This window comes from Leuresthes tenuis, unplaced genomic scaffold (genome assembly GCF_036924035.1).
Source record: "Leuresthes tenuis unplaced genomic scaffold, fLeuTen1.0.hap1 SCAF_2, whole genome shotgun sequence".
Classification (NCBI taxonomy): Eukaryota; Metazoa; Chordata; class Actinopteri; order Atheriniformes; family Atherinopsidae; genus Leuresthes; species Leuresthes tenuis.
The window spans coordinates 4,277,501-4,381,913 of NW_027325356.1; the positions used below are offsets into that span (position 1 = coordinate 4,277,501).

Consider the following 104,413-nt stretch of genomic DNA (forward strand, 5'->3'; position numbering starts at 1 on the left):
ATGGTGATGAGGCAAAAAAGTTTCTGTTCAAAGTTCAAAGTAAGGAGCAACTGACTGCATTATGGCAACAACATGACGTTTTATGTCCTTTGCACCCCGCACACTGCTGTTATTTCAGCGCACAACTCTGCACTTAGAAATGCAGCTGGGGCTAAAAGCTGCTTATTGGCTGATTCTTGTTGTTAATAATTTCAATTTGGTGCAAGATGGGAAATAATCTCAAATAAATCTAGTTATGGTCTTGCAAATAGTGTTTTAGTCTGTGGCTTAAAACTCAGTGAGAGTGTCTTCAGATGTCTATTAAAGGTGTATTTTCAGTTTTTTCTTAAAGTTATGGCGTTAGTTATAATCTCAGACGGCCCCTGGTGGTCCACGGACCTCAGGATGGAGCCCTCTGAGGCGTCCTCCCCGCAGTGAACAGCAGGGGGCGCTGCGGCCGCAGGCCGACCGCCTGGAGGCTGCTCTGCGTTTCCTGAAACGCATACTTCAGGATTTCTGAACACACCCAGTGACATCAGTGAGGTTTGAAGAAGAAGAAAAAGTCTCCGCTCAAACTGTGCAGAGAAGGAGAAGAGGGCCGAGAGGTCCTTCCTGTGTTTCTGTCGGTGTTTTGCGTGTTTTAGGGTCCGTGGGGTTTGGAAACTGGACTCTCCGGACTGTGCGTAAACTTTTGATCTACTGAAGCGAACCGTGGAGCGCAGAGAGAGCGCTTTCTCAGCAGAGGAGGATGTCAGCTTCAGACGAGACAGACGGGCTCCGGCCGAGATATGGCTGTAAGTTGACTTTTTCCTGCCCACCTTGGGATGCCAGGCGGGAGGATTCCCCTCTCAGCTCGGCTCCGGGTCGCAGTCCCCCTCCTGTTCATGCAAACTCCCTTAAAACTTGTGAAAAGTTCGTTTGATCGGAATGCTCAGTGAGGCAGGTCGGGTTTTTACCTCTGACAGCATGCTTACAGCTTAATTATGACTTCCGCGTTTTTACTATGAAGCAGAGTGATCTGGGAGGGAGGCCCGCTTCTTACCACACTGCAACACTCACATTAAGGATTTTAGGGTTATTAAAACAGATTAATCTGCAGTTAATCATTTTGTTAAGTCAGAATCTAACAACCGCCGCCCACGAATCATCTCCAGACCTCTGGAGGCAAAGTTTGGAAAGAAAAATTGATTTAAAACTTTCTCCTTTGACCTTCATCCAGCACATATTGTTGTAATATTCGACCCATCCGCGGTGAAGCTGGAGCCCTTTGGGGCTCGTGTGCTCCATATCACGTTTGACCTGCTCTGGAGGTTTCCTCTGGTCCCTCACAGGCTTCACTTTCCCACCTCAGATGTGACAGAGGGGTTAAAAGCGTCTTCCTTGTATTGGGCCCCTCCCGTCCCCATCCCCCCGCTCCATATTTTGGGAAAGAAAAAGCTGCTTTGGGGAGTTTGGCCACAGCTCGTGTCTGGTGGGAATCGCCTCATACTGTACCTACCGTGTCCTCAGAGTGCGAATAAGCTCTGACAGTCACCGCTAACCCTCAGGTGGATGCAGGACATGTTTTAACTGGCAGATGACTAATAAATGAGGCAGTTTTTTCCAAGGCACTGCTGTTTGTGGAGATGTGGCGAGCCTGAGCAGTTGGATGGAAACGATGTCCTGGTGGTGCAGCGGCAACACGACCCTCTGTGTATAAATCCGCCCAAACTGAACCACAACAAGCATTCATCAGACACCCTTTTGGGCTTTTTAAATCGGTGATTTTGCATGTGTCTGCCCCCAGCTGTCCTGGACGGCATGGAGCGGCTCACGGCGGAGGAGATGGACGAGCGGCGCCAGCAGAACATGGCCTACGAGTACCTGTGTCACCTGGAGGAAGCTAAAAGGTAAGCGTCAGCTCAGGTGCAAGCTGGCTGTCACACAGCTCGATAATGTCTCTGATCTCAGTGCTGGGATGGTTTACTTTCAGTCTAAATATGGAAAAGATGGCTGTCATAGATCCCTAAAACTCGTCCTCATCTTGCTTCTTCTGTCCTGCCATCATCCCAGAACAAATGCAGAACTCCTTGGCATGATTTCAGAGGGAGAAAAGAGGAAAGTGGAGTGGGTTTTTGGTTGTAAAAACCTCTGATTGTCAAAGTTGTTGCTGATGTTGTAACTGAGCAGATATTAGAACTTCAAACTTGGTCGAAAGTCTAATCGCTGCGGACCTGTTTGGGGTTTATGAATCTGACCAGTTCTTCCCTGATTGGATCGATATTTTCACCATATTGATCAAACTCGATGGAAGACTCGATGGAACCGTGCTCTTGGTCGTTGCCATCATGAAATTCAGCACAGCCTCTGTGACTTTACTGTAATTTGCTGCAGCAGGACTCATAAAACGAGACTCCAGCGAGGTCCTGGAGGTATGTTCAGATTCTAAATGTGAGAAACATAAAGCACTCGTATCTAATTTGAACTTGACATCTGTTAAAGTTCCCCTGATAAGAGGCATCTCTCTCACATTCACAGCCTCATGCAGCTCAGTGACGTGGAAACGTGTGCAGCCGGGCTTAAATTACCGTTCTGATGAAAGAAAAGACCAGATTTCTTCCTCTTAACGCTGTCACACTCGCACTGCTTTTCTTTTATCAGCTGAAGGTGTCTGTGTCACGTCTGAATGAGCTCTGCTGCTTTTGGCTGCAGATTTCCAGGCTGGGAGTGTGAACCACCACTTTGAACACAGATAGCTGCACGCTGCAGCCACAAGATCTGCTCCTCAGCCCTGTTCAGACTTTCCTTCTCCTTTATTCGATGCTGTGTTTAGTGTCGTGCTCCTGCTCACGTGCACGTGCACGTGCACGCCCAGGGGCAGGACCGATAACACTGGAGACTGTGTCTTGGAAGTGAAAGCTAATATCTTTCTTTTCATTGAGAACTAGCTTAATTTCTGCTGCTTGGTTGCAATGTCACCACGGTAGCAAGAGAATTCAGAGAAATACTTTTGTGTTGTACCTTACTGGATGTGGCTGTCTGCATCACGCTTTCCATGTCCGCGTGAAACAATAAGACGCATTAACACAAAGGTGACCGCCGTCTGAATGGCTTTTGCTGCAACAGATGAATGAAGCTGTTCATTTCCAGGCATCCCATGTCTGAAAAGGGCTGCGGGGCAGTGAAGCTCAACAGCATTTAGTAGTGACTGTAAAAGAGCAATAACTGCTTGCATCTGATTTATCTCAATCGTAACTTTGCCATTTATAATCCAGGTTTATGTTCACCAGCAAAGCGAATCTGAAGCTTAAAAATGAGTGAGTTATGTCGCTGTTGGCCTGACGACTCGAGGTGGAAAAAACAACAGCTGTGGTGGATATCCACAAGAGGAAAATGAAGAATTCCTCCCTTCTGTGGGGATATCTGGGGTGTTATGTCATATCTGTGAAGATGCCATGCAGTTTGTCTGCCGGCTCAGACTGGAAACAGCCGGTGAGGCCAGCTAGTTTAATCCTAACCGGCTCAGATGTGATTCGCTCTTCTTCAGAACGAGTCCAGTGAAAGTATGTGGAAGTTGTGTTCTTTATTTATAGGGTTTCAGTCGTAATCCATTTCAAATGTGGCTCCTTTTGTTGCAGCATTTTCAATCTTTTGTTGAGGATTTACCTCAAAAAGCAGCTTTAAAAGAAACTCATAGATGCTCATAGATGGGACCAATAACACCAGAAGAGGAAGAATGAGGTCAAACAAACGCGCCTTTACTAAAGGTTGATTACTTTAGCGTCTGAGAGACTTTTTGTACAAGCCAGTGTCTTGATGAGATGGATAAAGATGAGCAGTTTTATATTGTCTCTGGTTTGTTTTCGCAGCTTGAGTCTAACTCGCAGTATTAACCCGTTTCTGATCTCTGTTAAGATCTCTGGAGAAGAGACGCCGAGCAGCAGCGTGTTCGATGTTTAACGGCCACCGAATCCTCACTTTGGGCCAGTTCTGCGGTGAAATGGATGAAGACGTAGGTGGCCTGGTGTTAATGATTGCTGGTGGTTGCCTGAGTGCGCAGGCAGGCAGCCGTGCACGTTTGCCTGAGCGCGCACGCAGGCAGCCGTGCACGTTTGCCTGAGCGTGCACGCAGGCGTGCACGTTTGCTTTCGGTAACCTCTGGACTCGAGCAGGTCGCGGGCTCGCAGATTCAAAAGAGGAAGAATCGTGCGAGACAGGAAGTGACTCAGTCCCTGTTGATTTTAGTATTTCCCACTTGTTGCCACAGAAACCCACAGTTGCCATAGCGACAGGTTCCGGTGCGAGTGGGGTGTGTGCGCTGCTGCAATGCCGTGAGCTCTGATTATCTGAGAGAAAAAAGCTGAGTGATCGTATGACTGTGAATGTCTTTAAGTAACTTTGAGATAATATGTCCGAACTTTCTGTTCATGATGAGAACAGAAAAGGCCAAATCTGTCCTTCAAAGCTGCATTTGTCCAGTTTTCTGCCGGAGAGTTGCCTTCAAACACACTGTATAACTGTAGGTTTTCGCCCCGGTTCTTCATCTGTGCAGCTTGGCTTTTCCTTTTCGACAGCCGCTGATGTGGAGCAGTGTTGTGACAGCATTTCCCTCAGGAAATCAGCTGAAGGTGGAAGTGTTGAGCGGAAGGTTTTGGGTTTGGACTTTGCAGTCGCTGTTGGCCAGACTGGGTTTGCCACAGCTCAGCGTCGTGTTTTCTCTTCTTTCTTTGCATCAGAATAAAGTTAAACTTGTTGTTGGACTTTGCTGCATTTAGCCAAAGGGGCTGAATTTGTTTTTCAAGCCTTCCTTGAAAAGAATCACATTGATTTGACTCATACACGCGTGACACCTTTTTTATTCGACTCTTAAAGTTCTTTGTTGGAAACTGTAGCTGACAATAAGATCTCAGCATGAAGACAGCATTCTGTGGGACATTGAAGGAGGTTTTTCCAACTCGATGGAATATTTAAACCTTGCACATGCTGTTCAGTCCTCTGATTCCTCTGAGAATGCAAACTTAGCTCATTTCCCATCACTTCTTGTCACAAGTAGCTGCTTCTTCACCACTAATGGTGTTTTTCTGCCTCTGACGAGGCTCATCAACTCGTTACTCAAAGCCAAGTGGAAGCTGGTCACATGGTAACAAAAATCATGACATAAGCTTCTATATTAAAGTCTTGAGCCCCTCGTTTCTTAATCTATTCCCTGAAAAATGGGGAAATGAGGGCAGCAATCAGTTGAAAGATGCAGATATGTATGGAATTACAATATATAAGGAAAAACAAACGTGAATTATTAATTCCAGCCTGAACCCTCTGAGACGAGCTTTCTGTCATTTCTTTAAGGAGTCTTCAGGAATAGTTCTCCAGGCTTCTTGAAGGACATCCCAAAGCTCTTCTTTGGATGTGGGCTGCCTTTTGTTCCGTTCTCTGTCAGATGATCCCACACTGCTTCAATAATGTTGAGGTCCGGGCTCTGGGGAGGATTCATCCCTCCATATAAGACCTGCTGCCACTGATTTTCAGTCCACTTCTTGTGTCATTTGGCACAGCTCAGCCTTTTCTCCCTGTTTCCCTTCCTTAAGAACGGCTTCTTGACAGCCACCCTTCCATGGAGACCATTTCTGATGAGGCTTGGGCCAACAGTAGATGGATCAGCTGAAGGTCCAGATGCATCTCTCAGGTCCTGTCAGGTCACAGCTGGATTTTTTCCTCTTTCTTAAGGACATCACTTTCAGATCCTGTTCATCTGCTGTAGATAGTTTTTTAGGCCTGACACTTCTTCTTTTGTCCTCCACTTGTCCAGTTTTCTTCATTTTTTTTAAATTCCACCTGCACACCATGCTTCTGTACTTTTTGTACATTAAATATTAATTACTACTCACAGAATGTCCATCAGCTGTCACATTTAAGTCTGTATTTGTAGTGATGTGAGGCCTCCCACTGTGCCTGTAGCAGAGGCCTTCCACAGAAAGTAATGGAGGCTTGTAACTTTTGGATGTGAGAGATGAACGGGAGCGCTGTGCATTGCTTTGCAGGACGAGATTTCACTTCTTTGGATTGTTAATAGTGAGACAATGTGAGCGCTCTGTCGAATCTATATTTATATGCTTTGGCAGCACTGAGTCTGAAAAAGGTTCGGGACAAGGACCGGACTGAAAATAAGTGAAACCGCAGCCAATGTCCGAAGAGTAGAAGGAAGTCTGGCTGCTTGGAAGCAAAAGATGAGGACATGATGGCTGGATCAGGACTGTAGCTGCACCACATGTTGGATTTATATGTACTTGATGCAAATGTTTTGTACTGGCCTCATCATAATTGGACCATGTTCTGCTAAGTTAAGCATTCCTTCCCTTGTCTCTCCTAACATCTGCTGCCTTCTCTCCTACTTTCCATCTTTGCATATTTTGTATTTAAAGCAGCTGAATTTCCAACCACAGAATGAATCTGACATAACGAATGAGAATATATTTTACATTTTGTGTTGCCACGGCACCATCGTACCGATCAGCTAATCCTGCCTTTGTCCTGCATCTTTTCTGCAATAAGTGGGTATGAAGCAGGAATATTATGCATGAAATATCTGAGCCTTTGTAACCTCTTTAAAAACTTTATTTTTTTAAATATTTAGATGAATTTTCCTTCTGGAAATGAGGTTTCCGACAGAATGAATGCTGCCAGCTGATTGAGGATTTGTCTCCAACTGAACCACCATCCTCCAGTATTTGCCTCCTGCTGCTTTTCTTGTGCTGTGATTGGCTGACTGAGCTCTCGCACTGTTTCCAGCAGGTGTCTGAGTCTCTGTGTCAGGCAGAGTTTCAGGTGGACCGAAGGCTGGGAGATTGAGTTGATGTATGTGGCATGATGGGACGAGTTTCAGGCATGGTGGGAGTGCACGTGGGAGTGCACGTGGGAGTGCACAGCAGGGTGTGAGTGAACCTGTGGGGATGGCTGCAGGAAGGCCTGTTTCTGCCATCAGGTGTGTGTTTGAGTATCGACGTGGACTTCAGCTCCTCTAACCACAGCAGAGACATGCAAACGTTGTGTTATCGCTCTTATTTTCATGCGCCCATCGTATGAACAGCAACAGTGTGATGCTCGTGCGCCCCGGTGTGCTCTTTATCACTTTATTTGAATGCTCATCTCTGCTGGCTTTAGGAGAAGTGGGAGAAACTGAGAGCGAGCAGTAAGTCGCTGAGGCCAATTAGCTGGATAAATCAAACGCTTTTCATGGTAGAAACTGTTAAAAAAAGGCTGAATAAATCTCTTTGTTGTCCAAAGGGACCTCTTCAGTTTGCGTGTTTATATCTAATGACGATCCCAAAGCTAGAAGAATTCCTTCATTCATATCGGTGATATAAAAGTGGAACAAATTCACTGATTTGTAAGAGGCTGAAAGCGGCTTTTGTTCAAAGAAATAAATGACAAAAAGCAACACATTTATTCTCATGAATCTCCCTCAACCAGCTCAACTGCTCTGTTTCTGAAGCTTTCTGTCTTTACCTTCTTCTTGCTTTCGCTCCCTGAGCCTTCCTGGGAATGCAGTCGGACATGTTTTCAGTAGAGTGTTTATTGATCCACGCAGTGCAAACTGAACCCCCCCCCTCCCCAGCACGGTGTCAGCTAGTTTCATTTTTGAGTCATGGATGATGACAAGTGGCATCCACTGCTATTTAAAGCCAGGATAGCGTGACTGCAGTTCAGTTCCACCCCTGTCAAATTCTGCTTCTGTCTGGTTTCCTGTCGACCTTTGCAGCAGTTTATGCAGTTTATGAATCACTCGTTCAGCAGATCTTTGCAGTGGATCACCCTGTTGTTTTCGGATGTACCTGAAAAGTTACGATTCCACAGGTCCTCCCAGATCCTGCAGCAGGACGACGTCAGAGTGAAAGGGGAAGAGGAAGGTATGATTACTCATTGTGAGAGGAGACGAGGATCCGTCTGATTGTACATCCCCAGAAGAGCAACACAATGCAATACATTTTCTTGATTTATTCAACAAAAACTAAGAAGAAAAAAGCAGGGTGTGGAAAACTAAGTGAACCCCTGATCCAGCAGCTTCAGCAGCAGTGATGGTTTCCTGTGTGACGTTATCAGTCTCTCTCATGGTTCTGGAGGAATCTCGGCCACTCTTCTGTCCAGCGCTGCTTCAGCTCATTGAGGTTTGCAGCATTGGTTTCTGCACAGCTCTCTTAAGGTCCCACCACAGCATTTCAGTCAGGCTGAGGTCTGGACTCTGACTGGACCATTGCAGCACCTTGATTCTTTTCTTTTTCCCACATTCTGCTGTAGATCTGCTGCTGTCTTTGGGATCTTTGTCCTGCTGATGAGCCAGTTTCAGCCCAGCTTTAGCTGTGGGACAGATGGCCTCACATTTGACTCTAGAATACTTTGGTATCCAGAGGAGTTCATGGTGGACTCAATGACTGCAAGGTGCCCAGGTCCTGTGGCTGCAGAACCAGCCCAGATCATCAGCCCTCCACCACCGTGCTTGACAGCTGGTATGAGGTGTTTGTGCTGATATGCTGTGTTTGGTTTCCTCCAAACGTGCTGCTGTGCATTAGGACCAAACATCTCCACTTTGCTCTGGTCTGTCCAAAGGACATTGTTCCAGAAGTCTTGAGCTTTGTTCAGATGCAGCTTTGCAAACCTAAGCTGTGCTGCCATGTTCTTTTTAGAGAGAAGAGGCTTTCTCCTGCAGCCCTTCCAAACAAGCCATCCTTGTTCAGTCTTTTTCTAACTGTGCTGTCATGACCTTTAACCTTTAACATGCTAACTGAGGCCTGTAGAGTCTGAGATGTAGCTCTGGGCTTTTTCACCTTGGGGTGAACTTGCTGGGACGTCCACTCCTGGGAAGATTGACAGCTGTCCTGAATGTTTTCCACTTGTGAATAATCTTTCTCTCTGTAGAATGATGGACTCCAGATAGTTTGGAAATGGCCTTATAACCCTTCCCAGACTGATGGGCAGCAACAGTTGCTTCTCTAAGATCATTGCTGGTGTCTTTCCTCCTTGGCATCGTGTTAAAACACACCTGAATGCTGCTGAACTTCTGCTTTTATCTGTAGCTGTTCTTTAAATAAATGATGACACAGTATATATTGTGTTGTTCCTCTGAGGTCATTTTGAGAACCGGTAAGTACCAGAAGATGGTGATGATGAGGGAGTACTTTCTTTTTCATATGAGTAGAGGCCGATTATAAAACTGACCTTACGGCTGATATTTCAGGTTCACTCACATTCAGTTTCTGATGCTGGGAAGTTGATATTTGAAATAAATGGAGCGACTGACTTCGTTGGTCTTGTTTCTAACCTGCTGGTTGTACTGAATCAACTTCTGTCGGCTCAGCAGTTAACATCCGGTGGGTCAGACCGGTAAAGGCACTATAAACACCGTGAAGTGGAGGTCAAATGTGCGGATTGACCTGTTTTTATTTGGCTCATTTTTTAGAAGTTCACTCAAACTTGCTTGTGTTGTGCTTTTAACTTCTCTGTCACGCCCACAGCAGTAAATATTCCAGATTTCAGACAGTTAGCTGGTGTCGGGGCTGCTGTAGAGGGAGAAATGATGCGTAAACCAGCAGGACTTCCTGTGGATGTCTCAGAGCTGCAGTGTTCCCTTCCCCTTAAGTCCTCAAACATGCTTCATGCACCACATCACATCTGTGATGGTCCTTTAGCTGCCATCTGTGGTTTTCATCTGTTTTTTATGTGTGTCGTTATATTTACCACAGGTTCCTGGAATTAGAACGTGTCTAATGAGTGTTTAGTTGAAGAATTTGAGAAAACAGTTTGAACCTTAGACCCTTCCACCCTGTTGAGCCGCCACATTTCTATCATGGACCAGATGAGACAAAGCAAACACTGGCTTTAGTGGGCCTGTCATGTTGTTTCTGACAACTTAAGTTTGTGAAAGTTGAAGCTTTGTCACTGTATTCGTCTTTAAATTTCCTCCAAACATGAGAGGAGCTTTCTTTGGACTGATCCAGAAGAACCAGGAAGTGCCATTTCTGCACTTAAGGGTCATTGAGTTTGAGGTGCTGCTCAGTTTTGGAGCTAAGAGGAGGATTGAAGCCAAATGTTTTGGGACAGTCCTTCCTTTGGATTACAGATCAATCCTAAAAACGAAGAAGCTCTCTGTGCCCCTCCTTTTGTTGTAAAGGAGCCGTTTGACATGTCTGACGACCTGCAGCAAACTGCTTGCAGTTGTCATAAATGTTACAGCCCACATAATCACTCTAAGGTCATTTATTGTGTCTCACGTCTGAGGTTAATAAAAACAAAATGACAGGCTGCTGAACGTAGTCTTTACCCTTTATTTAACCTTCTTCTCATGAACTTTCCATTACCTACAATAACAAGAAGGGAGAGGTGTGTGTTTTGTGTTTCTGACTGTGACCTTTTTTCTCCTGGCATTAAAGTGTTTTTCATTCATTTCAGACAGAATTATTAGTATTAAATTCCTACCTTCTTGCTGCAGGACAGACGGCTTAATGACCGGAAGCACACATCATCCATTTCCCTGCAGTATTCAACCTCAAACCCGATGGTTCTGTCATGTTCTCAACAAGCAAATACAAGCCTTTAGGTGGATTTATTTGGAGTTATGTCGAAGGGCGTTTGGCTTAATCATTGCACAGTGGTGAAAACTGCTTGTTGATAGGAAGCACAAAGCAGTTTTTCTTGGGACAGGACGGTAAAAACAGTCTTTTGTGCACTTTATCCCCTGGAAATCTGTCAATTTATGAAGATAATTTTGGTTTATATTGGTGAGGGAACAACTGAGTGGTTAAATGTCTCCTTCTCCTCCTTTAATAACATGTATTTGTTTGTGTGTTGGGTCACATGACCGTGCAGTTTGACAGAATTCATATGCTGCCTCTGAAAGATATGCACATGCTTTCACTGAAGGAAAACAACTTTCAACTCTTATGTCAAAGGAACTGTCTCTAAGGAATGATCAGAATTTACTGACACATAGCACAGTGGTGATGTCGTTGGCTGACATCACTGACAGCGAGACAGTTGCACGTCCTGTTTCTGGTCTGAGTGGAAAAAAGTCTTCTCTAATTTGTTTCAACCTCTTTACCGACACAAAGGACATCATTTTCAGTTTCTGAACTAACCAACAACACGTTTGATGCCAGCGAGATGCAGGGAAAGATGAAGAAGTTGTGAGTCAGGCTGTCAGGATTGGGAGTAAAAGGAGCATTTACCAAAGTTTTAATCATCTCTTTGAGCCAAACTCTGACTCATCATTCAGTTACAAGAAAATATCTCCCAGTGCAACACTGGTCTTTCAACATCTACAGTTCACCGTATTGGGAAATTATATTCCCACGGCCGGGACTGTAAACCACTGTTGGAGGTGTGTGACTGTAGAGGTCTTAGTGGGAACTGCATGAGAAAGCATCGTGTCACCATCTAATCATGGGGCAGGACTACGCTGGAAAACCATTTTCACCCAAAACTCCAGGGCTGCACGATTATGACCAAAATCACGATTGTTCTGATCAATATTGAAATCACGATTATTCATCATGTCTGGAAAAAACATGTATTTTTATTGCACCATTTATAAACAATGTGCCGACAATTTTTAGTGAAAAATTAGAATAAATGATAAATAATGCAAAATTAAAACAAAAACCCAATAATTTAACATTTTAATCAGCATTAACTGTATTGGTCGGACACGTCTTTGGCCAAATAAAAAGATATGGCGTCTGTTATTTCTGCGTGTCTTTGGGAGGCAGATGGATCGGGTTCTGCCCGGTGCCGGCTGCTGTAATGGTTCTCTGGGTCGGTGCTGAACAGGGACGGGGATTTTTGTAAATTAACATTAGCTTTGGCCTTCATGCATTCCTCATATTTAGGTTTGGGGTGTTTTTTTCAGGTGGTAGAACAGATTAGTGGTGTTATTCTGCGGGGCAGACACTACTTTTTTACACTACTTGCAAATAACTTGTTCTGGTTTAACGTCACTTGCCCTGAATCCGACACAAGTCCAGATAATGGATGTCGCCCCGTTTCGAGGCTCAAGCTCCTCGCCATCCCCAGATTCTACTGAAATCTTCTCGGCTTTCGACATGACTTGTTCTCATCAGTCTTACTCATAGACTGTCTAACTGTGCGCTTGTTATTCAGGCAGCTTAATGAAGCCTTAACTATGCTGTCGCCCCCTGGTGGTTGGTGGTTAGATGCAGGCAGCAGAGCTGCATTTTGAATGTAAATATCGTTGACAATCAGGTTCATTCAATTGTTGCCACCAAAATCATGATCACTATCAAAATACGATTAATTCTGCAGCCCTACAACACAGGTGCAGAAATATAACCTGAAACTGTATGACACAAGCAGGAAGCCACATTTCAACTCTGTGCAGAAACACAAGCTCCTCTGAGGTGGACAGAAACACAGTGGGCGGATGTTCTGTGGTGATGAGGCCATATTTTTGGGGAAAAAACGTGCGTCCAAAATAAAACTGTTGGGGTAAAACTGTGCTGTTTCATATCATCTTTTGAAAAAGTTACACTTACAGGCTTTAAATTGCTTAAAGTGAGAGTAAAATTCACTCCAGGGCCACACAGATCAGCAGATCAACGCCTTCCCTAATGTTCGGGCTCGTTTTTGTCCTTCAGAGGATTGTTCTGACGCAAGGCGGAGACGCCTACTACAGTGTGGGTTTTCTTATCATCATGTGGCGGTTCAGCATGCACGGTTTGCATCACCACTTTGTTCTTTTGAGAGCCTGCTTTGCTGTTTAACTGCTCCGTTTTTGGATCTCGCCTCAAAGAAAAGCCATTTGTATGAACCGATGACTGTGACAGAAGAAGATAGTTCATCACAGTAAACAGAGGGATTATGTATGCTTTATCTTTTAATCCATCATGAGATGGCTGGTGTTGTCATATCAAATTGAAGATTAAACTCTCCCCTCCGAGCTTCCTGCTGATAGTCACAACATCGTGAAAAGGACTCCAAGAAGTTTCTACTTTGAGCACATCATGCGTACCGTGCAGGATGGCAGATAAGGTGCTTAACTTGAAGGAACAGAAACAAGAAAACTCAAACTTTAACGTATGATTATTTAAAGATCCAGCTTGCTGCCACGCTTCGTGTCTTGTTCCAATTTAAAGCTTAACAGAAGCTCTGTTGTTTCATTCTCACCCTTCACTGCGTGAGCAGCCCAGTTCCTCCTAAAGCCCTGGCTATTTGCCTGTAATTTCCTGTTTTCAAGAGATTTCCAAACACTCTTGTGTATTGCTACTGCTGCATTGAATATGATGTAACACCAGGCCCTGACTTTGTGTTGCTATGAGGGGAACAATGGCTCAAGAATGATGTGTCAAAACCGATGTTTTGTCCTTTCCATCAAACCCAAAATGATGTGACCTGTCCTCGGCTGACTGTAAGCAGCTGAAAGAGTTGTTGAGCTGAAAGGCTCCTGCAAACGAACAAGTTCCGCAACAGTTTTCCACTTTTCTTTCTGCTTTTTGCCCCTCAAAGATACCAAAATGACTGTCTCCATCGTCATTATGACCACACAACAACGCACGAGACAAGCAGTCTGAAAAGATGAGGTTACAAGAAGCTGTTCCTGAATAAAGTCGGGAGGAGTCTGACTAGTGTCAATCACTGCAGCTTCTACAGTTACCGTGGTTACAGTGCACGATCCTATCCTCTGCAACGAGTCTGTGGAGGCAGAGCTGAAGCTCAGCAGAGAGGGAGGGGCTCATATCTGCTTTAATTCTGGGAAATCTCATTTGTGAGAGACTTCTTTTGCTGTTTTACTGACCCCAGTTTTAACTGATGATTCTTAGTAGTTCGAGCAGCAAGGAGTATTTAAAATAAATAAAATGCCACCTGCATTCCTTCTTAGGTCCAAATAAATGACAAACTGCATTTCACCAAACAAATCAAGTCCACGTACGAGCTGTGCTGGAAATATTTAACTGACAGCGAACGTTCTGCACATTTGTGGACTTTGTGGCTTCTTAAATGCATGTAAAGCATTTTCACCTCAGGAACCACGATCAGGAACTGCAGACTTCGGTATGGTTCTCACCCCCCATCTATTTCCAGTACAGGACGTTTGGGTGAAGCGACGGTACGAAGGCAGAATTCGACTCTTAAACGGCCTCGGCGTGGAATTCACTGCTGGAGCCAACAGTGCTGATCATTTCTGTTCTCACAGTGTGTTATTTGCTCCTCTCTTTCAGTCAGCTGTTGGAATTCCACCGTAGATCCTGAAATAACTCGAATAGTTTTTACTGTTTGTAAACACAACATTCCGGTTCAATCAGATGGGGGCAGATGGCGCATCCCAACACCCGCGAATGATACTAAACCTGTTAGTTTGAGCCTTAAAGCAGAACTTGGTAACCTTGCATGTCACACCTCCCTTTCTGCTGTGCTGAGACCCTCCCTTTAAAACCTCCTTCACAGAGAGGAGGCTGTCATGGACATACAGGAAGCGGTCAAAGACTCCCCCTGACTCTCTGCTAGCATTAGCAAACACATTGGAATCCTCAAGAGGAGCCAGAACAACCTGATTTTTATCATCTTATTTTGCTGAAACTGCCATCTTCTGATTTAAATGCATACGATTATGCTCACTTCCCACTTTTTGTTGATCTTTGAGGCTTTTGTTTGCCTTGGCAAGCGCTTGTTTAGCTCGCCAGTCTATGATGTCAGCTTTATGCCTGTCGATACACATTCTACTGGTACAAAGAAAGCCAGTCTTGCAGGTGTTTAGATTCACATGGTTTCACTTTGACAATCGCCCTGAACTTTGGGATTTGCTGAACAGCTAATTGAACGGCGGTTGCTTCCAGAGAAATGAGGCCTGAGTGAAATGAGGCCTGAGTCGCTCATCCTGACAGTAAACAGTTGAATGAGAGGTATCTGGGCTCCATAAAGGCCCTGCGGGAATCGTCCCGCCCAGCTTCCTCTTCCTCTCACCTGTTCTGACCGGGCCACCTTTAAAACCTGAGACCACAAGTTACATTTCCAGTTTGGGTTTCTGTCATTCAGACTTGTGATTGCTATGAAACCTGTCGGTATCTCACCATGATGCCTGACCAAATCTGATAAGCAGGGTGGTTTGCCTGCTTGGGCCTGCTGGGATAAAGGTTTGCTGTTAGCAGGTCACAGCTGGCCAAAGGTCGGAGCTGTTAACGTGAAGAAAATCCCTCGTTTATCTTGAACTGAACTTAATGGAAGTTAATGATCTTTAGCTTCTGTTAAAGCAGACTGAGCTGCAGGTATTGACCTAAAACCAAGCTTTGACACAGAGTTCCTCCTGCTGCCTTAGGCTGTTTTAGTGAGAGGACGAGGTCAGTTGGTGCAGCTGGTGGACAGATTCCTGTGTTGCAACAAAGCATGTAATGGACAACTTGGCTCTCACTCCTTTTTTTTTCGTCTTCTGTCATTTTTGTCCTGGTTTTCTTCCACTGCTTCCCTTGTAAAACAGTGACGTGTTTGTGGAAGGATGGCTTAGACTGAGGATGGGATTTCCTCAGGATCTTTGATTCCCATAACTTCAAAGCTTCTCTTTCAGCCTGAAAACATATAGACTTTTTTTTTTCTTTTTTCTTTTAGCCTTTAATTATCCTCCAGTTCAGCAGCACAATGAAAGAGGTGAGTTATAGTTAGCAGGAACAGAACAGGACGGGGGTGTGTCCGTACCTTGGCATTGTGCTGCTCCCAGATAAGACTCACCACACACGATTAGCCTTTCCAGCTATTCAGTAAGCACACAGCACTTCCCTCTTGTTCTTTTCAGGCTCACATGGATGCACATGCATTTACAAGCCAGGGCCAAGAGCTGATGGCGCATTGTTTAAAAGTACTGACCCCTTTCTGTTTCAGTGCTGTGTTACCATCAGTTGTCCTTCTCTGGATGTCATCTAAAATGAGCACGTGTCTCTGGTCATTGACTGTGTTCGGGTTCGCCTCAGGGAGGTTCCCAGCTTAACGGGTGTGTTGCTTTGCATATGTTGTGGATGTGTGGCGTGCGGCGACTGCTTGGAAGGTGTAGAAACACCCCGGAGCCGAAGAAAAGCAGCACATCCTCAGGTTTTCTGTCTAAAATCAGTCTCAGAAGGAGCAGCAGAAATGCAGCCTGTAGGAAAGCCTTGTGGTGAAATGTTGACTCAGTTATGAAAGGAACAGCTGTCACCACAGGATAGTCTGGCAGGATGTGAGGTCACCTGCAACATTTTTCTTTTTAAGGGCATTTATTAAGAGCGTGACTTCGAGTCATGTTGCTGTTTGTGAAGCAATATTTAGCATCTGGTTCAATTGTGCAGAGTATCAAAAATAAAGTCGACGTAGATGGATGCCTCCAAAAATACGTGCTACTGAGCACAATAGGAATGTGCTCGGTGCTAAAAGCAGAAGCTTTTCAAATCGCTCTCATTGTAGTAGAAAGGCTTCGCTGTGAGCTGCAGGATGACGCACATTAAACACATCGTTCACCGTCATTGTTTCTTCATAGCACCGACCCAAGGTCTCTGAACAATTAAGCCCATTAGGTCTGTTCCTGAGAGGGACAGCAGTGCCTCTGAGATGGACAGCAGTGCCTCTGAGATGTACAGCAGTGCCTCTGAGATGTACAGCAGTGCCTCTGAGATGGACAGCAGTGCCTCTGAGATGGACAGCAGTGCCTCTGAGATGGACAGCAGTGCCTCTGAGATGTACAGCAGTGCCTCTGAGATGGACAGCAGTGCCTCTGAACCGTGCAGTAATGAGGCTTGTGGCCTGTTAGTTTGAGCCTCTCTTATTATCTCTCTTATTAAACATTAACTACTGCAGAAACGTCGCCTGTGGCACAGGGTGAAACCTGGCAAAGAGGAAGGATGTAACTGAAGTTTCTTCCTCTCTGTACCTTCTGCGTCCCAGTATAGCTCCAGTAAAGCTCCAGTATAGCCCCAGTATAGCTCCAGTATAGCTCCAGTATAGCCCCAGTATAGCCCAAGTATAGCCCCAGTATAGCCCCAGTATAGCCCCAGTATAGCCCCAGTATAGCTCCAGTATAGCTCCAGTATAGCTCCAGTAAAGCCCCAGTAAAGCCCCAGTATAGCTCCAGTATAGCTCCAGTATAGCCCCAGTAAAGCCCCAGTATAGCTCCAGTATAGCTCCAGTAAAGCTCCAGTATAGCTCCAGTAAAGCTCCAATAAAGCCCCAGTATAGCTCCAATAAAGCCCCAGTAAAGCTCCAGTAAAGCTCTAGTAAAGCCCCAGTATAGCTCCAGTAAAGCCCCAGTATAGCTCCAGTATAGCTCCAGTAAAGCTCCAGTATAGCTCCAGTAAAGCTCCAATAAAGCCCCAGTATAGCTCCAGTAAAGCCCCAGTAAAGCCCCAGTATAGCCCCAGTATAGCTCCAGTATAGCTCCAGTATAGCTCCAGTATAGCTCCAGTATAGCTCCAGTAAAGCTCCAGTATAGCTCCAGTATAGCTCCAGTATAGCCCCAGTAAAGCTCCAGTATAGCCCCAGTATAGCCCCAGTATAGCTCCAGTATAGCCCCAGTATAGCTCCAGTATAGCTCCAGTATAGCTCCAGTATAGCTCCAGTATAGCCCCAGTATAGCTCCAGTATAGCTCCAGTAAAGCCCCAGTATAGCTCCAGTATAGCTCCAGTAAAGCTCCAGTAAAGCTCCAATAAAGCCCCAGTATAGCTCCAATAAAGCCCCAGTAAAGCTCCAGTAAAGCTCTAGTAAAGCCCCAGTATAGCTCCAGTAAAGCCCCAGTATAGCTCCAGTATAGCTCCAGTATAGCTCCAGTAAAGCTCCAATAAAGCCCCAGTATAGCTCCAGTATAGCTCCAGTAAAGCCCCAGTATAGCTCCAGTATAGCTCCAGTAAAGCCCCAGTATAGCTCCAGTATAGCTCCAGTAAAGCCCCAGTATAGCTCCAGTATAGCTCCAGTATAGCTCCAGTAAAGCTCCAGTATAGCCCCAGTATAGCCCCAGTATAGCTCCAGTATAGCCCCAGTATAGCTCCAGTATAGCCCCAGTATAGCCCCAGTATAGCTCCAGTATAGCTCCAGTATAGCTCCAGTATAGCTCCAGTAAAGCTCCAGTATAGCCCCAGTATAGCCCCAGTATAGCTCCAGTATAGCCCCAGTATAGCTCCAGTATAGCTCCAGTATAGCTCCAGTATAGCTCCAGTATAGCCCCAGTATAGCCCCAGTATAGCTCCAGTATAGCTCCAGTAAAGCTCCAGTAAAGCCCCAGTATAGCCCCAGTATAGCCCCAGTATAGCCCCAGTATAGCTCCAGTATAGCTCCAGTATAGCTCCAGTAAAGCCCCAGTATAGCCCCAGTATAGCTCCAGTATAGCTCCAGTATAGCTCCAGTAAAGCCCCAGTATAGCCCCAGTAAAGCCCCAGTAGCCGAGCCGTTTAGGTTGTGCTGGAGAACAAAGGCTGTGTCTCCTGGACAGCAGCTGGGGACGGCTTCCTGGAGAGATAGTGGTCAGTAGCCGACCTCTTCCTATGAGACTAACCTCTGAACTCAGCTCTGCCTTCAGCTTCCTGACAGCACGAAGCATCTGGGAAGATGTCTTGGATTCCTCGTGTGCCTGTAACCGTGCTGCTGGATTTCTTTTGAATATCACAAAAATCATTTCTGGCCAGATGAAGAATTGCAATCCCTGCATTCAAACCCTGTATTTGATGGAAAGGACAATGTCCCTCATCCGGATCACCGTTCCCCTCAAAGTTTCCTCCCACAGTTGGGATATTCTTTAGCTTTATTGTTCCTGTTGGTATTTGGCTCATTTGATCATGGAGTTTAATTAGTTGAACAGAAACTTGTTGAGCCTAAACCCTGTGGATGTTTTACTGATTTGTTCAGAGTGATTCCAGTCAATCCTTTCATATTTGTGGCTTCTTCTAAATGGTAGACATGCCTGTCAGTCTGAAACACGGCTTGACATTTGTTTTGGCTGCTTTGTCTGCTCCTATTGACGACATCCTGAAATCCCATTCATAGCTGCAGTTCTTGCTGGTTAAGTGGAGGGTGTGACTGTGTTTGTGCTCGCCTGGAAATGGTGTATAGCCTTGATAAAAGAGCCATTACTTCGCAGTCTTTATGGAGCCTTTCATTCCTCCAGAGTGGGGTGAAAATGGGGACTTGTTCCTCTCTGGCAGGCCCAGGCCCAGCGCCACGGGTCGGTCACCTCGGCCTCAATGGCAGCCCTGTCTGCAGGCCTCATGTCATGACTTCCTAAGAGGGAAGTTGTTTCAGCTGGAGGTTAGCTGCCCTTTGCGCTGCAAACTGCGGGTGTGCATGTATTTTCATGTTTTTGGATGAGGACCAAGTGTCTAAACAAGGATTTAAATGTTGGGGGAAATCTCTGAAACTCTGTTTGTTTGCTCTTTGTTAACTTTGTTAAACCTTAAATTTAGCAGAACGTCAGCAGAAATTCTGACCTTACACTTTTACTGCTTAATGAAAGCTCATAAAGACTTGGATTTCACAAAGTCTGCTCTTCTATAGAAAGATTTCTAAAGACCCGAACGATCATCAGACTATAATTAAGGAAAGAGGCGGGGGGGAAGACTGTAAATCCTGTAGATAATTAAATAATATACCACAAGAACACTGAGCACAAGAGTTATAAGGAAGCCAAGGCCAACACTGCATAAGGTGGGCGTTAATTAGGCGAAACCTCTCTCCTGAAATCATTCAGAAGTTGTTCTGTGGACAAATTACAGTTTATGCACAGGAGAAAAGACGACTCATCCCCACTGTGAAGCATGGTGGGAAGAGCATCATGATGCCTGAAGAATGCATTGTTGTAACCAGACTGTGTTCAGATCCAAAGACTTTATTCTGAGAACGGCGCTGCCTTGTAACTGGCATTTTCTGATTACCCAAACCTGAATAAGGACTTATAAATAATCACGTTAAGCTGTGGAGTAGGTCTCCCCTGGCTGCAGTATGTATACATGTACATATATACACTTTACTGCTCCAGCCTCCAGAGTTATCAGCTTTTCATGAGCAACTTTGGGCTCATTTTGTAAGGACAACATGGTCCAAATCGACTCATTTTACCTGGTTTCTGTTACAAGATCCAGCAGCACTGGTTCCAACAGAGTTTAATGCAGAATATGAAGACTGAGGTGAAAATAATACACACTTTAAAGGAGAAGGAGAAACCAGAGTTGGTTAATGCTCCCTGTTTTCATGGATATTGAGACTTTGGATGTAATTGTGCTGCTTTAATCAGATTATACTCCATAACACGCAAACCAGGATACGAATGAATGAATGTCCTCATTCCATCGTTGGAATATCATCCGTTTAGATTAAAGCACAACAAGAGAAGGTTATGAAGCTTAAAACTATGTGCTACTGACTTGGGCTACAGCGATACACTAATGATACGATACGATAGACGGCGTTCTACGATACGATTTTTTACTATTCGATACGATTTAATACACATAATTATCTGAAAGATTTTAAAGGGACAGTGAGATTTGACAGGAATCGTTGATGATTGGACTGATGGTCCGACCTTTGAACCGGAAAGACAACACTGACAGACAAACAAACATGTCCCAAACGTGTCTTCAGCGTACTCAGACTCATGTTTACGTTGTGAATATTACATCATCAACCTGCTTGTTTTACTTGCTAAATACCATAAACACAAATCCAAATTCTCTGATCACAAACCATCTTTTTTAATTTTTGAGAAGGAGCTCAAACAATAAATTACAACAATCCTACACTCTATAAACAGAAAAGCCAACAAACCCACTGACCTATGCACTTTATATAACATTTATTAACTAATTTATCACTGTTTTGTATAATATGACCCCCCCCCCCCTCCCTGGCATTGTTTTGTATTATGTTAATGTTCTGTGTTTTCACTCATTGTAACGTCTGACTTTTCAATAAAGTTTACTAAAAGGAAAATCAATACTTTGTGGGGAAACAAAATATCGATACAGATATATATCGCGGTATCGATAAAATCTCTCAGCCCTTCTACTGACGTGTTTTGGAGTACATTAACTTTAGTTATGCACAGTCCTGGGTCTGAAGCTGGAGCTGAGATGCTGCACCTGCAGCGTTGCTCCCCAGCCCTGCAGCACATGTTTTTATGACAGAGGTGGTGCATCCCACAGCTGGACGGGGAGCCAGAAAGCAGAATTGACTTTACATGTTAACTGGTATGGAAACGCTTTTAGGTGTAAAGATTCCAATGACTCCAGATGTTTCCTGTCTGAGCCACAGAAAATAAACTTGGATGAATGCGATTCTAAGATATATCCTCAGATTTGTGCTCCTGTGGATGTCCACCGCAGTTTTGTCGTCTTTATTTTACTCCTGCTTCTTTTAAACTATCATTTTCTCCTGATTTAAAAGCACGAGCAGCACATCCTAAGCCACAGTCCTCTGTTGGCAGCCGTGCTTCTTCCCTTCAGACTTGTTAGTGTAAAAGTGTCTGCTCTGTTTATGCTGTTCAGAAGCCTACTTCAGATGGACTTTTCACTAGTTTTGAGTCTCACAAGCAGCTGTAGAAAACAGCTGATGAATGTTGTTATTTGAGGTCAAGACTTGCCTGACTTTTTCCTGGTATCTGCTGTGAATGATCTGCTTTTTTATTGTGTTCTATGGAGACATAATCAGACGGTGTTTGTATACATTTGTAACTTGAATCAAGAACAAATGATATTTTATGATCAATCAGTTCAGAAATCCTGTTGAAAACATCCACGAACGTTTTGTTCTCACAACTCCAGCAGCACAAATGAGTGCGTTTGCTTGTGGGGGGGTCCGTCTGAGGCAGGAAGGCAATCTTTTAATCTCCCTAAGGATGTAGTTAACCTTGTTGTTGCCTGACAAAGACCTCAGTTACAGAAGAGTTGGAGTGTTTCCTTCGCAGATGAAAAGAGGGACTGTTTTCTCTTTCAGAAGGCCATGTTTGACTTCATTCCTCGCAGCCAATGATAAACTCAAGGTTTCCCTGATATTTAAAAGCCTCATTAAAGCAGGGCAGGCGCCACGAAAAATGCTCTGAATCGCTGACAGAGAAAGTTGTTTTAAAGCCAACGACAATGCAGCTTTTTGGGTTTTCGTGACATAAATCAATCAGAAAATAAGTGAAATGGATTTTAGAAAGTGTGAATGTTCATGCAGAGGAGATGGAAAACAAGTTTTCTTCCAGGAAAAGAATAAAAGGTGACATTTGTTTTTGACCTGGACTGTGCCTCTTTTCTTTCCAAAGCCTTTATTTGAACGAATTTGAAGAAAGTCACGTGGACCAGCTGGGAAAAGCTCAATATGTGACAGCAGAAGGACATGAAAATGTGACTCATGGGCACATATTCTTGCTTTGTCTGTAGTTGCTGGTGTTGTTAGCGAGTGGACTTGTCCTGACCCAGTGTGAGATCCCAGCACGTCTCCTTTGTGGCTCAGGGCTGACTCCGGCGCTCAGCAGGAATGTGGCTCTGCGATATGACCTAAAAGAAATGAAATGTCACACATGAAGAATGCTGGGAACTCTGATAGGGTGCCTTGGGCAAGGTTGTCTTGAAACAGCAAACAGAGGAAGGAAACTTGCACTTTTCCACACCTGCGACCGTGCACTTCAGGTCGAGCCATTCTGCTGCAGGCTTGAAGAAGCAGAGTTTCAGTTTCATGCTGCTTTTACATTTTTAGACCTTTGACATCACATTGAATGCGTCTGCCTTAGTCTCAGCTATAAAACGGTGTCAGTGTTTCCTTTCATTAGCTACTATTCACTGTCGAAAACAGATTAAACATCATGTCATTTCTTCATATCCGCCCTCCAAGCAGACAGACTTTCTTATAATCGTTTAAAGCAGTCGTTCTCCAGCTTTCTGACGGTCTTTCTTTGGACATCGGCTGCTTTTTCTCTCACTTTCAGTCCAGTCCTTGCAGCTGACCATTTTCAGAGGGATGTTTTTGTTTTTTTAACCTTCTTAACTCTAACTCTGTGAATCATTCAAGCAGAAAAAAAGGCTCCAGTGTTGGATACACATTGTTTGTTTGTCACAACCTGTCTTAAGACACATCATTTGTTATTTCTTTGGATAAATCTATGAAAAACAGCAAAGATAACACAGTTTGACAGACAGAAAATAGGATTTCTGCAGCAACAAGGTGATTCCCAAAGAGCTATTAGCTGAAAACTTGGCATATCTCAGCATGGTGTGCAGTGTGTCCTGAAAACATTTGAGGAAACTGGACAAGTGGAGGACAAAAGAAGAAGTGTCAGGCCTAAAAAACTATCTACAGCAGATGAACAGGATCTGAAAGTGATGTCCTTAAGAAAGAGGAAAAAATCCAGCTGTGACCTGACAGGACCTGAGAGATGCATCTAAAGAAAAGAGATGTGCTGTATGCCATGGTCCCTGTCATATAAAGAAAGATGCATTCATGTCCACTGTGCTCTGCTTACAGGTGGATGGAGGCTTGCCTGGACGAGGAGTTGCCCCCGACAACAGAGCTGGAGGAGGGGTTGAGGAATGGCGTTTATCTGGCCAAACTGGGCAACTTCTTTGCACCGCACAAAGTCTCCCTGAAGAAGATCTACGACCGGGAGCAGACGCGCTACAAGGTGGAGTGTTTGGAGACTTCTGTCATCAGTGTTGTAGAAAAGCAGTGCGTCGGTTCCATTCCTCTCATCCTAAATGAGAAACTCAAATAAAGTTAAAGCTTGGACATTAAATGGTTATTATTTCTCAGTGGATCACAGCTGTTAGTGGGGCTAACGTTGAGCTTCCAGCTGCGCTGCAGTCGGTTAAATCTATCTGCAAACTGTTGTCAGTTTCAAACCCTCCACTGGAGGCGTTACGATTGGTGGACGCTTGTTTCTTTAAAGAAAAAGTGCGCCACGGTCACTCTGAGCGTGTGCACCCAGGTGTTTTGTTCTCGTTGATATCGATCTGAGCCGGAGCTCAACGCTGCAGTGGAGTCATTTGCTGTGGGACTGAATGCAGATTAAACACTTTCTGAACAGCTGTGCGGCCTTAAGACTTATCAGTGTTCAGAATGATGTAAGAAGGGGGGTGGATGCAGTGCTGCACCTGTCAGTGTCGACTGTGCAAGCCTGATGGGGGCGGTCTAATTTCTGCAGCGTTATGATCTGTGATTTCTTCAGTTGGTCCGGTCTAAGTTCTGCAGCGTTATGATCTGTGGTTTCTTCGGTTGGTCCAGTCTAAGTCCTGCAGCGTTATGATCTGTGATTTCTTCGGTTGGTCCGGTCTAATTTCTGCAGCGTTATGATCTGTGGTTTCTTCAGTTGGTCCGGTCTAAGTTCTGCAGCGTTATGATCTGTGGTTTCTTCGGTTGGTCCGGTCTAATTTCTGCAGCGTTATGATCTGTGATTTCTTCGGTTGGTCCGGTCTAAGTTAAGCAGCGTTATGATCTGTGCCTTCTTCGGTTGGTCCAGTCTAAGTCCTGCAGCGTTATGATCTGTGCCTTCTTCGGTTGGTCCAGTCTAAGTCCTGCAGCGTTATGATCTGTGCCTTCTTCGGTTGGTCCGGTCTAAGTTCTGTAGCGTTATGATCTGATTTCTTCGGTTGGTCCGGTCTAAGTTCAGCAGCGTTATGATCTGTGGTTTCTTGAGTTGGTCCGGTCTAAGTTCTGTAGCGTTATGATCTGATTTCTTCGGTTGGTCCGGTCTAAGTTCAGCAGCTTTATGATCTGTGGTTTCTTCGGTTGGTCCGGTCTAAGTTCTGCAGCGTTATGATCCGTGGTTTCTTCGGTTGGTTCGGTCTAAGTTCTGCAGCGTTATGATCTGTGATTTCTTGAGTTGGTCCGGTCTAAGTTCAGCAGCTTTATGATCTGTGGTTTCTTCGGTTGGTCCGGTCTAAGTTCTGTAGCGTTATGATCTGATTTCTTCGGTTGGTCCGGTCTAAGTTCAGCAGCTTTATGATCTGTGGTTTCTTCGGTTGGTCCGGTCTAAGTTCTGCAGCGTTATGATCCGTGGTTTCTTCGGTTGGTTCGGTCTAAGTTCTGCAGCGTTATGATCTGTGATTTCTTGAGTTGGTCCGGTCTAAGTTCAGCAGCTTTATGATCTGTGGTTTCTTGAGTTGGTCCGGTCTAAGTTAAGCAGCGTTATGATCTGTGATTTCTTCGGTTGGTCCGGTCTAAGTTCAGCAGCGTTATGATCTGTGATTTCTTCAGTTGGTCCGGTCTAAGTTCTGCAGCGTTATGATCTGTGATTTCTTCGGTTGGTCCGGTCTAATTTCTGCAGCATTATGATCTGTGATTTCTTCAGTTGGTTAAGTCTAATTCCTGCAGCATTATGTCAGCTGACTAATAAACTGAAGGACCTGGTTTTTCCATCAGTAGTTGCTTTTCTTCTGTGACGGCGCGGCCGTATTCCAGGACTTTGTCGGGATTCACTGGGATCAAATTGAAAGGAAAAAGCGGTTCAGGAAGCATCAACCGGTGGATCGGCCACCGGTTGTGCAGGAGAAAACTTCACACAGTGGTCCGTCTCTCCCAGGCATGAGCTTATGGAAACAGTGCCACAGGGAATATGAACTGTCATCAAAAGTTATGGTGACCCAAAAAATAGTAGACAACACCCCCCACACTGCTGCTGCAACAGTTCTTTACCTGTGGTTGTACAAACCTCCTTTACAGACATTCTCCCACATTAGATCCGGCTCGTCCCAGGCTTGTTTTCATGCGCCTCACCTGGCCGAAGTGTTTGGCTGAGTAGGCCCCCTGTTCCCAACATGAGGGGATGGGGCTGAACGACATCTTTGTTCTCTTCTGAAGTTTGGCTTCTCTTTTACAGGCAACGGGTCTCCATTTCAGACACACAGACAATGTCATCCAGTGGCTCAACGCGATGGAAGAGAAGGGGCTCCCAAAGGTGAGCGTGGTGACCATGAATCCAGGGGCGCATCAGAGTGAAAGCTGCAATGAATGTTGTCTTTTGTTTCCTATTGGCTGCAAAACAAAAACACTGCACACATTTTATGTAAAAGCAATGCTCAACATTCAAAGTACCGTGTTTGGTCTGGGATCCAGCGCCAGTTAGTTTCCTTGCAGTTTAAACATCAGCTGCTCAGAATTTAAATATTTCACATACTTCCTGATTTCCTCACTCAGTGACTGAGGCCTTCATCTCCATCAGCGGTGGGAGGGAAACAGGCCTGGGTTCATGGCCGCTCATTCCTTATAACGGCCTGTGTTGGTGCAAAGTCTCATTAGTGACATTTGTCCAGGGCACCCTGTCAAAGTTTTCTGATTAAAGTTATTGTGTTTAAGGGGAGATAAGCAGGTCAAACCGTTTGAAATCTGACCTAAAAACAAATAGTTGATGACAGTTTTCGTAATAGTTTCCACACCCTTTTTTTTTTTTTTCCACAGTCTGTATTTAGGACCCGACCTTCGTCATTCCCTCCACCTGCTATAATCTTACACCCGGCTTTTATAGAACTGTTGGTGTTTACCTGAAACCCTGTGAGAAGTGAATTGTGGCCTGTTGTAGTGAGCGCTGTCCGCTCATCCAATTCTGGGGGAACTGAACACTTTCCATTATGTGTACCGTATTTTCCGCACCTGAAGGCACCTAAAAGCCTTAAATTTTCACAAAAAATGTCCGTGCGCCATATAATCTGATTCCAAAATCTGGCACAGATACCGCCATTTTGAATTTACCGCAGGGAGCGCCGAGCATTCATCGGGGCATTGAATTAAGCCTCCTCTGCATCACTCACCGCTCTCCCTCCACGCCGCTCACCGCCACGTTCACTTTAGCCACGCCTCTTCGCTCCGTACATTGGAATTGAACGGCAACTGGCCACTTCCGTCGCTCGCTTTGCGTTCGGAGTGAATCCAGGGTTTAGTCGGATCCCAGCCATTCGCTCTGAATGGGGTGAAGATTGTATCGAGCTCGTACTCAGAGACTGATTCGTGTCATCATTAATGCTTCTGCCCATGTCCCTGTGAGCCTGTTCTTCAGTCTGAGATGGGTGATGCAGACCGATGTCCAGTTTATAAGTTTATAAGAGTAAAAACCCCCGAGGATGTTGTCCTTGACCGTCGGACCATTTCCCGCTGACACAGGGAGGTAATACATGCACTATGTGTGCTGGCAGCGATAAACCAATCAGAGAACATTAGGTAATACGTAGCCTTATAATCAGGTGAGCCTTATGTATGGGTTTAATACAGAAATGGACCCCATAACTGAGGGTGCGCCTTATAATCAGGTGAGTCTTATAGTGTGGAAAATACGGTAAGTGCTGCAGGAAGAGGGATCGTCACCAGCTGCTCTCACATGTTTCATCTAAGTTGTGCCAGTGGGTGCGTGCACGTTTGCATTGTGTAATCCCACGTATGAGCTAAGAAGCTGACTGTCTCCTGCACACATGCTGTAACACGATGGCATGCTCTCCTGGCTCTGCTCAACGTGCCGCAGTAATTAACTCATCGCCTCTGACTTTGTTTCAGATCTTCTACCCTGAAACCACGGACATATATGACAGAAAGAACATGCCACGCTGCATCTACTGTATCCACGCGCTCAGGTTTGTGGGTCTTTTTGGTTTTTTGAGTGTAATTTTGCAGCTGAAGCTTGTGTTGTGGTCCTGAAGCCAAACGCACTTGGGCCACAGCTTAGATGCTTCTGCTGATTTGCTAACAGGCTGAAGGGCATAAAGAGGTCAACAGATGGTACGTTTGTTTATGAATTCGTCAGTTTAAAAGGATGCATTTCGCCTTCGGTTAATTCCCATTCGTGTTCTGGGCATATTTCACGTGTGACATCTTTATGAGGTGAACGCTGCAGGTTGTCAGCAGAAAGGCTTTCAGTGGCAGGTATGACTCCACCTCAGGTGAGATGGACGGAGAGGTCCTCCAAGGCAGGAAAGCAGAGCTGCACCATGTTGCTGGAAACCGGTTTCTTTCTCAAAAATAAATGCACCAGAATTTACCAAAGTATGCCACAGAATTCAACTTTTAATTTAAGTTTGAGAGTTTGTCTGGCTCTCATACATTTAAATGATATGTCGTCTCACTCAGCTGAAAAGGTCGTGCTTTAGTCAGCTGTTCGGTACATTTCTGTACAACTTTGCGACGGCAGTATGGGAAGATGAGACCCAGTGAGACCCAACGGTGCGTTGGTTGGCTTCTTTTCAGGGGAATCCAACAGATTGTGTTATTCATTAAAGAAATAAACAAGTTTTAAAAAGTGCTTCTTTCTCCAAATAAAAAGGAACATGCGCTGAATCTGTAGTTTGTGAAGGCAGCTGATGTGTGCGTCACCTAGCAACAAATGGCTCTATCAGTTGGCTAAACTACCCCGTCAAAGACAAAAAAACAAGTCTCCAAAGACTTCCACCGGTAATCCTGATCTGTGATTTCAGTCCAAGAAAAGCCACACCCATGTTTATTCATCTATCCTGAAATAGCTTCACATAGCCATGTTTTTGCCCCTCATACCTCCACTTTCTTCTTCTTTGGCTTCTTTTACCGTTACCATGGAAATATCACCCGTGTAGAAGAACCCGCCGGGCGGATGTAAAAATGGTTAATTCTGTGGCAAAGTGATTAAATACCAACAGTAACCTTTGTTTTTGCTGTCATTTTAACACCTCATAATTCCCTTTAGCTTCATTGTTTTTCACAGAATATTAAACAAACAAAAATACGACAATAATCTGCGGCTTCAGCGCGACATAAAAGCTGTCTGAAGTGTTCAGATGTCTGTTTTCGTGCCTTAAACCGACCTGGTTTTTAAGGAAAGGACGTTTGCTTGACTGTGACCCTTCAAATGTGCTCTTTCACAGCAGTGATCCAGACCAGAATATCTGCAGTATTTAGCAAAAACCTCAGAGGAAAGCGCTTCTCGTGCATTAGACAGATGAAGATTGATCCCAGGAGGGAAGTTATTGGCCGTTGCTGTGGAGAACATTGTGCTTTTACGACCCTGGCCGCCTCCTGTTCATTGTGCCATGTTTCTGTGTTCACTTCTCTTTGTTTCTTTTCACAGCCTGTACTTGTTCAAGCTGGGCTTGGCCCCTCAGATCCAGGATCTGTATGGAAAAGTGGATTTCACTGGTAAGAATGCAAGCGTGAGCCCATCTGTTTCTCTCATTCTCCCCCTTGTTAACCCAATTATGTCCTCTTAAATCCAGAGCATTGCAAATGTCACCTTGTTTCCAACGCTAACATGAAGTTCAGAGTGTGTTGAATTAGTCTGAAACATGTAAGTGAGTGAAGAGCGTGGCAGGCTGCAGCGAGGAGGAGCCGCTGGAAACGTGAAAGTCATTAGTGATTATGAGAGCTTTTCCTGTCGGTGCAGTTCCCACTCAGCTCTCCGTCCCAGAGCCAGCTTTAGGAATCTGATTATCACACATGAGCCAGCACACCCCCGTGCTCAGACCACTCTGCTTTTCTTTTCTTTTCCCACTGCGGTCCATGAATCTTTTCCTTCTCCTCCGTCTGTCTCTGCAGAGGAGGAGATCAACAACATGAAGAGCGAGCTGGAGAAGTATGGTATCCAGATGCCCGCCTTCAGCAAGATTGGCGGGATCCTGGCCAATGAGCTCTCAGTGGACGAAGCAGCATGTGAGAGAGACTCAGATGTCATGGGGGGAGGGGGGTGCACCGTCCCACAGCTGCAGATAAAATGCATGCTTTAATAATGATGGGAAAAGTCAGATTACTTAGTTTATCCATCTGTTTCCTGCATTGTTTATCTGCCAGTGCTAAGAAAAGACACCATTATCACTGAGCTTATGGAAAACTCTGAGATCTGTTGGGATCCTTAAAAGATCCTTAATTCTATCGAGGAAATGGGGTACTCTGTGTCCTATAATTAGTTATTTATTCCTTACTTATTATCCATCTGTTTGATATGTTTCAGGAAAAGTTTAAACGAATGCGCTTTGTTGCAGACTGTAAGATGAGAGATTCAGTATCAGTCATGTTTCAGAGTAAATCTGCAGCCGGGAGTTAGTTTTGCTTATGATGAAGGTGGGAAGTGGCTGGCCTGGCTCAGTCTAACCAGCTTTTACCCAGTAAGACTCACAGCTGCCCTCAGTAGAAGCATCCTTAAACTTAAACCTTCTTATTTCTCTGCCTGTAAAGCAGGTGAAAGATGAAATGGAAACTTTCATCTTTTATAGTTGGCTATGGAATTTTCCCTGATGGTAATAAACCTCTTTAAAAAAAAATTTAAAAAAAGAGAGAAAGTGCTTGTGTCACACCAAGCCAGGAATATGTCCTAACAGGCTAATTATGTCTGAATGAATAAAAAAATGACAACTAAATTACCAAATACAAGCATGAAATAAATCCTAAGAGGCTTATTATGACTGAATGAATGGAAAAATGCCAACAAAATGATGAAATACAAGCATGAAATAAAGCCTAACAGGCTAATTTATGACGGAATTAATGAAAAATGTCAACAAAATGATGAAATACAAGCATAAAATAAGTCCTAAGAGGCTTATTATGTCTGAATGAATAAAAAAATGCCAACTAAATGACCAAATATGAGCATAAAATAAATCCTAAGAGGCTAATTATGACTGAATGAATGGAAAAATGCCAACAAAATGATGAAATTCAAGCATGAAATAAATCCTAACAGGCTAATTATGTCTGAATGAATAAAAAATGCCAACTAAATTACCAAATATGAGCATGAAATAAAACCTAACAGGCTAATTATGACTGAATGAATGAAAAATGCCAACAAAATTATGAAATAAAAGCATGAAATAAATCCTAAGAGGCTAATTATGACTGAATGAATGGAAAAATGCCAACAAAATGATGAAATTCAAGCATGAAATAAATCCTAACAGGCTAATTTATGACGGAATTAATGAAAAATGCCAACAAAATGATGAAATACAAGCATGAAATAAATCCTAAGAGGCTAATTATGACTGAATGAATGAAAAATGCCAACAAAATGACCAAATACGAGCATGAAATAGATCCTGCACTTGTGAAAGTTGGATTAATATATGGATATGTTGTTGAAATAATATTTTAAAAGACAACTTAACTAATGACAGCTAATTTATTTTTATTGTAGGAGGTAAAAATAATGAATAAAGATTAATATCGACTGATATTGCATTCAACTCTAGCAGCTCATAGTGACTGAACAGCTCATGTCTCGTTTGTTTGATCCACACAAATATGATATATTTAACATTAGTGATCAATACGTTGATATTAAATACAGAGAAAAACCTCCCAAAATGACGTGTTCTGGTGAATCTTCTCTTCCATCCTCAGTACACGCTGCTGTGATTGCGATCAATGAGGCTATTGATCACGGCGTGCCGGAGGGCACCGTGGCTGCTTTGCAGAACCCAAATGCCATGCTGGTCAACCTGGACCCCACCTCAGCCCGCCAGTACCACGACACCCTGTACCGGGCCAAGGGAGAGAAGGTGGCCAACTCACGCAAACGGGTAAGAGGCTGAAACCCGAGCAGCCGTGGATCCCACCCTGTGCACCGAACTGTGGTTCTGAAGCACAGCGTCCCTGAGAGGCGGTGAAATCCCATTCATAAGACCGAGCGCTGAGTCTGCTTCTCGATCAGAAAGTAATTGAATATGCTGCCTGAGGCTAAGGGAAGTTTTGGCATTATTTGGCAAAATTCAAAGGTGACACTTAGAGGTGCTTTAGAGTGGAATAAAATCCCTCTTTTACCAGCTCTGCCATCATTTTGGTTGCCGTGGGAAACAAGTGAAGGATGTGTTGGTGCATTATGGTTGAGGGCATCATGGTTGGTGTAGATTCTGGCTCACGTGCACGTGCTCTGTGGGAGGAAGCGCACGATGTTATTTCGTGAAGCTGCTGTTTGGTCATATCTGTGTTTGTTTTGCTCCTACAGCAGATGGAAAACGCTGACGCAGAGCGAGACATCTATGACGAGCTCCTCAGCCAAGCTGAGATCCAGGGCAACATCAACACAGTCAACGGTCAGATTCACCAACACGCTCACATTCCTTTTCACTTTGGGGTTTTCTCGGTGGCTGGAATGTCAACCTTTCTCCAACAGTGAGCAGCGCCCTGAGCGGAGCTGAGCAGGCTTTGCGGAGTGGAGATGAGGATAAGTTATATGAGGCCCTGAAGGCCATGGGTCTGCAGAAGCTGCAGCCTCAGAACAAGGGCTGGTACCTCAAACAGCTGCAGGCTGACCGAGAGAATAAAGAGCAGGTACGCTCGCGTTGTGCATTTAAAGCGCTTAGAAAAGGTCGTTGGCTGCGCTTCCTTCTCCTCGTCATGATCTCAAACTGCTTTTTAGGCGTTTCCAGGAGAAGCGCTGAGTAAGGACGAGCTGCAGAGCGGCGTGGACGTGGCCAACGGGATGGCAGAGGGCTACCTGAAGAGTGAGAGCACACCACGCTCAAGGCCAGCATTTCCCCGTTCTGATCATTCAGTCACTGTGTCTCATCTTCTGCCCTCGTGTAGTGCTGAAAGCTGTGGAACGCATCAACGGCGCCATCAGGGCGGGCGTGCCGGAGAAGACGGTGGAGGAGCTGATGAACCCCGACGCTCAGCTGCCTGACGTTTACCCGAGTGCTGCCGACCTCTACCAGCGCGAGCTCGCCAGCCTGCAGCAGCAAAGCCAGGAGGTGCACAGAAGAGACTCTTTGCATCATTCTCAGCGTTCAAGTGAAGCGACCGTGTGGCTTTTGAGGCTAAATGACATGATTATAACAACTGCTTAGCTCATGATGCGTGGGAACCGTGTTACAGTTGATACATTTTATCTTACCGCACATGTGGGTCTAAAGTCTAAAGGTTGGTTTTATGTTTAGGTAACAGGGGTCAGAAACTGAAGCTAATTTAGCACATTTTACGCTACGTGTTCGTTAAAAATAGCAACTTTCCATTTTAATGCTTTGCTGAAATAATCAACAGTTTGTTTCTTTGAGTCCAGCTCAGACTGGCAATAACCCAACAACCCACAATGTTTGCATTGGATTACATGTCTCCCAGCAGCATGTAGGGTCTGATATTTACACATAGATTAATTCACATTTTATTTATTGGGTAGAAAAAGTGCTGAAAAGTCATTTGGGGTGTTTCGAAAGCCTTTTTCATGTAAAAGTTGGCTTTAATGAATTTGTTCTTATTCAAACAAACTGTGATGAAACACTGAAGTGCTCTAAAACTCTTCAGTTATTATTTAAAATGCATATTTCCATGGAATTAAATTGGCATTAAAGTGAAAACAAAGGACAAAAACAACAGGTATCAGCTGTAAGAATTTCACAGTCGGTCTAATTTCTTTAATTTTCAGGTAGTTTTGCAGCTGATTTCAAGTGAAGTGGGCAGTATATTAAAGTCATGCTCGTCTTTATCTGCACTTTCAACTGTCACACAGCTGTTAAAGCTCCATTATGATAGCTGTAGCTCCAGGTGATTCATCCCGATTTGCCCCGCCTGCTTTTGAAAGCTCCTCTTTCTCCGCTCAGTTGTGATATAAAGAACATTAAGTGGGTCGGGATTTTTTCTGCTCAGTTTCCTGACTCCACGCAGGCCGTGCTCTCCTAAATGTTTGTGCTGTGCTTCTTTCCTCTTGCACTCTCATTGATTGCAGCCTCTTGTTGGCCCCAAACTCCACTCCACCCTCCCTTAGATATTTGGTTGGAGACTGGGTGTGTTTGCAAACCTCACAAATCATCCTGTGAAGCGTTCACACAGAGCTGGTGACGGCCGATCAAACACTCATTTGGGACATTTGTGGTCCACCGCCAAAATTTGGGCTTTCCGTGTCCATTTTTGAGTCAAGAATGCACAATTGCTGCCATGCAGTTTCTCAACTTGTGCTATTTTTATCAGATTTATATTAAATTAATTGATTGTAGATCTGTCTGAGCCATCTGAGGATTAAATTATGGGATCTTGTGTTTCTAAAGAAAACTTATTTTGTATTCATATATTTATTTTCTTTACAGTTTTGTTCATTTAATGAAGCTTTTGCACCACTTTGTTTGACACTGAAAGTAAATGTGTGCTTTTTTTGGTCCCGCAGGGCTCCTTATCCCACCCCGAGCTGCTTGTTGCCGTGGAGATGCTGTCATCGGTGGTGCTGATGAACGAGGCGCTGAACGCTGGAGACCGAGCCGCCCTCTGGAAGCAGCTGTCCAGCACCGTGACCGGACTCAGCAACGTGGAGGATGAATATGCGCAGAGGTGAGCCGGTGCCGCTCGCTGACGCCTTTGTGATGTGGGGGGGTTGCAGTTTGCGTGCAGGTGGGTAACGCGGTGCTGTGCTTCTGCTGCTCAGGTATATGGATGAGCTGATGCGTCTTAAAGCGGCAGCCAGAGAGGAGGGGTCTGACTATCTGACCTGGAATGATATTCAGGCCTGTATCGACCAGGTCAACCTGACTGTGCAGGAGGAGCATGAACGTATGAGACATTCCCTTCCATTTATATTCCTGTCTGTTTGATAGCTGTCAGCCAAGCTAATCAGCATGAAATACCATGCATTAATCAGTTAAATTAAAGCTGATTCCACAGGAATCCTTTCCTTGGAGTCATGAACTGTCCTTTGCACATGTTCCTGCAGGAATTGCTGCCATTGGCCAGATCAATGAGGCCCTGGATGAAGGGGACCCCATGAAGACCCTGGACATGCTGCAGAACCCCTCGGCTAAGCTCACAGATGTGGACCCATCAGTGGCTCAGCACTACCACGACAAGCTGCTGGAGGCCCGCAGAGAGAAAGCTCACGTAAGAACAAACACGATCTGTGGGAGGCAGGACGTAGAAAAGATCAGGTTTGGTTGTGGATTACTGTGGCAGCGGTACTCCTTTGTTTGTATCTCATATTCTAGAGATCATTATGCAAATGGCTCATGCAAACGGGGCCTGGCTACAGTTACGTGCAGACATTAGTCAGGCGTTTTTACTGCCGTTTACAGCTGAACGTCTGGTACGTATATACAGATGTAGAGTTCTAAGGGAGGTTGCCGTCACTTAAAACACGTCATTCAGGGACAAAGATGCGCAGCTGTGTGAGGAGCAGCATCTTTCCTTATTCCAGCAGTCTGCTGACGGATCTGATGCTGGATTCTCCACAAACTTTACATGTGTTAAGACAGATTTTATCGATAATTCACGCACTTGAAATGTCCTTCAGATTAACAGGTTTTGCAAAGTGTATCCTGAAATGGTGTCATCTTTAGAGCAGGATGGTTTGCTGTTTGTAAAATTCCAGATTGTGGGTTTCATGACACGATGAATCTAATCTGTCTAATCGCTGGAGTTACTGACCAGCTTCGTTTATTCCCTCAGTCGTTACAGTACAGGACCCCAAACATGTAATATTTAGAAGTGACTCTCCGATGCAGCACAGATTATTGTACTAAATGTGTGGCTCAGAAGGATTTCCAGATGACTCGGTGTGACTCAGGGCTGCGTATTCGGCCCTTTGACATCCTGCCCTAACATTTGGTAGAGCACATTTTTCACTGACTACACTCAAAGGTTTTTATCAAAAGTTGGTGGAAGAGACCATTATTGGTCCAAAGAAATGAAAAAAATGCAAAGAAACATTTCTCATTTGCTCGTTTGTCAGTGCGGAAGTTAAAGGGTTAGCATAGACGCTGATGTCACCGTGTGATCATCTTGCCCCCACCTTCTTCCTGTCATATATCTATATGGGACATGAAAGTTTGTCTGTGCTTTCTAGGGCCTGCTGTCCTTCCTCTTTGGTTTCATCTCATGAACTCGTACACACATTGAACAGAGGCCCTTCATCCTGTTCTCTCTGACTCATTTGCCTGTTTTATCACGAGGAGATGAGTGTGGTTCTTGTTTGTGTATGTATGTGCATCACTTTTGCATATGATGTCAAAGAGGAGGGGAAAATACCCACCAGGCATCGGGGTTAAATGTTCCCTTCCAGCTGGATTTATTTCAGTGCTGCGTCTGTTTTTAGCCTGTGTAAATACAGATAAACCAAGTTTCTTATCGTGTTTGGAGCCCAAAATTCACGACCAGTGCCCACACTGTTTTAAATGTCAACACTGGGAGTTACATCTGAAAATCTTGAATACATCATTTGGAAACTCAAAAAAAAGAAAAAAGCTTGGAAAAACAGGGAGCTATTTCTCTGCTGATTTCATGGGCATAGGAAATAACAAGCAGGGCCTCAGTCATTCGCTTCCATAAAAGGGCAGAAAGCTGACCACAGTGTTAGAGAGCCATGGGCACACACCATCCTCTGCTTGTGGGCTGGTGAACGGGGCTGATTAATGCGATGAACGCAGAGGAAGTGATTAGAGCTTCCTGTTGGGCTTCAAACGGTGGATGCAGATGAGGTATTCCTGAGCTGAAGCAGAAGGCCTTTTCGTGTCTCCAAGGAGGACGACCTTCTTGGCTCAGCCATTGGCTGCTTTTTAACTCATTTTCCAGTCCTGTCCTTGTACCTGATCATTTTCAGAGGAAACGGGGCTCCAACCATGGGGAAGAATGAAGGTGTTCAAACCAAATATTGGCCGTAAAGCTCCTAAGAATCGTACAAACTTATATAATGTATTTCCATTTCAGTAAATCGTTGCATCTCCCGTTTACCTGCCATTATATAAGGAAAAGCAGAGTGGCTCAAGACTTCAAACTGAGCAGTGGGGGGGTTGCAGTTTATGTGAGGTCAGAGGAATTAGGAGAAGAAAGAGGAGTGCTTGTTTTTCTGGCTGTTGGTGTCGTCTCATTAACTGCGGTATTAAAGCAGTTAGTTAGAAAGACAGCCAGGCAGAAGTTGGCTTAGGCTGTGGGCTAAGGGCTGTGCCTAGATAAACAGCAGGAAGTCCTGCCCAGACTTCACTGACTAACAAGCTAAATATTGTCTACTGTGCCTCTTCAGATGGTTATCACTGGAAGCATTTCAGGGAGGCTTTGCTTTTTATGTCCCTTTCCAAGGCATGTGAATGATCCCACACTTTTGAGGAAGTAAAATGAGATTGAGAAGAAGAGGTTTGATAATTAAACCATATTCATCACTGAAAAATACTCAACCGCTCCAGCTTTCACTTCCTCTATTTCTGCTTGTAAAGTTTTAACTGCACCGAGCTTTGCTCTGGTCCTCCTCCAGTCCTGTTCTGGCACCACACCCTTTGCAGCGCCTCCTTCCAGCTGCAGTGACTCATCACCCACAAATAGCAATTGTAGCTGCAAATGCAAACACTAATCAGCACTCGCACAGGTAGGACTTTGTTTACTATAAAGACCGAGCTTGTTTGGGTCCCTGTGCATGCTGCTACAGATCTTAGCAGCCAAATCCACCCCCACCCCTTCCATACGACATAGTCAAGATCAGGTAACAGTCTTTCCCGCCCACTTCTTTCCCACACACACACACACACACATGCCTCGTTTGATCTGCTGTGACAACGTGAAGAGGCGGGGCCAACGTAGGAGGAGGCCGCAGCCTAATGAGCGGCTTCAGAAAAGCAGCTTTCAACAAGTAGCAACCGGCTGCCACACATTGTAGAGACAGAGAGCGCCATCTGGAGGAAGCTTTGCTTCCCTACAGCTCAAAACAAAATGGTGCATCTGTGTGGAGACGGAATCAAGTGACAAACAAAGAGTTCTTTATGATTACTGGGCTGATCGAAGCTGGTGTAGCAGCACGTCCTGGTAATCATTTCTAATGTACCAGCAGCTATGTGTCTGTTTCTTGTTAATGTCTGTCGGGGATTCTGCAGGCAAGGAGTGTGTTCTGGCTTTCATACGTGGTTGGATTCATTAGACTTGGGAGGGTTTGGTAACTTGTGAGGATGCCGATGGGCACATTTCAAAACCCTTGATTGACACTGATTTAGTTTTATTTGTTTTTAAAAATGCAAATACATTCAAACAATAACGGCACATTGAACAGGGAGTCATGACCCTGAGATCACATGTCCGTTATTCATTATCTGCGTGTCTAATATTCTTTCCTCAACCCCCAAAATATTAATATTAAAGCCCATCGCTTTAATAGGCAGTCGCTAAATTGTGTTAAACGTCAACACAGGAGGAAGAAAATGGATCCCAGTATGATATAACCTTAACTGATGCTGGCCATAAACATTTAACCCAACTAGTTCAAAGTCTGACACGTATTTCATTTTAACATTGAAGACAATTGAAAAGCTTGTTGGGATGCACTCGTTTAATTGTATTATGTCACCTATTTTTCCTCTCCTTTTGCCTTTATCCTCTTGTTCTTTGGTGCATTATTCCAGTTTAATGTGTTGCAAATGGGCCTCTTCATTGTTCTCCTGAGGCAGGTGTGAGAAAATCTCCAATTTACAATCAAATACTTTGGGTTTTGTTGGCTCCAAACTCAAGATTGATCTTAGAAACAAGAAGTTCTGCTTTATGGAGCACACGCCTGTCATCAGTTTATTTATAATGCAACAGCGTCTGAGTATGCTTTTTTCTGGTTTCCCTCCAGGAGACACAGGACCCATCTGCTGTGCTGTGGTTGGATGAGATCCAGGACGCCATTTTGAGGGCTAACCAAGACACACGGGAGGCCTTACAGTGTAAGAATACACACATTTCTTTCTGTTAGGAGAGTTTAAAGCGGACCAAAGGCTAATGTTGGTGTTTGTATCCGCAGTCTCGCAGTCCATCCAGGCCGTAAACGAGGCAGTGGACAGTGGCGATGCAGCTCAGACTCTGGCTGCTCTGCGTAATCCTGGAGCAGGACTGTACGGGGTCACCTCTGAGTGTGCGAACACCTACCAGGATGACCTCTCCAAGATTAAGGAGGAGAAAAAGAAGGAAGGTGAGGAGGAAACCAAGTAAAACTCTGAAAAATCAACTCTGAAAGGCAGAAAATAACAAATTCTTAGTTGGCTTTACATACTGCATTACATTCTTAAATGGGCTTTGATGTAAACATCGCACATGAGCAAAAACATTAACTCCAGACTCAGCAAAGAATCGACTAAAATGAGGGTTTCACTTGACTGGGTCAGATGAGCTAAAAAAACCAAACCTGGTTAATTCCGACGGCAAAGAATCGACTAACCCTCTTCATGCATCGGTCCACACCTTTACAGGACCCGCCATGTCACAACAGTTAGGCCCGTGTACCACCCAAAGGCTCAGCTCATTAAATGGCTTCTTGTAAGAATCCCTAAATGAATCTAAATCCATCTTTGAGACGTCAAACGTACGAGCTGGAGGGGAATCACACAAATTTGAGTAGAATTTTGTGATCATCATCCTATGACTTGATATTTCGTTATTTTACAACACCATTTCAGAGAGGATTAACTTTCACTCTACAGCTAATACTTTGGAAGAATGATGACTTACTGAGTACTTTATTTGATTACTCACTGGGGAAAGAAAGCACAGCTGCGGTGCAACACTGCAGTGTGTATGGAGCACCTCCTCTGACATGCTTTGTTCCACAGAACCATCACTGCAGGCTTCTGGAGAAACCTTTGTTTTAACTTTACATCCGGTTAAACAGAGCCTTGATCTGCTGGAATGAACAAGGTTTACAATGTAGTTAAATGCTCACAAAGCAGTGATGCTGCTGAGGAAATCCATCATGCCCTTGATGGTTAACTCAGCCTTATATATGTACAGCAATACTTTTCCAGAAGAAATGCGACCCAATGTGTTTTACCTTTTTTAAAGAAAGAAGCTCAGGTGAGTAAATTAAATGAATAAAGCCACTTTACCAGTTTGCAAATAGAAGTTGGGTTGTAGCGATACACTAATTTCACAATATGATACAATACGATACACAGCATTCAGCCAACGATTTGATACGATTTGATACGATTTAATACACATAATTTTCTAAAAGATTTTAAAGGGACAGTGTGATTTGACATGAATCGTTGCTGATTGGACTGATGGTCTGACCTTTGAACTGGAAGGACAACACCAACGGAAACGAACAAACCTGTCAATCTGCTTGTTTTACTTGCTAAATACCATAAACACAAATCCAAATTATCTAATCACAAACCATCTTTTTTAACTTTTGAGAAGGAGCTCAAACAATAAATTACAACAATCCTACATTCTATAAACAGAAAAGCCATCAAAACCACTGAGTTATGCACTTTATATAACGTTTTTATGAACTAATTTATCACTGTTATGTTAATGTTCTGTGTTTTCACTAATTGTAACGTCTGACTTTTCAATAAAGTTTGCTAAAAATAAATAAAATCGATCCTCACGCCTGAAAAATCTATACTTTATCGGGGGGAAAATATCGATATATATCGCGGTATCGATTCTATCTGGCAAAAAGTATTTTCTCGTGATTTTTGAGAGAATCCAGCTGAGTCATGAGGTACTCGGTCAACATTCCCTGTCATATTCTGTATCTTTGTATGGTGTCAGATTTATTTTGCTTGGAGGTATCTGGTACCATAAATCAACCTCATCACTCGTTAAAAATAGATCTGCTTTCACATCAGACTGGAGCAAAGCATCTCTGATGATTTACATGTAAACAATAAGGGTTAAAATGTGTCACTCTGTCTGTGCAGGTGAAAACGGCAGCGACTGGGTGCAACACTGGGTGAAGGGAGGACACAACTACTACTACAACCTGCAGACCAAGGAGGGCACGTGGGTGGAGCCTTCGGATTTTGTGCAAAACAACACCCAGCTCAACAAGGAGGACATCCAGGTAAATGTCTCCTCATTGGCGTGCATGGGGTGGGTGGGTGTCAGTTTGGGCGCAGTCGCCTCCTCTTGTGGCCCAATTGTTGAAAAACGCATGCTAAAGAGCCTTCAAGTGCCCTGTTGGGAGCCAAAACATGTGCTAAAGTGCCCTCTTGGGAGCCAAAACATGTGCTAAAGTGTGCACTTGGGAGCCAAAACACATGCTAAAGTGCCCTCTTGGGAGCCAAAACACGTGCTAAAGTGCCCTCAAGTGCCCCCTTGGGAGCCAATCCATGCTAAAGTGCCCTCTTGGGAGCCAAAACGCATACTAAAGTGCCCTCAAGTGCCCTCTTGGGAGCCAAAACACGTGCTAAAGTGCCCTCAAGTGCCCTCTTGGGAGCCGAAATCCATGCTAATGTGCCCTCTTGGGAGCCATAATCCATGCTAAAGTGCCCTCTTGGGAGCCTAAACGCGTGCTAAAGTGCCCTCAAGTGCCCTCTTGGGAGCCAAAATCCATGCTAAAGTGCCCTCTTGGGAGCCATAATCCATGCTAAAGTGCCCTCTTGGGAGCCAAAACGCGTGCTAAAGTGCCCTCAAGTGCCCTCTTGGGAGCCAAAACACGTGCTAAAGTGCCCTCAAGTGCCCTCTTGGGAGCCAAAATCCATGCTAAAGTGCCCTCTTGGGAGCCAAAACGCGTGCTAAAGTGCCCTCAAGTGCCCTCTTGGGAGCCAAAACACACGCTAAAGTGCCCTCAAGTGCCCTCTTGGGAGTCAAAACACGTGCTAAAGTGCCCTCAAGTGCCCTCTTGGGAGTCAAAACACGTGCTAAAGTGCCCTCAAGTGCCCTCTTGGGAGCCAAAACGCGTGCTAAAGTGCCCTCAAGTGCCCCCTTGGGAGCCAATCCATGCTAAAGTGCCCTCTTGGGAGCCAAAACGCGTGCTAAACTGTCCTCAAGTGCCTCTTGGGAGTCAAAACACATGCTAAAGTGCCCTCAAGTGCCCTCTTGGGAGTCAAAACACGTGCTAAAGTGCCCTCAAGTGCCCTCTTAGGAGCCAAAACGCGTGCTAAAGTGCCCTCAAGTGCCCCCTTGGGAGCCAATCCATGCTAAAGTGCCCTCTTGGGAGCCAAAACGCGTGCTAAACTGTCCTCAAGTGCCTCTTGGGAGCCAAAACGCGTGCTAAAGTGCCCTCAAGTGCCCTCTTGGGAGCCAAAACACATGCTAAAGTGCCCTCAAGTGCCCTCTTGGGAGCCAAAACACATGCTAAAGTGCCCTCAAGTGCCCTCTTGGGAGTCAAAACACGTGCTAAAGTGCCCTCAAGTGCCCCCTTGGGAGCCAATCCATGCTAAAGTGCCCTCTTGGGAGCCAAAACGCGTGCTAAACTGTCCTCAAGTGCCTCTTGGGAGCCAAAACACGTGCTAAAGTGCCCTCAAGTGCCCCCTTGGGAGCCAACATGCATGCTAATGTGCCCTCTACAGTGGTGAGGACGCTCCTGCCATTCAAAAAGTCTGTGCACGCCACTGTTCATTGGCATCTCTTTAACTTCATTGCTTCATAAAACCACATTTAACTGTCTGTTTTATTTACCCTTTCAGGGGGTGGTTTCTGGGGTGACCACAGCCTACAATCGAGAGCAGCTGTGGCTGGCCAATGAGACTCTAATCAGCAAGCTCCAAGCTCGTTGCCGTGGCTACCTGGTGAGAAATGGCCTAAAGGAGCGGATAAACTTCCTGAAATCCCAAGACCCAGCTGTTACATGCATACAGGTGAGATGGTTGTGTTTACACGCATCATCCTGACATTATACACGGATAGAAACACGAGTCTGACACAAGAACCTTTTCTCAGGCCCACTGGAAAGGCTATAAGCAGAAGAAGAAGTTCAAAGAGCGTAAACAGTATCTGAAAGACCACAGTAAAGAGGCTGTTAAGGTAAAATTATAAAGCAATTGCAGTAAAATGTGTTTTATTCGTAGAAAACATGCAATAAAGACTGATCTTTCCTTGTCCCTCTCAGATCCAGTCCATGGTTCGCATGCATCAAGCTCGTAAGAAGTACAAGGATCGCCTGAAATACTTCCAGGATCACGTGAGTCTTCTGTCCGTAAAACTCTGACAAGTTAAATTGGCTCCAAATTCAATTTTGGATCATTCTAAACAACCAGGAGAGGGTGTTGCTCTTTTTCTGTCTCAGAAATTTGCATTAAAAGTTAACAAATAGTGACTTAATGAGAGCTTTAAATCATGTTTCTGAGACTAATGTCCCCCGACACATTGGCTGGAAGTATGTCAGGGTTTGAAGTAATTTCCTCTCTTACACACAAAGAGGAGAGTTGATCAGACAAGTGATTGTTTTCTGCTGCAGATCAATGATGTGGTGAAGATTCAGGCTTTCATCAGAGCCAACAAGGCGAGAGATGACTACAAGACACTGAGTAAGTAGGACCTGCGCCAGCATCAAACAAACTCTCCATCTCTTTTTGGAGGTCACATGACGTTTCTCCTTTCCTTGCACAGTCAGTGCTGACAACCCACCCATGGCGGTGGTGAGGAAGTTTGTCCACCTGCTGGACCACAGTGACCAGGACTTCCAGGAGGAGTTGGAGCTGATGCGGCTCCGCGAGGAGGTGGTCACCAACATCCGCTCCAATCAGCAGCTGGAGAACGACCTGAACCTGATGGACATCAAGATCGGCCTGCTGGTGAAGAACAAGATCACCCTGCAGGAGGTGGTGTCCCACAGCAAAAAGCTGACCAAGAAGAACAAGAGCCAGCTGTCTGACATGATGATGATGAACAAGCAAAGGGGAGGACTGAAAGCTCTCAGCAAGGAGAAGAGGATAAAGCTGGAGGCCTACCAGTACCTATTTTACCTGTTACAGGTAACAATGCAGTCACCGTGTCTCTGAAAACAAGCCCTATTTCTTTCCAGACCACATTCTCACAGATGAAGAGTAAAACCATGGCTGCATGTGATTATCCTTTCAGACCAACCCGACATACCTTGCCAAGCTGATCTTCCAGATGCCTCAAAATAAATCCACAAAGTTCATGGACTCTGTGATCTTCACCCTGTACAACTATGCCTCGAACCAGCGAGAGGAGTACCTGCTTCTCAAGCTCTTCAAAACTGCCTTGCAGGAGGAGATAAAGTGAGAAACATAGTAATAAATCATGGCTGTAATTCTACATGAGATGAGGCCTAACTGTTGCCCTTAACAACTGTCTGCAGGTCAAAAGTTGACCAGATGAAGGAGATCGTTACAGGAAACCCAACAGTAATCAAGATGGTGGTGAGTTTCCACAGAGGAACGCGGGGACAGAATGCATTGAGGCAGATCCTGGCACCGGTTGTCAAGGAGATCATGGACGATAAAACGCTAAACATCAAGACCGACCCGGTGGACATCTACAAGAGCTGGGTGAACCAGATGGAGACGCAGACCGGGGAGGCCAGGTGAGCTGGAGAGGCTTGTCCTCGTGGACGTAAAGAGTGCTGCGATGAGCTCTTTTCTAAAGCCTTCTACCACGGGATGGTTTAACTGATTAACAGCTTCACGGCAACTCAAGAAAGTTATAATATCCTAAATCATTGTCCAAAACAAGTGTTTTTCCACCGCTAGATATTTAAAGGGGAGCTCCGGTATTTTTAAACCTTATTTCTGGCATGAAATACGTTCATCTGCTGACCGACAACAGTTTGGTGAAAGTCGGCGTCCTTCGGAAGATATTTAGATAACTGGAGATCCATATAACGGAGAGAACGGGGCTTAGAGGATGCAGCCTCTAAATAAGGCATTATCTGTCTTTATTTCACCAATACTTTAAGAAGAATGAATGAACGAACGTGTGCTATAGCTCTGTTAGCTCATAGCTGCTGTTATGTGGCTACTTGCAGCTATAGGAGAGCTAACGGAGGGATTTCTACACAGGCACTCTACTGGGACCACTTCATCCACACGCCCCCCTGCAGCACAGTTTATTCACTCCGTGCTCTGTGACAGTCGGCTAACTTCACACAGAGTTTGCTGCTGATAGTTTTGTGCAACATGGCAGGATATTTATCAGATTTTGACAACGTGAACGACAACTTTGAGTGAGATGGACGTTCTTACCGGAGTGAATAAGCTGTGCTGCAGGGGGGCGTGTGGATGAAGTGGTCCCAGTAGAGTGCCTGTGTAGAAATCCCTCCGTTAGCTCTCCTATAGCTGCAAGTAGCCACATAACAGCAGCTATGTGCTAACAGAGCTATAGCACACGTTCATTCATTCATTCTTCTTAAAGTATTGGTGAAATAAAGACAGATAATGCCTTATTTAGAGGCTGCATCCTCTAAGCCCCGTTCACTCCGTTATATGGATCTCCAGTTATCTAAATATCTTCTGAAGGACGCCGACTTTCACCAAACTGTTCTCGGTGAGTAGATGAACGTATTTCATGCCAGAAATAAGGTCTAGGTTTAAAATAAATGGAGTTCCCCTTTTAAAAAGATGACTTTAGGCTGTTTTCCCGAGTTTTCCATTTCACTTCTGCACTGCGATGACAAAAAGAAATCCACATTACGCTTTTCAAAATGCCAGTTAGAGACGCCACTTCCTCATTTCATCCCGTTCTCTCGTCAACAGTAAGCTGCCTTATGACGTCACTCCAGAGCAGGCGATGTCTCACGAGGAGGTGAGGACGAGACTGGAGGCCTCCATCAAGAACATGAAGACCATCACTGACAAATTCCTGTCTGCAATCGTCATCTCAGTGGACAAAATTCCGTAAGCTCCGAACTTCTGACGACACATTTGTACAAACTGAAGAAAGCTGGTGTTTTTCCCCCGTCTTACGTGCTTTTGTGTGGCTTTCGTCTGTCAGATATGGGATGCGGTTCATCTCCAAGGTTCTGAAGGACACCCTCCACGAGAAGTTTCCAGATTCTACGGAGGATGAGTTGCTTAAGGTTTGCATCTTCAATGGCTTAGTTCTGATCACTCATCTGTTTAATGGGTCAGTTTGCCCGGGTCTCACACTAATATTTGGACCACGTTTATCACGACCATAGCAGCGTAACAGGAAAAAATGCTGTGGGAAACTGGGTGAACTGACCCTTTTTAGCCCTGGTGTTTACCAAGCATAGCCTCTTTTCACTGGCACAGTTTTTACTCACATCTCCTTCCCAGTTCTGCCTCCCCTGTTTCGTTACACATCTCCTTCCCTTTTCCTCCTTTTCCTGCCGTCGCTCCTCTTTTCTTGCGTCCAACCAGCTGCAGTCTCTTTCCACGCTTCAGGGGTCCCTGTTCTCTCTGCTGACGTGAAGGTGAGCTGAGCCCCCCCTCCCAGGCTCCTTCTCTTTCTGCACATGCTCTCCTCTTACACATTTCTGAAGTTTGTGGAACATTTACCAACCCCGTCAATCTCATGATTAACCCGAATGCTAAAGCTGACACAGAGATGTAACTGGAAGCTATTTGGTAGCGTATCTGGTCTTCTGAACGTTTTAATCCAAATACGAGTTGATAAAGCGTTTCTGATCGTCATCGTTTTACTGAGCGAGTCATTTGGCTTTCACCTTTCAGATCGTGGGGAACCTTTTGTATTACCGCTACATGAACCCTGCCATCGTGGCGCCCGACGCCTTTGACATCATTGAGATGTCCGCTGGTGGTCAGCTAACGACCGAGCAGCGACGAAACCTGGGCTCCGTGGCTAAGATGCTGCAGCACGCTGCCTCCAATAAGATGTTCCTGGGAGACAACGCCCACCTCAATCCCATCAACGAATATCTCAGCAGTTCCTACCAGAAGTTCAGGTTTGATCTCATGAATTTGAAGGAAGATCAGTTGAGAATAATGCTGTTATTTGTTTGCTCAGCTCATTTGACTTTTGCCCTTCAGGCGTTATTTCCTGGCAGCGTGCGACGTTCCCTCCCTTGAGGATAAGTTCAACGTGGATCAGTACTCGGACCTGGTCACAGTCTCCAAACCTGTCATCTACATCTCCATCGGAGAGATCGTCAACACTCACACTGTGAGTTCAGATCAGGTCTTAAAGTCGTTGTTTTCCAGGTTTCCACAGTGTGAATAACTCTGACTGGTTGCCTCTGCCCTGTTAGCTGCTGCTGGACCATCAGGACGCCATCGCTCCGGAGCACAATGACCCCATCCATGAGCTGCTTGAGGACCTGGGTGAGGTCCCCACTGTGGAGTCTCTTATTGGTGAGTGGAGTGGAGGTGGAGGATGGCTCAGCTGTGAAGGTCAAACTCGGAAATGAAACATGGCAACGAGTCTTTGCATTTTTTTGATGACACGACCTAACAAACGTCTGTTTCCATCCCGGGTTTCACAGCTGGCAGAACACGCCACATTATTAAAGCTGATGGAACCCAACATGGCTGCACTGGGCCTGAAAAGTGTTGACAGCTGCAGGGAAACTGTTTATTCCCACCTCTGTCAGTTGGGGTCACATTAAATCAGTTGTGCACGTACTGTTCAGCCTCTGTTTGTGAACACGTTATCTTGTTTGCGTGCAGAAAATACACTTTAATGTGTTATCAGGTGTTATGTTACCATTAGAAATGATAAGATAAAGATTTCATCCAATCATCTGCTCAGTATTTCTTAAAACAAGAACTTCCCTTTAAGGTAGCAGGCCTTGATACTCTACTATTATTCCATCTTCATCCTCAGCTCTGTCCTCTAATCTTTTGAGTACAGACATGTTGAACATTTCCAAAGCTTAACTAATCCCTTTCGCAGTTAATGTTTGAATGAACTGTGAATGTTTGAATGAAGAGGTTCCATCCAAGATGAGACAGAATCTCGAGCTGACTGATTTTACTCGTCTCACTCAGGTGAAAATCCTCTTCCTGCGGACGACCCCAACAAAGAGCTGATGGGGAAGACGGAGGTTTCACTCACGCTCACCAACAAGTTTGATGTTCCCGGTGAAGCCAATGCTGAGATGGATGCAAGGACCCTCCTGCTCAAGTGAGTTAATGCTGTGGACTCTGCAGATGTTTTAGGATCAGAAATATCTGCAGCCTCCTGCATCTTTCTGTTTCCTTCGTGTCTTTTCAGCACCAAGAGACTCATCGTGGATGTGATTCGGTTCCAGCCTGGAGACACTCTGACTGAGATCCTGGATTTAACAGCCAGCCCAGAACAGGTCTGAAATACACAGCTGATGGAGTGGACCCACGGTTAAAATGTAGATTAAATAAAGCCCAACCATACTTACGCTTTGAACAGCAGTAATTCAAAGCTATTTGCTGCAAACAAACAGCAGAGGGGGCCCAGCGTTGAGCCGTGTCCACCGATCAGAGTGGAAAAGTACTGCGTTGCCTTCAGGCGCAAAACGGGAACTTGTTTTTCAAACATGATTGAAGAAAATTGCTAGCTTTACTTTGCAAGTGATGAAGTGCAGAGTTGCATTTTCACTCTCTTTGGCAATATCCTCTTTCCAACAAAAGCAAAGGAAACTTTTAGAGCATAACGAGTGATTTCACAAACCTTTCTACGCAGGAGCCGTGCGTGCAACGTTGGGAAAGTTATTTTGTTCCTGCAAAATGCTCAACATAGTGTAACATTTAGTTAACTTTAAGGAATCTGTGCTGCTTTCAGGAAGCAGAGTACCAGCGTGCGATGCAGAGAAGAGCCATCAGAGACGCAAAGACTCCTGAGAAGATGAAGCAGGTCAAACCGGTGGTGGACGACAGCCTGACTCTGCAAGGGAAGAAGGACAAGATCAAGAGTAACCTGCAGAGGCTGGCCGAGCTGGGCAAGGTGCACCCCGAAAACCGCTACCAGGACCTCATCAATGACATCGCAAAGGTAAAACAGGAATCTGATGAGCTGTGGAAGCACAAGCTCATCGGGGTTTGGTTTAAATGTGATGTGTTTGTGTGCTGCAGGACATCAGGAATCAGCGACGGTATCGGCAGCGCAGGAAAGCCGAGCTGGTGAAACTGCAGCAGACCAACACAGCCCTCAACTCAAAGACCAAGTTTTACAATGTGCAGATTGATTCTTACAATCTGTACATCAAGACATGCATGGACAACCTGGCCAGCAAGGGCAAGTGAGTGAACCGTCTGCCTGAAACATTCCTCCTTTTTAGCGCCGTCTCAGGAGTCTTCCTCCAACACTTTCTGTGTCTTCTTCATGCCTTTTAGAGACGAGTGAAGCCTAACCTGTGAGCAGAATTAAAAGGACATCTTCCTACTATTGAATCCAAAAATAAATCAAATACAAGTCCTATTTTTTTCATTTTGGAGGAAAAGTGGTGGAGCTCAACACAAACCACAGCATCGTGAAACTTAGCTGTCAGGCTCCCGTCTCATTTTGGATCTCAGCATTTGTTTCACTTCTGAAGTGGCCGATGCTCCTTCCTGGTTAGATTTAAAACGAGCGCTTTAGATCGGAGGTCTTCTGCTTTTTCTGACGAGCCGTTTGTCAGTCGGAAGTGAAATGTTTCCTGCTGTCAGATATGAAACAGATTGACACTATTTTTTAATCAAAAAGCTTCCTGCACACTTCTTATTTGAACATGTTTGCATGCCTAATGTCTAAAAACACACTTTTCTCATTCTGTGCAGTGCTGTAGCTTCTCTTGTCATCCTCTGCCTACAACACCTTGTTTTAGATGCAGCCCCCCCCCCACTCTGCTCTAAGTGGTTGACTAATGCCAGCTTTTATATGACATAAACCACAGGACTGTGCAAAAATTCTTGATTTTGCCAGGAAAAAGGTGTAGTGATTGATTGAATCTATATATCTATAAAGTGTATATAAGGCAAAAACAGAGTTTGCACAATACTGACGAGCTTGAAAGTCGATGTTATTCTTCAGAGCCCGTTTTACAAGCTTTCTTTTAATTTCTTTTACACAGTAAAGATGGGTGTAACAGACAGCAGATGGATGTAGCAATCGTTGACTTGTGGGCATTTTCAAACCTTGAGTTAAGCAATTCATTCGTCACCATCTTTGTCTGTTTAAGCCAAACTTAACAAGCAGTGATGGAACTGACTGAGAACCAGAGTTTGACTGTAAACAGGAACATTTTTCACCTTACGGGCATCGTATTTTATAAACTATGATATGAAATCAGCTATAGAGACCAAAAATTCATTATAAAAATGTTCAGATTTCACAAATAAAGCGAGTCGAATAAGAATCTTTTACTAGGATTCTGCAGATGTCTTGCTTTCTGCTTTCGAGGAGTCGGCCCCTTCTGGCCATTAGAGAAAATACAGGCTAAAGTGTTTCGTTTTTAAACCAAGGAACTTTGCTTTCTTTTTTTATAGTCTGTGAGACAGATGTTGACCTCTCAGAGCTGTCAGAGATGAACAAATCCTCTCCGAGTTCAGCTGTACATGAACCAGAAAAAGAAGAGCAGATGTCACTTTGACACACAAGAGCATTCACAGAGGAAGAGAATGACGCCTCTTGACTTATTTTGTTTGTGGCTGAGACATTTTAGAGCTGGAGCTGACAGAAATGTCTCTCATGGGTAAAAAAAGAATGTAAAAAGGGTGGTCTGCGAGGCAGATGCTCCTTTTTTCACATGTTAGTGATGTAAAGACGTATCGAAACAAAAGCCTGAACCTGCAAACAAGGTGTTTCAATTGGTTCAGGAAGAGTTCTTCCTCAAAAACAGAGAAACTCCTCCAAAAGGAAAGGATTACCTCTTAAAAACTATTTACTGAGAGCCATTTTCTGTTGTCTTTCTCCTCTCAGGTTGTCAAAGAAACCAGGCGACAACAAGGCCAAGAAAAGCAAACAGGTTTCACAGAAATACACGGCGGCTCGGCTCCACGAAAAGGGAGTCCTGATCTCAATAGAGGATCTGCAGCCCAACCAGTGAGTCCTGACTCCATCGTATAGGTGCTCCCAACATGGATATTAGATGTTCACGCATCTCCTGTTTACTCCTTTCTTATCACAGGTTCAAGAATGCTATATTTGAGATCTCTCCATCAGAGACTGTGGGAGTCTTTGAAGTGAAGGCCAAGTTCATGGGCGTGCACTTGGAGACGTTACAGTTAGAATATCAGGTATTGCATCCGTTTTCACAGCTCTCTACAGTCAGAATATCAGGTATTGCATCTGTTTTCACAGCTCTCTGCAGTTAGAATATCAGGTATTGCATCTGTTTTCACAGCTCTCTGCAGTTAGAATATCAGGTATTGCATCCGTTTTCACAGCTCTCTGCAGTTAGAATATCAGGTATTGCATCCGTTTTCACAGCTCTCTACAGTTAGAATATCAGGTATTGCATCTGTTTTCACAGCTCTCTACAGTTAGAATATCAGAATATCAGGTATTGCATCCGTTTTCACAGCTCTCTGCAGTTAGAATATCAGAATATCAGGTATTGCATCCGTTTTCACAGCTCTCTGCAGTTAGAATATCAGAATATCAGGTATTGCATCCGTTTTCACAGCTCTCTACAGTTAGAATATCAGGTATTGCATAATATCAGGTATTGAATCCGTTTTCACAGCTCTCTACAGTTAGAATATCAGGTATTGCATCCGTTTTCACAGCTCTCTGCAGTTAGAATATCAGAATATCAGGTATTGCATCCGTTTTCACAGCTCTCTACAGTTAGAATATCAGGTATTGCATCCGTTTTCACAGCTCTCTACAGTTAGAATATCAGGTATTGCATCCGTTTTCACAGCTCTCTGCAGTTAGAATATCAGAATATCAGGTATTGCATCCGTTTTCACAGCTCTCTGCAGTTAGAATATCAGGTATTGCATCCGTTTTCACAGCTCTCTACAGTTAGAATATCAGGTATTGCATCTGTTTTCACAGCTCTCTACAGTTAGAATATCAGGTATTGCATCTGTTTTCACAGCTCTCTACAGTTAGAATATCAGGTATTGCATCCGTTTTCACAGCTCTCTACAGTTAGAATATCAGGTATTGCATCCGTTTTCACAGCTCTCTGCAGTTAGAATATCAGAATATCAGGTATTGCATCCGTTTTCACAGCTCTCTGCAGTTAGAATATCAGGTATTGCATCTGTTTTCACAGCTCTCTACAGTTAGAATATCAGGTATTGCATCCGTTTTCACAGCTCTCTACAGTTAGAATATCAGGTATTGCATCTGTTTTCACAGCTCTCTACAGTTAGAATATCAGGTATTGCATCCGTTTTCACAGCTCTCTGCAGTTAGAATATCAGAATATCAGGTATTGCATCCGTTTTCACAGCTCTCTGCAGTTAGAATATCAGGTATTGCATCTGTTTTCACAGCTCTCTGCAGTTAGAATATCAGGTATTGCATCCGTTTTCACAGCTCTCTACAGTTAGAATATCAGGTATTGCATCTGTTTTCACAGCTCTCTGCAGTTAGAATATCAGGTATTGCATCTGTTTTCACAGCTCTCTGCAGTTAGAATATCAGGTATTGCATCCGTTTTCACAGCTCTCTACAGTTAGAATATCAGGTATTGCATCTGTTTTCACAGCTCTCTACAGTTAGAATATCAGGTATTGCATCCGTTTTCACAGCTCTCTACAGTTAGAATATCAGGTATTGCATCCGTTTTCACAGCTCTCTACAGTTAGAATATCAGGTATTGCATCTGTTTTCACAGCTCTCTACAGGTAGAATATCAGGTATTGCATCTGTTTTCACAGCTCTCTACAGTTAGAATATCAGGTATTGCATCTGTTTTCACAGCTCTCTACAGTTAGAATATCAGGTATTGCATCCGTTTTCACAGCTCTCTACAGTTAGAATATCAGGTATTGCATCTGTTTTCACAGCTCTCTACAGTTAGAATATCAGGTATTGCATCCGTTTTCACAGCTCTCTACAGTTAGAATATCAGGTATTGCATCCGTTTTCACAGCTCTCTACAGTTAGAATATCAGGTATTGCATCCGTTTTCACAGCTCTCTACAGTTAGAATATCAGGTATTGCATAATATCAGGTATTGCATCCGTTTTCACAGCTCTCTGCAGTTAGAATATCAGGTATTGCATCCGTTTTCACAGCTCTCTGCAGTTAGAATATCAGAATATCAGGTATTGAATCCGTTTTCACAGCTCTCTACAGTTAGAATATCAGGTATTGCATCCGTTTTCACAGCTCTCTACAGTTAGAATATCAGGTATTGCATCCGTTTTCACAGCTCTCTACAGTTAGAATATCAGGTATTGCATCTGTTTTCACAGCTCTCTACAGTTAGAATATCAGGTATTGCATAATATCAGGTATTGCATCCGTTTTCACAGCTCTCTACAGTTAGAATATCAGGTATTGCATCCGTTTTCACAGCTCTCTGCAGTTAGAATATCAGAATATCAGGTATTGCATCCGTTTTCACAGCTCTCTGCAGTTAGAATATCAGAATATCAGGTATTGAATCCGTTTTCACAGCTCTCTACAGTTAGAATATCAGGTATTGCATCCGTTTTCACAGCTCTCTACAGTTAGAATATCAGGTATTGCATAATATCAGGTATTGCATCCGTTTTCACAGCTCTCTGCAGTTAGAATATCAGAATATCAGGTATTGCATCCGTTTTCACAGCTCTCTACAGTTAGAATATCAGGTATTGCATCCGTTTTCACAGCTCTCTACAGTTAGAATATCAGGTATTGCATAATATCAGGTATTGAATCCGTTTTCACAGCTCTCTACAGTTAGAATATCAGGTATTGCATCCGTTTTCACAGCTCTCTGCAGTTAGAATATCAGAATATCAGGTATTGCATCCGTTTTCACAGCTCTCTGCAGTTAGAATATCAGAATATCAGGTATTGAATCCGTTTTCACAGCTCTCTACAGTTAGAATATCAGGTATTGCATCTGTTTTCACAGCTCTCTACAGTTAGAATATCAGGTATTGCATCCGTTTTCACAGCTCTCTACAGTTAGAATATCAGGTATTGCATCCGTTTTCACAGCTCTCTACAGTTAGAATATCAGGTATTGCATCCGTTTTCACAGCTCTCTACAGTTAGAATATCAGAATATCAGGTATTGCATCCGTTTTCACAGCTCTCTGCAGTTAGAATATCAGGTATTGCATCCGTTTTCACAGCTCTCTACAGGTAGAATATCAGGTATTTTATCTGTTTTCACAGCTGCATTAGAGCACCTTGTGCGGGGAGTTGAAAAAGCCGAATTTTAGTTAATTTTTCTGTTTTTTTATCTGCCAGGATCTCCTTCAGCTGCAGTATGAAGGTGTGGCGGTGATGAAGCTCTTCGACAAGGCCACCATCAATGTCAACCTGCTGATTTTCCTGCTCAACAAGAAGTTTTATGGGAAATAGATAAAAGAGACGGGCTACAGACACTGAAATGAAACTTGGAGGGTTGCTTTAAGGCCCCGACCCGACCCATCCTGCCGCTCTCACACATTCCCTTCTGCACTTCTCTTCTCTGCTATGCAAATTTCTGTGCATTGTTTTTTAGTTGGTGGATCACCGTATGTGCTTTATTTTCAAAGGAACAAGCCTATGTGCGAGTTTTTCTTTCGTCTTGTTGTCTAACTGTAGCTAGCTCAGAGATTTGTATTTTTTGCTTTAAATATTATGAATATCTCGTGCATGGGCTTTGAATTATCATAAAGTTTGTTTTATGTAAAATCATGAAGATTTCTTTCTTTCTTACCCGTTTGTGTATTGGCTCACCTGACCTATAAAGGCCAATGTTGAAGCGCCAGCTTACTTCTCGGCGGGGCTGCTGCACGCTGGAGGTCCGGGCTTTGGGCCGTACTCGGCTCAGTTGCGCCTGAAGTTTTTTTCTGTTGCTTCCAAAGACGATTTTGAAAGAAAAACTGGGAATTTCCAGGTTTTCTCCTCCATATCGTGAAAACACTGTAGTAAAATATTTGTCACATTTGGTTTCTCTTTTTGTTTTAACTTCAACGCCCTGAAACATGCAAAAGTGGCATCAGGCATGATATTTGACATTGTTGCAGAATAAAAAGCCATCCTCATAGCGAGCTATTTAAAGTCAAAATGACCTTTCTGACCCAGTCAGGATGTTGGTTTGTGCTGGACTGGACCGAGCCGACAGAAGAACTGTCGCATTCTTCGCTTCTGTGGCACAAAGCTTTGCAGATTTATTGGATTTTTACATTTGCAAACCAAACAATCAGTGCAGCAAACACGATATCATGTCTGTTGATCCAAACAGATGCATTTTCTAATGTCTTTTTGAAAATACTTCATTATAGTTGCCCTTATTTATATTTTATTTGTTGTCAATCTCAACTGTTGCTGATTTTTTGCAAAACCTAAGACAGACCACAAAAATGAGCTTGAGGATGTACAGTATTACATTAACTAGCGGGTCCAGTAGATGTCACTCTACACCATCCAATTTTTGCATTGAGTAATTAAAAGACTAAATAAAGGCCTGAGACAGATTGATTAGACTGTTTTTTTTGTCTCGTGTAGAGTTGCCTTCATCAGAGGCTGACAGTTTGAGACGGGGAAGTCTTTGCTCTTGACATCATTTGCTCTGATTGACAGTTCATGACATGTACTTAATGTGTACCTGTTTTAGAATAAAGATCTACCACTGTAGTTTGTTTTTCCTCATCCTACAGCAGGGATTGTGAGGAAGTTTAAGGGTTTAATGAAAAAAATGCTTGAGGGGAACCTACCTGAGTGTTTCCACTTTGTTCCTTTATACTCAGCTGCAGGCGTTTAACCTATAACTGTTAGCTATGATAGAAGTAACTCCATCAGAAACTATGATGCATTTTCAGTTACTCATGTTAGCTATAATAGGAGCTGTTTTTATGGCAGGCCATCTGCAGACTCTACTTTAGATAATTTAACCACATATTTTTGGTTATTACATCACTGCTCAAAAGTCTTTAGCCACAATCATTTTCATATATACGGCTAACAAATGAGTTGTGATGTATTGAAAAATGCAAAAAACATTTACGATTTCTTTAAGGAGTCTTCAGGAATAGTTCTCCAGGCTTCTTGAAGGACATCCCAAAGCTCTTCTTTGGATGTGGGCTGCCTTTTGTTCCGTTCTCTGTCAGATGATCCCACACTGCTTCAATAATGTTGAGGTCCGGGCTCTGGGGAGGATTCATCCCTCCATAAGACCTGTTGCCACTGATTTTCAGTCCACTTCTTGTGTCATTTGGCACAGCTCAGCCTTTTCTCCCTGTTTCCCTTCCTTAAGAATGGCTTCTTGACAGCCACCCTTCCATGGAGACCATTTCTGATGAGGCTTGGGCCAACAGTAGATGGATCAGCTGAAGGTCCAGATGCATCTCTCAGGTCTTATGGAGGGATGAATCCTCAGTGTGTATTTTGCATCTGTTTAAATTTTTCACTTTGCTTATTTTCTGCAAAACGTTTTGAGGCTGCGCTGCTTGAGTGACACTTACTGCCATTTATTATACTGAGTTACCAGCAGAGGAGTTATTTTCTAACTGGAGCAGCTGATGGAGAAAAAAGACCTCAAATCTCTAACAACTTGAAGAGGAAACTGTGGGTGTTGGACAGGAGGAAGACCCAGAAAGTGGAGGAGGAAGTTTAAACCAAGTCTTCCCTCGATCGCTTGGGAATATGAACTTGGGGAGCTCGTGGGGACACAGCAGGAATATTGAAAATGCAGTAATAAGTGTTTCGTTGAGATGGCTGCTGGAGCATGTTCCAGACAATTTGTCAACTGCTTCACCAGAAAAAATACCTCCACCTTCACACCTTTTGTTCAGTGGCAACCTGTGATCAAAAGGTTTGGTCTCAGGAAGCTAAATAAACTCTGGAGGGGTGCTTTGAAGTCACAGAAATACAATCTACAATTTCAACACCACCTCACCAGTATCTCCCTCAACATCAGTTCATGTTGCAAACTCCTCCCCCTCCAGTGATCGGGTAAAGAAGCAGCTAAAGACAGAACCAGAACAAGGCTGCAGGTCCAGGTGGTGTCAGCCTGGGTCCTGAAGGTTACGTGTAGAGCAGCTATGAGGAATTCTGCGACACCTCTTTGACCTCAGAGTCAGAACAAAGTTCAGTGCTGTGGAAGATTTCGTGCCTTGTTCTGGTACAGAAATCCCACAACGTGAAAGTCCTGGAGAGACTGTTATTGGCAAGTGAACATCTTTTCAGACCCACCACTGTATGCTTATCGTTCTTGGGTTGATGTTGAAGACAACGTCATCTCCCTGCTGCAGTGAGCCCACAGTTATCTGGACAAAACTGGAAGCCCCGTGCGGATCTTGCCCTACGATTTCTCCAGTTGTTTCAGTTCTTTTCTCCAGAAAATAGAGGTGGATACCTCCACAGTCGCCTGGATTATTGACTACCTGACAAAAATAACTGATAAATAACTAAAAATAACTAATGAGAAGGTCTGGATAGTGTAGTGGTATGATTGCCACCCTTCATGTGGGGGATATTGGTTCAAATCCCCTGCATGAAAAGTACTGTTTCCAGTAGGGGTCCTTAGGCAAGACCCCCTTACCCTATCTGTAAGTCACTTTGGATAAAAGCGTCTGCTAAATGCATAAATATAATGTTTAAACCCTGTTTAAACATAAACATAAGGTGGTCAGCAGCACAGGAGAACCACAGGGGACTGTACTCTCACAGTTTCTTTTCACTCAGACTTCCAGTAAAACTCAGAGTCCGGTCACCTCCAGACATACTCAGATGACTCAGTACCCTGTACCCTGCCAACTGGGTAAATGAGATGATTGTAGACTTCATGAGAACCAGGAAAAAGCTAAACATTATTTCTGTCCTGGGAGAAGAGGTGGAAGAGGTGGAAGGCTACAGAAACTGGAAATGCAGAACTTGCACCATCTACAAGAAGGGACGGAGTAGACTCTAGCGCTTGAGGAATCTCATGCCCTTCATTGTTTGCAGCAAGAAACTTTGCAGCCATCAGTTGGGGCAGCAGCATCATAGCCACTGACTCAAAGAAACTGGATAAACTGATAAAAAGAAAGAATAAAAGCTGTCTCTGTAGCAAAAGCTGCTCAACATAATGGACAATGCTGCACACCCTCTACATAACACAGTGATCAAACAACGAAGGCTGCCCAATTAGAGGTTTAATCAGCAACAAAGAACACTACACAAGGTCATTTCTGCCCGCAACAGGAACTCTACACAATAACTAATAACTGTTCTGAGACTTTATGCTCCAAAATGACCCCCTTCCAAATATGCAAAGTATTAATGAATTCAATTAAATTGTTTGTGCAAAAATACTATCCTGATAAACGGCTCTATCCTTTAAAAAAAAGAGATTAAATTATGTCTTTTACTAACAAAGAGGAAGATACAGTTTAAAAGTGGTTCTTTGCTGATTTTGTCTTGGTGTAGACGCAGATTTGTCCCTTGAGTTTGGTGCCTTTTTAAAGCTTAATTTATTAATAGGTCAGTGTCAGTTGTCTTAAAAAAAGACATTCCTCTGAAGATCGTCTGGTACAAGTTCTGGACTAAAAATAAGTGAAAAAGCAGTCAATGTTCAAAGAAAAACTTTGATAGACCTCCCAGGAGGCTGGAGTATTATGACTCAAAACCACTTTAAAAGATTACAAGAAAGCCTGACTGGAAGCAAAATGTAAAGAAATGACTGGTGGCTCAAGGCCTTTGCACTGAACTGTAAGGTAATGTCTTCTATTTTTAATTTCACTGATACTTAAGTTATATAAAATTTCAGAATCATTCCACTTTCAAGGATGTTTGCACTCTGATTGGTTTAAAGTAATATGAAATTATTTTAAAATGAATAAGGGGGGTTTGATTTAAGGTAACTTCGACATAAAATGGGCTGGGTTTGATTTAAACTCAAGTCACACGCCGTTTCTAACCGATTTAATCGACTCATTTCGGTGATACTGAACTGTACTTTTAATTTCACTGATACTTAAGTTACATAAAATTTCAAAATCATTCCACTTTCAAGGATGTTTGCACTCTGATTGGTTTAAAGTAATATGAAATGTTTTTAAATGAATAAGGGGGTTTGATTTAATGTAACTTAGACATAAAATGGGCCGGGGTTTGATTTAAACTCGAGTAACACGCCGTTTCTAACCGATTTGATCGACTCATATCGGTGTTATCGGTGATATTGAACTGTAATGTAATGTCTTCTACTTTTAATTTAACTGATACTTAAGTTACATAAATTTTCATAATCATTCCACTTTCAAGGATGTTTGCACTCTGATTGGTTTAAAGTAATATGAAATGTTTTAAAATGAATAAGGGGGTTTGATTTAATGTAACTACGACATAAAATGGGCTGGGGTTTGATTTAAACTCGAGTCACACGCCGTTTCTAACCGATTTAATCGACTCAAATCGGTGATACTGAACTGTAATGTAATGTCTACTACTTTTAATTTCACTGATACGTAAGTTACATAAAATTTCAGAATCATTCCACTTTCAAGGATGTTTGCACTCTGATTGGTTTAAAGTAATATGAAATGTTTTTAAATGAATAAGGGGGTTTAATTTAAGGTAATTTAGACATAAAATGGGCTGGGGTTTGATTTAAACTCAAGTCACACGCTGTTTCTAACCGATTTAATCGACTCATTTCGGTGATACTGAACTGTAATGTAATGTCTTCTACTTTTAATTTCACTGATACTTAAGTTACATAAATTTTCATAATCATTCCACTTTCAAGGATGTTTGCACTCTGATTGGTTTAAAGTAATATGAAATGTTTTAAAATGAATAAGGGGGTTTGATTTAATGTAACTACGACATAAAATGGGCTGGGGTTTGATTTAAACTCGAGTCACACGCCGTTTCTAACCGATTTAATCGACTCAAATCGGTGATACTGAACTGTAATGTAATGTCTACTACTTTTAATTTCACTGATACGTAAGTTACATAAAATTTCAGAATCATTCCACTTTCAAGGATGTTTGCACTCTGATTGGTTTAAAGTAATATGAAATGTTTTTAAATGAATAAGGGGGTTTAATTTAAGGTAATTTAGACATAAAATGGGCTGGGGTTTGATTTAAACTCAAGTCACACGCTGTTTCTAACCGATTTAATCGACTCATTTCGGTGATACTGAACTGTAATGTAATGTCTACTACTTTTAATTTCACTGATACGTAAGTTACATAAAATTTCAGAATCATTCCACTTTCAAGGATGTTTGCACTCTGATTGGTTTAAAGTAATATGAAATGTTTTTAAATGAATAAGGGGGTTTAATTTAAGGTAATTTAGACATAAAATGGGCTGGGGTTTGATTTAAACTCAAGTCACACGCCGTTTCTAACCGATTTAATCGACTCATTTCGGTGATACTGAACTGTAATGTAATGTCTTCTACTTTTAATTTCACTGATATATAAGTTACATAAAATTTCAAAATCATTCCACTTTCAAGGATGTTTGCACTCTGATTGGTTTAAAGTAATATGAAATGTTTTTAAATGAATAAGGGGGTTTAATTTAAGGTAATTTAGACATAAAATGGGCTGGGGTTTGATTTAAACTCGAGTCACACGCCGTTTCTAACCGATTTAATCGACTCATTTCTGTGTTATCGGTGGTGGGGAACTTTGCTGCCGCCTTGTGGCCGCCGCCGGTACTGCGCGCGTTTAACGAGGTAATGTTTTTCTCGCAGGAGTATGGGGATAACAAGCCTGCGGATTTCAGTTGGCGTGACAAGCTCTGTAAGCCGAGGACGAATGAGCTGAAAACATCCGCTGCAGTTCCGCTGAACACTTCTGAATTGGCGGCGAAGAAGAAACGAGCTTTACCGTCGGCGCTGTTTGTTTATCTTCATGGAGTCGTCGGGCTGGAGTTTGTCTGAGAGCTCTCTTCTGTCCGTGGATTAACACAAGACTCGCCTCCGCTGTGATATCAACTTAACCAAAAGCGTGAATTGTGGATTGTGTTCGCGCGTCACGTTTGAATCATTGGAGGTTACTTATTCCCAGTTTGTGGGTAACAAAGTGGAAATTCAGTCAAGTCAATGCAAGACCAGCGGACACTTGTTGAAATACAATTCACCGAGCGAACCTTTGCTAACGTTTGTAGCGATATTTAGCTAACGAGGCTACGAACTTTTTAAATTGCTTTCAACACAACTGTGTTATATACGTGGACAGAGGACAAGTGTCCACAAGCGGATAAAGTGCATTTGTGAGAATTATTGGGATGCAACACTCAGCAGCTTAGCTAACTTGGCTAGCTGCCGCTGATCCAGTTCCCCGTTCACCTCTGTGTGATGTTAGCAATGACAGCTAACGATATGTTAACGTCAGATTCAAACAAGTGGTTCGTGAAAATGTGTTTATATGAAGTTGAATTCCCCATTAACTTCTCGTGATTGCTACGTCTTTCTTCTCAAAAGTTGTTACAGTTCACTTGCAAACGCGTACGTTTGCCCAGGCTCTATTTATCCTGGTTTGCTTTAATAATTAGACAACTTTATTAACTGGAGCTTAACGCTAGCATAGCTGCGTTAGCAACGACTCAGCTCTGTCACCGCGGCCAGCCGAACCGACTCTGAGATAACTGCTTTACCGCTTATGTGCGATGTCTTTCTAAAACTCTCATGGGTTTGCTGCGACGTACACTGAGACGCTTTGAAAGATAGGACCCCCTCCTCCCCTTCCCTCTGCCCCGCACCGTCTTCTACTGTTTCCAAGTAGGTAAAGTTAGTAAAACTGCGGCCCGCACAATGTCCGGCTCCCCGGGCACAGGTGGCTCAAACCCCAGGAAGTTCAGCGAAAAGATCGCGCTGCACAACCAGAAGCAAGCAGAGGAGACGCGGGCCTTTGAACAGCTGATGACAGACCTCACCGTATCACGGGTAAGAGCGCTTCATTTTCAGCTTTATGTCCTGTTCATGTGCTTGAATGCAGAAGTCTCGACAGCAGTGAGTTTCTGGGAGACTGCTGAGATTTTCTATCTGTGAATGTGTTCATTCAGCGGTGGCAAATCATCCCTCCTGCAGACATAACGTTGACTTATGTGCTCAAAGCAACCAAAAAAGCAGGAACAAGTGATTTTCCATTGAAAGCGAAGGGAAAACTCTCTCTTTAGGGGGAAATACTTGGTGTGGAGGCTTCTTAATGTTTGCAGAGATAACCTTGTTTTTGCTGTAAAGGAAGCAGCGTTTCCCATTGAGATATTGCTGTAATGTTCCCCCCTCCCTCTCAGTCTGTCATATTAATTAAGCTGTGCTATTGTTCCACTGGTTGGACTAACCTGGAGGGAGTGGGAGCAGCTCATAAGGAAGGATGGCCTATCAGTCCCATTGTAACCGTGCCTCGGCACATTTGCATTACAGGTGGTCAGGTGTCCACTTGTGACTTTTGCTATTTAAAGAAACTTGTCCGTATTCTGAGGCATGGTAAATCAAACCTTTCAGCTGTCCTGTATGTGTTCCTTCAGCACAACATTAATACAGGTTTGTGCTTTTCAGGGCTGAGAATAAACTCTGAACCATGTTCATGGTGTGAAAACGGCCTGTAAACTGAAAATAAAGATCTCTGTGCTTTGCTGTAGGACAGCAATTATCAAAGACTATCAAATACTTTATTTAGACCTGCTTTTGGAACTTAAAGCATAATTTATCTCACATTTCTTGTGGTATTAATAATTTAAGTAAAAGTTCACCTCTGAAATTAAAGTGGCTCATGCAAACTACTGAGGTAGATTTATTCTGGCTCTGAAATCTCAGAAAGTCCTTTAAACCACCCGAAAGTTAATCTTTCCCATCATTACCCATCATTTGTTAGATTAAAGATGGAATCTAAAACTCATATAATCAATTCACAGAGATGTGTGGCGTCACCAAATCTGAATTCATCCTCAAAGTGTCCAGGTTGTTGTGGAGGTGTTCGAGGAGTTTTATTCTGTTAGCTAAAGGAAAGTCGACAGGATGCTTATAGGGAGTGAAAAAGAATCCACTAAAAACCATTCGATAATCAATGAATTGGTTTTAAAGCCGGTGCTTAACAGCCTCTGGTTCCACCTTAATTGATTTACTTTTTTTAACCTGGTTTTGCTGCTTGGATTTTATTTTTTTAACTTCCTTTTATCATTAGTTGCTCCTAGACCAAAGGAAGCTGATACCTTTGGTCCCAGGGACTTTTTTAAGGTTCCTTCAGGCTGGGCAGCATGGCTAAAAAGTTCTATCTTAGTATTTTTTCATGGCAGTACATGATATAAATGACTTTGTGTTGTCAACAAATATTTAGGGCCGAGACTCTTCTAAAAAGCCGGATCAGTTATTATCATTTTGACATGGAAAGGGCTCAGATGTGGCGTCAGTTTGTGTTCTAATAATTCTTTTTGAGCCACTGAGGCTTCCAGGTCAGATCCCACATGTTTATACCACAATAGTGTGTTACAGCCTACCTTTCGCTTGTTTATGCCCTATTGATTTAAAGGTGTTTACCCTGCAGCTGAGTGCCGGTTGTGTGGTCCTCGTTCATTCAGTCTCTCACTGAACAAGCTGCAGACGAGCCGCCACGTTCAAGTCAGTCGTGTTCTCAGTAAGGCCGCCATATGGGACCTTCTGCTCTGTGCTTAAAGCAGAGAGGAGCCAGAGTCCTGCAGAGAAAGTCATGAAGGTTTGTTCTAAATGTTGCTAAAACTAGCTCAAGCGTCCTGATCCGGTGTGTTTTCAGACCAAACAAGATGGAACAAATTCAGAGGCCGCAAGGAAATGGAATAGCTTTAAAATGAGCTTTTACTCCAGTTTATACTCCATAAAATATCTTGTTTCCTGGCTCTAAGCTCTTCTGATTAACCAGGAACACGCTGCTTTCTTTTAAAAGAGTAAAATTATGCGCATGTTTCCTAATGATAACATTAACACCTCCTCTTCTCTGAATGTAATACGTCATAGAGTTCTGATGAAAATGCCGTCATTGTTGGTTGATATTGGCCGATCCTGCTCCCAAACATCCCGATCGGAGCACATCTTCTGTTCTATTGTTAATAATACTCTTTAATATCATGCATTTCCTCTTCCTGAGGATTTTATTACAGCAGGATTCATGCTGCTGCTTTTTGTTTCATTTGACAACTCGATGAGCCCCAAACATGCCACCTGTAAAAATAACACTTCTCATCAACCACAAGTCACTGATATTTCTAAACATAACATTGTGGGATTGAAATAACTCCAGGCAATTGCTCTGCTTTGATTTGAGCTGTATTTGCTTTACTGAAAAATGACACGCACAGCTTGTTGTAACAGCAGACGGGTGAAAGAGGCAAAGCTCGGGCTCACAGGGATGTCTGGCATCAACAGAAAGCAGCTCAGCTTTCTGCTACACTACATATACGAGTTGCTTTTTCAACATGAATACGGGACAAAGTCAGTAAAGTTGTCAAAGACGAGGAGAATTTAGGAGTTTGCAGCTCATGGAAAAGATAGGATTCATACACACTTTACTGGTAGATTCAGATCTGCATCTAAAGTATTGTTTGATTTCTTATCTTGTTTAAAAAACTATTGGTTTAGCTAAGAAAAAAAATCAATGATGCCCCAACACTAGTCTAAAGTCCCATAAAGGGTTTTATCTTGCTGCTCAGCACACTCTGAGCCATCCATGGATTCCTTTGAGCATGTCTGTGATCTCAGATGTGTGTAGAACAAACTTCTGTTAATAATTTCAGAGAGCACATCCCGTGTGTCAGAGAGTTGCAAAACAGAGTTAGCCAACAGAGTGCTTGCATGACTGAGAAGTCAATCCATTCACTTGTTTGACACAACTCCGACCCGAAGGTTTGGTTTCATAAGCTGCAGGCGCACAGAAACGCGGCCACAGCACATTCACAACGTTTGTTATGCTGTCTCGCTCTTTCACGATGCTACTTAATGCTGCTCAAAATGTGTCGGGCGCCGTCGTGCATCGCTGGCAGAGGTGAAGCTGTCCTCTGGTTTTGTTTTCTTTGTGCTTGTGGAGCATTACCACCTTCTTATCATGGCAGTAGCACATCACTGCCAGCTGCCGGTTAAATAAAAACCCGTCCATCAAGACGATTGTGGCACAAACTGTTGGGTTTCTATTAATTAATGACTACTGGAAAGGCAGAAAATCTTTGCACATTTCAGGACTCCAGTGCACGTGTGAGAGTTGTGTCACACACCTTTTAACAACACTGAATTGGAGGTTTTTGCATAGAATCTGGCAACATGGCACCTTCCCACAGGGCTGTGCGGAAAGTGGTGCTTTTATTCGTCCTTTAGAACTCAAACACTGTGAAACCGAAAACATTGCTTTGCTATTATCAGTGCTGGTTTACAGCTGCAAAGAGTGTAATTCATCTCCACTTTACTATGTTTTATCTCTGCTTCCAGGAGATTAATAAATGCAATGATAATCCCGACATTCATTGATAATACAGTTGTAAAATAGAGAGATTGATGAGTTGGCTGATGAGTTTAATCTGAGGTGGTGACGGGATGATAAACCGTTTAGAGTTAATTTGTATCCGTTTATGATTAATTCATAAGTGAAGTAAGCAAACAGATTTTGTATTAGAACATTACCTTTGGACTTTTAGCTGAAACGTGTATTTAAATGAAGTGTGTTGCAGTGAAGCATAAATCTCAGTGCTTTTTGAGACACTAAGCAAATGAGCGACTAAGGTTTGTAATAAAAGTTTTTTTTAGTGCATTTCATTAGATGCCAAAAAAATGGTATTGGCCATATTTATTTATTTCTAGTATAGTGTATATAGTATTTAGAGTTTCTTGGATGGTATGAAGGCCCCTTTTCACATTATTCTTGCACCATTTGTTCACAATGTGCTCTTTCTGTGACTGGTCTTGAATGGCCAGCCGAAGAGGATGTGGTTTTGAGGCGTCACTGAATTAAGTTTGCCATAAAGTATGAACTGTCCGTGACCCCCCCACCCGTAAGACAGAGCAACCCTGTCAGTGAAACCAGAGCTGGCCGTGGCACAGCGCACGCTGTCAGCAAACAGCTGGAATTAGAAGTAGCTGCTGGAACATTTACACCAGCAACCAAAGGACTTAACAGAACTGCTGGAGTCCCTCTGAAAAACCCGACTTTGTACCTGAATGCACAAACAGAACCGAGCCTTCTCTCAGCTGCTTTGTGGTGGGTGGTTTGCGTCCCAGTTACCACTAACTGTGTTAAGTGTGCTTGTTATGCGATGGAAAAACGTTGCCTTTTGTTATTTGATTATGTCCCACTTAAAAGAAATGGTCTCACGGATGTTGGGACATTTCAGTTCCTGATAGCAGGAATGTTTGTAATCTGAAGTCCACTGATGAGCCTTTAAGTCTTGCTTTGGTCTGTTCACTCATGTTGTTCATATTAATTTGAGGGATACTTAATTTTCCTCTTTTGGGACTAAAATCTTTTGTATTCTTCCTTTTTTAGATCGTGTACTCTATTGATTTATGTACCTGACCCCTTCAGTTCACCTCGGTGTTAACTATCAGGCCACTGCAGGTGAGAGCTATCATCCAGCTAGCGGGGGCTTGCAGCCGGGGGCTTGCGGGAAACCAAGGACCTTTTTGTCTTAGTTATGCAGCCGGAGTGTGAACCTAAAACCCATCGACAGTATAATGCATCACTGTGAAAACCACCCAAGCAATCCATTGGTATGAAGCCGGATTAGTGGCTTGGTGACGTAACTTCAGGTTCAGCTCTGGGTTGTCAGTATTACAAAGCTGGTTCACTTATTGTATATATCGCCATGACACCCGAAGCTTCACTGATGTTGCAATGACATCACTTCGGTAACTGTCGTATTCTTTGTCAGCTTTCCTTCCTGTTTTGGTTAAGGCAGCTGTGTTGCTTTTAAACCTGCCAGTAATATACGGTTGTAATTATCTGGTGTAAATTACACCTTTTATTTACATGAATGCACAAATATCCAGTCAGAAAACCAAGGTTGATTCACCGAAATGAAAACCATTGTTGTAGTGCTGTTTAGCACGTTGTTGGGGTTAGTTAAGCTAGATCACCTAAAGCTCCCCCGGAGCTTAAAGTGAGCCAATAAGTTAAACTTGATGTGTTGTACAGGCTCCTGCTCTGAAACAGTCCAGGAAAACAAAGCTAACTCAGTCAACAGATATAAGTATCTGCCCGCAAAGCTGAGCAAAGTGCTCATCACGGTAAACAAAGTGTTCATCATCGTGCTAAACTACCTGTTAGCTGTCTGCACAGCTAGCAACAGCTAGCTGTTTACATGCAGGATGTTTGTTTTTTTTAGGGAAATGAATGTAAACGTGTGTTTAAAATAAGCCGACCGAGTAACCAAACCAAAATGAAAATGCTCTCTGGATTAGAATATAACTCTGATATCATAACAGATTACTTTAACTAAAAATAGGCTCCTGCAAATCTGTACCGTTAACTTGGTATATCCATCTAAAGTAATGCTTTGGTTCAAATAAACCAGCTAGCTGCTTGTTAAGCATCAGATAATCATGTTGCTGTTTAGGCAGCAAACTCCGTTATCACCAGCATAGATCTGCGATAGAAAAGGACTAAATCTGGCTTCAGTGACAGAGCCATGTCCCAGGCGGCCTCTGCTGATTGCTGGGCAATTACAGCAGACGCCATCAATCTTGTTGTGCAGCTTCTCCGATGAGCAGCACAGTGTACAGAACAGTGCAGCCTCGTCTCCGGCACCACCTCAAACCAGAGTACACCGTCTGGCTCAAGGATATTTGCCAGGCCAACAGTCCTGGCACGAACCCCCAAGGGAGCCCCGATCAAGCCCCACTTAAGCCCACAGTGGAAACATTTAGTGCTGTTATTTGCACTGGCTGCAGAATGATAGATATGGCTAAGCTAAGGAGCTATGTTGCTAAATTTAGCTATTCTCCACCTTTTTTCTTCTTTTTTTTTTAATGACCATGACTAAAGACTCAGAACCCATTGACTGGTGCAAAATCCATACATTTCAGGGATGTTTTTGCTTTTTCAGAGCATGAAACTGTTGCTTTTGTTGCAGCTATGTTTTGTCTCTGTGTGCTAGCCTCAGTTAGAATAAAGAATCGACTCAAACTGTTTCTGGTCGTCACATATGTACGTCCACAGCTGCTGCATTTGAGGCGATGCTACACCAACAATAGATGTTTTGTGACTTTCTCCGGGCTTGTTCCTGATGTCTCATTATGATAACTTTTTATAGATCCGTCTGTTCTTTGTAAATCTGTTTATAAAATCAAATAAGGTCAGTTTTTGAGATTCAAATCTTGCCCTTTCGGCAGTCTAAGAAAAAAACGTGCATATTTGACTATGCCCAACCCCCTTTAAAGACTTTCTCTGCTGGCCTCTGCGGCACAACAAGCCTCTTTTTGTGGGCTGCTGGTTGGGAAGTCGGTGGAAACGCGTCCTGGAATGTGTCTCTGCACTTTGTTTGTCCAATTTCAGGTACAATTATAACATCTGCCGCTCAATTCCCAACTTTAAAGGTGTAGATGATGATATTGGATTTGGGTTGTTGAGCAAACGGAGCGTTTTCATGGTGTGACGGCTGGAGGTGTTGCATTCAGTAACATTTAAAATGATCCTCTAACTGCATGTGAAAAGAAATAGGATTTTGCATTAATGTTACCTGCTCGTTTGTTTACTTCCACCTTTGTTGTCCTTCCGTATGAAGACCTTAAAGATGATGTAGATGGATATTATATAAGAACAATTTCTGCCTGAGTTCTAGAGCAAGTGTTGGTTTATAAAACATTATATCAGCCGCTGGGACAGATATCCAACTGGTCCAGTTAAACAGTTCATAAGGTCCATGAGCTACAAATGAGCCACTCCTTCCTTTATTCACACCTGGTTAGTACAAGTTTAAGTTAATTTCAACCATGTAAATATTAAACAGCAACACTGGAAACGGAGGTAGAAATAAAAGGTAGAAATAAAAGGACGAGCAAGGCTCCATGTTCCATGTCTTTTACACTGATTTGATCCTATCCTGAGAGAAAAATGCAAGTTTTCACATAACTTAATTTAACAATATACATACTTAATTATGTATTATATTAATCTACACGTGTAAAACCAGCTTTAACACCAAACTACACACGCTGTACTTGACACCCTCTAAATCCCTGCTCCTTGAGTAAAGAATTTTTTTTTTAACTGAGTTTTGTTTGGACTTCGCTCTAATTCGTTATTTAAAACGGTTTCACACCACATCTAGATGGAGAAAAACTTCTTCTGCATGTTAAGCTTTAGTGTTGTCCTTAAATACGACACCTTTTAGTAAGAGCACATGGCTCAGGAAGATGTTTATATCAGGAGATCTTGAGGGGAAATTTGGACTTTTCTTTGGCTTTTTGTGTGAGAGAAAGATGGGAACGTTCCAGGTCAAAAAGGGAAACTATTGAAAAGTACTTTATTTCATCGTGAAACTGTAAACAAAAGGAACAGGACGAGACGTAACAGCTTTTGTTTCCATTTCAGGGAGAAATACCTGCTGTAGCTGTTATTTCTGTGATAAAACGAGCCCATCTTTCATGGCCGCTCTGTTGTTTGTCTCCTCTGTTTAACGGACAGGTGCAGTTTCAGAAGATCCAGCAGCTTCGTCTGTCTCAGTCGCGGGCTCAGTACTACGGAGGCTCTCTTCCTAACGTCAATCAAATCGGCAACACCAGCTCTGAATTCCAGGTGAGGACCCGTTAGGATCACATTTAAAACAAGTTAACACCCTTCTCCTCTAATATCTCAGCCATGTGAGATCAGTCGTAAAAAGGTGGGTCAGGAGCCTTTTATGGAGAACAAAGTGTTCCCAGCGATCTTGTTGCTTTTGAAACTCTTTAAAGCCAGAACTTGTTTTGCCTTCTGTTAGATGATCATGTGAGGCAAGTTGTTAGAGGATGGACAGAGAAGAAGTGCACTTCTTCCCATGCCAACAAACACACTCACCCTGCCTACATCTGGCTTTGGAGTGCAACCTGAGAGTGTTCAGTCGAGTGACTCTGCAGTGGCTGCAGATATTTCTTGGCTCCGGCATTAACAGCAACACAACCCCTATCTGTGAGGATCCTGTGCTTTGGGTTTCACACTTGGGCACTTTTCACTGATTCTTTGCAGAAACACACATTTACTGACCCTTACATCTGAATTGGAGGTTCTAAAACTGACAGCAGCTCAAGTTTCAGGCCCGGTGGAGTTTTTCAGAAGCTGGGCTCCAGCAGCCTGCAGCATACAGCGTAATGATTTCCCTTTATGGCTACAGGTTGGTCCCCTGGCCGACCGTGGTGGTCAGTGGACCTGCTCTCTAGAAGTTGTGGCCCTCAGAGGTTAAACCTGCTGCTTCTTCTGCGTTGGCACGACAGCTGAGGCAGTGTTTTTGTTCCTCTCCCTCAGTCTGAACACGGTCTTTGTTGATGAAAATACTTTTCTTTCAGCTAAGAAGCAAACACAGATGTTTTCTTTGAAACTCTTGCTTACCTTGAGATTACAATCTGCCACATTCAAGGTCTCGTTCCCATGTTGGGCTTTTTCAAGGACAGTTGTGTCTGACCCTCGGTTCTAATGTGCAGCTCAGCTGCAAACACAGCTGAAGAAGGTACTGAAGTGCAGATAAGCTTCTCCCCGGAGTCATGCAGCTCTCTGCTTTCCTTAAAAAGAAGGACAAATCAGTGCAGTAATTACCTGCTTTGTGTGTTCTAACGAGGCTTTTTGGACTCTGTTTCTGTGTCGGCTCTCTGAGGAGTGCTGGGACACAGAGGGGGGGTAAAGGTGCGCTTGTTACTCAAAGAATAGCCCTTTGAGGTGGACCATTCTCTGCAATGCTAAGCTCTCACCTGGAAATCAATCCCTACTCAGAGAGAGAGACACTCTCATTTTGTCCATTCACTTTCTCTTCTGGCTCCCAGATTCCTTTAGATGATTAATTGTTGATCCTTGTTGGGTGAAATAAATGTAGTCTGTTTAATGTAGAACTTCCTAATGCTTTGCAGCTCATGTGTTTGTGGATGACACACAAAATCAGTGGGATACAGTAGGCCTCGGCTAATAAATCTGTTTCCATTGTCACTCGTGCAGAAATAGAAGTCGATGAATTAAATTGTCAGTTTATCTCCTTGAGATAAATTCAGACTTTGAATAGCTGCACTGGTTCAACACCTGGCTCCTCGCTTCCAGGGCCACTCTAAAGTGAATATTGGACACAACTTCACACATCCAGACACAGTCAGGCAGCCACAAAGCCCCCCCCCCCTCACACACCGCCGAGCTGACGCTCTCAGCACGGTGTTCTGTGCAGAAAACTCACTTAAGATGACTTAAGACGGTGACTTTTAGAGCAACTTTCGATGAGAAAAGTTAAAAGTTATTCTTGTTGTTGTTGTTTATTGTTCCCGTTTTTATTTTAAAAAGTAATGCATCTCATTTTTGTCATTTTTTCCCTCCTTTGTATGAAAGATGGCATCCGTCTCAAGTGTGAAATTCTGCTGTTGTGACAGCCTTTGTCCTCCCTCTCCCCTCCCCTGCTTTGTATAACATGAGGTGTGGCGCTCCACGGTGACTTGAGGAAAACTCTGAGAACATGTAAATGGATTTTTCAGTTACACCAGCTGTCGAAAAAGACAATGAAACAGCAAATTAAGACCCACTTCAACCGTGCATACCTGTCTGTTAATGGGACTTGTGCTGTGCAAAAGGCATTTAAGTAGGTGTGAACTGGTGAGATCTCAAATGAATGCAGAAAGTCATCAGGGTGCTCGTTCAGACACACACACACACACCTGCTGGCGGTTACTGAAAGCGCCGCATGTCTGAACGGGCTTAACTGTTATGTTACTGTAGGCACTTTAAGGCTGTTATAATGAACTTTAAGCTGACAATTAAGTGTAATACAAATCATTTCCATGCATTTGTTAATTTCTCTGCCGCTGTTATTGTAAGCTTGATAGGATTTTATGTCTGTAAGCAGCAGAGAGCAGGCAGGATGTCGGTTTCCCTGCTGAATTAAAGCATTCTGCAGAATACCGGCTCCACTTTGACCTCCTTCAGGACAACACTTATTCCCTCCTCGCCTTACCTTTGGGAAACTGTTATATCTTTGATGTGAACATCTCTTCTTGTCCCTTTCAGGGTTACTGTAGGCACTTTAAGGCTGTTTATAATGAACTTTAAGCTGACAATTAAGTGTAATACAAATAATTTCCATGCATTTGTTCATTTCTCTGCCGCTGTTATTGTAAGCTTGATAGGATTTTATGTCTGTAAGCAGCAGAGAGCAGGCAGGATGTCGGTTTCCCAGCTGAATTAAAGCATTCTGCAGAATACCGGCTCCACTTTGACCTCCTTCAGGACAACACTCCTCGCCTTACCTTTGGGAAACCTTTGGGAAACTGTATCTTTGATGTGAACATCCTCTTCTTGTCCCTTTCAGGGTGGCTTCCATTCAGGGTTCGACTCGGTCCGAGGGACCCGCCACCATGGGCTGGTCGAGAGGGTCCACAGGGACCGCAACCGCATCAACTCTCCCCATCGCCGACCCATTGACAAGCACGGACGGCAGATATCCTTTCAGAGCTAATTCAGTGGCAGCAGGAGATCTTTGTGTTGTCGTCATCCTGAAAGGTTAATCGGCGATGTGTAAGCAGGTGCTGTGCCTTCCAGGTGGTCGTCATGTTTTTTCCTGCATGTGTGGTTTCAAACGGGATAACACTTACGAGTGTAGGCAGCTGTTTTGCAGCCTCAGGAGGGGAATTAGTCATTATGATAATTTGAAATGTGACGCAGAGATGGTGCGCTTTTCTTCTGCCTAATGGTCAGTCAGAGGTTGTTTTTAGGAGTTTATCTTTTAATGTTGAACAGAGAAGGAGAACGGAACCAATATTGCAATTTATTTGTTCTAATTTTCTCCGTCTACAGTGATTTAGTGCGGGCTTCTCATTGTTTCATAGGTCAGATTGTGCTATATGAGCTCTGTTACCAGTAAGCAATTTGAATGTGAAAAGTTGAATTCAGACCCTGAAATAATATCAGTTAAGCCTTTAAAGAATGGAACATCCTCCTGAAAACTGAGCCCAATGAAGACACTTCTTCCAAGTTGTATGAGACGTGCGTGTGCCGTCCCAGATTACTGTGCACGTGATCTCAGTCCCTTGGTTTTCTTCTCTTTCCTGCTTTTCAGATAGGGTAACGAAGGAAGGCCCATGGGATGGGTCTGCATGTTGCCCACTGCACCACCCGGCTCCGAGTTTTGATGAATTCATGTTTTTGCTTGTTTGTTTGGCTTTGTTTTGTTCTCTCGGCCTCAGGACAGCAATGATTCAGTGACCTGTCGTCACTGGAGGGGGGTTTGCTCTGTGTATCAGCATCCAACGTCATACGAACCTATATTTCTGTGGTATACAACTACAACAGACTTTTTTCTCTACTGTAATGGCTTTTGGAGGTAATTTCTGTTGAGGAAAAACAGTCAAAACGCATCAGAAGCAGCTTCTTTTTCACAGTAATCTAATCACAACCAGGTGAGCCTGGCCATCCTCTATAGTAACGTGGAGTTTTGTTAGATTTTAATTTTAATTAGGAGTTCTAACACATGTTGAAAGTGTAGAAGATGAATTTCGACTCACATTGAAAAGGTGTTTTGTGGCCCAAAGAAATGGAGGGAGATGTTTTTATCTAAAAAAAAGAAAAAGGTGTTCATTCTTTGTTTGAAACCACACTCAAAGGTGTTGATTGCACATTTGGGGGCCACCACTGTACTCTGTAATTAGAGAGTTGTTAATCCTGTTTGACTGGATTGTTCTGTTCCATGTTTGGAGAAGGCTCAGTCGGAGAGTAGTCCTTCCCACTTAGTTTGTGTTTGTGTATGTTTTAGGGGCTTATCCCGTGTTTGTTGTTAGATTCCATGAGTGGCAACAGACCTCCGGGCTTTGTAAAATCTACCGCCACTGATAAATTTGTGCGAGGCCTAAACAGAGGAGTTTTGGAGCAGTGCTGCGGCTCTTTGATTTAATTTGTTTCAACACCAGAGCAACGACCCACACAGAACTTTCTGACCTGCAGTTCTGCACACAATAGCTGCTTTCGGACAGAGACGTTCTAAGAACTTAGTTCTAAGAACCTTCCACCTCTGATTTAGTCATAAGACCTGCCCTTCTCCAGGGGAACCGTTTAATTTTGCATTCTCACATGAGTCGGGGGCCTCGACAGGGACTGATGTGATGCAGCCGTCTGCGACAGACGTGTTACTTTAGCGCCACTCAGCAACAAAACAAAACCCGGGAAAAGTAAGGAGAGAAGAAAACAACAGCACCAAGAAGCTAACATGGAGAGCGAGGAGGCCGCCGTGTTCATGGTCTGCATGGCGGTGATATTAATCATGGACGATCACATCAGGCGTCTGAGATGGAGGCTGGAAGAGCGCACAGCGAGAGTCAGGAGACGAAGAATCCAGCAGCGGGCGATACTTCTTCGTTTCATGGAGGAAAGAAGGAGAGCAGAGCGCCGCAGACAAAGGAGACGACGTCTGAGTTTAACTTATTAAACAGGCGCCGGTTGGGTCCGTGTCGTATGAGGAAACATTTCAGACAAGGGGCGGAGCTACAGCCACCAAACACCTACGTCATGTTCCTGTGGAGCCCAGAAAAGACCCTGAAGGAGCTCAAATGGTTCCAGGAACTGAGGGCCGTGATCTGAATGCACGAAAAAACGGCCCAACTCCTGAAAAGGTTCCAGGAACTGCAGAAGGTTCCTACAGTGGGAATGCGCCTCATGTCAGGAACTCTGCTTCGGGCCGTCCACACGAGAACGTTTTTGTCGAATCTGCATAAATACTTTATAATTTCGGCCTCGCGACCAGACGGATCCGGCTTTTTCGAGGTGTGAAACCGGTGAAACCCAGAGTGGGAAACGATGACGTATAAGCTCCGCCTCTCTAACCATTAACCTCAGCCGCCGTCAGATAGACATTTAAAGAATAAAACTTTAAGTCCTTTGTACTTGTATTTTTCCAAACTTTCTATCTATGGTCAGAACAACAACAACAATGGCGGACTACAGGCTTGTTCTACCTTTACACACGGACATTATAAAGATCCTTTATGCCTGTATAGACATGCTCCATGGCTCCTCTTCTGGTTTCAGTGTATTGGTGTGGCGGCGTCACAGCGCCACATGCAGGCCTGGCATATGTACTACAGCGTCTTGGGTCGTTTCCAGTGTTTACGGAGACTTTTTGTCAAAAGGACAGCTTTTTAGGTGAGGCTGCGGCCCTGAGTCTTCCAGCTGTTAATCCAACACTGCTCAAAAGTTTTTGGGAGTTCAAAGTTATCTTTCCATGATACGACTCATGAGCAGATTACATCCTTGTCTTTACAATCAGTCAAACTCACGTTCTCCTCCATGTCTTTTCTGGTTGACCTTGCTGTGAAGTTTCTGTGTTTGTTTCACTAATTTCCTTAACGAAAGCCCACATGGAGAGCTCTCCGTATGGAGCAGTGTACCTGTCCCCACCTCCGGACAACAACTGGAGAAGGTGAGTGGCTGCTCCGTTGAGCAGAATCCTTCCTCCCACCAACATGTTTTACAGCAGGAACTGCTTCCTGCTGCCCGTGTGCTTCCTGTTTGGAACGACCTGTATTTACTCCACACGTCAGCCATCTTGATCAAACACAAATCAGAGATGTGAATGAGAGGGAAGAGCTGAGTGATGGGTGGAGTTTGGTGGCCTCTATTTTTTTCTGTGTGTGACAATGCTGTTAACCCTGGGAAGGCTGCATCAGACTAAAGGTGTTTGACAGATAGCCTTTTGCTTTAAAGGTCATGCCCAAAAGCGGTTCTCCCATTGTTCGGATATTTTGTGTTGCCACTGGCCTGTGGTGCAGAATGTGCAACTTAGCTGAAATTCAAACTCTCAGAGCACAATGCTGGATGAGCTGGCCACAAGATCTCTTTTTTCCTGCTCCGACTGTGCCCACGTAGAGCAGCAGAGTATTGGCAGACAGCTTTCTCTCCGTGTTTACAAGGGAGTGAATTATGGGCCTGTGATAAAAAGCTCTGCCAAGCTCCTCCCCGCTCACTCTCTGTCAGTCTTGCTTTGTCTCCACATTTGTGTTTAGTGTGCTGTCTTGGCCAGCTGCCAATCACCCTGCCTTGTCTCCTTCCACAGACACTGGCCAGGCTCAGTGTTGAGCCTACTATAACAGCTTGTACTGTAGAAGTGAACAAGGCCCACGCCCTCTCATTGTTGACAGCACAAAACAGGTTGGCTGACAAATGTCCTTACGGAGCAACCAGACGTCAGTGCCTTCAGAGTGGGTGTGATTCTGTGAGAGCCATGTGGCACAATGCACCGAAAGCTGACTCTCACGTTCAATTTGAGCAGCCCCGCTTTGTTCCAGGCTGTTTTCTCAATGAATGAACGAGCGTCAAGTCTTCTAATCTTAAAATATGAGCACATTTGATGGAATCTTCCATCACGGGGACACATGCAGGCTTTGCTAACTGACCCGAGAATAATACTGATGTGACGTGAAGCTCTGACACAATCTTTCTGCGACATAAACCCGCTTCGTTATGGGCTATAAACCGAATTCCCAAAGCATATTGTGACAGTTTTCTTTTATAAATCTGCAGATTGCATGTTTATTGACACAACGTGTTAGCTCATAACTGGTGTCTTATTCTGATCTTAATCTCATTGTGTTCACAGATGTGTAGCCACCATGACGGTGTTTTATTTTTCGTGACAGTTAGCCTGATGTGTGCACCCCATTTCTTCTTCTTCTTCTTCTTCTTCTCTCCCAACCCTGCCTCTCTCTGACTGGCAGCAGCCCTGTCAAGTCTCTGCAGGCCAAACTGAGCCTCCTGCTCCAACCTGCAGCAGATTGTTGTCACAGTGTGCAACAGGGATAAACTTCCCCCTCAGCTGTGGATTTTGGCTCACATCTCTGTTGGAGAGGGGGGGGGGGATACATGTTGGCTTAAACAGGCTGAGTCCAAACACCCAGCTCCATGTGGATAATATCAGATAATTTACAGACCATCAGAAATGTTGAAGTTCTAACTGCAAACTAATGCGTTACTGCTTATTGGCGTGGCTTGAAGGTTCAGCCAAGACAAACACGAGCACTCCCAGCTCTTCCATTAATTTCAAAGGTTTGCTGATAACCTCCCTGAAACGCCAGCTTTCAGCGTTAAATCAGCCAAGAAAAGAGGTGACTGGATTAAGAAATATGGAGGGGTTGTTTAAACATGAGATGCAAAAAGCAGTTCTCAGAGCAGAAAGATTCTACACCCAAAGCAAGCCTAGAGCAGCTGAAGTTAAAGCTCAACAATGCATTTGAAAATGATGTCATTCCATCACACCGTACCACAATGTTTCCACAGTTCAATGCTAGAAAATCCCCGTATATTATCCAATCTGCTTTCCTTTTCACGCTGTTATCAGAAACTATCGTGGTGCTCAGACATATCTTGACTGCTTTAGTGAAACTGTATAATCATCTAAGAACCAGGATGAAACTGAGCTGCTTATCAGGGCCGTACCCAACAGTCCATGCACAGGAAAGTTGAGCTCCAGTTATAGTTTGATAAGCTCACTTAATAGGACTACTCCTCTTGTCCTGTGGACAACCACGAGAGGGGAATCTCCTCACTGTTGGGTACTTTCTGTCAGAACTTGTAGCTTAAATATAGAGCTAACATAGTGTGGGAAGATGCCAGGTTTTAGAGGTTCGGTTCCATTCGTGTGATCGGAGGTCCCACTAAAGAAAAATCAGTTTTCAGTGTTCATCTCTTCTACTGCAGCGTATTGTAAGCAGATTCCCTGCTTGTCCGTCTCAGGAGAGCATGAGGCCGTAAGTGATTACAACATCTGCACATCATTATGGTTCGTGGACGAGAACCACAAAGCGCTTTAACCGTTTAACTGCAGCAAACATCTGTAAGATTAATCCCATCAGTTTAAGGAACCCGGGACAAATGTGCAGCGAGTGCGCAGGTTTTAATGCACCATTAATTAAAATACTGTGCTGCACAGTGCTGTCCAGCAGTACTGAGACATTCGGATGATGTAATGTAATGACAGTACTGTAACAGCCTGAAGACAAACAGGACTTATACGTTTTAGCTGTCTTAAGGGAGAAGGATGCTGGAATGAAATGCTAATTCGATATACTGTTATTTCTGTATGCTGTTCATGTATTACAGGCACATACGCGTGTGTTCCTGCTTTTATTCGTTGAATCTCAAAGGCTGTGGGCCTTTGCTGAGAGATGCCTGGCATGACAGAAATGCTGGGGAACAGAGCTGTTCACATAGCCTTTAACCGCTCCATGACTAGCAGCCTGGCCAACAGATTGTTATCTGCTCCCTGGATTCTTTTTTTAGGTTTTTTTTTATTATTATTTTTCTCATTTGAGCCAAAAAGTAAAAAATTCCCCTGATATGTCGGTTTGCAGCGAGCCGGGCTGAGTTTTTACGGAAATCGCCTTTCAGAGTTCAACTATATTGGATCTACAGACACTGCATGCTGCTGTCTGGGAAGAGCGGTTCTAACAGGGGCCTCGATTCATCAGACCTGAGTACAATCCTGGGTCCCTTTAGAGGCCATCTGTTTCGGGGTCAGAGCCTCAGTCCAGTCCCACGCCCTCCCTCTATCCCATTCACCCATCTTTGGCTTGCTGCTCATGTACCAGCCTCTCTCGGGATGAAATCTCCGACTATGCTTCCCCGGAGACTTTGATATCTGCTTATATAGCTTTCCAGATAACAGATGTAACATTTTTTTCCACCACTGTCTCTTAGGGAGATGATCTTGAGGGCTTTTATCCTCCATGTAGTTGATCTGATCGCCATTATTTCTTCACCTTTAAATCCTAAACCCGCCATCCCTGCAAATCAGGCTCTCCGGAGTACTTTTAAAAAAAGAAAGTATTGTATCTCGCATTCAGACACGGATTAAATGAGACTGTTTGACGACTTTAACTATTAATCTCAGCTTTAAACTCTTGGCTGTCACAAACAAAAAATTAACCTGTTGTTGTGCGAGTTTGTTTTGGAGACTCGTTGTCAAGGGGAAGTGCCACAACTACCCAGCATTCCTCAGCCTGCGTCATATATCTAAATATAAGTATAGACCGTATAACCTAGAGTCACAAGCATCACCAAGCCAGGTAATGTGACACACATAGAGGTGTTGTAGTTAGCCTGCTTTGTTTTAAACTGCTCATCAAATGTCAGAGTGCATTAAAAGACACCAGATAGCAGCTGACTGGTGGTCTTCTCTCAAAGCTGATGAGCCTTTAGGATTCTGGTAGTTTCACTTCACAGGTGTTAACATTCAAAGTGTTGAACGTTGGTTTGAAATTGAAACGATTAATCGACTAATCGGTTAATTACTAATTAAAACGATAATTAAAACTTAAAAAGGATACATTCAAGCCATATTTCATCTCGACTTTTATCATTAACTGAAAATGCTAATCAGACAGCTGGCAGTAATGCACCAACGGTCAAATAAATACAGCCTGGTTGTAACTGTGGACTGTGAAGTTGAATAAAACAATTTTAATGTTGCATTTTAGTGTTAAAATCCAAGACAACTCGGCTTATTTAGCTAGCAGGCTATGCTAACAAGCTAAATATCTAAATACCGTGGTGAGACTGTGTCTCCTCGAGCTTCAACGTGCTTCCTCTTCAAATGTTCATGCGTGACAGACGTGAGGTCGGCTTTACAAAACTTGCAGGTGTTGAGGGTGAAATGCTGCCAGACCCTGGACTCTTTTGAACAAGAGGACGATCATTCAGCCGCAGCCATTTCACTGTTTCTACAGGTCATCTCCCGCTATTATTTACCGTAACGCGCATGCGTCTCTAAGCAGAGATAGATAGGAAGTGAGAGGACTCACTCCGTACGAAAAATGATGTTCTGCTCATCAACGTGAAAAAGACGTGTGATGACGTAACCGACAATTAAATAGTCGGCGACTAATTATGTTATCTATTTTTCTATCTATTCTTGTCGACTAATCATTGCACCCTTATTGTAGGATGATCAGTTTGTGCCGAACATGCAAAATGCATGCACAAGTGGTATGAAAAGCTCGGAACAACGTGTAAAACAGCAAGCCTCGGCCAGCATGATGCACACCTAAAGGAATATACAGAAAAGGATAAAAGCAAAACAGAACAGTAAAAGACGACAAAAACATTCCTTCCATCCGTTTTCTGCCATATCCGCAGACCTCCCTTTCCCCAACCACCAGCTCCAGCTCTTCCAGAAGGAAACTGGGGTGTTCCAAAGCCAAAATGGAAGCACATTTCTAAACTCAGTCCTATTTAAATGCCAAAGAATGAGTTTTAAGATAGGTTTTAGGAAATGTGAAGTGTTGGTGAGGTCCTAATATGAAGGACCATGCTGTTACTTTGCAGATAAAGTCAGTCAGAGACTGGAAATGGGGTCTCGTGCTTGTTGTCTGCCTGTCGGCTGTCGAGCTGCAGAGTTTTGAACAAGTTGCAGACAAAAAGCAGGAACTGGCTGATACCCAAATAGACTATTACACTAATCCAGGCTGAATGCAATAAAAGCATGAATTACGTTTTAAAGTGAGCGAAGACGAGAAATGGGCTTGACTTTAGCAAAGTCTTCAGCCAGAAGAAGCTGGCTCTGACCACAGCATTTATTAATATTGTTGTGAGTAGCTTTTCCTTTTAGACATGGTTACTTTACTACGCATCATTTACAAAGTGCATGCAGCCTGGAGAGGTCACAAGTAAGTGGTGAGGTTGGTGCAGAGCACATTCACACACAGGCACTTTAGTGTGGTCAAATAAGCCAGCTGCATGCCTCCAGACATGCTCTGAGTGAACCTGCAAACTTCACACAGATGGGACTGAGTCACCCAGCAGCTTCAAGCTGCTAATCACTGCGCCACCATCAGCTATTTGCTGTGTCCGTGCACCGCTAACCAGCTGACAAATAAAAGGTGCTGCAACAGGTACTCGTTACCTGATATAATTGAACTATACAAAGCATCCAAAGGCACAGGCAGTGGAAGGACGGATTCAGTATGGGCTCACAGCTTGTTTTTCCCCAGGTGCCCCAGCAGGTTAATCCAGGCTTGTTGTCAAACAGCCCTGTTGGTGATAATAGCATTGTACTCACCAAGTTGTTAGCTTAGACCTGTGAAGTTGCTAACATTGCCAGTAAAAAACCTCCCTTTTACCCTGAGAAGTTCACTTGTTTTTTCCTGCCTATTTGTTTCTGCTCTTCAACTCATTTCCAGAGACACCAACATGTTTCTGCAGTACTGTGCAAAACTCTTGAGAAAGCCCTCATTTGTTCTTTATATTTTGCTTACAAACAACCAGACTTTCTGGAAATCGTTTTAAGTGGTGTTGAGCAACAGTTCTCCAGGCTTTCTGAAGGAATTTAGTGTTTTTGGGTTTAGATTTTCAGTCCAGAGGATTTTTTTTCCTTTTTTGTTTGTTTAATAAGTCATTTAATACTAAGCTGAAGGCACCACAGTCAAAGGATGAACCAGTTTTTTTTCTACACATAACAAATAGGAAAGATCCATATCAAAGATAACAGTTTGGCAAAAACAAGGTGATTCCAAAAAAGCTGGAAACTTGGCATATCTCAGCCTGGTGTGTGTCCTCTGAGCAAAATTAAGGAAACTGGACAAGTGGAGGACAAAAGAAGAAGTGTCAGGCTTAAAAAATTATCTACAGCAGATGAACAGGATCTGAAAGTGATGTCCTTAAGAAAGAGGAAAAAATCCAGCTGTGACCTGACAGGACCTGAGAGATGCATCTGGACCTTCAGCTGATCCATCTACTGTTGGCCCAAGCCTCATCAGAAATGGTCTCCATGGAAGGGTGGCTGTCAAGAAGCCATTCTTAAGGAAGGGAAACAGGGAGAAAAGGCTGAGCTATGCCAAATGACACAAGAAGTGGACTGAAAATCAGTGGCAACAGGTCTTATGGAGGGATGAATCCTCCCCAGAGCCCGGACCTCAACATTATTGAAGCAGTGTGGGATCATCTGACAGAGAACGGAACAAAAGGCAGCCCACATCCAAAGAAGAGCTTTGGGATGTCCTTCAAGAAGCCTGGAGAACTATTCCTGAAGACTCCTTAAAGAAATGACAGAAAGCTTGTCTCAGAGGGTTCAGGCTGTGTTGGAGAATAAAGGAGCTCAGACCAGATATTCACCTTAAAGCTCGTTAAAATCATAAAAACTGAGTTTTTTCTTTATTTACTGTGTTTTTATCCCATTTCTGTAAATCCCTGCAGCTTTTTCCTGTTTTCCTGGCAGTATAGGGGGGGGGGTGGCTCAGGACTTTTGCTCAACATCCTCCATCTCAGCAGCTGCTTTGGGTAGAGTTTGGCCACAAATAAAGTCCTGAAATTCTATTTAAATTGATTCTGGAAAACAGGAAGTGGTTTTCTGTATTTTTGGGTCGGAGAATGTGAGGTGTTCTCGCCATATTCTTCTGTTCTGTCGGCCATGTTGTATTCTTTCAGAAGACTTCTGTTTTTAAGCCCTTCAGTCTGAGCGTTTAGCCGCTGCTCTCGCTCCATGTCAGGCTTTGACAGTGACTCTTCACATCGAGTTGTTTGAGTTGTTTCCCACTTTGCTCTCGCCGCCATGAACGATTGAACCAGTTTGAATGGTTCCTAATCTGTGGCTCGCAGTCCTTCTAGTTATCACTCCGGTGTTTGGCTTCGGTTTTTTCCACCTCGTCACGCTTCTCCCTTTTTGTCTTTTCGTTTTTCTCATACATCGAACAGTGTTGTGCTGTCTTGAGTGTTTTCCAGGGTCTTTTTTCTCTCTCCACACATGTACCAGCACAAGCATATTGTGTTTTTTTTGCAGGATATTTTCTCCACATTCTTTACGGGAGGTGCCAGGGCTCTCTGCTTTCACCCAGTAACTCTTTCTGTCATACTTTTCCTCTGTCTTTGAAGGGAACAACAGCCATGGACTGAGGAAAAACGGCCTGGGTTTAGATTAATATCACAACTCAACAGGTGACCCATAACCCCGATCCTTCTTCATATCTCTCTTTCGATCAGTCTATCTTTGCAGCTTTGTCCCTCGCTCACCAAGGCCAACAGTTGTGCTCTTTGTCTTTTCTGCATCCCTCTTGGCTGCATAAAGTCCTGGTTCCCCTCTTTTATAACCTGCAGTTTGATTTGTAGCATTTCACTAACTCCTTTCTCTCCTTTGTTTCACTGAAGCGCTGAGATCCTCAGAGTCTCAGCTACAGACTGTTATGTTTGATTACTTTGTTTCTCTTCACGGTTCTATCTTTTCATGTGGTATTTCGGACACGTTGATCAGTAGGTTTTCTCTCACTAACCCAGCTTTAGGTCTCTTTGGCTCACATGCAGTCTAACACCAAGGCTCCTGACTCACATGTTCTTATTTTCTGCCTTTTTACACCCTTCTTACAGTGTTTTATTGTCTCTGGAAATATTCTTACTTGGCTTTGTGTCTACAGCACAAAAAATTATTTTGTGGAACCTTCATTTGAATAAGTATTTGTTTCTTAAATGTTGCTTTAAAGATGTTCTGATGAATTTCTTTTGAAACTTTGCACTCTCAGATAGAAATTTGACCAACTTGTTTTATATGGGTTAAAGTATAGAAACATGTACCAGGACCTTGGTTTGAAAGAGAGGAAAAAACAAACATTTAAAGCTGTTTTAGTATGAGAGACAGGGCAGTTGGGACCGGTTTAACATAATTAATGTCTAAATAATGCCATCCCAAGGCACTTCAGATACAGGCCAATTTGTAGGAATCAAATTCAGTAAAATCCAAATTAGTCCCATTCATATAATGCCAAATAAAAAAGGAAACCAGCGGATTGCATAGAAACTTTTCCTTGGTTCTGTCCTTCAGTCTGAGCTTGCAGGCGGCGACAGTGGGGAGGAAAACTCTCTTTTAACAGGAAGAAACCTCCAGCAGAACCAGAAACAGCAAGGGTGGCCATCTGCCTTGAAAAAAAACTATAAATGCACATAACAGAGGGCAGCCTCTTTATTATAAGGCCAGAATGAGACCAGAAAGATGTCAGTGAGCAGGTGAATTATGGCCTGGCGCCGTGTTGTCTGCCACTGAGCTGAACATCTGGACGGAGTGAACCGCTGACGATTCTGCCTGCTTTTAATTCTCATCTGTGATTCTGGGAATGAATAATCTCACACGTTCCTTCACTTTCGAAGCTAACGTACGTCACAGGAAAACAACCAACTTCATCAGAACCACAAACTCGCCATCATCCAAGTTTACAGACTGAATCACTGCGTTCAGGCAGATCACCGCTCAGATGGCAGCTTTTTCCTCTGGATTTCTACGCCTGTGTTTTATAAAACTTTAAGCTGATAAGTGCCTTTTCAAACAAAAGATTGTGGTCATACTTTGGGACTAACACAACAGGCAAATTACATTTAAAGTCTGGATGTAATTGTGCTTCATCCTCTTCAGTAGTCGGCTGGAGTTTTTCAGGGTTTAAGGAAAATAATTTTCCCATTTCCCCTTTAAGTAAATTATATTACCATAACTTTCATTCTTACCAGTCTTTACTGCCAGCATGAAGTATTTAAAGGCTTTTTGATAGCAAACATTTCTAAGTGCAGTGTCCTACTTTAACAAAGTGATATGTCAGGCTTAATATTCTACTTAAGTATTCAGTCCACAGAGATTAAAGTGTCTTTAAGAGAACCTAAACAAATTTTTCAGATTATCACTTAGTTCTTAGCATTCTATATATTTAGCGCAGTGAAAGGAGGTTTTTTTGTTTAATATTTTACTGTATTTCTTCTTTTTTTTAAGCTTAAGATCAGATTTATTGTCATGTAGATGCAGGAAATACACAAAATTACTCCTCTGCATTTAACCCATCCAGGTTGGCACCTGTTGCACATGCACAGGGTCACACACTCATAGAGACAGATGCCATACATTCACAGGAGCATGGGGGGGTACTGCCACCCCTCCAGCTGTCAGTTCACCGATCTTTGAGTGGGAATTGAACCGCCAACCTTCCCACTCCAACTCCACTGAGCTATTCTCACAAAGCATTTAGATCAGCTTCCATTTAACCTCCCCAGCAACACTTTTCCTCCATCTGAGTAAAAGAAGCACACGAAGCTTCACAGTAAGGAAAGCGTGTTGCCAAAGTGATGAAGCACTCATGGTGCCTCGCGCTGTGCAATTTACAAAGGAAGCAAAACCTGCAAGAAAATGGTGACAACTTCAAATAATCTTTCATGGCTGCCAGTTGAAAATTACAGGCTGTTACAGGAAAAGATTTTCTAAGAATATCGGCCAGTTCCAGGAAAAAGCTCTCAGAGAATTATTTTCCTGAACATTCATAAGCGGCGCTAAAAATAGTGGATTTTCATGATCTGTTAAGAAGCACATTTTGCTGGATTTCTCTGTATCCGTTTAATTACGGACACCAAGTATTAAAATGTTCATATTAAGTGCTTTAAGGTGATTATTTCATCGCAGAGCTAAAAGGTTTTCGATGAGCGGTTAGTTGAGCGCTCTGAGGGTGTATGTGTAAGGTCAGCGTGAGCCTGCAGGCGAATGCAGCCGTGTGGAGGCAGAGCAAGAAACAGGATGATTCACTGACCTTACGGCCCCCGAGAAACCCTCTGCCTCTGTCCAAGGTGCTGGAATACGCTGCATAACTTTCCTCTTCCTCCTCTTCCTCCCACTCAGAACCAATTCAGACTCTGCTCTGCATACGAGTGCTATGAACCCAAACCCTCAGGACCCATTTGGCATGAACCAGCAGATGGGCAGAGGTCCTCCACAGCGCAATGGTGAGAGTAACATACACACACTCATTCAGAGAAACCTCCAGTGTTTGCTCTTTTTCTCCTCTCCTCTAAGAGATGCTTTGGTTGTACATGTCGGCTCATGAAGCCTTGAACGTTTACTCCTTTTTCTCCATCATTTCACTTATGTAATAACATCTTTTAAGATATTGCCTTAGAAAAATGAATCGATCCAAATACCCCATGCGTTTCTTCTTGGAAATACAGGCCGTGTGCATGATCACTGATGGCCTTGTTGGAGCTTTAGATCTTCAGAAATTCATCTTACAAGCTGACAGACACTTGGTGAAAGGTTAAAGCTAAATTTGGGTTGAAAGTCAGAAGAAAAGTCCCCTTTGATCCAGGACTAATTTGGATTATTGATGGTTCCCTTGGGCTGCACGGTGGTGTGGTGGTTAGCACCATCAGTCGGTTCCAGGTTCGATCCCCAGCTGGGGCCTTTCTGTGTGGAGTTTGCATGTTCTCCCCGTGTATGTGTGAGTTCTCCGGCTTCCTCCCACCCCCCAAAAACTTGCATGTTAGGTTGATTGGTGTCTCTAAAAACTGTCCTTAGGAGTGAGTGTGAGTGTGGTTGTTTGTCTCTGTGATGGACTGGCGACCTGTCCAGGGTGACCCCGCCTCTCACCCGATGACCGCTGGGATAGGCTCCTGCCCCCCCCCACGACCCGACCAACGGATTGTAGGACTGGATAGTGTAGTGGTTAGATTGCTACCTTTCATGTAGGTGACCTGGGTTCAAATCCCCTGCATGAAAGGTTCTACTACCTCCAGTAGGGGTCCTTAAGCAAGACCCCCTTACACGCGATAAAAGCGTCTGCTAAATACATAAACAACAACATTAAGCGGGTATAGAAGATGAATGACTGATAGTTCACTTCTATGATAAACCCTCACTGTGCAGAATAACACACGCGTTCGGCCAAATCATTGCGACCTCCTTAATCGTAAGTAGGCTCTGATCAGTGACAAAGAACATCTCAGGCTCTCCTGGAGTGGCTGTCTCTGGGACATTTGCAGTACCGGTAGATCTTTCGGGCCCTGTGCATTGAGGGGTTGAGTCTTTGTTTATCTGGCTTGCCTCCCCCGTATGCCGTCAGCTCAGTCAGATTTGTACGTGGGGAGCTTGGTGGACGGGTTCTTTGGGCACTTCCTGAACAGATTTCCACAGCCCACTGTTGTCCGGCTGGGATGGCCTGTTACTGTAGAGTGTTGTTGCCCTGTGGGGTTTCTGAGGGATCTGCAGAAATGTTTAGGTGGATGGTAAGTTTGAAAGTAACATCTATGCCTGGGTGCAGGGTTTTCCCGGGTAAGCATTATTTTTTAAGGAGGTGAGCGGTGTTGCACAACTTGTCGGTGGCTTTAATGTTGTGGCTGACCGGTTTAGACTCGGATACATTCCCACATGATGTCACAATGAGTTTGAAAGCCAATCACCATCCACTCCGATTGCACAAGCAGTGTGTGGGAACATAAATCTTTCAAATAAATCTGTTGCAGTAGCAATTAGTCAAATGTCAACAGGCTTGTTCTAAACCTTGTACCGTGTCTCTCGGATCAATTTTTCAGCGGAAACCTTTGACTTCTCAGGACAGAAACAGCATTCGGTGGCTCCTGTTGAGTATTCAGGAAGGTGTTGAACACGACTTATGTCCTCTATGATTCTGATAACCTAATGGAGCTGCCCCAGAACTTCTTGTTAATCTCATTTTTGGTCTGACTGCAGACGATTGTTTCAGTGTTCTGTTGTAGTTGGACAGATGATACACTTAATGCACATTTTAGTTTGGACTTAGTTCGGGTGAAGTGTAAGAACAAGCTGGCCGTGCACAGGGAGAAACTTTCTGTCTTCAGTCTTTTCCTGGACTAAGGCTATGAGTAGCAGAGCTGACAGAGTTATTGTCGGTGTGACAGACAACAACAAGGGGAGAAAACATTTTAATGACATGGATTAGGATTATCTTTATGAAATACAACATTTGCTATTTCACGGTCCGACATACTTGGGTAAAAACTGTGATTATTTCCTCACAAAATGTATGTTTTTAAACGAGATGTCCTGTCAGTCACACGTAGCACACGGCCTCATCGCTGTGATCTTCCTAGTTTATGGTGTTTGTGTTTCTGTTCCTCTGGTCATTTATTAACAGGGAACACAGTCCATTCACTGCAGCGAGCCGCTCACTCACACAAGTCACCATTGCCTTTTTCTTCTTCTTAAATATTCTGTTTGTAATTTTGTAGCTGGACAAAAGTCAAAGAACCGATCTTACTCTGTTTCTACGTTGCTCATCATTTGGCTTGCCTCTCTCTGATCTCCGCTCTGAAGTGGATGAGAGAAGTGTTCATCCAGCTGATTACAATGTTTAGTCAACACATCAAACAGGATATTAACATGAGATCTGGCCTCGGCATGAGTTTCGCATGCAAACAGAATCACGCCTGTATAGTGATAGAAATCATAGCACACCGTAAACTCAGTTGGAGAAATTGGTGTTGCTTCCAAAAATATGACGTTAAAGGGGAACTCCTGTATTTTAAACCTTATTTCTGGCATGAAATACGTTCATCTACTCACCGAGAAAGTCGGCGTCCTTCGGAAGATATTTAGATTCCTCGCGATCGGCGTATATCCATATAACAGAGTTAATGGGGCTTAGAGGATGCAGCCTCTAAATAAGGCATCATCTGTCTTTATTTCACCAATACTTTAAGAAGAATGAATGAATGAACTCGTACTATAGCTCTGTTAGCTCATAGCTGCTGTTATGTGGCTACTAGCAGCTATAGGAGAGCTAACGGAGGGATTTCTACACAGGCACTCTACTGGGACCACTTCATCCACACGCCCCCCTGCAGCACAGCTCATTCACTCCGTGCTCTGTGACAGTCGGCTAACTTCACACAGAGTTTGCTGCTGATAGTTTTGTGCAACATGGCACGATATTTATCAGGTTTTGACAACGTGAACGACGACTTTGAGTAAGATGGACGTTCTTACCGGAGTGAATGAGCTGTGCTGCAGCTGCATTTTGTGAAATAAAGACAGATAATGCCTTATTTAGAGGCTGCATCCTCTAAGCCCCGTTCACTCCGTTATATGGATCTCCAGTTATCTAAATATCTTCTGAAGGACGCCGACTTTCACCAAACTGTTCTCAGTGAGTAGATGAACGCATTTCATGCCAGAAATAAGGTCCAGGTTTAAAAATACCGGAGTTCGCCTTTAAGATCTCGTGTTTGTGCCCTTTTCCTTCCTTTTCCTGCAAAATTCTTTGACTTTTAGCTTGAAACCATTCAGTTTTTATTGTTTCTGTTTTAATCTACCTAAAAAATTACGTACGTATGTAATATTTAACCTGTTAAAAGTTAGTTACAAGACTTACAAGTTGATTTTGCGTCAGTCGTCTTTTAAATCCACTGCTCTGCAACCTCACTCAGTGCAGACATGCCTGGGTTATTACAGTTAACTGTAAACATGAGCTGATGATCACTTTTTACATCCACTACAGTGTTCTTGCACAGCCTGCGTCTGCCAGCACATGCTTCATGTTTCTATACAGGCAGTTTCTTCTAAAAGAGGCCACGACACACACAGAAGCAGCTCTTGTTAGAAAGCGAGCAGCGCTGCCTCATGGCTCCATGTGTGAGTGCAGAGAGCTGTGAAGCCCCAGGGCCTCATTGACACCTCTCAAGGTTTCAGCAGGTTTTGAGTGGTGTTAAGCCCTGGCTGATTAAAGAAGCATCTAACTAGGAATTACAGCTATGAGTCACACTGCCGGGCAGAAACACTTGTAGCAGAGGGGTTCGGCTACATTTTAGAGCAGTTATTTCTTTTCTGTTTGTTGCTGCCACTGTCAAAGAAGCAGCTTCAGTCAGTGGAGATCTAACCTTCCCACTGCAGCTGAGAGGGGTTTGATTGCTCCTGCGCTTTAGCAGGAGACAGCATTTTTCTTGCATTGCATGTATTGAGTGCAGTGCTCATTGGGATCCTGCCAGGGACACAAGCCAGCCATTTTCCATTCCAGTTGTCCTGTTTGCGTCTGAGTTGCAGCTGAGAGCTCCAGTGTCCAAACACCTCTGAAGAGGGAGTGCAATGGTGCCAGACTGTTGTATCGCATCATTGTCCCATCTGCTGCAGCCGCCGAAAGGCCGTCTCTCAAAATGAATGGGTCCCAGAAAGAATGAGAGCATGGAAAGGGAAGGAGCGGGTGGGCAGCGGATCAAAGAGCAGCTCCGCTCGAGTTTATTAAAGAGGAGCAAAACATGTTTTTCATAAGAAGCAACAGAAGTGTTGCTCAGGGTGGGCAAAATTAAAAGAAGGGGAAAAGAACAAACTCGGATGCATTTGTCATGGAATCTCCTGCTACAAGGAAAAGAAAGCCTCTTTATTCCCCATCCCCCCCATTCCTCTTCTCTGTGATTAATAACCTGATGCCAGATGCCCAGCTGTTGAGTAAATGAATGTGACAGACATACTTCGAACAGGTGATTAATATTGAATAACCTCTAATGTTTCTCTGCCCTTGGTTTTTATGTTCCCTTTCTTCATCAATCCTCGCTTGTTTCCCTGGAGGCTGGCATGCAGCTAGTTTAAATGAAGCCGAGGTAGACAGCGCCGGAGATGGTAGGTGGAAACCATGACACAAATGGATGCATTTTATTACACAAGTCTCTTATTTCTGCATCTTTATTCCTGCAGTCTTCTCCTTCCCTGCTCTGCCTAACGAGGAGAATCTAATAGGCGTCAGTAAGCCGCTTCCAAAGCAGCTGTGGGAGGCCAAGAAGGTGAGACTGTGGCCACACTTTGTGCACCGTTTTACACGGGGCAACTCCAGATATCAAACCAGATTATCGTCTGTGTGAGCTGCCGTTTCATTATTACTCAGATCCAAAACAACAGGGTCAGACTGACTTAGATATGTTTGTTTAATGTTCACCATCTGCGTTTTCGGAGCAAACAGTTCTGAGGAATCCTTTAGGATATCCACCCACTGGGGTCTGTTTCTGTCCAGCTGCCAAGTGAATTTCAAATGCTGCCAATTTTTTCACAAACTACTCGAAACAAGACTGCACAGTGTTATCAGCTGGTGGTGTTTAAGAGCACTTTATGCATCTGGTGTGAACATCGACACAAAGCAGCACCTCAGACTCAGAGAAACAAAGCAGCGGTTGCTTTTCCACAGAAAAGAATGATGAAAAGATTGTTTCCAGCTGTGTGGGTTCTGATCAGTCTTTCATGTCAGCGATGATTGGTGACGTTCATTACTGAAAAGCAGAAACGGCTGACTGTTTGTGCGATTAGTCGTGAACAGCAAAGAGCTGTTTTCACCCCCTCTTATGTGCAAAAATCCACCTCAAGCGAGTGAAAAAACGTCCTATTTTTTCATTATTTACCCTTTTCTACTTATAAAAGGCATTAAATGCACAGTTTTGAGAGCAACAATCATCTTGTGCTCCTGCAAAGCTTAAAGCAGTTTAACTTTGAAGTAGTTAAACTGATCTGACACGGCCTCGTGTCATTTCAGGTGATTATGACACCTTGGATTCCTGCTGGGAATTAGCACAGACTTGTCACCCTTCTTGTTGAACTAGTCTTTCCTGTCTGACTTTAAATGGGCAGAACGCGCAGCAGATTTCTGCACTGAAGCATGTTTACTATTCTGCCATTTGAAGCACAAAGGAGATCTATGAGAAAACGATCAAGTAAATCAAAAATGCTGCTCGTCTTTCCGTTCAGTGTGAACTAAAACGTCTGTGTGGGGACAGCAGCTCGTTGCAGATTCAAACGCCAGAAATGTTTTTCAGTCTTCATTATAAATGTTTCTTGAATCTGGAACTCCAAACAAACATTTTGGGCCATCTGCTCATAGTATAAAGGATTTAAGTTCCTAAAATCCTTGAAAAGACACCCCACCAGGATCATCTATCCATCCATCTATCCATCCATCAATCTATTTTCTTCCGCTTAGCAGAAATTGGGTCGGGGTGGCATTAGGCTAAGCAGGGTATTCCAGATGTCCATCTCCTCACCAACTCCTGTGGCATTCCCAGGCCAGATGAGTCAGGTAATCCCTCCATAAAGTTCTGAGTCTACATCAGGGCCTGGTTAAAAACACTGCATTAGTGCTGATGCATCACTCGTGAACAAAAGAAATTCCTCATTTTAACGGAGGAACTCACCCTCAACTCAGAGGGAGAGTCATATTCCAGCAGAGAATAATGGCTTTGCTCGGTTGAAAGTTGTTCCACAGTAGTCAGGAGGGCCGTTCTGAGGTAGCCTGCAGAAACCAACCATAGGCTGCATAGAGGGCCGCTGTCCTGCAGGTTTTAGATGCTTCAAAGCACCTGATTCAGATTAAATGGATCTCCTCAAAAGGTTGTTAAATTCTGCACGAACCAGCCAATGAGGCATCGATCTGAATCAGGTGTGTTGGAGCAGGGAAACATCTAAAACCTGCAGGACAGCGGCCCTCGAGGACCAGAGTTGGACATCCCTGGCATACATCATCCTCCAGGCCGCGGACATCCCTGAACTTGAGGACTCTGTACCTCTTCGTAACCCTATGAGTTCGCCTACAGACATGTTCATGACTTCTAGGTCTATAAAACAAGTCTGAGCTATGGGTTTGGAGCACCCATTGGTCCCTCTATAAACACCCAGAGCCTCCTGTTTCCCCAAGATAATCTGAAGAGCTTCTTGACAACTTCTGTGACCTTAAACAGGATTATAGGCGAGGATAAGTCTTCAGACCTTGCCTCCTGAGGTTTAGGAACCCCTCAAAATGTTCCTTCCAACAGTATCCCCCGTCTGGGTCAGCAGTTATCCCGGCTGAACGCTGCATCTGAGGCGAGCCGGGCCTCCTCTTCCAGTTATCAAATGTTTTTTAGGGAATTTGAGGCACACCAAATGTCCTTCGCTGTATCCTCCCAGGAAGCTCTACATGCTTGATGTGGCACGTGGAAGCCACAAAGCCTTGTGGTTTCCAGATACATTTCAGCTGTTTCTGGAAACCCCAGTTCCCGTCAAGCCTGATTCAGGGATTTAGCTTCCTTCTGCTGAACTCTAATGCAATACCACCCTTTGTGCTGTTAAAAAGAAAAACGATCTGGAAATGTTATCGACTTTATTTGTAGCTCATTTCATGTACAAAACAATTCAAAGTGCTTCACATAGAATAAAAGCATGGCAGCAGGCAGCGGAAGAAGCATTAGAAATACATGAAAGAAAGAAATAAAATGATTAAAAACAAGCAACAGTCTGGATAAGTTAAAAGATATCGTGCAGATTTCATGCACAGACGCATGAGAAAATAAATGGTTTTAACCTGGATTTAAAAATGTCTGCATTTGGTGACAGTTTAATCTCCTCTGGCAGTTTGTTCCACTTGTTTGCAGCATAACAGCTAAATGCTGCTTGTTTTTTGTTCTAATTTATTATTTGGGAATCAGTTATGTGTCGCTAACTGTTCAGTCTGGGTGTCTGTTTCAGGTTCAGTCTCTGGCATCAAGGCCTAAATCATGTGAAGTGCCTGGAATTAAGTAAGTCTGAGGACACGGATCTTTCTGCACCTTTGTACATAAACTGCTTCATCATTGGACCCGTTTCATCGCTGCATTTTAACATCACAATAACCCTCTCAGATAAGCCTGTAACCCTGTGATCTTGCATAGGCAGTAACTGCAGCAGCTGCTCAAAACACAATGGTTTCCTAGAAATGCCATACCAGAAATTCCTAATGCTTTACACAGGAAGTTTATTTTCCTTTTTATCCCTTTAACTTCATAAAAGAAGAGATTGTGAGGGCAATCTAACACGACTGGCATTGTTAAGCAACATTTGACCAAGCTTTTCTCTGCGAGTTACCTCCAGTATCATGTCGAGATTAAGAGGAAAATCTATAATTGGATTTTTATAAGCTGTTAATTAGCTTAACAGCAGCAGCAGCTTTCTGGTATCACATGGCTGGTAAATGGTACAGATGGGGCAGAATTTATAGGTCATATTTTATTCATGCAGAAAGCGGTGCTGAGAGCCTTCAGAGATGGGATCTGTCTGATATACGATGCCTTTGATTTAGCGTGGAAAAGGAGCAAAAACGGAGCTTTATGATGCAAAGCTGCGTTTTTACCTTAATCTCAGTCTTTTGTTTCCGATAGAGAGGCGCTGTGTGTTTATCAGGGCAAACATTTGTTAATTAGTTTGTGATGTGCCAGTTTGTTTGGAGACTGATGAGTCACAGTTGCATTTTGGGAAAAAAATGGTAACAATAGAAATGGAATAAGCGAAGGAAAGGATGGTAGGTGGGTAAAAAAGTCCACAGGAGTCCGTTTGAAACCTTAACTTAAAATTGCTTGCATTGCCTACATTGATTTAAACTCCGAAAACATCGGTCAAATGGATTTTTCTGTCTTTCCTCACTGCAGTATATTTCCATCTCCGGAGCAGAACCCTGGCTTGTCCCACTACCAGGGCTCGTTGAGCACTGGTGGTTCCCTGCCTGACCTCAGCAACCTGCAGTTCCCCTCTCCCCTCTCCACCCCGCTGGACCCTGAGGACAACGGAGGGTACCCCAGCCTCAGTGGGGGCAGCAGCACTGGAAACCTGCCCGCCGCCATGATGCACTTGGGCATCGGCAACTCCCAGGGTGGGTGGAGAGCTCAGATCTGACTTGATTTCAGGCTCTTTTTTCTTTTTAATATCTCTGACAAGTGAAATCCTAACAGAAGTCCTAAATCCACCACAGAGACCTGTTGGGAGTCATTATGATAGTCTAAAGATTTTACTTCTGTTAACCATCAAGTCTTTCAACAAATCTCTGTCAGCTTGGAAATCTCAATCGGACTTTATCCACACAGATGAGACTTTGCTATGTGAACAAAAATAGATTTCTGGAGATTATTCTGCAGTTTTTATGATTGAGGATATTCTGATTTGTGATGCTCAAAAAACAGATTTCATCTCTGCCTGTAGCTAAAGTAGAAACTAAACCTTCAGAGCGACGAATCTGAACAAACCTGAAGATAATATGGACAAGAGAGGGAGAAATGAGTGACTTATTCAAAGCTTTTTTAAAATCTAAAACACATTTAACCGTAGAAAGATAGAAACGGTTAAAAAGCTGCTGGGCAGCAACTGGATTCACTGCCAGTTATATCAGGTTTCAACACAACAGGAGTCACATCTGATGCAAGGGCACGGTTACTGTTGCCATGTCCTCTTCCAGACCTGAATATTCAACCAGAGCATTTCGTATGAGAACAAACATGGAAGCACTGGGCTGAGGTCACATAACCAAGCCGGCGTTTATCTCTTACCTTCGCTTGGGTGCAGCACGTTGAACACTTTGCTTTATTTTAAAATGCTTTGAGAGCAGAGCTCAGCTCGGTGTTTCACAGCTGCTGCAAGCTAACATGCTGAGCTGTTATGGAAGTGGGCCTGTCGTGAGAAAACTGTGACATCTGAATGAAGCGAGGGGGGGGGGGCTGCACAGACCATTCCTGTTGCAGATTCATGAAGCATTAATGTTAATGATCTCCTGTGTGAAAGAGGTTGTGAGCACCCGTCTACCCCTCTGTATGTCTTCGTTAGGTGTAACAGATTTATGCTCCAGATGAATCGAAATGAGGATGAAGGGACGATGGATCCATCTTTTTTAGTCTTTACCAAACTGCTGTGGCTCTGTTTCTTCTCTCTATTTAGTTTCTTCTTAGTCTTTGCTCTTTTTGCTGTTTTTTTTTAGCTCCTAATAAAGTTTGAGCAGTTAATTCAGTTATTTGATTTAACTCCATCTCGAACACGAGCACATTCTCTTTGCGATTTCCAGGGAAATGGTCTGCATATCTCTGGAAGTGAGTCATCATCTGTGGGGGATTTGGTCAGTTTGAACAAGCTGAAAGTTTGTTCCGGTGCTGAAGTTTAATGTGGAACGGCTGCTCCAGTGTTCGGAGCCGGTTCCAGGCTTCTCTGCCAGTCCGCCATACATTATTGATAAGTCGTTTGAAGGCTCTCTCTGTCTCTGACTTCCTCACTCTGATCTGATCACACCCACTGCTGCTCCCTTTCACTCTTTCCTCTTTGTGGGAGTCGTCGGGCTCACAGGTCCGGCACAGTTCAGCCTGGCCGAGCACCAAAGTGACGGAGGAATTTTGACCCTCTTTTGGCTCGCTACAATCGGCTCTTTTCTTTTCCCCTGCTCCCCATCTTTCTCTTCCTCCCCAGTCACACAATAAAGTCCAGTGTTTTGTGTCAGAGACTGGAGAGCATTCTGGAAAATCCAGTACTTACACGCACACAAGCGTTCCTCATTTACACCCAAATGAATCTGAAGCTCCTCTGATTAAGGGTGTGTTGCTTTCTTTGTCGGTGTTCTCCCAGCAGGTCTTTCCTCCTCGTTGAGCAATCCCTCCATTCAGGCTTCCCTCAACAACTGCCAGCTGCAGTCGTCGCTCAGCAATCCCTCCATCAGCTCGTCCCTGCGTCTGTCCAGCAACTCGCCCCGGCGACGGCCGACTCCCATCAGCCCGCTCACCCTGTCTCCGGGAGCCGAGCAGCGCAGGGGTCTGGCCAAGCAGCTGTCTCCCACCATGTCCCCCTCGCTGTCCCCCATCACACAGGTGCAGTCCCTTCACACGGAGGTGTTTCAGTTCTCTGACAAAGGAGTTGGTTTGGAATATGTGTTTGATATTTAGCTGTTGTTACTCCAGTTTAAAAGTGCTAAAAGACGAGCTCAAACAAGATGAAATGATAATTAACCACCTTAAAAATGGAAATTCCTACGGTTCCTGAATCAGTACAGTGGTGCGATTGTTCTTTCCATGTTGTGATGGCTGAAGTATGGTGAGCAGTGACACTGCAGTCAGAATGAATAGCTTTCAAGCCCCAAGTCTATGGAACTGGCAGTAAGTCTGTAGTGACTCCTGCTGGCTCTCTCTGTTCTTTGTAGGGAGTTGCTCTGGACACCAGCAACATGCCAAGGGAGCCGCCCCCACCCTACCCGCTCTACCAGCAGCAGTCCCAGCATGCAGTGGATCAGGGCCGACAACGGCAGCAGCAGCAGCAACATCAGCAGCAGCAACATCAGCAGCAACATCAGCAGCAGCAACATCAGCAACATCAGCAGCAACAGCAGCAACATCAGCAGCAGCAACATCAGCAGCAGCAACATCAGCAGCAGCAGCAACATCAGCAGCAACAGCAGCAGCAGCAGCAGCCTGTGTCACCGCTACAACAAGTCCAACTGGACTTCAATGTAGGCCAAGTAAGTGCTGCGAAGAGCGTCCACGTCTGTGTGCGTTTGCAGAAGTTAGTGTGGGAGCTGACGAAGTTGAGCAGTGTTTAGAAAACATCTGTAAACTGACCGATAGATCCTTTCAGCTGGGGTTCTTATTGGATTTGCTTTGTTCTTTGTACATTTTTGCTCCATCACCTACACCAGGGATGTCCAACTCCGGTCCTGGAGGGCCGCTGTCCTGCAGGTTTTAGATGCTTCCCTGCTCCAACACACCTGATTCAGATCAATGCCTCTTTAGCTGGTTTGTGCAGAACTTAACAATCTTTTGAAGAGATTCAATTAATCTGAATCAGGTGCTTTGAAGCATCTAAAACCTGCAGGACAGCAGCCCTCGAGGACCGGAGTTTATCCCTGACCTACACCCTCACACGTGCTAATTTGAGCTTTTTTATGATGTTGCACATGGTGAGGCTACCAATTTCAACAAAGAAGACCATTTTTAGTTGTCTTAAGTTGGTTTAAATAATCAACTTTATGGATTTTTTTGGCCACACTGCTCAGCTCTGCCTGAAGATGATGAGAAATAGCTTTATAACAGTGGTTCCCAGTCCAGTTCCTGGTGTCTCACATACATGATTCAAATGAATGGGCCATTTATTTTAGCTTGATGAGGAGCTGACACATGTAAATCATGTGTGTTGGAGCAGGAAAGCTGCTACAACATGCTGTGCAGGAGGCCCTCTGGAAGGGGAAACACTGGCTTATCGCAGAAATGATTTATTGCTTAATGGCAAACAAAGCCTGTGCCGCTGTACCTCACTGAATCATGTCATAATTTAGCAAATACAACCTCTGCAAATGTGACATTTTGAGACCTCCTTTCCTTTCTGACAGCACAACAGTATGGCGACACTCTTCAATGACCCCTTCATGGAGCAACAGTTCTTTAATCGCCAGAGCAAGACCCTCCCCTATCAGGTGAGACAAAGATGGAGTGCACGTTAAACGCCAAAAAAGTGCACGTTTCCAGTCGAAGGTGAGCTTCAAAGCTTGACCTTTTTATTTTAGGTAAAAATTCCACAGAAGTTACAGCAGGAGGTTTTTACAGGAACAGTTTCAGCAGAAGTTATTCTGGAGGGACTGAAACAGAAGTTTCTGTTCATACTTTACTTCTTAAACAGGGTAACGGCGGATTTCCACATTCAGTTGTGATGTTAAAGCGGTTCTGTTTGTGCTGGGAAAATATTTGAACATCGCATGAATCGGACTGCCAGGGGGACCGTGGCTCCAGTTCAGCTCACTGATTCTGTGTGTTTTCTCTCCACCATCTGCTGGCCAGTTGGACCAGTTCGGTCTGTTGGAAAACGCGATGAGCTCCACAGCAGGCGGGTCTTGCCTCGATCCTTCGTCCTCCTCGCTTTACTACTCCCAGGTTGCTCTGTCAGGGTTGGGTGGCAGCCACGGCAACCTGCAGGACCCAATGCACATGAGGTCCAACATGCTGTACTCCAACTGCAGCGGAGGACTGCCAAACATCATCCTCACCGGTGAGTGCGTCGGATCCGAGGGCGTCTGGTCCCCTTTAACAGGGTGTTAAAAAGTCTTAAAACGGCCTTAACATGTCTAAACTTATCTTAAAATTTAGTCTTACGTTACTAACGTTACTTTTATTTAAAACAAATGTGTAAACTTCAGTCTTGCTTTTAATTATTTCGGTTTTTGAGGAGCTACAACAACCAAACGGAACTAAAGTACCTGAGGACCCCGGTCAGAACTTATCCAGCACAGCTAGTTAGCGTGTTGCTAGCTTGTTGTTGTGTTGTGCGCGCGCCCCGGTGTGTTGGCGGGGGGGTCACCAGCAGCACAGCGCACCCGGCAGGTGTCTTTAGTCCGTGTGCGGCGTCACCGACACACGTAAACTCAGATCTGACCACTTGTGTTTTCTGTCATAGCGTCGAGCTGCTGTTGCGTGGCGTCGAGCTGCTGTTGCGTGGCGACGAGCTGCTGTTGCGTGGCGACGAGCTGCTGTTGCGTGGCGACGAGCTGCTGTTGCGTGGCGACGAGCTGCTGTTGCGTGGCGACGAGCTGCTGTTGCGTAGCGGCGAGCTGCTGTTGCGTAGCGTCGAGCTGCTGTTGCGTAGCGTCGAGCTGCTGTGGCGTAGCGACGAGCTGCTGTGGCGTAGCGACGAGCTGCTGTCGCGCAGCGACGAGCTGCTGTCGCGCGGCGACGAGCTGCTGTCGCGCAGCGACGAGCTGCTGTCGCGTGGCGACGAGCTGCTGTTGCGTGGCGACGAGCTGCTGTTGCGTAGCGGCGAGCTGCTGTTGCGTAGCGTCGAGCTGCTGTTGCGTAGCGTCGAGCTGCTGTGGCATAGCGACGAGCTGCTGTGGCATAGCGACGAGCTGCTGTTGCATAGCGACGAGCTGCTGTCGCGCAGCGACGAACTGCTGTCGCATAGCGACGAGCTGCTGTCGCGTAGCGTCGAGCTGCTGTGGCATAGCGACGAGCTGCTGTGGCATAGCGACGAGCTGCTGTGGCATAGCGACGAGCTGCTGTCGCGTAGCGTCGAGCTGCTGTCGCACAGCGACGAGCTGCTGTGGCATAGCGACGAGCTGCTGTCGCGCAGCGACGAGCTGCTGTCGCACAGCGACGTCCCGTTAACTGTGTATTTTCCTCTGGATTCCGCTCAGAAAACGAGTCTAACGTCACGTGCACGGACACATGCATGAAACTGATGAGAAACCCTGACATGATGATGTTAGAACACAAAGTAAAATCCCGTCACTGTGCTCCACGTCAGCTAATGCTACCACAGTTACTGTATCTTCATGTCTCCGTTAATGTGGCCCTTCATAGTCCACTTCTTCTTCTTCACTTCGTTTATATACAAGTGTTGCAATCCAAAAAGAGGAGGAGGGGGGGGGCTCATCTCCAAAGTTAACAGTAGAACAAATATTAGTTCACAATAGAGAGGCTTCTGGTGTTTTTAGTCAGGTTCAGCATTTTGTATTTCAGTGTGAAAAAGTTGTAAAAATAATCCCATAATTTGCATGTAATTCCAGTCCTCCGAGTTTCCTTCAGGCCTCTTGTGCTTTTTTGCCAGCATGGTTGTGAAATGGGTCTTAAATTGTATTTATTATGGTCTTAAAAAGTCTTACATTTGACTGGTTGAAACCTGCAGAGACCCTGTTTAAAGACGCCTTTTTATTTGTATTCACAGAAAATGTTTGGCTACAGAAGCCCTGAGAGGCCAGTGAGGAACTGATCTGATGTAAAGGGAAATTTTAAAGGGAAGGCTTCTCCTGAGATAATTGCATCTCCATACATGTTCGGTCAGGTTGACATCTGGAGACTGCCACAGCTTGGGGGGAAAGTAGAGCCAAAACATGAAAGAATAGGCACATTCCCACTGTAGGAACCTTCTGCAGTTCCTGTAACCTTTTCAGGAATGGGGCCGTTTTTTTTCCTGCATTCGGACAAACAGGAACCAGGGACCACGGCCCTCAGTTCCTGGAACCATTTCAGCTCCTTCAGGGTCTTTTCTGGGCTCCACAGGAACATGACGTAGGTGTTTGGTGGCTGTAGCTCCGCCCCTTGTCTGAAATACTCATACGACACGGACCCAACCGGCGCCTGTTTAATAAGTTAAACGTCGTCTCCTTTGTCTGCGGCGCTCTGCTCTCCTTCTTTCCTCCATGAAAGGAAGAAGTATCGCCCGCTGCTGGATTCTCCGTCTCCTGACTCTCGCTGTGAGCTCTTCCAGCCTCCATCTTAGACGCCTGATGTGATCGTCCATGATTAATATCACCGTCATGCAGACCATGAACACGGTGGCCTCCTCGCTCTCCATGTTAGCTTCTTGGTGCTGTTGTTTTCTTCTCTCCTTACTTTTCCCGGGTTCTGTTTTGTTGCTGAGTGGCGCTAAAGTAACACGTCTGTCGCAGACGGCTGCGTCACATCAGTCCCTGTCGAGGCCCCCGACTCATGTGAATGCAAAATGAAACGGTTCCCCTGGAGAAGGGCAGGTGTTAGAACTCTGTCCGAATGCGGCGACCCACCAGGCGCGCTCTTCGTAGCCCTCCAGGTTTTTCCTTGAATGTCATGTAACATAATTGTTAAGACTTCCTTTGGTTTGCTTTGTAATTGGTACAAATCAGGAGGTAACAGTATGTTTCAATAGGATTTATCTTGTATTTTTGGACCACTTCGGATGTAATTATGGTGAGACATGTACCCCACAGCAGTTAAATATATATTCTGTAAAAAAAAAAAGCTGTTACAACTGCAGCTTCTGCGTTCTACTCTGTCGACTTCGTATGAATCGATCTTTAAGAACGCGTTTGACAGTCAAACTGAGTCGTTGCTGTGCAGAACTGGGCATCCCGTCGTGTATCGTCAGTTTGACTTCTAATGAGGAGCTGCATCAACCTCTTTTTTTAATATTAGCATGTAATTGAAACACATGGCAGGAATCCCAGGGATTGATATCCCAGAAGATGACGTTTAGAAATGAGCCAGTGGAGAATTTCCCGTCTTTCCTCTGAGTTTGGAGATAACAGAGAGATTCAAGCACTGATCAGAGGATTCAAACTACCACAAACTGAACTCTTCTCCATTCTAGCTAATGTTATTAATGTTGTATAACGTGGTTACTCACATTATTTCAAGTGAAAAATCTCATGGAAGAGCCAGCAGGGGGCAGTTAAACTGGGCAGGTTGGTTGTGTAAAGCGCTGTGGCTGCAAACAAGGAGAGACCAAAACAACCGGCTGAAAGAAGCTAAAAAAGCTGTATCAAGCTGATTAGAAGAGCATCTCCAGGGAGGGTTGACGGTAACTTCAGCTTTAGCTCGGTCTGTTCAGGGTTAAAGTCTACGGCTTCAAAAGAATGACTAATGATGAGCGCAGCGCTGCTGTCAGCTGTAGCGAGAGGAAGTGTGCTTCTGAACTTGTGGAAACATTCACCCACCACCATCTGTTTCTTTCAGATGACTCCAACCCGAGTCTGTCGAAGGACATCAGCAGCGCTCTCTCCACGGTGCCCGAATGTTTTGACTCGGAGGGAGGCTTCCCGTTGGAGGACGAGCTGCGCATCGAGCCTCTCAGCCTGGACGGTCTGAGCATGCTCAGTGATCCCGACATGGTGCTGCCGGACCCATCTGTGGAGGATACGTTCCGCAGTGACAGACTCTGAACGTCCAGAGCATCTCACAGTTAGAGGCCGAAGCGCACCCCCCCCCACACACACACACACACACACACAGTGTATAGTGTACAAAGCTGATTATGCATGCAGACAATCTCTATAGGGCCACTGTGCATGCGTCCACTGCCACTAAGATTCAGTAAATGTGAAAGACATGAACAGCATGCGCCCACACGCCTTTTTAAAAGGAGACTTGTGAACAAACTGTTTACACCTGCTTGGCGCAAAGTTACCCCAAAGCGTGCTTGAGCTCATGCCCATCAGAATTGATTTGAAACGATGCAGTTGTGGGTTAAAGATGGAGGCTGGGAGCCGATGCAAGTCCAGCTCGGAGTCTTTGCACCTCCTCCAGACAGCTTCTCCCCCTCAAACCAAAAAGACTCAGAGGAACACGTGAGGCGATCCAGAGAGGAGCCCAAAGTCCTCCCGCAACTCGCAGCCCACCGCCCCTCATTCCCCCGAAGCCATGGCAACACCATAACCATGGTTACACACCATGGCAACCCGATCGCCATGCTGAAAAGCAGTAAAAATGCCACGTTTCTTACAGCTCTCCTGCAGAAGTGGAGCAGCTTCGTGTGTAAAGTTGAATCCAGCTGCAGCTTCGGTCGACATGAAGAACAGGAAGGATCTGAGTTTTGTTTGCAAAGTGATTTCTTTGCATATGGTGTCAGATTATTTTTCGAATGTTTGCCACAGATTTATAATATATAGATATATATTCATATATATGCCTCAAATTTTAGTCTGATTAGTGTTTTTTTTTCTTTTTCAAATGAGACAAAAAGGGCAAACTGTTTACAAAGATGAGACTTTAATGAATAAATGAACATTTACGATATTTTTGAATTTCCAATTGAGAAATGAAATTCTAAGATGAATTGAATAAATGCAATATTTTTCCTTGCAATTTGGTTGAACATCTACGTTCCTCTCCGGCACAACTCCGACAGCACTGGGACAATGAAACATCATAATCATTTTCAGTTTTTTAAACAGGTTTTTATGTTCTAAGAGAATACTTAAATGTACGTTTGTTGGATATGATTTATTTTACATTTTGTACTGACTTGTAAAGGCGCTTGTATTGTGAATAAGGGCATGCACTGTGCTACTGTGGTTCCAGTATATCCTACATTGTTGTTGGCTTTCTGTCCCTTTGTTACAGGAGTTTAGTAAAGCACCATCTCTCTCTCACACACACACACACACACTCTGTCAGAGTCATTCAGAGAGCAGGTAGTGACTGTGTGGACATTGGACATCATGTAAAATTGCACTTAAACTCTTTTGCACTAATTTAATTGGTTGACATTGTGTAGACTGATACTTTTCCACCTGATAACCCAAAGAAGTCGAATGAAGCTGCAGATGTGTGTGTGTGTGTGTGTGTGTGCGCACTTTGAAATCACAAGCAGCCAGTTTCCAGCTCTGAAGTGATGTGAGGAGCACGGTTTGATTCCCGGCCGCGTCGGCCTGTGAAGGAGCTCATACTTGGAGTTGATGATGTAACAGCTCAGCCACGGCGGGCATGGAGTGCCCCCTTGTGTCACTTTTGCTGAACTCGTCTTTTTTTTTTTGCTCTTTTACCTATGCAACTTTTTCAAAGTAAGTGAACCTGTTGAACAGGTGCAGCTTGCACTTTATGCAGTGTAACATGGCTCTCAGGCCCAGTTTTTACTTACACAATGTAAGGGATCAAATTAGCTAGAAATCACAATATTACATGTGTCCATGTCCACGGTGTGTGTTGCCTCTGTGTCTGCATCTAACTGATCAACAGTCGGGAGAACAAGAGCGTCCGTGATGAACGATGAAAGGGTTTTTCTCTTCCTCTTTCAGTCCGGAGGTGTGTGCACTGCAGGTCTGCTCTGGGTGAAAGGTTCAGTGTCAGTACTGCTCAGATAGACTTAACTGGGATGATGGGTTGTTTTTCTAAGGGTTCATATTCAGTTTTTATTATTTGACCTGCTCCGGTTGTCTTTCACGCAGTGGGCGGAGCCACATCGCCGTGTGATTTTGTTTCTTTTTGCATTCGTCCCTCTGTTCAGCCTGTTTCCTGCCGTGTCAACGCCTGCCTTCTGCTGCCTTACTTTGTGTTTTCATATTCCAGAAGTTACCTGCATCAGCTGATAATCACTACCCTTTAGCTTTAGCTCTCTTTTAGCCGCCCGTGGTTGTTTTCCGTCTCTTAACTCATTGTCTAATTTGTTTTGTCTTTTTTTTTAGTTGCATATTAAAATGTACAGTTCTGTTATTTAAAAAAAATGTTTATGTCCACTAGTGTTACTTTTTTTTAAATGTCATTTGAGTTTATTTTCCCTCAAGATATAAAATTCTATTGGTTTGTAATGTATGTTCTAGTGCTTATCTTTCTGATTTAATATAAACAATAAACCTCTGTACTGTGTATTAGGTGTAAGAAGTCTTTGAATGCGGTTGGATGCAGTGATCCTTCCTGCCAGAAGATGGCAGTAGTGTGCAGGTCAGATTTACACACCTTCCAGCAAATTTGGAGGAAGAATTTCTCCACAACTCGCCAAAAAAGACTTGTAATTGATAGTAGAAAAACAAAGTGATGGATTGATCTTGTAATATTCATTTGTAAAAGTCTAAATGTGCAAATGAGTGCAGT

General features: G+C 44.0%; 2 protein-coding genes across 7 annotated transcripts; both read left to right on the forward strand.

Annotated features, from left to right (window-relative positions):
- Positions 1-487: 487 nt before the first annotated feature.
- Positions 488-55,125, forward strand: iqgap1 (IQ motif containing GTPase activating protein 1). The gene is made up of 37 exons (XM_072379935.1): positions 488-773; positions 1,766-1,868; positions 23,408-23,564; positions 25,758-25,835; positions 27,422-27,498; positions 28,962-29,029; positions 29,426-29,539; positions 31,229-31,407; positions 31,833-31,920; positions 32,001-32,158; positions 32,247-32,331; positions 32,414-32,577; positions 33,984-34,144; positions 34,239-34,363; positions 34,524-34,687; positions 38,397-38,487; positions 38,565-38,732; positions 40,468-40,610; positions 42,178-42,348; positions 42,431-42,514; positions 42,600-42,671; positions 42,948-43,017; positions 43,100-43,464; positions 43,571-43,734; positions 43,815-44,039; positions 45,208-45,348; positions 45,446-45,530; positions 46,147-46,379; positions 46,465-46,597; positions 46,683-46,785; positions 47,422-47,557; positions 47,648-47,735; positions 48,191-48,400; positions 48,481-48,647; positions 50,306-50,428; positions 50,514-50,622; positions 53,754-55,125. The coding sequence occupies exons 1-37, from the start codon at positions 728-730 to the stop codon at positions 53,865-53,867; spliced, it is 4,962 nt and encodes a 1,653-aa protein (XP_072236036.1). The 5' UTR covers positions 488-727; the 3' UTR covers positions 53,868-55,125.
- Positions 55,126-60,150: 5,025 nt separating this feature from the next.
- On the forward strand, positions 60,151-104,190 carry crtc3 (CREB regulated transcription coactivator 3). 6 transcript variants are annotated; one of them, XM_072379916.1, is made up of 15 exons: positions 60,151-61,380; positions 69,077-69,187; positions 71,922-72,050; positions 74,959-75,020; positions 82,460-82,522; positions 85,227-85,330; positions 89,919-89,969; positions 90,045-90,130; positions 92,835-92,884; positions 93,770-93,990; positions 95,721-95,959; positions 96,289-96,603; positions 97,471-97,554; positions 97,916-98,123; positions 101,561-104,190. In XM_072379916.1, exons 1-15 carry the CDS (start codon positions 61,249-61,251, stop codon positions 101,764-101,766), a joined length of 2,061 nt encoding a protein of 686 aa, XP_072236017.1. In that variant the 5' UTR covers positions 60,151-61,248; the 3' UTR covers positions 101,767-104,190. The 6 variants fall into 6 exon arrangements, with proteins under 6 accessions (XP_072236017.1, XP_072236018.1, XP_072236019.1 ...); XM_072379917.1 differs by having other exon boundaries at positions 95,724-95,959; XM_072379918.1 differs by having other exon boundaries at positions 89,931-89,969.
- Positions 104,191-104,413: the final 223 nt, after the last annotated feature.

Coding starts and splice junctions, on each gene's coding strand:
- crtc3 (XM_072379916.1), top strand. CDS start 61,249: ATGTCCGGCTCCCCGGGCACAGGTGGCTCAAACCCCAGGAAGTTCAGC. Junction 90,131..92,834: donor AGCTGTGGGAGGCCAAGAAG/GTGAGACTGTGG, acceptor TGTCTGTTTCAG/GTTCAGTCTCTGGCATCAAG. Junction 97,555..97,915: donor GCAAGACCCTCCCCTATCAG/GTGAGACAAAGA, acceptor TCTGCTGGCCAG/TTGGACCAGTTCGGTCTGTT.
- iqgap1 (XM_072379935.1), top strand. CDS start 728: ATGTCAGCTTCAGACGAGACAGACGGGCTCCGGCCGAGATATGGCT. Junction 34,364..34,523: donor TGTGCAGGAGGAGCATGAAC/GTATGAGACATT, acceptor ATGTTCCTGCAG/GAATTGCTGCCATTGGCCAG. Junction 42,515..42,599: donor ACAGTAAAGAGGCTGTTAAG/GTAAAATTATAA, acceptor TGTCCCTCTCAG/ATCCAGTCCATGGTTCGCAT.